Source organism: Aulostomus chinensis, chromosome 7 (genome assembly GCF_037954235.1).
Source record: "Aulostomus chinensis isolate RoL2024-O1b breed Wild chromosome 7, RoL_Achi_v1.0, whole genome shotgun sequence".
Classification (NCBI taxonomy): domain Eukaryota; kingdom Metazoa; phylum Chordata; class Actinopteri; order Syngnathiformes; family Aulostomidae; genus Aulostomus; species Aulostomus chinensis.
Window position 1 is genome coordinate 13,547,501 of NC_141326.1, and position 122,500 is coordinate 13,670,000.

At 42.1% G+C, this 122,500-nt stretch overlaps 3 protein-coding genes and 1 pseudogene across 4 annotated transcripts in view; 2 read left to right on the forward strand and 2 right to left on the reverse strand.

Annotated features, from left to right (window-relative positions):
- Positions 1–40,533, forward strand: part of spon1b (spondin 1b) — a 93,189-nt gene extending 52,656 nt beyond the window's left edge. The window contains exons 7-16 of the mRNA XM_086208555.1: positions 20,876–20,940; positions 23,952–24,153; positions 28,278–28,418; positions 29,475–29,550; positions 31,382–31,564; positions 35,815–35,985; positions 36,754–36,921; positions 37,013–37,171; positions 38,140–38,424; positions 38,509–40,533. Coding sequence (XP_086064681.1) covers positions 20,876–20,940; positions 23,952–24,153; positions 28,278–28,418; positions 29,475–29,550; positions 31,382–31,564; positions 35,815–35,985; positions 36,754–36,921; positions 37,013–37,171; positions 38,140–38,424; positions 38,509–38,672 — 1,614 coding nt within the window. The 3' untranslated portion in view covers positions 38,673–40,533. The remainder of the gene's footprint in view (positions 1–20,875; positions 20,941–23,951; positions 24,154–28,277; positions 28,419–29,474; positions 29,551–31,381; positions 31,565–35,814; positions 35,986–36,753; positions 36,922–37,012; positions 37,172–38,139; positions 38,425–38,508) is intronic.
- Positions 40,534–42,651: 2,118 nt separating this feature from the next.
- Positions 42,652–94,742, reverse strand: syt9b (synaptotagmin IXb). Of its 2 annotated transcripts, none has more exons than XM_086207740.1 (8): positions 94,186–94,742; positions 75,537–75,712; positions 74,365–74,582; positions 73,134–73,674; positions 60,873–60,993; positions 60,588–60,759; positions 60,362–60,491; positions 42,652–42,783 (listed from the first exon to the last, which is right to left on the reverse strand). In XM_086207740.1, exons 1-8 carry the CDS (start codon positions 94,331–94,333, stop codon positions 42,706–42,708), a joined length of 1,584 nt encoding a protein of 527 aa, XP_086063866.1. In that variant the 5' UTR covers positions 94,334–94,742; the 3' UTR covers positions 42,652–42,705. The 2 variants fall into 2 exon arrangements, with proteins under 2 accessions (XP_086063866.1, XP_086063865.1); XM_086207739.1 differs by lacking the exon at positions 42,652–42,783 and adding an exon at positions 53,026–55,444 and having other exon boundaries at positions 94,186–94,741.
- On the reverse strand, positions 77,666–78,946 carry LOC147258613 (uncharacterized; annotated as a pseudogene).
- A 25,646-nt stretch (positions 94,743–120,388) lies between the features above and the next one.
- psme3ip1 (proteasome activator subunit 3 interacting protein 1) overlaps positions 120,389–122,500 on the forward strand; it is a 9,460-nt gene continuing 7,348 nt past the window's right edge. The window contains exons 1-3 of the mRNA XM_086207741.1: positions 120,389–120,463; positions 121,624–121,760; positions 121,854–121,952. Coding sequence (XP_086063867.1) covers positions 121,634–121,760; positions 121,854–121,952 — 226 coding nt within the window. The 5' untranslated portion in view covers positions 120,389–120,463; positions 121,624–121,633. The remainder of the gene's footprint in view (positions 120,464–121,623; positions 121,761–121,853; positions 121,953–122,500) is intronic.

Here is a 122,500-nt window from a genome sequence, read left to right on the forward strand (position 1 = left end):
GCAGATGACTACCGGCTTTCATGCTTTTTATTCCTTTAATTTAACTCCGCATTTTTAAAAGCCCTATGTGGCGTATCAGCTACCTGCTGCAAATATGACATGTCACGATATTTGAATATTCTGCATGTGATCCTGCTGAACTTGACTTAATGGGTTTTTAATGGCCACAAAGAAGGTCTATCTGTAAGGATAATGAGGCAGCAGAATCTAATGGATAAACCAGGGATGTACATGATAAATTAGACCAATAGAATTGCTGCTGTTATAACTCTTGCCCTGTCATTAATGTTTAATAAGGTATTTCAAATACCTGACAGAACGTGGTGTGCAGAATGGCTCATTTTTACTCTGGGCTAAAGATCCCCTGTCAGCAAATCAATGGAAGAGATTGAGGCTGTACTCGGACAGTTTGTTATCCTGTCTGGCACCGCGGGGCCTGTCTTGTCCTTGGCATGTCTCACTTTGTTTTATTTGGTTCGGTCATATTCCTTCTTTGTCAGGGTTTTTTTCTTCTTCTTTTTTTCTTTTAGGGACAAAGTAAAGTAAACTAATTTTGTTTAGCCCTGGTGTAAAAGAAAAAAACAAGCTAAAGGAAAGTGACCGTTGACCGAATCGAGGAGTTGATGATGAAGTGACCATCTCACTGGTGCAGGGACTGACTTTTTTTTGTCTCTCTCACTTGTGTATTTTCAGTTTACCTTCCACCTCCAATCAGTGTCTTTCTCCTGGTCTCATGATCGTAGTCACGATCCAAGTCCAAATGTGTCTCCATGGGAGTGTCTACATTTAGTGTCTACGTTTAGTGTCTACATTTACTTTAGAGGTTCTCGATCAACTGTCGATCCTTTTTTTTCACTTTATGGAAGTTAGTAGATGATGGATTCTGTAAAATCTTGAACTTAGATGCTATATTTATTGGTAAAATTACTATTAGGACCAAAACCAAGGAGTCTTACATTTAAGACTGACACTAATTTCATTTTGAAAGGGAGCTTTTATGCTATTTTCACCTTTTATGATCTATGAATGTTGCTACAATGTCAATTACTCATCTGAAGCAATGCCAAAGTATCATATAATGAGGTTCGTGTGTTTTGGCTTTGCACGCTGTTTGCTACCAGCTTTTTTTGGGTGGGTGTAAGAGAAAGTAGCTATTAGTCAACATTCCTAAAGAGGCAAGCACCAGGCAAGAATTGAAAGAGTTACTTGTTCCAAGCCAGCAAAAGAAAAGTGCCTACATGTTTGTTTGTTCACTCCGAACTGTCCTCAGTACAAAGCTGGAGTAGCGGCTAGCCTGAAGCTAAGGTTGAAGAGTCCGAAGCCCAAGCTGTAATATTTTATCGGTGTTCTTGCTCTGTTACTTTGGGTCAGTCATTGGACATTAGGGGTTGTTAGTAACCTCCTGGTGAACACACTGGTGAAGTGATGGTGCTCGCCAGCGCTTTGGAAGTCCTCGGAATGGTGACCAATTGCAGCGGCGTGGGCGCAGCAGGAGGTGTACATGGAGGGGTGTTCATCCAAGGCAAGGCAAGGCAAGTTTATTTGTAAAGCACAATTCATACACATGGCAACTCAAAGTGCTTTACAGTTGCAGAAAAATCTTAAAATCACAAAAAGGCAGATAAAATCATAAAACATAAATAGAATAATTAATTTAAAGAAAAGGAGAAGAAAAGGAGAAGAGTGCAGATAAAATACTTTCAGCTGTCGTATGCACGACTGAACAGAGTAGTTTTCAGCCTGGTCTTAAACATTGTCACAGTTGATGCCTGTCTCACATTTTCTGGAAGAAAATTGGAAAGTAGCTTCACCATGTTTAGTCCTGACTCTGGGCCCCTGTAGGAGACCTCTACCTGAGGTTCTCAGAGACCTGGAGGGCTCATATGGGTCTAACATGTCAGAGATGTACTTTGGTGCTTGACCATGAAGAGACTTATATACAAGCAGAGCTGTCTTAAAGTCTATTCTCTGAGCAACAGGAAGCCAGTGCAGAGATCTGAGCACTGGACTAATATGGTCGTATTTTCTGGTTCTAGTCAGGACTCGAGCTGTAGCGTTCTGAATGTATTGTAGCTGTTTAACAGCTTGTTTAGAGATACCAGTGAGCAGGCCGTTACAGTAGTCTAACCTACTGGAGACAAATGCATGGATTAGTCTATCCAAGTCTGGTTTAGACACTATACTTTTGATTTTGGCAATGTTTTTTAGATGGTAAAAGGCTGCTGATATTACTGACTTTATGTGGCTGTTAAAGTTCAGATCTGAGTCCAATATTACCCCCAGATTTCTAACCTGTTGTTTTGGTTTTAGAGAAAGGGATTCAAGGTGACTGATCACACTTTCTCTTTGCTTCTGTGGCCCAAAAACGATGAATTCCGTTTTTTCTGAGTTTAGCTGGAGAAAGTTGTTTTGCATCCACATGCTTATATGTTGGATGCAGTGGAAGAGTGAATCCACAGGTCCATGTTCACCTGCTGTCAGAGACACATAGTTCTGAGTGTCGTCTGCATAGTTATGGTAGGACACACTATGGCTGCTTATTAGTTGGCCTAGTGGAAGCATGTATAGGTTGAACAAGAGGGGCCCCAAGATTGAACCTTGGGGGACACCACAGGTCATGGCCATTTTGTCTGAGCTGCAATTTCCAATTTCAACAAAGTATGTTCTCTCCTCAAGATAGGACTTGAACCAGTTTAGAGCAGAACCAGAGATTCCTAGCCAATTCTCTAGCCTCTGTAAAAGGATCTCATGGTCAACTGTGTCAAAGGCAGCACTCAAGTCAAGCAGGACTAAGACTGAGACTTTGCCTTTGTCTGTGTTTAGGCGGATGTCATTTATCACCTTGATCAGAGCTGTCTCAAAGCATTGTTGGACAGGAGAAAGTCAGTGAGTTGTTGATAAACAACTTTTTCGAGGACTTTTCCTAGGAATGGCAGGCTTGATATGGGCCGGTAGTTGTTCAGAACCATGGCATCAAGACTGCTCTTCTTTAAAAGAGGCTTAATGACCGCAGTTTTCAGGGCCCTTGGAAATGTTCCAGTCTCTAGTGAAATGTTAACTAAATAAGTAAATAAGTAACTTTTGGTAACAGGCTGCTCAGCACAGTCTTTAGAAATCTAGTGGGTAACTCATCAAGGCAGCATGTAGATGAACTCAGACCTGAAATAATCTCTTTGACTGTTTTGTCACTGACAGGAGTGAAATGTGCCAGCTCTAGGTGTTCAGGTGGATGCTGGGCTATCATTTGTGTGTTAGAAATGATAGCTTTTTTAATATCTTGAACTTTATCACTAAAGAATTTTGCAAATTCATTGCATTTTGATATAGAAATGAATTCTAAGGGTAGTGGAACTGAAGGGTTTGTTAAACTGTTTACAGTAGCAAACAGAACTCGAGAATTACCATTCGAGTTTGTAATCACTTCAGAGAAATACCTCTCCCTAGCTCTTCGTAAAGTCTGGTTAAGCATGGATAATTTTTGTTTATAAATGTCATAGTCAACCTGTAGCTTTGACTTGCGCCATTTCCGTTCGGCTCTCCGGCACCCTCTTTTTTGTGCCCTGACAGAGTCTTCATTTCTCCATGGTGCTTTTTGTCTGTCTTTAACTATTCTAACCTTAACAGGAGCAATGGTGTCCAAGACATTCAAAACACTTGATGTATACGAGTTTAACAGATCATTAACATTAGAACCAGAGGTATTTTCAAAAGCAACCATTTCCATAAACTGTGTCCTTGTTTTGTCATCCAGGGTCTGTTCCACAGCAAGTCTTCACTTCCTCAGTTTCCAATTTATATGTTTGCATCCGTGTTTGTGTGCACGTGCATCTCCGTTCTCTACTGATAGGAAATTTGTGGTCATTAAAAAAAGCCTGGTAGATGCGGGATGCAAAGGTTCAGGTTCATACCTGTTGTTTATGTCAGCTGAGACTGTTTGAGGTGGGATCGAATTAACAGCAGCCAACTATCACGTCTCCTCTCTCATCAATAATCACAATTGCACCATTAATCTCCAATTATCTCCCAAGCTGCTACCCTCAGGTGAAATCTGACTCCAGTTTCAAACTACTGGAAGTTTTTTTTTTTTTTTTCCAAGCTATTATCGCACTTGTGGCTACACTTTCAGCCTAATTATTCTTTCCAATTCCATGTCATTACGGTAGAGAGGAATGATTAAGTTTTGATCGGTAGGGGTGTGTTGGAGAGATGCTACTAGCTTATCTAGTTATTAGCAGAAATCCACAGATGAGTGACAGCAAATAGAGGAAGCACAAAAGCCTTGCACACCGACCAGCTAGCATGTGTGAAGGTTTCTAATGAGGCTGTGTCTTTAGTGTGGAACACATCAGGACCGTGTCATATGGTGAACAGTGATTGTCACCTACACACCTTTCTTTGTTACAGTTTATCCTCATCACACACTCTGAAGTCAGTCCCATCTGCTCACTTCTCTCTCTCTCTCTCTCTCTCTCTCTCACACACACACACACACACACACACAGTTTTCCCTCTTTCATGGAGAGGCTGCTCACCCTCCTCTCAGGTCCACCCCCCCCCCCCCCCACTTGGGCATCTTGCCACAGTGAACACAGAAGAGACTGCATCTCTCTAAAGAGGGACCTTGCAGGACATCCCAGACCTGATCACGCCCCCTGCTGAGTTGGGTCTTCTTTTCATGCTTTCTCACTCTCCTTCAATCCCCAAGGAACAGTCCTCAGCACCCTCTACACAGGATGTGTCAGACCTTACTGCAGTGGGGCCTGGTCCTTACATTCCCTCCACCTCAAATGTAGATTTTCCCACTGCTGTGGTAGCTGCTAGTCCGGTGAGGCTTCAACAAGACAAGACGTGCTGTTGCTAACACCACCTCGTGATTAACTGGCTTATGAAGCAAGCAAGGCTCCGACACTCATCAAGCACTCCAGTAGGATACCATATGAAATCTATCATCAAATTCTACAGATTAAGTCTTAAGAGGACAAATTTAATAGGACACAATCCTATAAAGTCCATGTGGACTAACGAGGAGGTCCAATAGTCTAGTAGGCAGATCCTTTTAGACTGAATCCTTTTGAGAAGCCTGATACTCAAAAATGACCTGTAGTTGGAAAATGTTACAGTGTACAGGAATTTCCTCATTCAAAATGCTGTTGTATTGATTGTAAATTATTTCCAGCTTGTTTGCTTGTCTTGCTCAAGATCCATTATTCTTTTAATTGTAATGTTGTGAAAATCATTTATGATCAACATAACATACCTCGAGTTTGTAGAGGCAGCAGGTTTCAAATGTGGAAGAAACAGAGATACAATCAATAAACTCTTTAGTTTAATCCCATAAAATCCATCCATTTTCTTCCACTTATCCTGTTAAGGGTCACGGAGGGGCTGGAGCCTATCCCAGCAGCCTTCAGGTGAGAGGCGGGGTTCACCCTGGACGGGTCACCGGACCATCACAGGACCAACACATAGAGACAGACAACCATTCACACTCACAGTCACACCTACAGTCAATTTAGAGTATCAATCAGCCTCCAGACTTCAGGGGGAGAGGAAATATAGAGTAAGAGGTCAGTAGGAACAATAATCTGGACACTCTTTTGGAATAACATCAACCATTCATGTACAATATTTTAACTGCTAATTTAAGTAGTTCTCCACATTTTGTTTTTATCTGATTTTATTTTACTTGATTCTTATTTTTATATACTTAATTAAAAGTTCATTGTTTAGTGTAAAGAGTTTATTGTTCACTTAAGGGTCCATCTCCTTTATTTTGTAAGAGTATTTATCTTCTTTTTGCTACTGGAAATTCCATTTCCTTGAGGAAGCCATCCCAAAGGGATCAATGAAGAGAAGTCTAAGTCTTTGGACTGTGGGAGGAAGCTGGAGTACCAGAGAGAACCCACACAGGCACAGGGAGAACATGGAGACTCCACACAGAAAGATAACATGCTCAAGCCGGGGCTCGAACCCAGAACCTTCTTGCTGTGAGGCCAGCACGCCAACCATTGCACCGCTGTCCCGCTCCTATAAAATCAGCACTAAAATTATTCAGAAGTTACATTCTCACTGCAAAGTAAATGTCAATTATTTTTTGCTTTTAAACACATTAGTGAAAGTCATGAAAGAGACAAAGAGAACAAGATCAGACCCATAAAGTAAAGTGCATATATTATCTTAACTTATATATATTGTACTTACAGTCTTTGGCCATAGCTTTAAAACTTGTGTTAGCTAGAACTGATCCAGTGTCTGTTTTATACCACAGGTACCTTTTCTCAACTGTGGCTGGAATCCATTTATTCCAGGTTTGTTCCTACTGGAGACATTTGAGTCAGCACATAACGAAGACAACATACAACGTGGCTCCACACACAGGCTTCGTTCCTCTCACGATGAGGCGAACTACACCGTTGCTAGTGTTTATCTGCTCACATCACTGTGTCACTTGCTTGTGTCTTTCAGTGAAAAATACTGTAACATACGCAGCACGAGCATGAAAAACCATTGTGCACAAAAAACATTTTGATATTTATGCCTGTCCATGCGGTTGAGCAATTACATCATTGAACGGACAGTCTGTCAACAGCTGTAGTTGGTGAGACATTGAAATCTTGGCTGAAAAATTCAAAAGGTCAGCGTGTTTGCCCGCTTGCACCACTGTTGGACTCGGACTATTCTCTGTCCACGTCCTATCCTTTCTTCCTGCCCCAATTTTCACCTCATCCTGTTAGATTTCCCACTTGTCTGTTATTTAACACTTATCCATTGGTTATTGGATAATGAGATGTAATCACTCATCTCAAGCTCAGTGCTGACGTGCGTGTTGGCATTTACTGCATGACAGCAACATGATATAAGTCGGCATCCCTCTTCATTAGGTACCCAGGAGCCAGTTATAGTTGGTGCCAATCAGCCTCGGGGGATCAGATGCGTTCAACACCCCAATCTAGCCCCGTGACAAGATAATTACCATGGGTTCTCGAGAGAGACGTGTAGTGGGAAGGACCAGGGAACTCAAGTAGAGGTTGGAGCTCTGCAGTGTGCTGTGACTTTCTTTCCATCAGACCAATCAAGGGTTTTCCTTCAGACTGTTTTTGAAAGATTAGTAGGTGGACATGTTTTCAGTAAAGGTCAGTGCAGGGATTGTGTCGTGCGTATGAACCTATCTTATCAAAGGATAACATGCAGGACTTTAGTTGATAGTCCTGTTGTAAGAGCTCATACCTTCACCAGGGAGGCTGCCAGGACACATAGTTGGAGTTTATCATCCAAATCTCCACTTAGATTTTCTTCCTAACTTGTAAAATTAGGTCTTCCAGATCACAGATCCTGAGGATTTTTAGGAGACATCCTCCTTTAGATGAAAAACCAGGCTCCAGAATACAATCAAAATGATTTCCAAAAACTGAAACATCTCACCCATTTTGCATGGTCCGGAGGAATTGGAAGGAGATTCGTCTGCAACGTGTCTCTACCGCTTCGGCAACTTCATTTCAACAATAAGTGGCGCCGTGTTGTCGCGCTCAGTTCCCCGATCAGGGTCACAAATGCAGGAGCCGAGGGAACAATCACCAAGGTGAATACTTTTTACTACAAACAATTCACACACACACACCTTGCTTCCTGCTTTCCACTAGGAACGCAACTGCCCTCTTAAAGACGGAGCAGCCCAACGCAACTGCAGTAAATTATGTCCATCGACATAAAGAACATTAAATGATGATCAGAACCTAACGCTCCCGGAACAGTCTTCAGGATCCAGGATCTACAATTAGATCCAGATCACCTCTAAATGTTAATCACTTGTTCCTCATGGCTTTCCACTAAATTCCATCATAATCAGTGATCGCATTTATTACCTTCTTGGCGACAGAAATGAAAAGCAAGGCTTGCAAAGGATCAACTGCCATGGAAACTTCTCAATGTATAATTTGCTGGAAAACCTCCCCCCACATAACAGAGGAGAACACCGAGAGTAGTAGCGTGAGTGTTTTTCCAATGTGTCTGTCAGGGGGAGGTCATAAACAGGTCTCACGCACCAGAATCCATCTGTGTTTCTCAGGCTTTAAGCGTCCCTGCTGGTCCTGTTCCCATTTAACTCGCCCGCCCAGACTCACAGCTGGACTCTTCTCCCTGTGTGTGTTTCTTCCCAAGTGATCATAAATAAATATCCCTGCGAGCAGTGACTTTATTCCTGCGACAGGGCCGACGGCATAGAATTCATCACCTCGTCCCAGCTCAAGGTCAAAGCAATTACAGGACTTTAACTCCCACTCTGTCCTCCCCCGTGTCTTTTTTTTAACCACTTTTCTCTCCACAAAACTCGACTTCACACACTCCCTCCTGACCCCTCTCTTCACCCTACATGCTCGTTCTCTCAGGCACCCAAACTTACTTGTGCTCTTTTGTTTTCCATCGCTGCTCTTTGCTGTTTTCAACTTTCTTTCCACACTATTTCCTCCCCCCTCGTTGCTCCAGCAAGTCTTTTTACTTGACACATGTTGCTCACACAAATTGCATTGTTTTTTTCCCCAGGAAAGTATCTGTCTTGTAGCGTGCTTTGAATAGTGGGTCCTAAGGTGTTGATTAGATATATTGGGTAGAACCCAGCAGCCTGGTTTGATTGCAGATCTCTGCAACACAAGAATTTCAGGTGTTCCGCCTCGCAGGATCAATTGGCACCTACACTACATAGAAAATCACCAGCTTGTTCTGCTTTCAATGACAGACTTTTGAGTGGCGTTTCATTATTACACCTCAGTTTGCCCTGCGTCAGACCTCATTTGATTGATTTGCTAAGTGATGGATGGATTTTTTTTTTCCCCATGTAAAATGTCACCTTGAAAATAGCGTGTGCTGTCCTATTTGAGACTGTGTCATCCACCACGTTTACTAGACAAAAGGACAAAAAAAATGGCTGGATGTTGGAGAAAAGAGCCGTCATAAATGTGTAGTGTATGTGTGAGCAGTGTGCTTTTCTGCTCCTCTGAGACATGAAACTTGTGATATCTGATAAAAGAAAATGTTATTTTTTGGAGGCTAAACTCTGCTCTTCCCTGTAGGAATTTATCCTGTAAAACTGTAAAAAAAAAAAAGAAAAGAAAAGAAAAGAAAAAGCACTCAAGAACAAGGTGAGATGGTTAGAAATCACCCACATCAGTGTGGCCTGTGCATGTTTTCAAACTGGGCTGGGCTGATTATTCCCCTGTGGATGAAGCTATATAACTTGACTGGTCATTATTTGACTTTGAGGGATGAGAACATGTGGTTTGCAAGGACTGGGCCTCATCACCTCTACCAGTTGGGCGGCATTTCGATGAGCATCCTGCTCTGAGCTCACTCATCTTATCCTAAGATTGTTTTCATTCATAATTAATTTGTCTAAGGGACTGCCAGCCCGTCTGCATGTTCTCCCCGTGTCTGCGTGGGTTCTCTTTGGTACTCCGGCTTCCTCCCACAGTCCAAAAACATGCAATTGGGGACTAGGCTGATTGATACTCTAAATTGACCGTAGGTATGAATGTGAGTGTGAATGGTTGTTCGTCTCTCTATGTCGGTCCTGCGATGGACTGGCGACCTGTCCAGAGTGAACCCCGCCTCTCGCCCGTTGACGCTGGGATAGGCTCCAGCCCCCCCGCGACCCTTAATGTGTAGGAATAAGCGGAAGATGACGATGGATGGATGGACTGCCAGCCCTTCCTGGTTCAGACCAGCGCACTCGGCTGACTGCTGTATGTTGCAAAGATGCTCTGTCGCGCAGCTGCCTCACTTGGGCATCACCCATAGCGACAGAGATACAGCTCTGTTCTCACTCAGATCCTGAGATTCGTATTAAATTTGGTCATTTTCAAATAAAGATGAGTTTATATTTTGGTCCCTGTGGTGTGATTCTCATCTTTCAGCCTCCTACGGTACCTGGGGTAAACAGGTTTATTCAAAGGTTCACTACGCTTTGAGAGACATTCTGATAACCCAAGTTGAATACACAAACCATACCTCTGAAATTACGAACGGCAAGTTTTGCACTTAAACTGCATTAAAACATCTCTAGCTGAACCGTGTTGTGTGTTCTGCTGCTTCAGTGCTGACTGATATTACTGAACCGCCACGGAAAACACATGAACATACGATATCTATATAATAAACACACCATGGACCTGACTACAAATTGATCTGTGCGACAATCTCTCCGCACGCCGGCTCTCTGACAAAGCGTCCAGCCAGCTTCTACTGCAGGTTTCAGTCTTGTTTCATTATCGATTTACGACAGGATCAGATCATCCGTCATCACATTGGTCGTGTAACGAGAAGCCTCATACATTTCAGTAATTTCTACCTTCATATTTCAAACATTTTTTGAAATCATTATGTCTGACATCAGACTTATTATTGACTTCAGATTCCTTCGGATTCAGACGGCAAAATTGTTTATCGTGAAAAAATACAACAACTTAACATTTAGAGGATAATCAATACCAAGTGATATATCACACAGCCCTGGGCTTTGTGGGCTTTATCACGTGATTACCATAATATAAATAGAATGTGTGATACAGCATCTGCAGTCTCCTTCTCGGTATGAAAACTTTATCTCTATCGGTATGATCCAGCTTCCTACTGCAGCACTCATGAGTACCAGTGTACCCAAAACTAGATGTGTACCACACTGAGCAGTAACATGAGGCTGGGGAGGGAGGCTGTGGCTACGGTGACCAAATGATTCTAAGTGGAAGATCAGAATTTCATAATGATACTGATTTATTAAAATGTGGTTATTGACGATTGGTCACAGCCCAAGTTGCTTACTGAGTGAGTTAAAGTAGGGATAGAATGCGGTAACTGTGGACATCTTTTATGACAACCTGTCCAGTGTCGCTATGGTGATATCAACTGTTGGAATTTGATGCTGGAATGTAAAATTATAAGTCCTCATCTCATTGTGTAACTACATGCATGCATTTAGAGTATTTTATTGTTGTGAAACGAACGCTAAACACGGTCACTTTTGATTTTTCAGTCGTTTTTGCATGGTTGGTATGACGCGATTGGCTGTTTCTTTGGTGTATCTTCTACTATGTGGAGGTTTTCTCAGGTCAGGTCATCTACTACAATGCAACACAAAATGAAACTGCCAGAGGCAATTTCAAAATCATCACCTCGGCTGCCAGAGGCAAAGAATCAGCTCTCACTCGAGCACATAGTGGCATTTGCTCACTCTACCTAAATTACCGCTCAGGAAAGGTTCATGACTGCAACGCTGATCAGTTTCTGCTGAAGAAACGGCAACAGTCACAAGCTCGAAAAAGTCTTGGAACCTTTCTGTTCCCAAAAACGCCTAAATAATAAGGCCAATCAGGGAAGGTGGATGATGGCAAAAGCCAGCAAGAAATGGCAGCCTGTGTGTTCTCTTCTCTTCATTTTCTTTAATAATCTGATTTCTTTTGTCCAATAAAAGATCCAGACAGCTTTGAAAACAGCATAAAAATAATTGTCAACTAAAAAGAGGATCTTTTATTTGCTCTAGGCTCTGTATCAAATGGTGAACAGCAGCAAAGCCTCAAGGCACAACAGGCATTTCTACATATTCTATGGATTTATCTGACTGTGCCAACAATGAAAAACACCTAGGAAACTCTCAATAAACCTCACAAGAAGAGGAGGACCAATTAAATGTTTATGTAGCAAATTATTTTATTAGTACATGCATTCTGTTCATAGCAGTCTTTAGAATGTAATCTCAATTTCCAACCTACTTTAAAGACAAAATCCTCGTCTTCTAACCCCGGTTTAGAAAAATCCTCTCATTTCAATTGATTACGATGTCACCCACGTCTGTCCGTCCATCTGTCTGTCTGGATGTGTTACTGTGAGTAATGAGCTGGAGTCGATGATGGGATCACTCTATTCCGTGTGTCAATACGGCAATACTGCTGCTCTTGTTTATGTCATAATAGTCAAATTAAAGAGAGATATGTCAATCAAGGCTGACGATATCTGTATTTTAAATGGTGACTCCTGTTTTTGGACATTTTAATTAATTTCTCAGCTGTGTTACATGGTCTTTGTTTGAGTTGTGTGCATTTGCAGTAGTTTTGATTGTAAATTTCCTTTTTCATCCCCCCCTGAAAATACTTGGGTTTTTTTTTCTCCATCAAACTCATGCATGTCTTTCTTGTTGTACGCTACATTGTTGTTTTCATTCAGTCAATCGTCAGTTAAAGTTCAAATGGTTCAATTATCAACAAATAGAGGATACCAGGAAGAATATATTAGCACTTTATAATGGGAGGATCTTTAGATTCTTTTTGCTCATCGTTTTCTCACCTACCACTCGCCAGCGTACGCACCTGCACCTTCTACCTGATATAATCCTGGAATTAAAGACCTCGTTCTTCAGCCACTATCAATTGCAGCCGTCCGATTCTTGCTAACAAATAAGAGGTTTGCAGTGACAAAGTGCAGCGGTGATGCAGCCTGATGGATGTGAACGTGTCTCCTCAGGTGACGGTGTCACATATTACACCTGACGTCTGGGTGATGGATTACTAGACCCTCAAGACAAAATATACTGGAGGGAGCACACACACACTCACTCACACACACACACACACACACACACACACACACACACACACAAATCAAACTAGGCAACACATACACACTGTATATACAGTATTGTGACTACTACTGTCAAAAACACAAAGCTACAACAAGCATAGCAACAAGCAAATACTTCAAAACAAGCCACACATACTTACAGTTCATCCAGGCGCAGTATATAGAAACACATTAACCTAACGGAGATGTGATGTACTTACATAAGACAACAGTTTACTGGCAACAGTTAAAGCACACTGGTACTGTAGTACACTTAAATCTCAGTCACAAACAACTCAGATGTTACCAAAAGTAGCCCAAAGGATCAGCCTGAGCCTCCAGATGAAGTAAAGGTGAGGCGGGTCAACAAGGAGACCAACGCTGCACTGTATTTCTGCGTCAGTGTTTCTGCCAGTGCTTCTCCCCGTGGTCAGGTACTGTTTACAGGCATAAGCTGCATCTTAAATCACAGTCTCTAAATATAAAGCCTCATCTCTCTTATTTTCAACATTCAAAGTATGAATTTCATGGATTTGTTGGTGCCCACAAAAATCCACCAAAGGCATGTTGCAGTTCCTCTGTGCGTTGTTGGTACATGTGATCTCGAATAGGAAATGATTTACTTTGCACAAATTGAATCTAACCACGCCTACTCTTTTTTTATGAAGAAGAATTTTTTTTATTGCTTGCCTTAGAATGGTGGATCTTTTGTCGTATATTAAGTTTAATTTGGTTTATCAAGTTATGATACCTAATAAGAATTTAATGAGGATTGAAAGAGGAATGTTTGGTTTCTGTTTGGCAGTAGCAGCAGATACAGTATAATATCAATCTTGAGGCGTCAGAGAATCCCTGTTTCACATAACACCAAGAGTCTAATTGGCTACCCGCAATAAAACAGCATGTTTTTTGTTTATACGCTGATTTTATGACCTTTTCCAGCAGCTTCATTGCAGGGAACGTTGTCATCTCAAGAATCGTAAAAACTTTTAATGTGCTGCAGTGCTGCTTTGTCTTAAGTCTGTGTTTTAATGTAATTTTATTGAAATGTGACACAATTTGCTCGAATAGGAGCGATCATGTTGTACGCGGAGATGAGAAATAAACGCAGTCATATCTCCTGTGGCTGCAGTGTAGAATTATCATGTTTTTACCAGCTTTGAAAACAAACACCTGGCTTTTTTTCTCTGTCATATTTAATGAGATAAAATACTGATTAGAATCAAACAGTAAATGTCATCAAATATTAAGTCACGCGTACTACTGAGCCGGGGGGTGTATTTTACATCCTTTTGTGGCTTCATAAACATGTCACAGGTGGTTGAAAAATATCCTGCTGAGCAGAAATTGCCTGTTTCGTTGTGACATTTGACAGATGATTGAAGATGTCTGACGAGGCGATGAGAATTACTGTTTCAATTCCACAAGAGTGGATTATTTCATCACCTTTAGATAAAACTGAGGCATGAAACCTGTGTTTTATCTTTGAATTTTATCTGTTACAACATAATAGCCTTGTCATCCATCTGCTCCACAGCCACTATACTTTTGTAATTGCATTAGTACAGTTTAGATTTCTTTCTCTTCTTTTTTTTTTTAGTAGACACCTTCTCCCAAAGTCCCCAGGCTCATTTTCCTTATTTAGACCACGACTGGAGACTCACAGCACAGCCTTGAACACGCTCCCTCTTGGAAATACTTCATTCCAAAGACAAGCGAGTGATAAGTGGGCAGAAGATGAGACCAAGAAGAGAGAGAGAGAGCGAGAGAAAGAAAGAAAGCGAGGGGATGAAATGATCCAGCTTGTCTTTGTTTTTGTCCTTGTCGTACGCCCTGATTCAATATTTTCCTTAACATCTGGCCGGAAGTCTTTAATTCACAAGGATTCAACGGTGACCAAAAACAATTCATCACACTTGGATCTCTGCTAGCTCACTAAACGCAGGAGTCATTCTCAGACGAAGGCTCGACAATTTGAATTCCACGTGTTGCAAAACTATTTCTGCAATAATATCATCTTCTGCCTTCACCCTTCAGCTGTTGGAATTTGATATATACTCACTTGTACAGTTTAATGTGATCCAATACAACATAAATTCTGCCCCAGCTGTGATTAAAGTGTTGACTTTTTATTGAAGCTGTCAGAAAAATATTGATTTAATGACAATGATAAACACGAGATAAGAATTATTACCTTTCTGACAGTGTCAAGAAAAAGAAAAGAACAATTTCAAAGTAGCATTCGCAGCAGAGCTCTTGTATTGGATTGTATTACATTTTGACTGCCAGGACTCCTCAAGAGGGAACTCGTCGTGTCGGGTTGGATTGTTTTGGACAAATTCTCTCAACAATGAATCTTTGGTCTGTTGTGCGTCCATATGACAGTCCTTGACATAGAATTGCATTCCAGGTTTTTCTCCCCCTGGCGATCAAGGTTAATACTTCTATTTTGTTGTGTCTTCCTAATTCAGACACTCGGCAATTGCAAACTGAATGAATGATATAAAAATCTTTTTCATATGTTTGATAAATGATATAGATAATAGTATGCATACTTGGGATTTTATACATCATTCACGATTGGCTATATCACCACTCTCCTATAGCCTTTTTTTGCGGGCTGCACCAGTCCAGTCCGCAAAACTCAGGACTGCGACCGACCCATTACACATGATTATCTCTGACTCAAATCTGGACCCGCCCGTACCCTCTAATATCCCCAGGACCCTGTGACCTGACCTCTTGCAGCTGTTGGTGTATTTCCTCAGCGACGATGTGCTTAGCGTACAGCTGTCATAGGCTAAAACTTTTTTGGCACAAGCAGCGTAGCCAGTGATGGTGTGCTTCCCACAGTCTCTGATCACACCCTATTTCTCCCAAATGTGCAACTTGCCCTTAGACTAAGGGTTGTTTACAATTCAATGTAAACAAAATTCTTATTTTGCCTTCATGGTCTCTATTTTGGGCAGCACAGTGGTCAGCACTGTCCCCTTACAGCAAGAAGGTTCTGGGTTCGAGCCCCAGCTCCAGCACAGGATCTTTCTGTGTGAGTCTGCATGTTCTCCCTGTTCCTGTGTGGGTTCTCTCTGGTACTCCAGCTTCCTCCCACAGTCCAAAGACATCAAGAGGGGACGAGGCTGATTGATACTCTAAATTGACCGTAGGTGTGACTGTGAGTGTGAATGGTTGTCTGTTGATATGTGTTGGTCCTGTGATGGACTGGTGACTTGTCCAGGGTGAACCCCACCTCTCACCTGAAGGCTGCTGGGATAGGCTCCAGCCCCCCATGACCCTTAACAGGATAAGCAGTAGAAAATGGATGGATGGATGGATGGTATCTATTTTGATAGCTAGCGGCAGCTTCTTACGGTCGAAACCTGGCACTGACACACCCTCATTTTGCCGGATGTGGCGTGAGACAGGCAGTAGCTTTTCACAAAATGAAATCCTGGCGTCAGCTGGCTTATTAGTCTTGATGTGTGCTGATTTAGATGTAAAAATAAAAAGGCACAACTATTATAATGAGTAAATTATCAACAACAACAAAACAAATACAGGGTTGCACCGATTAAAAAAGATCTTATGAAATTATTTTGACTAATATTATGATACAATTTGCAATATTAGAGAGTATGTTAATTTAAAATCATCATTCTCATTTTAATTTTTATAAAAATCCCCATTTAAATGATTATGGTCTTATAGGAAGAGAACACAAAGAACACAAATGTGTTCCTAGGTCTTTAGAGGATGATGCGTAGGCAGGATGTGTGTGTGCCACCAAACAACCATCCATCCATCCATCCATTTTCTTCCACTTATCCTGTCAAGGGTCGTGGGGGGGCTGGAGCCTATCCCAGCAGCCAAGAGGCGGGGTTCGCCCTGGACAGGTCACCAGTCCATCACAGGACCAACACACAGAGACAGACAACCATTCACACTCACAGTCACACCTACGGTCAATTTAGAGTATCAGTCAGCCTCGTCCCCTCTTGATGTCTTTGGACTGTGGGAGGAAGCTGGAGTACCAGAGAGAACCCACACAGGAACAGGGAGAACATGGAGACTCACACAGAAAGATCCTGTGCTGGAGCCGGGACTTGAACCCAGAACCTTCTTGCTGTGAGGCCACAGTGCTGACCACTGCACCATTGTGCCGCCACCGCCAAAGAACATTGAACTGACAATAGTATTCTGACACACAATTAACCTATTACACCTTCCTGTGATATGAAAATAGCAGTAGGCCAAATTGCGATGAATTTTGACTTCATGGTACGTTTAGCAAGCAGATTTTATTTTTTGTTCCCACATAGACATACACACACAACCACGCGATGTGCCGAGCAAATACTACAGCATGTGAATAAAATTTGTCTGTTTATAGAATTGAAAGGTGAAATTAGCACTGATGATGCAAACGAACCCAAACCTTGAGCGACCTGATGAGGAGACTATCGCTGGGAGTGAAGGAGAGAGCAAGTGGATCACCAAGGCAACCAGAGCCTGGAATGTACACGAGCCACCAACCCGCTTTCTTGTTACTCTGCAGCTGTCAGATTATGCCATGACACGATAATTATGAAGCTCACTGGGCCAACATGGTGGAAAATTTTGAAAATAATAAGGGTGACAAATTTATAATGAATAGGAGGTGATGCTCGTCTATGTCAAACTCACCTGTAAGACTTCATCCCAGCACTCTGCAGCAACTTGCCAGCACTTTTCCTGAAGAGAATAATATGATGTGGTCTTCGTCCTAAAGGTCTCTGTCCTAAATATATACAGTACATTCGCACCAAAGCTGTGTTGTGTTGTTCTGTATTTACAGTTGAGCTGTATTTCCATCAGTGGGAGTGATTGATAGCTGAAAACAGATGGATTCTAATGAACCAGACGCTCATTGTTTAGTTCTCCAGGATTTTCCCGCAACATAAACAAAGTCTTTTACCTCAAGATTAACAATATAATAGTCTCAATATAATAGCAGAATTTACTATAAACTCAACCGCAACAAGGGAATGTCTGTGTTTGTTGTTTTATAAATTAAATGGATATTGATCCCCTCATCTAATAATCAGTCATTCGGTAGGTGTTTGTAGGATTGAGGTATTAGTTAAGGATTAAATGGTAAAATGTGGTTGGAGTAAAAGATAGAAAAAGGGAGGAGTACAGAGAATGAACGCAGGAATGAAGGAGTACAGACAGGAAGGAGTTTTTGAGGGAAGGGGGGGATAAAAGCAAACATGGGAGGAGAGGAAGTGCAGTCATGCCGGAGAATGTGTGGTTATCACTGCTCCTACAAACGAGGACGGGTGTCAGTTTCTATCCTTCCACGGTCATTTTGAACTGCGTTGTTGTGGGTTATCTCTTTCTCTTGTTTTTTTTAGCTGCAACGTCTCCCCCTATCACTCCTTTTCCCTTTCTGACTCAATTCTTGTCTTTCTCCTCTCGTTCCAGCTCCTCAACCTTCACCTCTCTCTCCTTTTGTTCTAGTCTCCAAAATTCATGAAAATGTAATGTGCATTTAAATGCGAGTAAATGACAGTCATTTGCTGCTGTTACTGTAATTACCATAAACGAGACCATTTGGATCTTAGCAGCCTCTCGCAAGAATGTTGTCCTGAGACTGTCTCGCAGGAATAGCGTTCTCCGTAGCATGTCTGGTAATGGCAGATGATGGAGATAATGATGGAGGAAATTACATGTGTATCCTTCCCACATATTGATTTGATTCCTCGCTTCTGGTGTGTTGTACATGTTTATCTTGGATAATTGGACAAATTATGTATAATTTGGTACTTTGACACGCACAGTAAAGACTTCAGTCTGTCTGGTGTTTGGTGTAGATCGTTGTACATGTTAACAGGATCGCCTTCTCCGTCGACCTCTCTCCCACATACGTGACAAACGAGGTTCGGTCTGTTGATATCAGGTGAATCATAGTTATTGTAATTCTCACCAGAGAAAACTGCATCTTTATTAGCAGTTTGTTTCAGCAAAACACTCTGGGGCCAGTGAACCAGAGACCATCCGTCCAGCTCCAGACTAGCTGAGTCAACATTAGCTCGTCGACCTAGTGAGGTGCAGCTAGTTTGGGTACCTTGTCTGTTCAGCTTTAACCGTCTGACGTCTGACTCTTAACACCCAGCAGGTAAAAGCTCTTGAAACAGCTGCTCCTGCTGGAACGCTTCAGCAGCCATGGTGGATAATCAGTGTCATTGTTGATTCTCAGTCTTTATCAGTTCCCCCATTGTTTCTTACAGAAGCGTATTGCATTTGAGAAAAAAACCTCTGTCAAAAAGCTTGATAACTCACGAAAAGTGCTGTGGTGAAGCGACGTTTGCTGCTGGTTCAGGCCAAACCCTGATAAACAACCTTCCACCGCGCATTTACGACTACGAGCTGCAGCAACAGTAGCTTCAGCTCCAGAACTTCTCACGGGATTTCACTCTTCTAGCAGGATTTCGATTTTGTTATATTTTTTTACTGACATTATTATCTCCCTGAATTCTGACATGTTTACCTAAATAAATGAGATAATTAAGTTGTTAATTAAAAAAAAATCTTGAGAACTCTAGATTCTTGATTAGTTTCCTTGAAAAACATATCGCCGTCATTTTGATTAGGACCGCTCCCTCTCAGCCGCACGCTCTTTTGCCTTCTCATCACGTCAGGTGCAACACAGATTCCCTCAAAAACTGATAGGTAAGAGGAACACTAGCTGTTTGATGTGTTGGACTCCTCCTGCATGCAGTTGATTTGTAAATTATTTGTTCAACATAAATGTATGTAAAATCCCACGATTTGTACTTTTCAAAATACCAGATTAGGTTCCACCTCTATGATATTAATACGCCACATTTTAGCCTCTTTAACTGATGTCAAGGTTGGATATTTTTTAGTACCTCTGCCTCAAGGAGAGTAAGTCGCGGGTTCGAGTCCATGCTGCCTCGGGTCTTTTCTGTGTGGTTCTGCATGTTCTCTGGTGTGGCTTCTCACTGCTCTGTAGAGGAACAATTTCACTGTACAAGTAACAGCTAGGCTGGTTTGAAGAACTGATGGCTCTCTGCATTGAGTTGTAAAATGTAAAAACAAGTCCTCGTCAAATTTTGTACATTTGTAGTGGGTTTGTGATGAGTCAAAGCTGTTCCTCAGAACCAAGTTGATGTCCAAATTCTGAAATTGTGGCAAACGTTTCTGATGGTTACCGATGTTGTCCATAGAGACAATGGACAGCGACAACAACTCGTGTCAAGAACTAGAGATTGCAGGTTTAGAGGAAAGTGTGGTATGATGGTCAGTAGTCTTTCTGTTCCTGTGCTCTTCTTCTCCCCCTCCTCCTCTTCCTCCATGGCAGGTGTGTCTGTCCCTCTGCCCCCGGTACTCACACATATCTGTATGGATGTGTGCTTCTGTGCGTTGGTGGGAGGCTGGAGTGAGGCCACAGAGCCCCGAGCTGCTCTGATGAGGAGCTGGACTCTGACTTCAAAACTTGTTTTCACCCTTATACATAAACACACATGTGGTCCAGCTCCTCATCAGAGGAAAACACACACACACACACACACACACACACACACGCACACACACACACACACACACACACACACACACACACACACACACACACACACACACACACACACACACTCAAACTGTTCTCCACACTGCCCCAGGGAAGAGACAAAGTTTTCAGGGTGACTGTGGAACCTTCAGTCAACCAGAAAAAGGATGTTTTTTATTACATAGCCGAAACTGAAGCTGTGTGTGTGTGTGTGTGGGGGGGGGGGGGTAGATGTGTGTGTGGTAGATGTGTGTATGAGGGTTCAAAAGAGAAAGAGACAATAAAATGGAAATTGGAAGGAAACACAATGCAGGCTCTTATTAAACCAGAAAAGTGCATATTTGGACTTTTCCATTCAGTTCTAATCAACTGCTGTAACACAATAAATCCATCATTTGTCTTCCTGCTTTTGCCTGAATAATTGCATTCAACGCATTTTGATAGATAATGTGTTTTGTGGTTGAGAAAGTGGCGGTTAGGCTGGCGGATGATGCAGGGAGTGACGTTCCCCTCCAGAATGACAGATGGCGTGATAATGGACACACAGCCTCTTTAGCCTTTGAAAAGCAGAACACACTTTGTTGTCCTAGATGAGAGCACTCACCATCAGTTGTGTCAATTCTTGTCTTCCCTGAAAAGTTTTTTTCCACCTTTTATTATCCTCCTGTTATTGACAAATTGCTTCCTCTCTCTCCCCCCCCCTCTCAGGGAGATGAAGTCCTGACTGTCATTAAGACGAAGGCTCAGTGGCCGGCGTGGCAGCCGCTCAACCTGTAAGTATCATTCAAGCGCATCTGACATCAGAAAAGTGAGACGGATGAACACCAGCATTGAAGGTCCGATAAACATCAGTGGTGACTTGAAAGCAGCTGTTAACACAAGTTTTTTTTCTCAGTTTCTGAACCTCGTTTCATAAACTCACCCATCGGCTGCGACTTGTGATGCTTTCTAAATAGAATTTATGGGTTTTTTTTTTCACGGAGGAAATGTAGTCTACTGGATCTGTGTCTACTATCGTCGCCTTCTTAAAATAATTCAAATAAAGTTTTTTCAGAAAACACAAAAGAACTGGAGACAATACATTATAAGGACATGATTAAGGCAAAAAAAAATAATCGTCAAAAAAAATCAGTTGGGAAATTATTTTTAGAAGGTGATGATGTGTTACATAGCGTTACACTGGCCTCTGGTTTGGTTCCCTCTCTTCCCTCCAGGGTGTTTTAGTGCCCATACAGACACGAATCACCTATCGCTAAGAACCCCCTCCACACACACAAACACACACACACACACACACACACACACACCTCCAGTCTGCTGCTCACACTGAAAAACATCAGTGCAGTGACCTGAGAACAATGGCAGTTGTCAGCGACAGAACCAAAGAGGCTAGACAGCTGAGGTGACCGCATAGGTTAGTCCAGCAGAGACATTTAGCTGAGTTGAGGTGAGGTTCAGGAAACAGAAATGAAACCTCTCACGATACCTCAGAGTTGCATGGATCCCATGTGCATCATTTCACCACTTTTAACTTATAAAACAAAGTAAAACCAGATGGGTGAATGTGTGTGAACGAGTGTATTGTATCTTCCCACGCACTGATGAAGCTTGTCAGGAGCAAAGACGTGTCAGATGACTCCACGTGTGACTGAGGACGCACGGGGGGCAGGCGATGTGCAGTTGTCGAGAAAAATGAAGGGGGTCAAAAAACATGTCATGGGATTTTTTTAAAGCTTCAGTTCAGTTACAATTGGAATATAGTTTAAAGCAATTCACTGAAACTATGTATTTTAAGATAATGTTTTTGTTCACGATTACAGTGCTTGAGGAAGAGCCCTGGGCGGTATACAAGAAGCCTTAAGTTCATATATCAACCTTGTGTTTACTACATTACCCACAATCCTAATTGGATTGAACTTGTCACGGCTGGCCATTGTGAGTTCTCAGTTCCTTTAAGAGGGACCTGGCTGCCGAGAGGACAGGGCTATGCCGAGCTCCTCAAGTTGCAAATGTCTCCTGACAGAGCTGTAGCCAGAAATTTGAAATAAGTTGCTTTTCCGCAAATGTGTGTAAAACCAGTTATATCCTTAAAACAGATAACATTCATTCACTCCTAGCAGATGTGTTCGTCACCTTTTCCCCATGTTTTAAACTCTGTAGTGTCTCAGCTGCAGTTGGAGAGTCAGGCGCTTCTGCAGGCTGACAGAATTGCACAGTCTTGGGTTTAGACATTGTTTTTTGGACTAAATCAAGACTGACATTTTGTATTTGACCAGATTTTTTGAAGGACTTCAGTACATAACTGATATGTCTGGTTTTGCAACAGTTTTCTTCAAAGTTCTTTTCTTTTTCAACAGAACATAATTCGCTTGAAGTGAGCAAAAAAAAAACTTTGAAAATTCTAGCTCAGTGGTTAGTATAATATATGCAAAATACCGCATTTGCATAATTTAGGATATTCTTGATGATGAAAACAACAATATGAGACGCACATTGTATTGATTTGTTTCACGACTCTTTGACAAAGGGACCTTTTATGTTTAACAACGCCTTCATCATATCTGCATCATGGTGAGTATCAAGGAAACATAAAAGTTGGAGAAACTTGACGTTTTAATGTATTTTTAATTCCAAAGCTCATTCTTAATTGTTTTATGGTTCCTTCCTTTATTCGCCTCCTGAAAGCACGGCTGACTTGCCTGAATAGACAAACATTCTCGCATCCTGTTCACTCTTCAGAATAAGTTCAAGAGCAATTAGAAATATATCACAATTCTAGCCCTAAGCTCTGCAAAAGCACGAGCATGCACACACACACACACACACACACACACAAACACAAAACACACACTAATTACTGTATCTTTTACCAAACATCTGTCTAATTAGCCCTCCTAGCGTTGTCTGTCATTTGCTATATACTGTGCCTCTATTATTTTTACATGTGAGAACATTTACACACACGAGTGGGCACGCATGCAGAAACACACTCACAGTGAAAGTGAAATATTTCCTAATTTTCTTTGTTGTTGTCCATGCATATTTGTCAAGTGGATATAAAATAGCTTTAACTTATTTTTATATTCATGAATTTGACATCTATGAGCTATCACTGCCACACATTGGGTATTTCCACGTTGATTGCGTTCACACAGCAGGCCTCAATGGCCCGAAAAATTTTTTTTCCCCCAATGTGAACTGCCTATGATTATTTGATGATGGCGTGGACAAGCGCAAGTCACATGGCATCTGATCTCGTCAATATGTGGATCTAAATCAGATAAAGCTCTGATTTAAAAAACAAAAAACAAAAACGGCCTCAGTCTGAACAGCCGTGTGACCTGAATGGGAATTCAGTGCTACTTTTATGTCACCTCACTGTCATAATCACAGTCACAAACAAAAACAAACATGGCGGACAGTGATGGAGTGGAGGGACAGTGAGGTTCCAGATTTACTGAAGTGGCAGCTGTTGCTCCACAAGAGCCATAATTACATTAAATATTCTCCTTCTCTCCATTCCTCTACCCAACATTTCCTTCAGCATTTGCCTGCTTTCATTGGGCAATAACCTAAACAGTGAGAAGTGCTGTGTGTGCCATCATGTTCTTCTGTGTGTGCGGGTCACAGCAGGGCCAGGGTCAGTTCACGCTCGGCTGAAATTTGAAAAGATAATGTGAACAGCTACATAAAAAAATCTGATTTGGAAAGGAATACAAATTGAGGACGTAGCAGAGTGAATGTAGACTGAGAGAAGCCTTACATTCTCTATTTTTCTCACCAGACGAGCTGCACCATCTGCAGAGTTTTCAGTCGACCGGACCCGTCACCTGATGTCCTTCCTCACCATGCTGGGTCCCAGCCCGGACTGGAACGTGGGGCTATCAGGAGAGGACCTCTGTACCAAGGAGTGTGGCTGGGTCCAGAGGCTGGTGACGGACCTGATTCCCTGGGATGCAGGCACTGACAGTGGCATCACATACGAGGTGAAGGCTGGTGATTCGCATTTTGACCTCCAATGTACAACGTTAGAAGGGACTGAACACACAGAATCTGCTACATAATGGAGAAATATGCTGTGCCAAACAACTTGATAGCCTAACATCAACTCAGCTTAACTTTATTTGTCCCTGGAGGACAGTTGAACTTGAAGGAAGATATAAAAGACATAAAAAGACTCAGACAGTCCAAAAATACAAGCCTTGCATATGTAGGCATATCATAGAGAAAGGCGGTGGGTGGGGCCAAGGTCTGAGGTTAACTGTCCCAACATCAGACTAAACACCAAATAAAAGTGCTACTGATACAATAAGTAGATATGAATAAATAAATAAATACAACAAACTCGTCTGAAACGGCTGACAGCTAACAAAACGAGAAACTAGAACCAGAAGCTGAGGTCTGCATCAGCAAACCCATCATGTAGAGTGATACCATCCTAACCCTCCGCCCCTCTGGCCTGACCCCAGAGGGGACGTAGCTGTACCTGTATCTGTTTAGAGGAGGAGCCAGAAGGTACAGTTGGGCCTGTAACTCTGGGTGGGTGCTGTCTGACAGGGTGGGCTTGGCCTTCCGTACAAAAGGTCCCTCAAGGTGCTTTGTTGGATACCCAGATTTTGCTGCTGACTATTTCTGAGCAAGCATGGTTTGCCCTGGCACTGAGATTACCATACCAGCAGAAAATGTGTGATCTGTTAAAAAAAAATCGTGTCATGATGGTCTGATCAGCGTGCAAGCTCGCGAATGCAGAACAATCTTTGCTGCCCTTTTTTTTTTACTACACGGTCCCCTGTTGGGCTTAGAATTTGTTGTCAGCCTGCCCAGGTACTTGTAGGTATCAAGCTCACTGCTGGATGGCCTCGCAAGATCAAGAGGAGAAAAGTTTGTGGAGTCAGCCATCAGAAATAAAAGCTGTGAGTGTTACCATCTCAGCTCCTAATAGACCTGGATCAGTTTGATAGATGGATGTTGTGGCATCATGATTGACATCTGCTCTGAGAGAACTCTGAAATACCACCTGTGCACTTCAACTCGGCCATAGTAAATAAGAATGCAGGAATGTGAGGAGACGTAACTTTTGTTGTCTCTTTCAAACGGTAAAAATGAGCTGATCTGCAGGACCTGGACTGATCTCCAGTGAGGCTGACAGGCAGCTCATGTACCCATCTGCTTATTCACAGAAAAACGACTTGACTTTATATCCTGTGTGTTGGTTTGCTGACTTTAGCAACACACTTGTCTTCAATGTTGCTTCCGACGCAACAACTCTCTCACCGGATTTGCCGACTTTCAAGAACCGTTATTGAACTTTTTTTTCCAAGGGATTTGTTGATTTTTCTCAGCATATGTGCTCTGGTGTGAGTGAAGAGGCGCGCTTAGTTGACAAATCTGCAGCCAGAGAAGAAAAACCACTGAGCTGTTCATGTGAATATTTAAAGATGTATTCTAATGTTCTGCAGGTAAGTCCCACATTCTACCGTACATACTGTAATAGCCTGCATAAAAAGATGAGGTAGATCTACACAAAGACTTCTTTAGAAATGATAATACTGTTGCTAATGATGAAGGCAGGGTCATTAGAAATAGGTTTGACTTGCTTTAATTATAAAAAAGATATCGTGTCGACTTAAGTTACATCATGACATCTCAGCTATGCAAATAAGTGGACAGCAATTCATTCTCAGCGACTTTACATCCGCCACATGTGACAGACATTTTAGTTTCTTTATCCTTCAAATGGAAGATCAGCTCATTCATATTCACTCACTGTTTGGAGACCACAGCAATTTATTTACAGGCTCACGAATAAGCAAAGAGCTTATCCTGGTCCGGGGGGGTAAATACCCTTCAAAAACATCACTAACATGAAAGCAAACTTTGTTTTATTCATCCACTATAACTTTTTACATGTTTCTTGGCTGCTGTGGGACTTTTTATGGCCTTATATCTAACAGTGTCTTCACCCCATTACTCTCAGTTTGTCCAGTACTTTTTTATTACTACTACTGGGTGTCAAGATGTGTGTGATAATAGGGACAGTAAATACTTTTTATGCTGAGTTACCTGGACTGAATCGAATTTGGCCGCAACATTTTTTTTTATTAATTTTTAATATTTACGTGCATTATGACTCAGTTTTCATGTAGAATGCTGAGTTTATACCTCCCCTCCTCTCACTCTGCGAAGTTATTCCTCGCAAACTCCGTTTCCTGTTGAATCAGCTGATTGTGCTTGTTTCCTACGAGACAACACAGTTGGTAATAGAGGGACACGAGGAAGTGTACGCAACACGCTTGTTCATCCTCAGCGATGAGAGGAAAGCAAATGTTTTATGGCTTCTTTCAATTCAGTAACATGTTTGATATTAATTACCTCCAGAGAGTGATGGATTTCTTCGGTTTGGACAGAAAAGAAAATTGAACTGTAAAGAGAATTGTCAGTGTTTTAATAGCACCATGGAGCCATATCTCCTTATTACTGCTACTCAAAATGTATTCCGTTTGCCAGATTCATTTCTGCTGAACATATTCAGGCAAGTTGAAAAAGGGAAAATATAAAAGTTGAAAGAACAATGAGAATGATTTGTGTTTGTCGTCGCTTTTTTAAGCTCTCACAATACATATCCGCACGCACGCACGCACGCACACACACACACACACACACACACACACACACACACACACACACACACACACAGTGAGCTCAAATACAAAAAGGCTCTGCACCAGATGGCTGATGGGAGAATTTATGAGTGTGCAGGACTTTTTCTGGCCTTGGACAACCTACGTCACCTTTTTGCCCCGAGTCCTTAATCAGATCAGCGCAGTTATTGTAGCATCATCAACTTTTGTCAGTGTGAATTTGAATTATTGCCTTTCGATCGTTCCTCCCCTCAAGAGAAATCATTTTGTTCTCTTTTTAAAAGCCGGTTTCACAGACATGCGTATAATATATGCTGCAAGTGGATTAATATTCTTGTCCCACAACTCATTTCCATGCTCTAAATGATGTCTGTTTAACTTTGATTACTCGAACCATTCCTCAGCCAATGACTCAGACTCTCCCCTCAGGCAAATTTGATGCCCAATATACTGAAGCAGATGTTTTCCTCGAGGACACCATCCGTTCCAACAACAAGTGCATGATTTGCATTGCGCACAATATTAATGTGTGTTTCTGTGTGTGTGTGTGTGTGTGTGTGTGTGTGTGTGTGTGTGTGTGTGTGTGTGTGTGTGTGTGTAAAGGTAGCAGATAGTCTCCTTTCAAATCGTGACCTCATCTTCACCTTTAGCATCTTGTTTGTTCACACCCAGCCTGATTGTTAAAGGGCCATCAGATTTAATTAACCATTACATGCATCACTTTAGCGCTCATGTAAAGAATGTCATGACATGAAAGTGCGTGTGTGTGTGTGTGTGTGTGTGTGTTTGTGTGTGTGTGTGTGTGTGTGTGTAGTCGAGGGGGGTTACTGTTAAGTCCACTAGAGGTCTTACATTGCTTAGAAATTTATTTTTTTTCATAACTACTGAGGGTAGAAATGACCAACATCAGACTTTTAATTCTGTGTTCCAAACCTGCATTGACTCATGTTTTTGTTCACCAAAGACAGCTTTATGCAAGAAACACTTCTTATCAAAATGATGGTGTTTAACTTTTTTCTTTTGCAGTATTTACGAAGCAACGTCAGTATTGTTTTTGTCTCCAAATACTTCAGTAGTTAATATCTGGCTCTTTAGTTGAAAAGAGCTTCACCGGCTTTGTCTGCCTTTTATTTCGAGGCAATTGTGTTCAATATAGAGCCTAATTAATAATTTTAGAAAAGACTCTTATTTGGATCTGGGAAATGATTGTGAAAAAGAAAATTGGAAGTTGGGTGATAACTTTGGGGGTTTGTTTAGAGTCCTGTGGAGTTTATATATATTTTTGTGGGCCAACCTGGAAATTAACATCACGGTGGTTTCCCTCGACAAAAAGCCAACAGAAAATCCCACTGACTTTGAGACAACGGAGCCAGATGTGCAGCAGTGGTAACTTATTTCTTGCACTACCCTGTACTACTATGACGTCATGTTACACTTCCTCACATCCCACATTTTCTGCTTTTTCTTAGTCGCCCAACAAGCCCACTGCTCCTCAGGAGAAGATTCGACCCTTGACCAGTTTGGATCACCCTCAGAGCCCCTTTTATGATCCAGAAGGAGGGGCGATCACCCCTGTGGCCAGGGTGGTGGTGGAGCGCATCGCCAGGAAGGTACAATGCAGTCTGGAAGAGTGTGTTTGTGTGCTTGAGCAACATACTCGCCAATTTATTCGGTACATCTAGATAAAATGAACACTGCAGTAGCTTTCACGAAGGTTTGAGGGTGGATTTTACTTTACTTTCCGAGGCAGCTGGATCTTGGAGATCACAAAGTCTCGAGATCAAACGAGACATTGTCTTTTCAAGCTTTGAGTTATACGTTTGTGTCCTAAGCACAATCAGCATCACTTGAGAAAATCTGGGCAAGAAAACAGCAATCGCAGACTTCTAGCATAGATGCTTCTATAACATCTACTATATCAGGCCTGGAGCGAAGAACCCAACAAGGATTTTTTTTGTCCATGGAAAAGATGTAATTTCTCCTCTTCTCATGACTTGTTTCAGCTTCTGTGTAGTTCATTGATCTGACTGGTTGAAGTTAGCTCACGGTAGATGATTCATTCTGTCACCTGCCATGAGTTCGCCGTTTCCAAAACAGTTCTGACTTCTCAGATGGTTCTGTTGAACAAAGCAGCATATTTGTCAGGTTGGAGTTGATTTATTATTATTATTTGTTTTGTTTGTGGTTGAACTGTACTGGGTTCTCCTGTATTATCTGATAATCATTGAAATGAATCAACACCTCTCTTGAGCACATTCGAACGGACCCTGCTGTGCTGCTTCTTGCCAAGCTTGCCACCCCCACCCCATCCTCCACCTTCTTGCTTCAGGCTCATATGGCTCAATTGTAAACTGGAATTCAATGTTCTGCTTGGGGCCAACTATTGGTAGCCTGGTGTAGTTTAGCCTGCTTGCTAACCCAGAAAACATCTCAGAGTGGAGCCACCAGCACCAAGCTAAACTTTCCTTCCATCTGTTGCAATAAATGTTTGAATCTGAACGTGTTCCAGACTGAAATGTTTAGTTTTACCCTGGTGAATCAAGATGTGGCTGCTGGGTTGATTTTTTTTTTCACTTTTGTCTTTAAAAAAAGTATTTGAAACGTGTTTTTTTTCCTTGATTTGTTTGTGTGTTAGTGTGTGACTCCAGTCTTGCTTGTCTGCACAGGGAGAACAATGTAATGTGGTGCCAGACAGCATAGATGACATCGTAGCTGACATTGGACAGGAGGAAAAGAAGGAAGGTACCTACCTGAAAAACACACACACACACACACACACACACACACACACACACACACACACACACACACACACACACTGAGCTGCCGGCACATGGAACACCAAGCTAATTGGTTGGTAATTGTCAGGTCCTGTGTTGACATGCACCCTTAGTCATCCAATCACAGATGCGAAGGCATCCAGGAGGAACTGAGATCCGTTCACTCTAGCCGGGGTCACACCATATGATTTGAGCCCGTTTGTGAGCCACGTGACTCAGTTCTGAGCTGGGTGGAATTCCAGTTCCATCGGGCGTTGTTTGCTGGCAGTGAAAAGAAGGACCAATCACAGCCGGATCTGCTGCTCCAGAGCAGTTGTCCAACGTCTGATTGAATTTTGTCCAAAATTTTTGTCGGCGGTCATCATGATGTTACAGGTCACAAGCTGTTTCCCTGACTTCAGACTATCTCTTATTCTTATCTTTCTTAATACATCAAGTGGCTGACAGAAAGTGCTATGGCAACACAGCCCATCAACATTGGTCCTGATGTGGCTGCAGCGTACGTGCCTCACAGCACAACAGAGATAAATAGAGAAATGCTGCCTTCCACAACCTCATCTCTCTTCAACAAATTAATCTTCATTTTCTTCTTCTTCAAGGCAAAAAACAAAGCTTCACTGACTATTGTCAGAATGGTCTACAAAAGCTGCAGCTGTGATGTTCGTTCTGAAGAGCGTGAGCTCGTGAATCCCAAGCTGTGGCTTTAAATTGCAAACGTTCAACTCGTAAAGTCCGAGTTGGAATTAAGCAACATCTTAAGTCACGCTAGGAGGGGGTCTTGACTACATGTGGCCTCAGTGAACTCCCCCCCCCCCCCCCCCCAAAAAAAAATGACAGGGGTTTGTTCATCAGATGCATCTTCAGAATTCCTGACAGTATTTAACCAAAATAGCAGAGGCTGGAGATGTGAGGGTCGATGTCAGGGTCCGGGGCTTTATTTGCCACCGTCAGCTCTGACGCTTCTCTGACTTCTCTGCAGTGTCAGATGCTGCAATTTATGGAAAGAAAGAGAAACTTTGCCACGGAGTGTAATCCAGGCAGGCAGCAATTACTGTACACTTACGGCCAAAGACGTCTCAAAGTACAATAATATAAGTTGGATTTTTTTTGTTTGATTTTTGTACCAGTTCTCCTCCAGCTGTGCTGTGTTAATGGTACTTATGATCACCTCCCTGTCAACCAAGAGCCAGGCACACAGGCATTTCATGCATATTTTTACTTTAAGTGGCCGGGGGTAGGGTGCAGGAATTTGAAAATGCAGCAGAATTCTTAACAAGAATGTCATACGGCCTCATAAATGTCTTCCTCAGTGACTCATGATCCATTTTCTTCTTTTCTCTTTCTTTACCTGTCCTTACTTTCACCCTCCCCCCTTTCCCTTCCCCTCTGCTCAGTGCGAGATGACACTACAAAGACAAGTATCAATTCAGCCCCCCCCCCTCCAGTCTGCCTGCAGCATCACTGCTTTTACTTAGACATCAACCCAACTTTCCTCTTAGCTGACTCTCTGCATTCCAGCTCCTTTTCTCCCTCATTCTCCTCTGTCATTACACCAGAGAATTGGAGCCACTCAGGTTTGTTCCTGAGGTGTGATGCTAGTTCTTTTGTCCCTCTCCTCATTTTCTCAGTCTTCTTCAACCCCCCTAGAGAGCATTATTCCTCTACTTGTAGCACCGCTGATATAAAGAGGATGAGGTCGTCAACCTCTAACTATGACCATTTGATTAGAAAAAAAGCACAGAGAATAAAAACACATCTTCTGCTGTCAACGCATGTCTGTTTCTATGATGTAGACGACACACCAGAGACTTGCATCTACTCTGGCTGGTCTCCCTGGTCGGCGTGCAGCAGCGCCACTTGTGAAAAGGGCCGCAGGATGAGACAAAGGATGCTTAAGGCCCAGCTGGACCTCAGCATGCCGTGTCTCCACACTCAAGATTTCCAGCCATGCATGGGCCCAGGATGCAGCCTGGAAGGTGAGTATTTTCCAACACCTTTAATCAAAGTAAATGGTGTAAAGAAAGCTGTCCTTGACTTTATCCAACCCGCTCAGGTGTAGTTGCTGTGGTTGTGCTGGGAAGAAGTTAATAATAGTTTATGGAATAACAAAAAGATAAATAATAGAGGGTTTGAAGGAGGACAAGGACTCCCCGCCAGCTAGCTGCAGTCAACAAACACAAGTACCCAATGAATCATATACCAAAGAATGCAGAAAACATAAATACAGTTTACGTGTTACACTAATGCCTCTTTTAGCCGTCCTGGAGGTCCTGCTGAGTCCCGTCTGAATTATCTCAGTAGCTCTTAAATGAATTGTCATAAAAATCTCAATGTCCAGAAAATGAATTGCATCCACTTTGATGCGTCATCCAGCACCATCAATGTTTCAGTTAGTCACACCATGGCAAACCTGGCATGTGCAGGAAAATATATATAGAAATGAGATAGTAAGATATACAGTACATCACAAAACGCTATCAGGACTAAAAGAGTCGATGATGAATGAAAATTTATGCAAATAGCAGGTGCACCTGATTGACGATGGCCTCCAAGGAAAATTAATCTGAAAAGGACATGTCTGATAACAACAGCGAGAGAGACACACCGCACGAGAGGCAAGGGCAGACAACGAAAGAAATTCAGCAGCAAGTTCCAAAGACCCCATTCAGCCCAAATCAGCTGTGTGATGGTTATTCGTCATGATTGTACCTTTCTCCTGTGGCTTAATACAGACTCTACTTGATTCCAAATGGCTCACAAGGCTTATCAAGTCAGTATGGTTTTTTGTTTTTTTTTATATTTTTTTTGTTTTTTTTAACCGTACCGTATCTATTCATTGTGACAGTGTAGTCGAAGGAGTTCAAAGGTTTTACTTAGAAATTCTGACATGATCTTCACAACTCATTAAATCGCAGATCTTTTTGTCTGTTGCTCGGCTCCCTGTCAGATCTTATTTAGCGGCAAAAAAATCATTGCAAATCAGATGAACAGCAGCAGGGCTCAATTACCAAGCTAGTGGAGTAATACCCCTCCAAGTTAAAAAATGCAGCTGTGCAGAACGTGGCACCCTTCATGGGGATTTGCATCTGTAGTATTTCTAGGATACTGCATCAAAGATATCTTTTTCAGTTGTTGGATCTCGAACTCGAAGTCACAAACTTTTGTTCATTATGCAGCTCATCCTGTGGGGGGGGGGGGGGGGGTTAAACCCGCCTCGCTGAAAAATTTAAATTTTTGTTGCGTGAATAATAGCTCGCTGATATACTTGTTTCTAATTTAAAGCCTTGTTACACAATGAAGCATCCAAAAACAAACATGACCTTTGTCTTTCTCTTCTCATCCTTTCAGAATTGAGGGTTTTCATTTCCCATTAACAAGAGGGATGATCTATAAACCCTCAAAATAATAAGCTGATTAAAGCTCAGGTATTTATCTCCTGTTGACTGGTTTGTTTAGGCTTGGAGTCTGTCCTGAAAATGATAAAGCCGCTGCCTCATTTATATTTCGCAACCCAGTGGAATTATTTTATCCAGAAATGTAATTGTGTAGCCTTTAGATGATGACTGTTGTTGTGAAGGATTATAAAGTGTGAAGAATGAGGTTGCAGCTCTGTGATTAAAACCTGTGATCGGGAGCTGAATGAATTGAGTCCAAAAGTTGATATTGTCACATCAAGAGAAATCCTTCATTAAACAGAGTACACACTGACGACTGGATACACTAATTACACTCAAACAGAGAGGATCATGTGGATTAGTAGCCCTCTGCAACCAGGATGCTTAAACCGGGATTTGTATAACAGATTAACACACTGTGCGTTCATTGTTATGTAGACTATGAAAAAGGGCAGTTGCAGAAGTGTGTGTGCGCTTCGGGACCTAAACAAAGATTATATTTAAACACAGTGTGGAGCCATGAGAAAAGGGGACACACAAGAACAGACCACCTTCTTTTTTTTTTTTTTTTTTTTATTAAAGTAATTAATGTAATCAAAGCAACGGAGCATTAATTTTCCTTTGATTCAATAAACTTTCCGAAAACCTGAGCACAACCCTGCTCGCTGGCTGTGGCCTAATAAAGAGGGGGTAAGTAACTCATTTATTAAAAGAATAAGATACAGGTGTCTGCAGCACACATGAAACCTCTAGAGAGCCCAAGTGTTTCCCGGGAATATTAATCACCTTCTGCATGGGCCGCCGTCCCGCCTCAGCCCAAACCCGTAATTATCAAGCTCCCACTGAACGTTAGCGGAGCGCTAAATGAAAACAAAGCAGAGGTTCTAGGGAACTAAAAGCTCTGCGTGTTGCTGTCTGATCATCGATAAGAGGAGCAGGGAAGGGTGGGTTTTTTTAGTGTGTGTCGAGCTTTTTAAGCCTCAAACCGCCTGAGCTTCACTTGTCTGACGACTGACATCCTGGGAGCAAGAAGGTAAGAATGAGGAGGAGAAGACAGATGCTGACTGTGCTGCCTCCCAGCATTTGTTCCGAACTGACAAGAACACTGAAAATTGGACAAAAGCAAACTCCTGGAATTTTTTTTTTTTTTTGATGGACATCAGAAAGAAAAGTTTCTGCTGTGACAACAACAAGAGGGAATGGAAAGAGGGAACAGTTGAAAAGTTTTAATATTTGGATTACAGCAGCAGGAGGACAACAGGGGAGGACAGTGTGACTCTTGACAGTGAAGAAGAAGGAAGAAGAAGAGGGAGATCTTGAAGTGTCATGATGGCTTTTAGAGATAGAAAACACCTGGACCCCGGTGAAAGCTGAGAGGCTGCAGTTCACTCTTAAGCTGGGACACATTGGGGTCATACATATTGACTTCCAGTCCCCAAGGACCAGGCTATGAATAGAAGTGGCCCTCCAGCAACTTTCCGTACAGAAAGAGAGCTGAAGCAGTTTCTGAGGAAGAGTTTTGTTTTTTTTCTCGAGTGACACTTTCAGGTTCAAGATGACTTAACAGACTGAAATCCAAACAGCTGTGGGTGTGTGTGTGTGGGGGGAAGGGTTGCTGACTGTACCTGGAGGAGCATTTAAAGCCTTGAGTAAAATCAGATAATAAATCAGGGGTGTGAGGTTAGAAGGAAGTGAGGTTGCTAAATGTTTGTAGCGGTTCTTGAACTCAGCAGCTCAAGGCTACATGAGCCTCCAATAGCAGAACTCCCACAGATCCCCCACAGGCAGTTGTCGGCAGTCAAATTGCATTATGGATTATGTAGGTGCCAGCTTCGGTCAAGAAAGCGTACAGAAAGTGGAATATAAACTACATGTGCGGTGTAAGCTCAGGCTTCTCCAGAAAGGTTTCATGTTCATCTAGATGCATTCTGATTTTTCCCTCCCAACTATACAGAGAACAAAAAATGGTATATGTCATTGATCCATACTTCCTCCAAGTCTAACGTCCTGAAAAAAAAAAAATGTTATTGCTGTGTTAAACTGGGCCAGACCATAATGGCTAGTAAATCCTGGGTATAATACAGCCCTCAGTAATTGCATGCATAACTTTATTTTGACAGTTCTACTGATCTAACAAGGGGATTTTGATTTCCCCATGAGGATGAGCTGACCTTGCAATTAGCTAACGCAGTAGCTAGTGTACCAGTCAGCACAGCCTCATACATCCCCAACCAGGAAAACTGCTACTACTGCAGTAAGTACATGCCAGTTAGGCAACACTTAACTCAGACAATTGAATAAATGTAGAAGGTATTATAAAACACATATTCATGATTAAGTTCATCCTTCAATTATGTAGCTCTGCATGTACTAGTATAAAATACTAGTGTGTGTGTGTGTGTGTGTGTGTGTGTGTAATGTCAGTACATGTAATTAAGTGCAGAAAGTCATATGAAAATACTGATATGAAGCCATGAGAAGAGACCAAACTGTTATTTTTCAGTTCAAACTGTTTATAGACCCCTCCTTTATTTCTCCATGTGCCGAAAGACAAACTTAGTTGACCAAATCCAGCATATTGATATTACTCAATAAAATAAATGGTTTAGTCGTGCTGTCGGCTGACTGGCAGTATGTGGCATTTGTAGTGAGAAATAGCAACAAGGAAGCTGCACCTGCAAGTCATTACTGTACAAACAGAAACGGAATTCTAAAGCTGGGACAAGAGATGCAGAACCTTCCCAATAATAAACATAGTGGCATTAAACATGTTCCTTTCATAAGTTATGCTAATCAGTGTACCCCCCCCCCCCCCCCCCAATTGTGAACAGAGCCATCAACATGCATGATGTCAGAGTGGATCAGCTGGTCGGCCTGCAGCGTCTCCTGCGGAATGGGGATGAGGTCCAGAGAGCGCTACGTCAAGCAGTATCCCGAGGACGGTTCGCTCTGCCAGCTCCACACTGAGGAGACGGAGAAGTGTGTTGTCAACGAGGAATGCTGTGAGTGCTTCCTCCTGCGTGTGTGCGTGCTTGCATGCGTGCATTTTCCCAGTGCGTGTGTGCGTGCTTGCATGCGTGCATTTTCCCAGTGCGTGTGTGCGTGCTTGCATGCGTGCATTTTCCCACATGAGGGATTCGAATTTGAAAAGTTCACAAGAAACTTTAATTTTCTTCATGACCTTTTTTTTCCTGGGTTTTTTTGCTGTTCCGTCTTTTCAACTAATTGGCTAATAGTTGTAAGTCATTCATTTAAATTCGGTTCAAATGTGTAATATTCATCTCTTAGACTTCATGAAGTGTGAGGTGTTTTTATTCTCTCCAAACTGCAATTCAAAAATGGGTCCCAGTATTATAAGGCTTAGTACTGAAGATCTGTGACTGACTCTTGAAAATGTTTGCAACCTATAAAAGCGGAGAATTCCATGAGCAGGAGTCCAGTGCTAAATTCTGGGCCCAACGGATTCTCCAGTTGCTCCGGGGGCCCTGGGCAGTCAGTCCTAATTTTCTCCCCTTTTACTACGAGTTCTACTACCACGACTACACTCCTGCATGAGGGACGGAGCCAGAAGCAAACATCAGGGCAAACAAACTCGAATAAATTATGCAAACAATTCAGTGTTTTGAAATGTAAAACGTTTGCTGCCATCGTAACATTCGCTATACTTAAAGGAAATGTGAAAAAGTGGAAATATCACTGGTAATTACGAAGTAATCTTCAAACTTGCGTTGAAATGACGTGGACGTTGTGTCTTGTTTTCCTTCTCACAGCAGCCAGCAGCTGTGTGGTGACTGAGTGGGGGGAGTGGGATCCCTGCAGCGTCACTTGTGGGTTGGGAATGAGACGCCGTGAGCGCATGGTGAAGATGCCTCCTATAGATGGATCCATGTGTAAGACGGAGGTGGCTGAAGTGGAGAAATGCATGATGCCGGAATGCTGTAAGTTATTTACTTCCTTTATAGTGTTCCTGAACACGCTTTAGGTAGGATTGTAGTTCGCTTCAGATGAGAGAGGTTCTTTTGTTTGCAGATACTATCCCGTGCATGCTGTCACCCTGGTCTGACTGGAGCGAGTGCAGTGTGACATGCGGGCGCGGTGTCCGAACACGTCAGAGGATGCTGAAGTCTGATCCTGCAGAGTGCACCGAGGAGCTGGAGCAGACCGAGAAGTGCATGCTGCCGGAGTGTCGTAAGTTTTATGTACACATGGAGGTAAAACACATAGCACAGGGCAACGCTTCAACCTGAAAGTGGTGATACGTTGGTGTCGTCCAGGGCTGCTGATGCTCAGGTCATCAGGTATTATATCTAAATCTCCTGCTCACCCACAGAAACAGATTGTAACAGACGGAATCTTAGGCCTCGAATTAGGGGACAAATTACACCTTTGTTATTAGTACAACAAATAGTCCCAGTTTCACTCTTCCAACCCTCTACCTGACTACAGGCGTTAATAGCTATACTTTTCAAAAACTAAAAATCCTCAGTGCGTTCTTTGCTGCTTATGTCTGTTAATGTACTTCATGAATAAAAAGTATAACTCCTGGCATCCTTGTGTGTGCTGGAATTTTTTACTCTTCGCACTATTGTGAGTTACAGCTGGCACCCGGGAGAAGCACTGTTGTGCTCAAGGATGTTGAACTTTTTTTAAGAAGAACTTTAAGGTTCAACTCTGAGGTACTTTGCTTATCAACGTGGTACACACATTCCTATATTTAACTGACTTGAGAAACACATTTTACTCTCAAACTCACAAACCCTTCAGTTTTGTCTCTCCAATGGTAAAAGTTTGGCCATTCTTGCTCTAAGACATCAAAAAAACAACAAAAGCAGCTCTGCAACACTTCAGTTGACCAGATTTATTGTAAACCATGACTGTTAGTGGTGGGAGAAGAATTTAGAAACTTTATCAAAGCTAAAGAAGAAACATACCAAGTGTTAAAATACTGAATCAAAGTGAAAGTCCTGCTTCAAAAGGCAGCTCACTAACAATAAAATCAGGAGAGTAAAATATGGAAAGTATCACAAGTGCTCCTACACTATTGATAATAAGTCAATTGATTTAGTTGTATTTCTTCAGTGTTGACTGAGCAAAAAACTTTTTCCTCCGGCTGTACGTGTTCTCCATTTAATTGCTTCTCCTCTTCCTCTGTCCAGCCGTTAGCTGCATGGTGTCAGAGTGGTCCGAGTGGTCCGAGTGCAACAAGTCCTGCGGTAAAGGACACACTATCCGGACCCGCATGATCAAACTGGAGCCGCAGTTTGGAGGAAGCCCTTGTCCTGAGACCATCCAGAGGAAGAAATGCAAGATCAGGAAGTGTCGATCAAAAACAAAGGAGGAGAGGGGAGGAGGGGGAGGAGGAGGCGGAGGAGGCGGTGGTGGAGGCAAGAGGAGGAGAAGGGGTAAACAGGGGAGAGATTCAGTGTTGCAAGAACAGTCAGGTTGGTGATGAGACCTTGTTTTAGTCTCTGTACCATTAAAGCTGCTCCCGCTGAGATGCTTCCATCTCTTCTGCCCTCCGATAGGTTGCGGGATGCATCCGTGGGCCAGCTGGACGGACTGTACCAAACCATGTGGAGGGGGAATCCAGGAGCGTTTCATGCTGAAGAAGAAAAGAGCTAAAGGCACAACAATGGCCAGTTGTAAGGACCGCAAGGAGATCCGCGCCTGTAACGTTCATCCCTGCTAGGGGGCACTACTGAGCTACAGAGGAGAGGAGGGGAGCAGCTGGATAAATATATGAAAATGAGGGTTTATTTGATAAAAATGAAGAGTGGGATTATTTTTGTGTACAGAGAGGGGTAAGGGTTGTCCGGATGGATAGTTTGACACCGAGGGAAAAAGAGATGGATCACGTTAAGTAGAGAGAGAAGAAAGAATACAGAGGTGGAGGGAAAAGATGTTTGTGTTCTTAGGGAAGTCATTGTAGACACTTAGCTGACAGGGCTTTTACTTTAGACCACTATGGAAATATTAGAGGGAGTTGTTTTCTCAATAATTTGAGAAAACTACACCTATAGTACAACAGCTTTCTTGTATTTTTTGTAGTTTTGTCCCCCCGGGGCATTAATAGGGTTAAATAACAGGAATTGGAATCCAGTTTGTTGACTGGGAATTCTCAACAAAATCTGCATCAGTTCTCCAAGAAAACCAGCCTGGAAAAAGACGCATTCTATTACACGCCATGAAACTGTCTTAGCCGTCGTCTGACCATGAAAATCCACAAATACAGTGATATAAGTTTTAAGTTCTAGCACTTTTTTCTATCTGTTTTTTTTTTTTTTTAACATTTTGGAAATAAGTGTGACCTAAGTGGTGTATTCAGTCTGTAAATGAAAACTATGCTGATGGTTTCAATTGTCTTTAAAAAGTAGTTTGACATTACATATGAATAAATGCAGAGCTACAACAATTATTCAGTAAGGGGGAACTAAAACTAGCATTTTAACTTCACGAATGAGATATTATTTGTTGTCTGTTTCGTCACCAAAAATACTTGAGCTATTTGCCCTGTTCCCTCCCTGTTTATTCTTAAACTAAGCTAAGCTAAGCTAAGCTAAGCTAACCACTTCCGGCTCTAGCTTTAGCACTGAGACTTTAGAATATTAATTTCCACATCTCGCTGTGCAAGAAAGTGAATACTCTCCAAAATATAGATGTATGTGATAAAAACCATGTGTTCTACCCCTGTAGTACTTCACCACCAGACAGTATTTGTTTTTCTGAAAAACATGATCTGCTGTTGGGTGTGTAAAGGTGAACTTTATTCATGGTGAGACATCCTGGGAAGAGCGTGATAATTTTCCTGTTCAGTAACAATCTTAAAAGCACAGAAAATCCTTCGACATTACTGTCGCTTTACCAGGAATAAAGCATATGTAGGATAAAGTGAAGATACAGAATTTATTTCCTGCTAAACCTAGATGCTAACACAGGAAGTCTCATGCATCTACTGTATATCTACTATATAACCAACACTTACAAGTGACTCCACCATGTAACTACTCAAACCATTTTCCCTAATAAAGAGAACCAGTTCAATGGAGATGTTTTTTACCGTTAAAAATTAGTCTTTATATACTGTACTGCTGTTTATCTGTTGTATCAGCTGATGTAGCATTAAAAGTGCGATATCTTGGTCTGAGAACATTTATTTTAGCATGTGCTTATTTTCGGTCGGACATTTTATGATTATCAGCTGTAGTTTTTGTCTTGAGACGGAACGGTGAGTTGCTTTCTGCCAGTTCTTAAAAACACGTAGAACCTTAGAACTGTCAGGTGGTAGACATCTACTGGAGTTCTGGGTGCCAAACAGACATCGCATATCTTTCCTGGTTTATTTTAATTTTTTTGTTTTGTTTTGTTACTAAACTGATTATGTTGCCATTTTTCCTGTTTTGATGAATGTCACTATCCAACATTTTCTGTAGATGTTTTATCAGATTGTTTTTGCTACATTTGTTTGTTTTTAGGCACCTTTCTTTGCCTCTCTATAGTGTGACTCTTTTGTAAGAAACCACCTTTAAAATAAAAAAAATGTAATGATAAAACCGTTTGTTTTGTCTTTGATTTTGTTCTGTTTCAAGCCCAAATAATATAGTATATATGGTACTTTTTGTATTAGATCACCAACAACAATGGATGCTCCACTTGAATCCTTTCATTTATAGCATCTTCATCTGTCCTGACTAAAATAATATCTGAATTGTAAAAAGATTTTGCCTTCAATCGTACATTTACTTTTACATCTACAATGCAGAAGCAGGAGGACTCTTATTTAATAAAAGGAATGAAATGAAGGAACCATTACAGCTTACTATTAGGAATCGATTATTTTTGGAAAATAATTGTGCAGCTATTTGAGAAAGATTTCCTCGGACCGAACAGTGTGCTTACAATTTCAATCCACTAGATGGCGATAAAGTCGTGGGGAAACTGGCTCAAGAGGACTTCAGAAGAAGATGGTAATACTTCTGTTAATAGTAAGTTGTAAATAGCAGCCTGATCGCTGATATTGAGCTTCCAGAAATCTCCTTTCTGAAGTTTTCTGAAAACTCTAAAAAATGAGGTCAGGGCTTATATTTCAGGTGAAGCTTAGACCTTAGATTTAAATCAGTCACTTGTGACTATTACTTGTGACCAGGAGTTTGTGAATTACTGTACATACTTGCCATTTTTTTGGTCAGTTTATCTACAGCAAAGCTTGATTTCGGTGCCAAATTACCAGCCAAATGTTATTTTCTCATCCGTCTTTCAATTTTTTTTTTTTTTATGTCACATTATTGTCTAAATGCTAGTGATCCCAAGTTTACATTTTGGGCTGCATTTTATTTAAGTCATTGATCATCCAACCAAAGATAGTTTGGAAACACAAAAAGTATACATTCTATATAAATCATATCTTTGTATATTTTTGTTTCTGAAATGACATTTCATGAACACCCATATATTAAACCTTTATAGGTCTAATACATTACTTTATACACTTTTTGTTATACACAACATCACCGTTGAGAGTTGTTGGAATCTTGCTGAGATTTGATCATTTTGCATGTCTGAGCTACAAAAGTGGTTAAAGGTCTCCAAACTTATTATTATTATTATTATGATGATTATTATATCAAAATAAACTTATCTGGTCAATGAAATTCTCTGCTGCTTCTGGGTGTAAATCTGTCAGTTTACCTCCTCAGCTCTGCTTCTGCTTGATACTGGGTTTGAAAAAAAAGAAGGAAAGAAAACGTGGAATATTACCAGATGAAAAGTCATGCCCAAAACCCAAGTGCCGCAAATTATCATTCAATATTAATTATACATCAGTAAAAAGGCATTGTAATTAATCCAGAATCTATTATTGATGAGCATCTTATGCTCATGGTATGTCAGCTGATGGCATAACACTTAAGGGAACCCATTGTATTTCATTCCAGGCACCAAGTGCATCACATGTCATGTGTTGTCAATATTGTACAGTACGTATTTACATACACAGGGAAGCGCAAACAGATCACCTGAAAGTGCTGCAGTGTGGAAAAATAATGACTGCATACATCGTGCAGTGAGCTTTGGTGGATTCCTGCTGCTCCTTGGGGGGGCTGCTCACATGAGCTCAGGTCTGCGGATCCTTCATCTTCATCTGGTAAACAAACTCATCAAGTTCCAAGTGCACTTGACTGGAGAAAATACTTATCAACTCCGATGAACCGATGTTAAAGTCAAAAGCACACCTATGATTAATTTAGAGAGAAATGACGTCCCCAGGCATGTGCCTGACTCCGATTATGCATCATTTAACCAGTTTGAATGGACTGGATACGCCCCAAAGGCTCTAGTGCCATGCACTTAAGACTGCACACTAATGACTGTTTAAATAGTCCAATTGTCTCACCACAAGTCAATGAAACAGCTTAGAACAGGAGGGGAACAGTCAGAGACTGAAGGTAAACCAGTTTATTAGATTTACACATTAAGTGTCCGAATGCTTTTTGAGAGCAGAGATCCGATCTGCTGGCTCCAGAGGAGCTTAGTCAAGTCTGAATAATCCAGATGATGTCATGCCACTGTCTTCTGGGTTATCGTGGTGTAACACAGAGGTTTACAATGCACGGGAAATGTTGCAGCACATGTTCAGCGTACAGGAAAGGTATAACCGGTACTGGGAGACATGTGGGTTTCCATGTGTCTGATCTTTTATTTATTAAACAAACATTGTTTTCATCTTGTCAGACATGTTCATATGAATCCAGAAGGTCCTTCAGGTCCTTTGGCACAAGTGATTTCGTTCTTCTTCTTCTTCTGCCCTAAGCCACGAAACAGAAATACCAGCATATCAGCAGCTGAAGCTTAAAATGTGTCTTTACAGCTTGTCTTTTGATCTTTTCATTAAAAAGTTGTAGTTCCTCATTTTCTTCTTGGAATACATAAGGTGTATACGTACATATACATATTATATTATATGTATTTGTATGTACATGTATATACAGGCTCTTTTATAAGGCTCATAAAGAATGAAAAACATATCACATGACATCATTATGGGAGACACATTGTTCTGGTCTGTCTCTGTACATGCGGTCGGCCTGCAGTCTGTGTCTGTTGCCTCACTCCACCAGATTCCTGGGGCGACTGCATTGTTCCCCTTGCATACCAAACTGCATTGCTGGGACTTTATCAGAGAATACAAAGGCATCAAGAAAATTGAACACTCCTGAGGGGGGTTTATAGGATAGAACAAACTGCATTATCAACATGTGTGTGTGGTGTAGATGATGATTGACAGGGGAACAAGGGAGATGAATAAAGACCTGCATCCTGCATGCTCATGCAGTTCAAACACGCAGTTTACTACTTACCCTGTGCTTTCTCTAGAGAAACTAATATAACAAAATGGAGATAGTATCATTTAACATTGTTATCATTATTTGGGTTCATGTTCTATATTTCCAGTCCAGTACTATTAGCTGGTACTGATTTGGAGTCGCTCAGTCACATAACGTGGAAACAATGTAAAAAAGGAAATGCAGGGTATGAAATAATCAAGTTTGCATATATATATATATATTATTGATTTAAATATATATTAATGTACAATATGGGAGGCAAAAACAAAATGTGATGACAGGAGAGGGGTCCTATATTTGGTGGTACTGGTACTGGTTCTGAGTCCCATGATCACATGTGTCACACAGGCCAGGGGGAGCTGTCCAAGCGCTTACTTCCTGTTCAGTGCAAAGATTCATTAACTGCTCGCTAGCAATAGAGGTAAAGATGTATTGTTGCAGAAAAATATGAAAGGCTGGAGGTTGAAGCCGACACCAACCGTATTCAGATTTACAGTTCGAAGGCAATGATTGGAATTCTATAGAAGAAGACATTATACACTAAATTGTTCAGTCGCTTCGCGAGCACAGGGTTCTGCTCGGAATGGACAGAGAAAGAACTTTCAATTCAAAATTCTCATTAACGGAAATGAAATAATTAATAAATCAACCTAAGCAGCAATGAGGAAACATGAGACCTTTGATTACATCCCTCCTCTCTCCTCCTCTCCATGAGTGTGCTTGCTTGCAACCTTGGACAGAATTACACATCAGCACCAGCTTCTGCTTCCAGATAATTATGAGCAAGGTTATACAATGCAAATGAAAACCCATATGAGACTGATGCGGACTCCCCAGAGAATATACGTGATTTATATGTATACAGTGGAGAGAACCTCTGCAGCACAGAAGACAAAACAGCAGGGGAGTTCTTGAAGCTAGTGTTTTATTCAGGGGTTCCTTCCCAGCATGCTCTCTGTCACCAGCCGGTCCCTGAGGGTTCTGCTTTATCTCGTTATCTTGGAGCTCCCAGTCGTGTTCAGCTGTCCATCAGAACTGGCAAAGTCAAGAGGAACGCTCAGACACGAAATATTAAGGAATCAGTCCTCATCACTGTACGTTTCAGTACACGTTTGCTTGTGCCTTCAGGGTTCAGGGTCTGAAAAGCAATGAATTAATTATCAAACCATTATGATTTGTTTGGGATCCAACAACACGAGCTGAATATCTGTTATGGTGGAACTGAACTTTGAAGAGCTCCAAGATTTTCTTACACTGCTTGCAGGTTCTTAATATCACGAGGAAACACATCCAGTCGATGCGCGTTGGCTGGTTTTACAATCAGATAGAAAACACATCCTGCGGCATTTGAAAATCAAAGGATGTGAGGAACTGTACCTGCGACAACTGCACAAATGACAGAATGGGATCTCTCATATCATACAGGAGGATTCTTGTCATGTTCCAGAAACCAGTGAGACTTTTGACATGAACGTATTTACATGCCAGAATAAGACGAGTGAAGAATCCGTTTGTCATTCACTTTTTGTCATTACATTAAAGGTTAAAAAACAGGAGATATCTTCTTAATATGAGGAGCATTTAGAATTGAACCTGATCCAAACTTTCGGGGGGGGGGGGGGGGGTCCTGACCCAAAATGTCATAAGTTCTTTCCTTGGTCCTTCACCTCCCCAACCCTTGTTGGATGAAAAATGGTACAGTAGCTATGAACTCCTGCTTCTTACCTAACTGCTCATTAAAAACACGATTGGGCTCAGTTTTACAGCCCTCCTCAGAATCATTTCCAGCAGCATCAGGCTGTTTTCCCTGCTGTCCAGCGCTGAGCCCAGTACGAGATGGAAAACAGGAAGAGACATGCAGTGGAACGTATCGGAACATTTGGAAGCTATAAAGACAAAGCTGCTTTGCTCAGGAGCTGATGGAGGCTACATGAGGCTGCCAACATATTAACGTCATGTCCTCCAAACCATCCTTCCGTGCTTTCAGTTTATAATTACCGAGTGTTACTTAAGTGCTTCCAGCTCACATTTATGCATATTTTTTTTCACAAACAAGTCAGTAACTCATTGCAGGGTGACAGGATGAAGAGAACAGATTTCCATAGTGGAACCATTAGCAAGATCCCTAAGCAATTGTGTGTGTGTTGTGTGTTCTTGTACTTGCTACATATTGAGGACTAGAATACGTATTTAACCAACAGAGTGAGAACATTTTTGGAAAGTGAGGACATTTTAGCAGGTCCTCACATCTTCAAAGGGTCGTTTGATAGTCAAGACTTGGTTTTAGGGTCGAGGTTAGAATCAGGTTCAGGTTAGGTTTAGGGTCCAGGTTAGGGTCAGGCAGTCAGTCGAGATGGTTAGGGAATGTACTACATCAATGAAAGTCCTCACAAAGATATAAGTGCATGGATGTGTGTGTGTGTGTGAGTGTGTGAGTGTGTGAGTGTGTGTGTGTGTGTGTGTGTGTGTGTGTGTGTGTGTGTGTGTGTGTGTGTGTGTGTGTGTGCGCACGCGTGTTAAAGCTTGTAATCCTATTATTGGTCGTGTGATTGTAAACTAAGTGCCTCTTCCTGGTGGGATGATCCCAGGTCTACCCAAACCTCCGTCACTCTTTCCTCGTTCTTTCTGAAACCGAGCATGTCTTACACACTCACACTCACACTCACACACACACACACACACACACACACACACACACACACACACACACGGATGACTAATTAGTCCATTTTCATATGTATTCAAAGGTTTGAATGAGAATCTCTTAAGTCAAATTAAAAGGCGATAGAGCCTCCTCCGACATTTGCTAAACCCTACAGTCAGTGTTTGGATGATGGATTAAAAAAGTCTCTCGCTGGTTGAGTATGATCTCCTTAACGATCCGTTTAAATGGGAATGGAGGGATAAACAACACAAAGCAACAGTGTGTGGGAGTATATTAAAATGAAGGCATAGCTGAACAGCTCCACATCTGCAAAAGCAGAACTAACAACCACCTTAACTGTAACTGAGAGCACTTAGATGAGCTTCATCTACAAACATCCCTGCAGACCCAAATCTAACAATCATTGACAGATTCAAGGTTGATATAATTCATTTAATTCCTCTCGGATGTTCAAATATCACCATAACTGCTCTATGGAAAGTGACCTGATTTATTTAACCCTGAAATATATTTTTGCGAGATGAGAGCCAACAAGGCAGCGCTCACAGAAGCTGGGGGCTCTGTGAGGGTCTTCCTGCAATGAGCTTCCACCAAGAATGCTACCAAACACATCCTAATGACCACTGATAATGCCCACCATGGTTTAGCATGCGAGGATTTTCAAATTAGCGCTGATCTTCAAAGACTATAATTAGTTTTCTGTCAACACTACAAGCTGTAGCCTGAATAGATGCATCGCTGATGAACAACAAGTTTCTGTTAATGTTGGCAGATGAAGCAATGATTTGACCGCCACCTCAGCCTGTGGCGTCAGGGTCCGTGGGCCCACCGGGATGAGAAGACGGCCTCATACTGGTCCTCTTCTCTCAACGTACCTCCTCAACGACGTCACCCATGAATCCTTCCATTGTTCCATGGGGAAATTAAGCTATAGCTAATAACAAGAGGGTTAATTTAAGGTGTTAACATTTCACTGGACACAGCAACTGTATTGATAGTACTGATATTCTACGTCACTAAGTACCCGCCAACACCATAGCCTGCTGGATGTATGTACAGGCCGGTATCCTGATCCAGCCTGAGGACGAGCACCAACCACGTCAGCAGCAGGCAACAGTTTGATTTCCAACTGAAATTATTTTCTCTGCGGCTTCGCTCTTCTTCCTCCCTGTGTCGAGGGTAATCACACCAGGCTAATGATCTCACTCATTTTCACTGACTGCTGGATAAACCTGTTTGGTTTTGACACACCTTTCACACATTGGTGCTGCCCAGATAAACCGCATGCATGCCAGGATGCCCCCCTCACATGGAAAAGAATCCAAGACAAGGACAAAGTCTCAATTTTGGGGCTAGTGCACATTTCAGCACCAAATCTGGCTCTTAAACCTCTACCATGGGTAGATGTGACAGCTCTGAACTGGCCCCAGATAAAATTCTAGAGTTCTGACAGGGCTTCCACTGGTTGTTTTGGTCAGAAGTGATGAGCGAGTCTACAGTACCTACCAGTTCACCTGCTCTGAATCAGTGCTGTTTTTGGCAGGCATTTTAGATTTAGTTTTAGTCTTAGTCTTTTGGTCGTTTCTATCCTTGATAGTTTTAGTCCAGTTTTAGTCGATGAAAACTCAAAGGTTTTAGTCAAATATCAAAGATACCTATAAATGAAAGATCTATGTGTATGTACTTAATAGGCCAATACAGGTGTTAGAATGAAGCACACTGAAACTGATCTAACCTTCAAAGGTGAGTTTTTTCCCCTCTTTTTCTTTCTCTACCTTTTACTTTATTATTTTGTTGCAGATGCAGACAACACACTGGCACACAATATGAGTATTGTATCACAATAAAATAGGATTAAACAAAAATAAAAGCACACTTGACTTCCATATGAATGTCCTACATATTGGCTTTAGCTGCTATTATTGGTTAAAGCATCCACGTGTGTTGCTTGGATAGGGAACAGCAACAGGTCTGAAGACGACCGTGTTTCCCAGTCCCACAAACATGGGACAAAGCATTTCACTTGCCACCCGTTCACAAATGGACAGGGGTTTTATTCAAAACATGCTAAATTAATAGAAGGGCTGGTTGAAACGAGCCAACATTAGCGGGGCCCCTGGCAGCCCCATTTATTCTAGCTTTAGCATGTAGCACTAGGAAGCGGTCTCTGCACCACAGGGGAGGTGGAACCACCACCACCACCACCACCACCACCACAAAACTTTAGGCTTCATACAAACAAGAAAAAGCATCACAGGGCTGGCCTAACATGGACTAAAGCTATGCTTTAATCATCTCTCTTTTCACGACCACCCGACACCGCTGCTGCTGCCGTGGTGTGTGTCCCGTCCGCTGCAGACAGGCCCAGACTTGTCTCTGTGTGTGCATGTGTGTGTGTGCACGCGAGAGAGAGGCTTTTAGTGCGTGTGTACTGATGATGGGGGCGTGACCATCAGGACCAACAGCTACAGCTGGCTCCGTTCTGATGTTTGAGCTCTTGATTGACATTCCAGGCATGTTATACTTGGCGGGAAAAAAACGCATGTTTTGGAACATTGATCGTCCACCCACTCACAATTTAGTCTTGTCTCATTTTCGTCAGACAAAAATGTACATAATTTCGTCACATTTTGGTCTTTGCAGGGCGATGCTGACGTTCGTCTTAGTCTCATTTTCGTCAAGGAAAACAGGGGTCTGACGTCGTCATTTTCATTTGTGTCCAGCGTGACAAAAACAACACTGCTCTGAATCTCTCAGAGCTAAACCAGCAGATTCATGACCTTGGACAATAGCATAGACACCTTTATTGATAATATACATTTATTCCAAATGGCTCGTTTAGATCTCAATTAGAAAACAACATTGGAATCCTAAGTATTCATATGTTAGTATCCACTGGTAATTGTGTCTTAACTTTAAACCACTTCACTTGCAGTTTGCTGTCTTCATCATGTTACACACTTCCTCACAAAACACTGACAAAAACCAGCGTGTCACCTCACAGGATGTTGTATTTGTGCTGCTGATAATGCTGCAATCAGAAAGCATTGTGTCATCTCTCAGACTCTTTTATCTCCAGCAGAAGCTGCAGTCTCTGTATGAAACTGAAGTATCACCGTGTATCACAGAAAACCTCAGATGGAATATTTTCCAAAATATCACTCAGACTCAACATCACTGCTGCTTTATTGTCTCACAGTTAGAGCCTTCCATCTCCCGCGTGAGGCTCTTGTTTCCGTCCTCCCAACATTGTCATTCTTTCAACCACAAGACAGTGAGAGAAAACTTGCACAATGGCTGAATATATTTTCTTGTCTTCTCATATTGCTTCTCCGGTTTAGCGAGGGTATTCCACGGGATGAAAATAGCAGACAGTGAGGCGGTTATTACAGGTCAAACCGCGCAGCACCTCTTCGAGTCTCTTGGAGGCTGAGAGGAATGAAAAGTCTCTTTTTCTTTGAAAACTGTGAGGATGATTCACAGGCAAAGATCACCCAAGCATCATGTTTATGTTACATAAATGACACGTACCATGAAGCTTTGCCTGCTTTTACTGTAGCGTGTGAAACACTGTCGTCGACACCATCATTAGAACCTTTCCTCCGCAGTTTTTTTCCTCTGCATGACACCAGCCTAATTAATCTTAGCCTGGTTACAGTTACTAAGCTATGATTTGATCATTATTGTTTGGAGGGAGTATGTACATTAACCAGTTCACTTTTTCTTAATTTCAGCTTGAATTCCCCCTGAAAAAAACCATTCCAACACAGACACACAGCGGCCTGTATCGCTGGCCTATACTTCCCCTCAGCATGTTTGTGTTTGTAACCAATTCACATGAGTTTTTACATTCTTAAATGTGTCAGATTGTATAATGTGTAAGGTGTGTAGGGTCAAGAAAAAATAAAAACTTTCAGTCAAAATCCAATCGTCGAAGACGCGAAAAAGGCTCCATAAAAATGATGACATTCAATCCCTGAAACCAGTGTTTGGTTTACCAAAGGACTCGTTTCTGAGACCTGCCACAGACGACAGAGTCAGTGGGAAACGACTAAACAGTTCCTGAAAAATGAAACGGCCTGACGACAACCAGCCAGTCATCACTGGAACGCTCACTTCACTCTCATTTGGATCGTTCAGCACCGTGACTTTAAAGTTTTTCAGGGGATTTTTTCCCCCTCAATTTCTGCCCAAACTTGAAAAAGGCCTCAGCAACCTAAAGGAATTGTAGGCACAATTAATGACTTCTTCAACTTTCTCTCTGTATGCGTTAAGTTGGCAAACCTTGATGCAAGTGAAAGGATGCTTCCATTAATTTAATCTTACAAAAACAAAAAAAAGTAATTTTGTTGAAAACTTAAAAAGTATCAAACCAAATGCAATGATCATACAACACAATTAAACATGCAAACTGAAACCCAGGGAAACTTAGCAATTATCAAATTATTTGCACATTAGCTTTTGTAGATCTTTGCAGCATTGACAGGATGTTAGAATTTGCCAGGTTTGATTAGCAAAACTAGCATTAGCACTATTATTATTGGCATTGTTAGCAGTGGCACCGCTCAGTTCAGCAACAACGTGTGCAACCTTGTACAGTAACCTGTGTGTAGGACTGTGAACCACAGAGTCAGTAACTTAGCATCTCGGGTCCGAAATAATCGTCTCTCTCTCGTCCATTTTACCGAGTCTCCCTGTGCCTCCGACTTCTTAAACCTTTGCCTATGAGCATGATGCGTGACATCGCTATTTATGTGGAGCAAATCCTGCTCCAGCATGCAGTTGTAGTCCTACACAAGAGGGATTTTGGAAGCCGCAGCCTCCAGGACACACTGAGCCAGAATAGACCGTCAGTGGTGTGGGAGACATTTTGCACCACCCTGCAAGTATAAAACGAAGATATAAGGCATAAACTATTATCAAACGCTGTCTTAAACATATCATCACCTTCTTAAAATAATTGCCTAAGTCATTTTTTGACACGTTTTTTTTGCCTGAATCAACTCCTTATGATGTTTTGTCTCTATTTTTTTTTTATGTTTTCTGAAAAAATTGAAAAAAAATGACTTAGGGGATTAGTTTAAGAAGGCGACCATATTCAAGAGCTTGTAGGGGAGATTTTTAATGAGTGTAACCTCTTGGTGATTGGAAAAATCCCTGGATCATCGCCCCAATTAGAGGTCAGCGACATGTTGATATGTGTGCTTCAAACATCGCTGTAGCTATGAGGTCCGTGTGCATCGCTATGACATCAGCGCGAGGCGGCAGGAGCTGCTTAAGGGTCGTTCAGTCAGCAACCTGTTGGGAGAGCTCACAGCTCAGGTGCCACGAGGGGTGGGGGGAGGAGGGGCAAATATACAGGTGCTGGTCATATAATAAGAATATCATGAAAAAGTTGATTTATTTCCATTCAGAAAGTGAAACTTGTATATTATATTCATTCATTCCACACAGACTGATATATTTCAAGTGTTTGTTTCTTTTAATTTTGATGGTTATAACTGACAACTGATGAAAATCCCAAATTCGGTATCTCAGAAAATTAGAATATTACTTAAGACAATACAAAAAAAAGGATTTTTAGAAATGTTGACCAACTGACAGTGTGAACATGAAAAGTACGAGCACGTACAGCACTTAATACTTAGTTGGGGCTCCTTTTGCCTGAATTACTGCAGCAAAGCGGGGTGGCATGGAGTCGATCAGTCTGTGGCACTGCTCAGGTGGGATGAGAGCCCAGGCTGCTCTGATGGTGGCCTTCAGCTCCTCTGCATTGTTGGGTCTGACGTGTTGCTTCTTCCTCTTCACAACCTTAAACCCATAGGTTTTCTACGGGGTTAAGGTCAGGCGAGTTTGCTGGCCAATCAAGAACAGGGATACCATGGTCCTTAAACCAGGTACTGGTGGCTTTGACACTGTGTGCGGGTGCCAAGTCCTGCTGGACAATGAAATCTGCATCTCCATGAAGTTGGTCAGCAGCAGGAAGCATGAAGTGCTGTAAAACTTCCTGGTAGACGGCTGCGTTGACCTTGGACCTAAGAAAAGACAGTGGACCAACACCAGCAGATGACACAGCACCCCAAACCATCACGGACTGTGGAAACTTTACACTGGACCTCAAGCAACGTGGATTCTGTGCCTCTCCTCTCTTCCTCCAGACTCTGGGACCTTGAGTTCCAAAGGAAATGCAAACTTTACTTTCATCAGAGAACATAACTTTGGACCACTCAGCAGCAGTTCAGTCCTTTTTGTCTTTAGCCCAAGCAAGACGCTCCTGACGCTGTCTCTGGTTCAAGAGTGGCTTGAGACAAGGAATGCGGCAGCTGAAACCCATGTCTTACACTGTACGTCTGTGCGTGGTGGTTCTTGAAGCGCAGACTCCAGCTGCAGTCCACTCTTTGTGAATCTCCCCCACATTTTTGAATGGGTTTTGTTTCACAATCCTCTCTAGGGTCCTTGTTGCTTGTACGCTTTTTTCTACCACATCTTTTCCTTCCCTTCGTCTCTCTGTTAATGCACTTGGACACAGAGCTCAGTGAACAGCCAGCCTCTGTAGCAATGACCTTCTGTGTCTTGCCCTCCTTGTGCAAGGTGTCAGTGGTCGTCTTTTGGGAAACTGTCAAGTCAGCAGTCTTCCCCGTGATTGTGCAGCCTACAGAACTCGACTGAGAGACCATTTAAAGGCCTTTGCAGGTGTTTTGAGTTAATCAGCTGATCAGAGTCTTCAATATTGAACCTTTTCACAATATTCTAATTTTCTGAGGTACTGAATTTGGGATTTTTATGAGTTCTCTGTTATAATCATCAAAATTAAAAGTAATAAACACTTGAAATTTATCAGTCTGAGTGGAACGAATGCATAAATATACAAGTTTCCCTTTTTGAATGGAATTACTGAAATAAATCGACTTTTTCACGATCTTCCAATTATATGACCAGCGACTGTATATCATTCCGTCTCATTCAGTCACTGACAGTGTAGCCATTTTACACACAACCAATCAGTCCATATAGAAATATTTATTAATAATGTCTGAATGGACAATTGACACTGTCTGTCTTCGTTTCTTAGTACATCTTGTGTTTACAATATGTTTAGTATCTCACAACAAAAAGAGAGATTTAAAAATGACTCACAGAAAAATGGTGCATGCAATGTAGCTACAAACACGGTCCGGATCGTCACTGCTAGTTGTGACGGTGTCCAATACAAATGTCCAAAAACAAACACTTTCTTATTAAAATCATCCCAGGGTGTGGTCCAATCGTTATAAAAGCATTGTTGCCTTGCTGAAGATCATGGCTGCTGTGGTGCGTCTCTGCTGGCTGCCTGTTTTTGGATCATCATCATCATCATCATCATCATCATCATCATCATCATCATCAATAATGGTCGAATCAAAAATCCCCATTAGAAGGGAATAATGGAAGTCCCGTAGAACCGATTACAGTGATAAACAACAATGTTTTCTTACTACTATAAATCTTCCTGGGCTGCATTTAAAACTTTATCATGAAAGCATGACTCTCAGTCTTTTTGATCATTGAATTATTATTGTTATTTGAAACGGACACTACCACGGTCCATAAAAGCATATGAGTGTTTCCTGAACATTAGCGAATAAAATCAAAAGAATTACACAAAAAATTTGAAGGATTTCAAGAAATATTTTAGCAGTTAAGCTAATAGTGATCATTTTATTTTCGTTAGTGTACAATGAGCTGAGGCTATTGTGTTTTTAGCACGCAGGTCTTCATTTATAGATAAGAAGTGACTCCTTCTTCATATTTCTAGTCGCTCAGAATTGAAAAAAAAAACACTTATCCTCAGTCAGTTTTTGGTTTTACATGAAAATGTAATGTAGTGAAATAGTTCCTTCTTTATCTGCTTTGGTTATTTCCTGCTTTGTGCTGCAGCAATGTTGACAAAGTTATTTTTTTAAATGCTAAATAAATTATCATCATATAATTAGGCTGGAGCCTATCCCAGCATCCTTCAGGCGAGAGGCGGGGGTTCACCCTGGACGGGTCGCCAGTCCATCACAGGACCAACACATAGAGACAGACAACCATTCACACTCACAGTCACACCTACGGTCTATCAAAGTAAAGTAACGTCTTGCTGTGTGCTAAGCACTGCACCACCGTGACGCCCTGGATTGATATTACTTTTCCTAAGTTTTCCTTATGTGTTAAATAACTAAAGACCTGAATGGGGCAAATGTAGTGTCACCACTTTCATGTTGATTAAAAACAGCGCTTGAACAATGTCTCTTTAAGGTATTTGAGTGGAAAAAATGTAAAATGAATGTGCAAATAATCAAGATTTAATATGAAATATGTGCGATTAACTCAAGTTTATTTTTTAATTCAGTTCCTTGACAGCCAGATTCATTATGTAATCATTTGGCCCTCACTTTTAAAGGGACGCCTGTTTCTAAATCTTCACTTACCTTACATGGGTTATTTTCCTGGTTAAAGGTTTATTTAAAGTCTACTCAGCAAACAAAAAACCTTTCGGCATTGGTCAAAGTTGCACAGTTTAGTCATTGGGTCCAAACAAGATTGAATAAAATAGGAGTTATGGAGCAAAGAAGAATTAGCCAGAGAAACACACCAATGGCATTGCCACCGTTGCTACAAATAGCAACTATCATGCTAAGATTTTCTACATTGTGACCACACCCTGTTAACAAAGTGTAATAATTAAACATGCAGGAAATTAAACACTGTACGCCCCGTACCCACTCAATGAAACTTATGTTTACACGAAGAAAATCTCATGAAAATCTCTCTCTCTCTCTCTGTCTCTCACTCTCTCTCTCCCTCTGACTTCAGAGCAAACCTTGTATGGCAGCTGATCACTCACACAAATCTACAGCAACAACTTCACAAATTCACACAAGTATTTTGGTCCAAACACACACACACACACACATATACACGCACGCACGCACGCACACACACACACACAAAAGCTCAACATCTCAACATGTTAATAATCTCAATCTGTTAATACTGTCAGTAACAACTCAAACTGATGAATATTCTATAGTAGCTCACTTGGAATGTAGTTAAGTGTTTTGTTTTTTTGTTTGTTTGTGAAGACACAAGAGGAAGTAAGAAGTGGGAATTAGCCTTTGCAGTAGTCTTAGCACTCTAAAGCACAGTTCAATCTAAAGACACATACATCTGATTAATGGCTTATAGCTGATGTTACTAATGTAACCTTGTGTTAGTCAGACTGCACTGTATGTACATTTCAGTAGGTCCATCAGTCATCATCCCACCAACCTGAGACTTTCTGTGTTTATGTATGTGTGTGTGTGCGTGCGTGCGTGCGTGCGTGCGTGTGTGTGTGTGTGTGTGTGTGTGTGGTCAAGGTGAGGGTGGTGTCTTCAGGGAATTGGTGGATCCTCCTTGACTTCCAACCCCCGTCGCTCCCTGTCCAACCCACTGGACCATGACGAAGGAAAGCGAAAGAGAGAAATCAAAGATCCTGTTATTTACAGACAAACATCATAGAAAACCCTGGCTGGTAGAATCAACAAATGATGAAGTAAACAAGCCTCCATTACTACAGTGATGTACTGCTCTAATTTATTAATGAAGGATTTTAAGAGCTTTTGTTACAAAGTACTGCCAAGCCATCACGTCTTATTAAGAACGGCCCACAAGTTTACTGTGTTTTTATGACCTCATTGTTTTTTTAATCTCATGCACCACCCAGACACACTTCTACTGCAAAGCCAGCGGGGATGCAGAGAAGGACATCTCATCGTCCTCATTTCCAGCTACATCGTGCTCCTGTTTCGTACTTAAAAAAATAGCTGCCATTGAATATCTGCCAAGCATCAGACGGTTGATAGACAGGGTCAGCATCTAGCCAGTGACCATATAGCCCAGAATATGTGGAGACCAAAAACAGAGTCTGCATACTTAACCAACATTGGGCCTGATTTCTGGAATGTTCCTCATTGCAAATTTGTTCTGGTTCACCTTTTGAGACTCATTTTATACTGACGGACAGGAGGCAACACCTGCCAGCTGTTCTTCACTTCTTGCTCCTGGCACATCCTTTGACTTATAAAGCTTTATATCAGGAGCACAGCATTACAAATAGCCACCAGGTCCTACTCCCTGTCTATAAGAACTTATTCTCTATAAACAGACGCTGCATATAAATACAGAATCAGTGGGCAAGAGAAAGAATATCAGGACAGGGAGGCCTCTGGTTTCCATTTTTCATTTGAGTTGCTTCGGCCAATTATGCTTCAGCAGCCTTGGTTGTGTCTACATAAAGAGTCCATGTGGAGCGCAAGAGAGACAGAACACACTGGTCCACATGCAAAGTTGAAAAAATAGCTGCAGTCCGATGATTTAACAAAGGAGTTCTAGTTTTAAACCTCTGAGTATAAAGTGGCTAATTTTGAAACAATCCATCTGTATTATTGCCTTTGCAATCATCTGAAGTTGCTCTGAGCAGATAACCGCTGGCTACACTGGAACCCTTGCAAGACTGGCCCCTGTTCCCTGAGGGCTCAGGCGCCAGACATAGCCGATGTTTAGGGCTGTACTTGGTAAGAACAGTTTTGTGGGTATGACCAGATACATGTTAACGTTGCACCACATCTGCTTGATGAGATAACAGGTAAACGGCTGTGAACAGATTTGCCTCATAATGTGATTTTTTTTTTTTTTTTGGATTGATGTTTTTAGTCTGATCTCTCTCTAGTCTGGCGCTACCCTGTTGATATTTAGTCCCACCCCTCCCAGGGTTATAAGCTCAATGTTGGCTTGCTAACACATTAACCTTATTTTGTGAGGGCAGCGCAGTGATCCTTTCTGTTATTCATCCAGCCATTCATGTGACAAAGTGGAGGCAACTGAGCTTTCTGCCTTCTTCGCTTCCTTTGCTTTCCGCTCAATAGCATCAAAACTGGTTTGAAATGACTTTGGGGAATTCAAGACCGTTTTCTTCTCATTGGTCTTGGCTGTTAAGTGTGTGTGTGTGTGTGTGTGTGTGTGTGTGTGTGTGTGTGTGTGTGTGTGTGTGTGTGTATGTGTGTGTGTGTACATCCCTGGTTAAAGAGACAAAGCTGGTGAAATATTAATGGTTTCAGTCTGTGGTCAGGGGGTCATGGAAGTTTACTGTAACACTTAAAAAAAAAACATAAAATCTTCAAGTGGATAAGAAATTGTGTGTACATATCTGTGTGCAATGTGTAAGGGATATGCATGTTAATTTTTTTCTGGTGACACTTAACTTGAATATAGCTTTAGAAGAGCAAGTGGTTATGACAAGTTGACATGAGGGTTAGGGTTCATGTCAAGTTGTCAAATTCAATGTCAACTGGTAATGTCACTTTGATTTATGTCAAGTTGTCATGAGCAAGTCAACTTCAACAATGTCAACTTGTCATAACAAAAAACAAATGACACTTAATGACAGAGGTCATAAACGATCATGACTTGTTTATTAATATTTATGACATGGTCATGACAGTGTAATGTCACTCTTATGTAGCTATATTCAACTAAAGTGTTACCATTTTTTCCCCCAATACTTACATGTGAATTGATACACATGTGCTGCATATCGCCATCTGTATTTAAATGTGTTCACACACACACACACACACACACACACACACACACACACACTCACTCACTCACTCACAGTGAGTCATTCAGGGCATTTGGAGCATTAAGAGGGTCAATGTTAAAATTAGTTTTGGGTCAGTTTAGATGTAGACACTTGTGTTTTTAGGGTTGGGGTTAGCTGCTTAAGGAATGTATTCATGCAGAAGGAATTTATTCAAATTTGTGTGTGTGTGTGTGTGTGTGTGTGTGTGTGTGTGTGTGTGGGTGTGTGTGTGTGTGTGTCAGTCAGCACGACGCCCTCAGGAGTTATGTGAGGATCTTTTCAAGAAACACAAATAATCCATTAGCCTGGATCTCCGGCTCTGCTGTCCAGTGCTGCTGCTAATGGCCTCGGATAAGACACTCCTGGATGGTGTGTGTATTTGTGTGTGTGTGTGTGTGTGTGTGTGTGTGTGTGTGTGTGTGTGTGTGCGTATTTTATTGCTTTACAAATGGCCCTGAGACAGTGAGAGAGAGCTTCACTAGCATCACCACAGTCTGCAATCAGAGTCACTGACCTCCATCCAATACTGCGAGTCCTCAGGCTAACTCTTTGTGACAGCTCGTGCTTCTTACTCTGACAGCCTGAGTGACTGAGAGAAGTGGGAGGAATCCTGATGCGAGGATGCAAATAGATAAAACAACCTAATGGATATTATACGGTTCAAAACAAACCATAATATTCTCTGTACTGGATTTTAGTCAGAAGAAATAAAGGGGAAAGCCCTGTTGATGAAATGAAAGGTCAACTGTGCATCAGAGTCAACAGTATAAATGATTCGTCAGCTCAGTTTTTCTTGAGTGACTTGACATTTCTGTGGTAAATAAAATACTGGTAGCAGCCATAATTGTCAGGTCCTTCAGGGATAGCGGCACAGATAACTTTAGTCCTTGCTAATTGGCCTGATTTTAAATGTAAATTTCATCAGGGTGGCTGTAGAAAATCACCGACATGTTCATTAGAGATGAGCAGGATAATGAGTATCACCAGACCCCCCGCCAGTAAAAATAATGATGTCTAGAGAGGGCTTACATCAGTGGTCTTTCAGATTAACGAGCTAACAAGCTACCTCCCATTTACCTGCTGCCTACTACATCTAGAAAGGAATGCTAAACACGTCTCTCTTACTATGAGCTAAAGGAAATGCTTAAATACTTTGAGAGAGAGAAAATGACACCTAAGAGATGGCAGGTGTGCATGAATTACAGCCCTGATGCTTGGCGTTGCATTTCTCCAGACAGAACTCCATTTTGAAGTGCTTTATCTTCTGACCGCTTTAGTTGAACACCAGGAGATGCAGCTTTGACATGAATTTACATGAATCAGTCCAGCATCTGTTTTAGCATGCTCTGTTTTTTTAATGAGTGTGGGCTGGGAATTCAGAAATAGAAACAGCTCTGTGAATGTAACCACCTCTCCCTCTGTATCTCTCGCTGTAAGCTCGGTGTCTTTGTTGTGGCAATCACAGCAAAACAAGTCAAGTATATATGAGGGTTACGCAGTATTTCTGTTATGCAATTATTTGATTTCAACTGTACTTGGAGATGGAATTTACAATGTGACAAATGGTTTCTGTCCTGAATGAAGGCTTTAGTGAAGAGAAAGCGCTTGATCGAGCCACTGAAGGACACGATAGATGAGCTGACCACTCCAGTTGACTAAATACTAATTACTCTTTAGATTTGCTTGAATTGGCAGGATATTCATTCGCCGATTTGAATCGCGGTAGAAATGAGGTGGCTGGTGATGCAGAGAGCATTATTACCTGAAGAGCAGTATTGAGAGGTGCTTTAAAAATGTTACGTGTAATTATTTTTCTTTTTCTGAAGAAATTGCAACATACTGTAACATATTATTATATCATCATCATCATCGTCCTCCTCCGCTTTATCCGGTGGGTCCGGGTCGCGGGGGCAGCGGTCTCAGCAAGGAAGCCCAGACTGCCCTCTCCCCAGCCACTTCCACCAGCTCTTCCGGGAGGATCCCGAGGCGTTCCCAGGCCAGCCGAGAGATATAATCCCTCCAGCGTGTCCTGGGTCGGCCTCGAGGCCTCCTCCCGGTTTGACATGCCTGGAAAACCTCCCGAGGGAGGCGTCCAGGAGGAATCCTCACCAGATGCCTGAACCACCTCAACCGGCTCCTCTCAACATGGAGGGGCAGCAGCTCTACTCTGAGTCCTTCCTGAATGACTGAGCTTCTCACCCTGTCTCTAAGGGAGAGCCCAGCCCCCCTGTGGAGGAAACTCATTTCAGCCGCTTGTATTTGCGATCTCATTCTTTCGGTCATTACCCAGAGCTCATGACCACAGGTCATCATATATCATTATATTATGCCCAAAGCCATTATTACGAAATGTGCTCATGGGCTTATGGCATTAAGAGCTGAATATTACAGTATGAGTATTTATTACATGTAAGTTATTACATTATGAGTATTGATTACATTTATTACATTATGAGTATTGATTACATTTAAATGATTCCATTATGAGCTGCTAATACATACGTTTTTATTACTGTTATTTACAGTACTGTTATTTACTGTTTATTTACTGTTATGTGTTCCACACATGTATTTGTTTCTTTACATCAGCACGGGGCTAACAAAAGAAAGAGTGACACAAATGTTTTTTGGGGCAAGTAACCATGATATTAGCGCTGACGTTTATTAGTAATATCTGTCAGTAATGTTATGGAGCCCAACTGTGGAGCCCCATGAAAATGTCCTACCTCTATAAGTGGGTGCCAGTGTGCGATGGGTTTACGTGGGTATGACAGCATCTCATTCCAGTGGTCTCGTCCCAGAGTCTCTGCCTCGCTGCCCACCCTGCACACCCCGATAACTTCGTTATGTCCAACCCTGCAGCACAGAAAACAACAAACACACACACAGGCTAAACAATGTTGTACATCTCTACAGGTTGAGATCGGATATGATGGTGACTAACTAACTAACCTATCATAGTCCATGACGGCTATGAGCAGGCTAATCTGGTCGATGTTCTCAGGAGGAACATCAAACACGATGGCTTCATTGTAAACCGGGTTCAGAGTGTTGCGCTTGGTTGATGTCTTCCGCTTCTTTAGCCGCCGGCCTTCACACATCAGGGACACTTTAACATATGGATCTGCAGAAGTAGCACGGACAGCCATTTAACAAAATGACCAACTTACTGAAACGAGGAGCACATGAGCACCCTCTCATGCACATCTGAAAACAGCAGGGTCAGTAGGAACCCACCTGAAGCTCCAGTGATGTCCATGGCTTTGAGATTTCTGGCTTTGATCATGGTGATGGTGAGCCTGCCAGCCGTGGGGAGATAGCACAGTGAGAACATCAGCTCCCCCAGGTCCACATTGTCCTGCAAATCAATGTATTACATGTTTATAAGAATATCGTTCAATGACAATCAAGCACGAGGGCCGAAGAGTTGCAGCAAATAATTTGTACGGGTAAACGAAGTAAAATTATCAGCGAAGTAAATCACACACAACTCATAAATTTCCATTTACTTCCTTACACTAATTAGAAAATGTGTTCACTGCATAAGAGCCAAAGCAGCTGCAATCACCATCAGGTCTGTTTAGGTCTGGAGGTCTGGAGGCTAAGAAAACAGTAACAGTGTTCTTCAAAAAACACACACTTCCCTCTCCCTCTTGTACTTGTTTCTTTTGAAAGTAGTGGCGCTGCTGAGAGAGGGCACTGGCGGGCTACAGCAGGCTGCTGAAGTGTTTCACGCAGCATCAACCAGTTTTTTTAAACATGGAAATGAGATGTCATCAATTACACACACACTTGATTGCATTATAGGTGTCACACGCTTTGATTATTAGCTAGTTATGGCTAAAGTTAACAGCATATTCAATCCAGTTGCTAAGACTTCAGGCTTGTGAGCAAATCATGACAATGGCGGCAAAGGAGATCTGTGTGAATGTCCTATGGTAGTGGGCTGATAGTCCTACAACCACGATAACAGGTTACATTTAAGCAAAACACTGAATTCCATTTGATATCTCCAAGTCACAATGCAGAAGTAAATGTCATCATTGATAAAAAGGTATAACACAGCCTTTACATGGAAGATTCTTTTCATATCAGCCTGTATTATTTAACTCATCAAATTCATCTTTTGATGTGAATGTATGCCCTTAACATGTTCTTTAAAAAAAAAAAAAAGGCGAAGCGGTGTGCAAGATAGTGTAGTGTGAATGAATATGTTTTCCAAACCAGCATGAATAATGGTGATAAATGGAGAATTTATCCTAATATAAAGTGGGACATGACCGAGCTCCAAAAGTTGATGGTATATGTTTCTCTAACCTGGGTCTGGACCAAATGAGGCCCAGAAAACCAAGGCACAGATTCAACAGACCAACGGTTATGTTGCAGGAATCATGTTGCAAGTCTTTGCACCTCAGACTGACATGTACACTTGAGACACCTTCAGCTTGAGAAAAACACGAGAACCCTTCGAATCAATGGCATGACTCACCATGAATCAGCATCTTTCATGTTACATCAGGACCGTCATGTCCTGCGTCTTTTAAAGAGATGCATCTCCTTTCCGACTGTTTATTTAATCCTCGACTCTGCAACTACTTGAACTCTTGAACCTGTCAGATTTTCCTGAGAGATGATTCTGACTTTCATGACTTCTCCGCATTCGTGTGCATCTCTTTCCCCAATTAACACGTCTGAAAATAACCTGCGATGGTGCGAGAGTGAGCGGTGTTTGTGTGTGTGTTCGTATGTGACACAAAAAAGGGCAATACTGCTTTATAGTTTTTCCGCTTTCATCCACAGACACGGGTCTCCCTGTTATCAAATAAAATAAAACACATTGGGAAACAATAACTGAATAATTAAAAGAATAATTAAACCACTTTTTAATGAAAGGTGGATGCCTTTTTCATCTACTTACAATTTTATAGCAACAGATTAGAGAGAAAAAGTTATTAAGTTGAAATACAGCTCACTTAACACAGCTACAACCTCCATCTTGTGTTAAATTCAGCTATGCCTCCATGGACAGGTACCAAGCGACCTGGTGATGTCAGTATTCTGTGTTGACCTGATTAATACACAGGATGGTAATGATTCTCTATTGAGGCTTTGTCAGAAGTAACCAGTTAGCTGGAGAGCGTAGTTAAAGGTCAGATGTAGTGGTTACACTGGAAAATCATTGCTTCCCTTGCACTTCAATATGTGCTCCTTCCCATGCTGATTAAGATTAACCGCACTCAGTTGTTATCAACACACACACACACACACACACACACACACACACACACACACACACACACACACTTGAGGATGATACAACTGTGATTTTTCGGCTCAAATTTGTTAGAAATCAAATTAAACAAAATGAATCCATTCATCATGGATGTCAACCGTCTACAGCCCTAGGAGGGAGCTTGTGTACACTCTCCCAAAAACCACAAAGCCTGTTCCAGGATCTGTGACACTGTGTGATGAGACACGTGTTGCTGAGCAGAATCCACCTATGACACTACATCATCACTGCTCCTTTGAGCGTAAGGTGTTAATGAGGTGCAGCTTAGGATGTCTCCGTGGACCTACACACAAGCCTGCGCGCACACACGCACACACACACACACACACACACACACAGCATGGATCAGCAAGCCTTTTAGTGCAACACAGATAATGTGATATACTTTTTTTCTTCTTTCTCACACACACACACACACACACACACACACACAAATACACACACATGCTGGCCACTTGTCTTCGGAGCACTCAGATCAAGCCTGTGGTCAGGATTATGGTCACTTGTGCTCAGTCAATGAAATTATACCGGTGCTCTAAAGCTTCTCAATAAAGCAGAGAGTGTATGGGCAGTCCATCTTCTCTCACCTTCTCTCCCTGAGGATCAGTGCAGTGAGGCTTTATCTTCTAGCTTCTTCAATAATCACAGGCTCAGTCTAACTCTCTCCTCTGTTTCTCATTCATTTCTCCAGTTTGCCCTTAAAGGGCTTCTTGAAACCAGTTGATTCAGATGGGTGGAATCAAACCGGATTTGTTGCCATTCCAAATGTGGATGGATGGAGCATCATCAACCACCGCTGAATTCTTGTGGGGGTTTTTTTTCAGCTAGCAACACTGAGGAAGGAGTCCTCTGCTAGGAAGACATTTGTACATCAGGGAGACACGACGAGATCATGGCTCACAACAGGAGAGTTGACTCTTCCGGTCAAGGCTCAGCAGTCCACCTGCATCTGACACACAGGGCACACTATTTATGAACAGCAGCATAGTGGAAGGAGAAGACAGGTGGCTTGAAAGACTGAGGGAGACACCACTAATGAGCCCCATGCAATGCTGCCCTTTCATCCCGATTTCTACTCCCACCTGGACAGGTGTCACACCTCTGTGGCTACAGGGTCATTAGCTGAAGCCACCTTTCACTGATGTTTGCCATCTCCTGGTGGGAGGTGGGGCCGGTTGAGGACATCCCCATGTCACCCTCCAGCTGCCTTTAGTGGATGTTGACTCCACAATCCTACGTAGTCATCAGCTTGTCTATCTCACCCTTCAAGTTCTTTGATGGCCCTTTGTAGTCTCACCAGTAGCGTGGAAATCTTCTGCATCCAAGAGCCAGTGGGTAGATGTCAACGGTCCTGCCTGCCTGTAACCCCTCCTACCAAGACGGAGTGTTTTCAGTGATGACCTGCAGCACCCTACAATAGCGTAACCCTGTACCCACAGACGATGACCTCAGTGACATCTGAACCACTGGAGGAGATGTCAGAGTTTGGGATAGCGTGTTAATCCACTTGATGCCTCTATTTATGTGATGTCCATGCTCCTTGCTTGTCCTGGGACACCAGATGAGAAAGAGCTCTTGTAATTTGTTCAGAATCTCCAAATGACTCACTTTGACTACACGCATCTCGAGGGTCATATTTCACCGTTCATCAATAAGGGCAAATACAAAGACAAGTGCTTTTTATCTGGAACCATTTTTCATTTTGAGGAACCATACAAACACACACACACACACACACACACACACACACACACACACACACACACAGATACATATTAGTGAGCTCACCCTGACCCCATTAATCAAGGCCCTAATTACAAGCCAACAACACTGCAGTCCAAGTATTGACTGGTCATGCAGGAGATTCATGTTACAGCTCTTTGTCACCAAAAAAACCCCTCCTTAGCTGAGGAGAGAGAGGGAAAGAAAGGGCACAACAGCAGGATTGATGTCTGAGAGCAAACAGATTCTCTTGACATGTACCCAATTGAAAGTCTTAAAAAAAATCATTAAAGACACAAATCTGCAACGAGCTAAAGCAAGATTGAAGTTCCATTGATGTCTCCAGACAACTATCACAGAAAAGGGGGATTTTAAGCGGTTCCTGATGCGCACTTAGTTACAAGGTTGACTATATGGAGTTTGTCAGGTTTCCATTTGTTCCGCTTGCTATGATGCAAAGCTGAACTTATCTAGTTAAACCACAGAATGTCTGGATTAGTTGCATCATGTGTAATCTTCAAATAGGTCCATGTTTAAATGGTGCAAGTCTACAAAATTCAAAGCGTGAAAGTGGATGTGTTCAAAAATAGGAGAACAGAAAAATCTGAGGTTGAGGAAGAACGGTCATATTCACAAAGATGTAGATGAAAGTATGTACCCGGAAATATTCTGGAATTTTTATCCACAGCAGAGATGTAGATATCGGAAACTCAAGTTATGGCAAAAAAAAAAACTCTCCGTTCGTGGTCAAAATACAAACTTGAGGCCTGTAAACAGGACGAGAGGCTTGGTAAAATAAATAAATAAATAATACAACTCTGGATTTTCTGCACTACAAAGATGGCTGACAATTTCACATGACATAAGTAAGCAGCGCCCACTGATCAATCACGTCTCATGGAATCTGCGTCATGTCATGAGAAGCACCTCTATGAACATGACAAATTTCTCAGTGGAGAAAATGATTTATTATGAATGATTATTTATCATTGATTCAGACTTGCAACTGAAAGAATGGCACCAATATCGGTGCTCCGAATATCAAATCAGCCATCATCTCAATCATTTAATGTCAATCAAAGGGGATTATTGTCAGTTCTAGTTGTACTGATCATTAGTGACATCAAAGGTCTGCTCATTTCCACATTCACACACTCTACTTGTTGCAGTTCTCCTTTCTGATGGGCTGCAGCAGCTGAGTGTAACGATCTATATTCTTCAAATTCGCTAAAGATTCGAGTTAGTTCCTCTTGAGTGAATTATGCCTTCCTCTCCAAGTTGGTGATTGGTCATCTAATGCTGGCTCCGCCCCTTTCATGTAAACATGCACATAAACTGGTGAGGAAAGTCAGGCTTGATGAAGCCAGTTGATAACTGCCATTGTTTAACCGGATGTTCCAATTTGAACAAAGAACACAAATTGAAGAAAGTCCGTATAAGCGGATCCTGCTGGTCCAGTTCCTGCGCCATGTCCTCCCTCCTGCACTCTCCACCAAGTTGCGTATTTATAGAGGAGGGAAACATGAGAAAAGGCAGCTCAGGACAATATCTGGAGAATTGACTCTAGCCATTTCTAGGTTACAAATAGCCACACAGGATTCATAATTCTTCCCGTAGTTTATGGTGTATGGATTCATTCCATCAACACACACACACACACACGCACGCACGCACGCGCGCGCACGCACGCACACACACACACACACACACAGAAATTAAAGGTCCCTGAGATCATTTCTGGTGATCTATACCTTAAGACTGACTGGACTCACTGTAAAGCTTTATCGTGAGTCCAGAGAGGGTGATTCTAACACAGACACTCTCCACTCATAACATGAATTAATTCATTCAGGGGCTGCCAACAACATTAAGACAGCGTGGAAGCTCCCATGATTAACCTTATATTCCACTTTACATGGTAGAGAATAGCTCAGTGTCACTTGTCTTCTGTTAGCATGGTGCTGCAGTGATATGTATACATTACAGCCCAGTGCGTATGACCAGGGATGGTGCCAGCAGCGATGATTAATGCGCACAGACCCAAGACAGGACCAGCTCAGGGTCCCTCTTTATAATCCCAAGGGAAGTAACCTACTTCTCCTGCCTCCTGGACACACACACACACACACACACACACACACACACACACACACAGATTTATTAACGTGTGTGATCTCTAAATAATATTGACCCTCCAACATTCCACATGCATCAACAGATGTTGAAGAAAACCTGCCCTGAACGTGAAAAATATGATTCTAAAGAGATTAAGGCAGCTATTATGAAGACAACGATTTCGATTCAAATTTAAAGTTTAGCATGACTTATTTTACCAACCCGTTTTTCATCTTTTTCGATGCTACTCGCCGTTTCCAAGTCAAACAAGGTTCTTCCAGTTCTGCCTCCACTGATCTCGGTGGGTTCCACTACAAGACCCAACGTCAACATCCCCTCCTTTTCATACAAACAGAGAGGAGGTCCATGTTGCTGGGTGCAAGTCAGTCTTCCTGGCTTTCTCAAGCTCAGTGATATTTTTGATGAGACAATCACTTTGTCTCTTCTAACATCTAGTTTCATTAAGCAGCTCATCTTAAAGTCTTTCTTTTAAAAAAATTCAAATTTTGGTATAAATCTAGAGAGAAGAGAATTGATTTGAAACGAAGCAAGATGAGGGGAAATATTAGCCAGGCTTTTCCACGTTGGTGGCTTGGATGCTCTTGGTTGAGAAATCCATTGATTGATGTTGAACTTGACTCAGTTTTTCTGAACTTGTAAGTAACAATGAACATTGGTTCGGTAAGAAACATCGTCAGCGTAGATAGTGACAGCTCAAACTGCCGTGCTTGGGAATAAACATTCCAGATGCCATGCAAATTTGAAGTTCGCCCAAAAATGTTATTTTGTTAATTAAAAAAAAACAAAAACTAGACCCCTTCCAGGTCGGCTCTCCATCACAGCATCACCAAGCGCAACCAGCTATCCAGCAACTCGCTCACCCTCGTCCACCGTAGCATAGTGTTCGCCTGATTACTGAGCGTAAAGAAGACTAGATTGTACTGGGAAATGGGTTTTTAACATTTATGAATGAAAGTGTTTGGACAGTTTTCAGGGATGTGGCTGGCTCTTTCTGCATTTTGGCATTACAGGGAAGTGATATGAGACGGAAAAACATCCTTATGAGTTCTAGGTGCCCGTTTGTGAGAACCTGGAAAAAACCAGAATCACCTTTAGGTCAACTACTGCTTTAAGGCTGTCAGAGGGTTGATTTGGTCCAAATAGTCTTGATAATACGCTCCTACCACCTGCTCCATCAGTACTGACTAAGTTATTGTAAGCCAATCTGCTGGTGGATTGAAGAGAAAAGGCAATACGATACACCCTTGTGTGACTCCTGTACGTCACTTGAAGCTTTCTGTCAGTTGGTTTCCACAGATGGACTTGCACTGGAAGTGCTTCGCAACATTCGGATGATATTCAGAGTTTTCAGGGGGAAGCTGTTCCTCTTCAAGTGTTTCACAGTAGACACTACAAAAAAATACTTCAAACTTTACTCCGGAGATTGTTCAAGGATTCATCTCTGTGTCCCCACAACATCTGAGAACTAATTTAGAAAGATACCACAAAATTTTTTTTAAAAAGTGCTCGAAATTGAGAGGAAAGTAACACCTGTCCAGTTACTGCGTGAATGTACTGATTTCTTTGGCAGTTATACAGTAAATCCAGTTTTCCAAACTTCAGGGTCTTCTTCATTTTCTCAGATGGTGTTAGAAAAAAAATTCCTAGCCACCTCCCTCCCTGATAGCTGCACTTTACTGATCCGACTTCATCTTCTTGAATGCTTACAGGAATTCTTCAACGTTACGGAGTTCTGTAGGAACTTCAAGGTCGTCTTTGCTCTCGCAAATCTCAGCGGTCTTCGAAATGTTCCTTCTATATGATGTTCTTTGTCATTCGTTCTATTTTTCCTTTTTTTTCACCACCTTGTTACATAATGGTCTACTTCTGTTCTGTATTTTGCATTCATTTGTGAATGCCTGTGGGGTCCCTCGTTGCAGTGGAGGAACTATATATATGAGGTCCCCCCCCCCCCCTTGTGTGTATATTTATATATGAAAAGTCCATCTCACCCTTGTAGGGTGGTTCTGTGTGATCCTCTAGTGCCGATCCTCTAGCATGGGAAATATAAGAATAATTCCATCCATCCATTTTCTATATCCATTAAATCAAACACATTTTTCACGAGAGCTGAATTGAGAATAACTCAAAATTTGCTGAAGACCAACACAGAGCTTTGGAAAGGTGCAGTAATTAACATCAAAGTCCGACTTGGGCAAATGGATGATTAATAAGGGAGTATATTTAGAAGGGGGACCCCTCAGACTTGGACACAGGAGATAAACCAGCTATAGTTCACAAATTCTAACCCTCACTGGGGGTTCTAACCTATTTCTACTGACCTTAATAACTGGGAATGTCCCAGAAGAAAAGTACCAAAGGTGTTGAAAACAATATTTGTCAACCAACACAATTAGTGTGTGTATATCAAGGGGTGGGAGTGTTGTCCCATTGGATCTTTGTGTTACTAAACAGGTCCAAACTGGTTCAGTGCTGACCCAGCTAATGATCATTTTCCTGCTTTGAACTTAATTACATGAAGAGAAGCTGTGTTGTCTCTATGAGATTCAAAGCCCTTTCAAAGGGTAAGTTTGTAACACACACACACTCTAAGTAGCAGTCTCAAGAAACCAGGTTAAACTCTCTTATTTGATATAATGCAGTGAATTCATGGTATTGATTTCTGTCCTTGGATAATCTCCCTTACATACGTGCAGCTCACATCTGCTACCAGACAAAAAGAAGCTAATCAAGGAGGAGAGATGGAAACGGTATTGTCATACAACAAGCCTGCAAAAAGACGTGTAATTCATCAGAATCTGGCAGTGAAGCTATATTCAACGCGTCAGAGAAATCATCCACACTGACAGGGAGGCCTAAGCTCAATCAGTCAATCAAATATTCTTTATATAGCCCCAAATCACACAACCGACTGTGCACAGCGCAGCATGCAGTCTAGCTGAGCAGGAGGAACTCCCCAATAGTCAAGAGATTAGGTGAACAAGAGGAATTTCATTTTTATCCTCTTTTCACAGCTGACTCACAACATTTTCAGTCACAGTGTAGCGAGGAGTGATGGCAAGCTGTCACAGAGAGAAAACATTTAATGGCTACATAAAGCGACAGAGGTGATGGAATGGAATTTCCTCCACAGCTGACATCTGGATGGCTCCTGCAAAGGTTATCTCTCTGTGACGATTCACCGGATCAGCAGTTCCACTTTGCAGTACAAGGCCTCCATAAACGGCCTGTGTTCACATTTATGGATCTATCTTATGTGTGTGTTGTTTTATGTAGTGTAATGTCCACATGAATGGACCTTTTACATAATGTTGTTCTAGATATTGTACTTGATGGTGTTTGGGTTTTTTTGGTTCTTGTTTGTTTGGGGGTTTTTTGGTCTACCTGCCCAGGATCAACACATACAAATTATCTCTTAGCTAAATCTGGTGCACTTACTTTTAGTTGTGTGCTGCCCCTGTAACAACACACAATTTAATTCAATAAAGCATGTGAAGGAACCGAGGCAGGTCAACATTTGATGTTACTGTCAGGGGGATGGAGGTTTGAGGAGCTTCTGTTATTGAGATATTACCATTGGTTCACTTCTCAACATCAGGGTGCTGCAATGTCAGGGCAGAGAAGGTGGACCTGATATCAACTGATGGTTTAAAAAACCAGACACAGTCCTCGCCGCTGTTATGACAGATTATGCAGACCATCATCAGTTAAAAAGCAGTGATTTCATAAAAGAGATAGCTAGATACTGTAGATAGATAGATAGATAGATAGATAGATAGATAGATAGATAGATAGATAGATAGATAGAAAGATAGATAGATAGATAGATAGATAGATAGATAGATAGATAGATAGATAGATATCAGGTTTGAGAGGCTGCAGTGTTTGCGGTTTGGCTGCGATTGGCTCGTTCATTGTTGCTTCAATAAAGTCGATTCACCCTTAGGAGCAAACAAACCTGCTGCTTGTACAGAATTCTTCCACAAGGACAAATATAGCTTTTTTTTTTCTTTCTGTTTAGGGGAAAACAAAGAAAAAAACAAAAGGAAAGAAATGATTAAATTAGCAGGAAAGAGACCTGGCCTCGTTTCCGCATGTATATTTTTACAGCCGTGAAATCTCACTGAATTTTGTCATCCTTAACTCAGTTGTCAGCCTTGAACAAAGAATCTCATTATGTTTCGAAGTGCATTTTGTACTAAAATGTACTTCTTAAATGACACAAGGGAACAGATATTTCCCGGGGATGAACATTATGCAGAAGGATTCACATAGTTCCTTTTCCATCTCCATCCCCCCCTTGTACTAACACCACACACACACACACACACACACACACACACACACACACACACACACACACACACACTCAAAAGCAGACGTGTTGTGGTTCCACTTACACGAGCAGATAGGAGGAACGTAAGAGCACTGAGGAACACAAACCCAAACCCTCCAACACATTGACTGCTGCCATTCTACTGATTTTTTTCAGTTGCTTTAATGGGAGGACACTGGAGGGAATGGTGCTGTGGTGATAAACCGACAAATCAATGATTCAGGCACACCAAATTTTTCCAGGTGAAATTAACTGCTTGTGCTGTCTGGAGGATAAGGAGCACAAGCATAGCACCCTTACGTGAGGGCAAGAAGCACTTCAACTGAAGACAATAAAGTTCCAGCTCTTCGATTCCTCAAAGAGAAAGAAGCCTTTTGCATGTGTGACTGGAAACAAGTTCATTTCATACCCCGGAAGCAAGAAAATTGATTTTTGTTCACAGATTTTAGTCTCAGGGGCAGCATGGCTCAGAGGCAGAGTGGCCGTCTAAGCAACCAAAGGGACGCTGGTTCATTCCTCACTTCCCCTGGTGGCCATGTCCAAGTATCCTTGAGCAAAATACTGAACCCCTGATTGCTCCTGATGGCCTTGCAACAGACTGGTGACCAGTCCAGGGTGAACCCGCCTCTCGCCCAATGTCAGCTGGGATAGGCGACCCTTAACAGATAAGCGGTATAGAAAATGGATGGATGGATGGATTGTAGTCTCACTTTGGTGCTCTTTCACATCCATATTTAGATGTTCCTTGGTGTCTGTCTGACATGCTGGTCAGGAAAAAAATGCTCAATATGCGTCAAAACTATGACATATTTTAAAGCGATACTTTTAGCAATGTATCTTCCCCTTCATTTTCTCACAAATTTTAGCTCACAAAGATGCGTTTTTTTAATGCGTTACATCAGGATGAGTTGGTTCAACTGATCCAGCACTAGCTGGGCGTGCTTGCCCACCATAGTTCGGGGGCGTTTTCAAGTCAAATATAAGTGTTTGTGGATTATCGGGCATATATGGCTGAATCAAGAGGATTTGGAATATTCCAGATGATGTGCTTGATAGTCTGCACGTGGACGTCTATAGAAAGTTTTTTAGTGGCCATGGAGCACCATTAGCTTCAAGCTAAGTCTACGCCGCTTGCTCTGTCTGCATTCTGGAGTCACAAAGAAATGATGCAAAAGTCAGGAAAAATGTAATCATAATCTCGAGACACCGATTTTATGAGTACTTGAAAGACAAAATACGCTTTTTCAGGTGATGACTGCCTGAAGCTGTTACTCAGTGAGCACAGACCAAAACGCTGGCAAGTCCTCCTGTCAGAGTGGACTGGTAACAACCAGTTGCCACATACTATAAACGCTCGACATGGAATCTCACTTGTTCATCTGTTTGTGTGCGATCATGAGCACTGTGTTACTGTGCTCTGACACTGTTTGCCAATAAAAAAAAAAAACAGAAATGGGGACAGCGTTTGTATCCCAAATTGAGCCACGCCAAATCAATTCAGTCTCCCCAGGACAGTCAAGTCAAGAGGAATTCCCTGGCAGGTGGATGTGTCTTCCTTACTGAGTAACAAAGTGTACCAACGCTGTAGATTTATCCAAGTGAATAATGTAATACAGACAGTGTCACTGTATCTCTGTCAAACTATTCTTATGTTAGTGTATATCTGGGTCACTACCCTCAAGTGTTTGGTACAGCTTTCATTAAACATTAACCGTGTCTAAGTATATTTCGATGTCTCTGCCTCTTGAAACCACAGACGCGTTCTATTTGGAGGGGAAATGAGAGCCATTGATATATCTCCTCCCACCGCTGTCATAACTGGGTTTTAGAGGGTTTTTTGGCTCTTGGTATGGTGAGAGCAGATTCCTGGCCTACTAAGCATATCCACACATTTCTCAAAATGTTGGTCAAGTCAGTTGGTCATCACAACTTACAGTAAAATATAAAGTTCGATACTGATGAAAAAAACATATATTAGCTGAGAAAGAAGATATAAAAGCTGGTATCTCACCGAGGTTACGTATTGTATGTCCCGGCACAACTTGGTCTCCCGTGGGAAGTCTGGTAGATCCAGAAAGTTGTCTACGACCACTTGGCCAATCAAGTCATGGCGAGAGAACCTGTCAAAGTCATAGACACTAAAGTGCAGTTTGCGGCTCGATAGCTCGCCATATGCCACTGGAAAGAGAAACACCTCATCAAACACTGGGTTGAGAGTCTTGCGGTGCACCTTGGTCTGGTGCTTGGTTTTACGATCAGGCAGCAGGTAGATCTTGACATAAGGGTCAGAGGTCCCTGAGAAGTCCTTGGCAGGAAGATCTTGAGCCTTATGGATCTTCACAATCAGCTGCTCCAGGTCGAAGTCAAACTTAAGGATGAAATGTAGACGCCCGCAGCTGTCAGTCCGACGCCCATCCTCTGCGTCCACCGAGCGCTGTTTGTAAAGTTCTGGTTTGATTCGTCCCAAACCAGAAAGGCTCTCCTGGCGCTGGAACTGAGCAGGGTTGAAGTCCGGATTGGACAAGTTCAACTGACGACGGATGGAGTTGTGACTGTAACAAAAGTTGGGATTAAAACAAATAACACAGTATAAACTGCCGATTTGACAAAACTGCAGGAGGAGCTATGTTGGGTTAAAGATACGGTTTGTAAGCTTAGAAAGTGAGAAAACCCTGTTATCTAGCTTGTATTTATCAACTGAGTATTGCATGAAGAAGGGACCCCCCCAAAAAAAAACAAATCGATGAGAAGTAATATTAAAGTGTAGAAATTATTCTGCAACTATATGCCAATATAAGTTAAAAAGGCACACATAAATGTATGCATTAGAAATTAATATTAAGTTATTTCTAATTACGTGTCGCAATGTAACGTTGCTTCTGGTATAAAATAAATAAAATAAATAAATACAGAGACCAATAATTTTAACTTTAACAAATACAGTTAACAACAACTATGTACACCTGTAAAAACAACAGGTGAACTGGGACCATCGCCTTCTGCCACCACCGGGCCAGGCACACTCCAAGGTAACTAATTGTGCAATAATACTGACAGTGTTAATACGTTTAATGAATTAGCACTTCTGAAAACCAGGCATTCAGTTAGAAAGTGCACATGTATTATCAAATGTATGTTGCTGATGTTGTCATTGCTGAAGGTTTTCTCTAAAACTCAGAGCTGTTATGTGTCTAACACCTGGATGATGACCATGGCAGCTTCAGGGACTGAGCTGTACTCACCGTACTGATGACGTGGGTTCAGTAATCTGTCTCTGGACTCTGTCCCTTGCCAGAGTATGGACCTGATTTTTCTCCACCTTGGTCTGGGCCTCCAGAGGGATGTCAGGTGATGTGTGGCTTATCTTGAGGGCTGACTCCGGGAGAGCCACTGCCAAGGGAGGGCCTGAGGGCTCCTTGACACAGCCATCCTCACTGTACTCCCTCTCGTCCCCGTCCACCTGCACGCCAGATATTTGTGAGGACAGTGTCCTACTTTTAATGCTAGTGTAGAAATGCAATCGCCTCCTGTCAAAGAATCTAGTGGGGGGCAGAGCTGGAGTGAAAGGACTGTTGAGACCTCAGAGACCTCGAGAGACAGGTGAGTAATGACCGCGCCTGCAGACAGTAATCATGGCAATCATTTGTAGAAGTAAAACCGTACACATGTGAGACACGCTCGTCATCACGCGACGCAGCTCAATTAGTTAACTGCAGGTTTATTTGACTTCCTCGTCGCACAACAATGTGGTACAAAAGGAATTTTAAAAACATAGTCTCCTTTGAAACAGCTCCATTTGTGCTGTGGGACAGGCAGAACAAACAGAACCAGTGGCTGTGTTTCCCGTAACTGTGAGGTGATTTGTGGATGTGTTGCAAAATAGCAAGAGAAGCGTTTAAATCAACTAACAAAAAAGGCTGCAACATCACACATAGTTGAATCAAAAGACTAGAAGAATAAGAGCCGACCGTCATGAAAAATAGAGCTGTTCGGTATCGGCTGATCCATCACGTGAGTTCAAGACTCACTACATCAGAGCTCAGTTGTTTTTCTGTTGTTTTTTTTTTTAATTTCCATCAACTTTTTTGAATGCAACGCTTCAAAATGCACATCAAAGTAAATAGACGGAAACACGACTTTTGGGATTGCATAAAAACCTCACCGTGTGACACTGACACCTCTCCAGTGTGCTTCTGTGCTATGAGTGACAGAAAACAAATGCCGCACTTGTTTTCTACTTTACGTTGTAAATATTTTTACCTCTATAATTAGTGTGGCTAATTCTTGATCAATATATTGCATGGACTTCTTCTAAACATGAACCTAACAACTAATCTAATAAATTCAACAAAAGTTCTCCCCACATTCAGAAAATATGAATGTGTCTTTAATTAAAATGATGCTTTCATCCTACCTCTGTGAGGACCGGCTCTTGGTCCCCGCCCAGGAAATGCGCCCCCTTGAGGACATCTGGGAGGAAACGGCCACTCAGCGGGACCCAACACAGCTTCCATGAGACAAATAGAGAGACGCTGAATAGAGCCAGACCACAGGTGGTCACCAGCAGTGACAACAGGCTCACCGATACGTCTACAATTAGAGGGAGGAAAGAGAGAACAGAGAACGCAGCTTTGTCAGTGACAAAAGACTGGCAAAGACAAACCTGGCTCCCCGGGGTGACAGACGGCGTTGATTCAGAATGCTGAACGAGAAGCAGAAAGTGGAATTGTTAAAAACAATAGTTACAGATGCAAATTTCCTGTGTATTATCCACATGTATCAATAATCCTAATCTAGTCCCATAATCTTAGTCATGGGACACTAATAGCACGGGCGGCATGGCTCAGGGGTAGAGTGGCCGTCTCGCCACCGAAGGGTCGCTGGTTCGATCCTCGACCCCGGTGACCATGTCAAAGTGTCCTTGAGCAAGATACTGAACCCATAATTGCTCCTGATGAGTAGGTTGACGCCTTGCATGGCAGCCTCCACCATCAGTGTGTGAGAGAATGGGTGAATGAGATGACACTGTAAAGCGCTTTGAGTGCCGCTAAGGTAGAAAAGCGCGATATAAAATAGAGTCCAAAAAACAAGACAGTTTAAACCTGAAGTGATTGTGACAGATTACACTGTACATTCATAACTGCGTGATGTTTGGCAGGCTAGTTATTTTATTTTATTTTCATGACATACCTTAACAAGAAAAAGATGAATGAACCTTTTCGCTAACACATTCACGTAAAACATCCACTTTTCATTTGTTCTGCGTGCAGCCAGGGGGAGCTGCTCTCAAGTCCTCCAGACGTTTTTGATGGATTTCATGATACCGTCTGAAGAAAAGTGTCAGTTCTCCACCGCACTGAATGGCAGTGCAACAGCTTCGTGATGATCAGATCTAACTGAAGTATTAGAACACGACAGGAACTTTAAATTCAGTGAGCCTTTAAGATCTCAACCTTTCACAATGCCTGCAAAAATTAAGTCTTACATTCTATTGCCGTGTTTTGTTCTTGGTGTTCATGTTCTAATGTTCGGACATGAATGTGGTAACATGGATTTGACATAATGACATTCACAAACAGGGAGAGAACGCACAACAACTAATGCTGTGTGAGGTTGATCAGACTTTAAACTAATTTGTGATGCAGGGTTCTCATCAAACACCCATGACACACTCCTGAAGTGGGAAATAACTAACATTTTGTGATATAGCCTCAGATATCGCCATTTCATTCTATTTTATTTATTCAGCCTGACAATTGTGTTCATGTCTTTATTTTCAGTTTAAAAGCTGAGATGGACGCTGTGGTTGTGGTGGTTTGATGCAGTCAAACATTTTTCAAAATGACAAGTTCACTTCAGAGTCCAAGACACTCTCACGCCTCAGGAGATGGCATGTGGAGTAAGGTTGTTGTTGCAGGCCTCCAAACAAATCTTCGCGTGCTGGTTGGCGTTGGCTAGGTCACAGTCCACTGCTGAGTTTTTGTTCTAGACTGTTTTTTACTTGTGTTTGACTTTATTCTGAAATGTAGTTCCCCAGAGTGTTTTATTTCCTGCATGTTTATTGTTGTCATCTGTGTCCTATATTCCCAAAAATCCCAAGAACCCAAGAATTATTTTTGCCTGAGTATTCTTAGGTTTTTTTAGGCAAGTATGATGATCATCCACAGGGATACTCTCTGACGAGGTCTGCAGATTTCGTGCTCGCTGCTTATTCAGCTCCACTATGGTTTGAGCTCAAAATTCATAAATGCATACAGGATGATTCATCCCTGTATTTGGGGATTTATGTGATAAGGAATCTTTATTAAAATAATAATAATATATTTTCTATTCATATCCAAATATTTTTCATTCTATATAAATGTAAAAAGATAAACCAAAAAGGTTCTCAAGTGTATTTCTGACACACACACACACACACACACACACACACACACACACATATATATATATATATATATATATATATATATATATATATATATATATATATATATATATATATATCCCTCTCACCCCTGTAGGATGGTTCTGTGTCATCCTCTAGCTAGGGTCCGCTACCAGCTTTGCTGTTCCTGGGACTGCGTTCTTCTTGACTAAGATTTTAGGTGTTGGTCCCAGAATCTGCTGGAGCCAGTTTGGGGATCAATGTCCCGAGTGCTCCTACAACCAAAGGGACCATGTCTACATCTGTTCTAGCTATTCTTTTAAGCCCTGGTACTTCTCAGCCTTCTCGTGTTCCTTCTTCCTGATGTTGGTTTCAGCTGGTATCGACACATCTGTCACCACTGCCCTCTTCTGCTCTTTGTCCATCACTACACTCTGGTTGGCTCACCAGTAGCTGGTTGTCAGTCTGGAAGCTGAAGTCCCACAGCACCTTAGCCCTTTTGTTCTGACCACTTTTGGTGGTTTGTCCTGTTGGGATTTAGGTCCATTTATTCCAAATCAGGTACAGATGTTTCTGTACAATATTCCTGCCACTTGGTTGTGCCTCTCTGGCTAGCATCTCTCACCCTGTTACTATGTGTTGGACTGTCACGGGAGCATCCTTACACAGCCTGTACAATGTGTCGGGTCTGGTCTGGTAGTCCGTGGCCTTTATGGCTCTTGTGCTTAGGACCTGCTCTTGTGCTGCCATGACGAGTGTCTCTGTGCTGTCTTTCAGTCCAGCATGTTCCAGCCATTGGTAGATCTTCTTGATATCAGCCACTTCCTCAATCTGGCGGTTGCACATGCCATGTAGGGGCTTGTCCTTCCATGTCTGCTCCTCTCCCTCCTCACTGTCATCCGGTTTCAGCTGCCTGAGGCATTCGCTGAGCAGCTCGTCCTGAGCGGCCATTTCCTTGATGTACCCTAGGATTTTCAATGTTTCATCCTGGACAGTGGCTCTGATGCTCGCTAGTCCTCGTCCTCCCTCTTTCCGCTTAGTGTACAGCCTCAGGATGTTGGACTTTGGGTGAAACCCTGCGTGCATGGTGAGGAGCTTTCTGGTCTTGATGTCTGTGGCTTCTATCTCCTCCTTGACCAGCTTATGATCCCAGCGGGGTATCTGATGACTGGGAGCGTGAACATGTTGACGGCTTGCACCTTGTTCTTACTGTTCAGATGACTTCTCAGTGCTTGTCTTCCTCTCTGGAGGTATTTGGTCGTGGTTGACTTCCTTGCCGCCTCCTCGTGGTTTCCATTGGCCTGTGGGATCCCAAGGTACCTGTAGCTGCTCTGGATGTCCCCTATATTTCCTTCTGGTAGGTTGACCCCTTCAGTTTGGATAACCTTGCCTCTCCTAGATACAATTCGGCAACATTTGTCCAATCCGAATGACATCCCTATGTCGTTGCTGTTGATCCTGGTGGTGTGGATCAATGAGTGAGTCAATTTCTCTCTCATTCCTGGCGTACTGCATGATGTCATCCATGGAGAGCAGGTGGCTGATTGTTGCCCCGCTTTGGAATCAGCATCCATAACCACTCGTTTTGTGAAGGTCTGACTGAGTGGGGTTCAGGCCTATGCAGAACAGGAGTGGCGACAGTGCATCTCCTTGGTATATGCCACACTTGATGTTAACTTGGGCTACTAGCTTTGAGTTAGCCTCTAGAGTTGTTTTCCACATCCCAATTGAGTTTCTGATGAAGGCTCTCAGTTTACTGTTAATGTTCAAGACATTCTCGTATCCGCGTGTGGCATTGAGTCGTAAGCTTTCTCGTAATCAATCCAGGCGGTGCACAGATTGGTCTGTCTGCTCTTACAGTCTCGGGTGACTGCTCTGACAATCAGTAGCTGGTGCTTAGCTCCTCGGGTGTTAGTGCCAATTCCTTTATGACCCCCGCTCAAGTATTGACCCCACATGCTTACTTATCTTTGCCGCTATGATACCTGACTGGAGCTTCCATGTTGTGGAGAGGGAGGTTATTGGTCAGTAGTTGGATGCGATGGGTCCCTGATCAAGTCACATCAAATTAAAATTCTTACACAATTGGATTTTTTTGAAGTTATAAAATCTAGCTGTGCTGTAGTGTTCAGTATCACATTAGTTGTGTCTTAATTGTGTTGTTTCATTCAGTTTTCAAGAGGTCATTTTGAGTCCAAAACTATTGTTTAGTATTTGGTGATTTTCAGGATTAAATTTTCCTTTTTCTCTGATCTTTTTATGGTACTATTTTGATTTTGGCATTGACCTGTACACCAAAAATTCAAAAAATTACTATGATGCCCTTTGAAGTATCTATCATCTCCGTAGTGTGTTTATTTTACTTACTTGCCTCATAAATATCGAATACATCTAGACTCTTGTATTTTCACTCTTGTGTAACTCGATTTACTGTAAAATTGATGACTTGATGACCATATGACTTCTGTATTTTGCTTGCACATGAAGCATTCAAAGTAGATTAGTTCGCATTTGTGAGCCCATCGACTTTAACTCACATTTCATGTTGAATGAAGACCCAATATTGAACCTAATTACATTTGGAGGTATTAAAAAAAATCTGATCATAGGAATTTGTCACATAAATGTCAGAGCGTGTCAGTTTCTGTCAGCCTTATTAGCTGTGAATATACTAATGATCCCATTCTTAATCACACAAACTCATCTCTAACTCTTCAATTCCATGATTGGGGGCTCATTGTTGTCACTAGCTTGAGACGTGATATGGGTTTATTTCTCCTCCTCCCTCCTGTCTGCGCCATCTTTGCGTGACTGTGCACCATGTGAAAGACTGACGGACTTTTTTTTATCATCCATTAGCAGATGAAAGGCTCCTCCTGCTTTAACTGCTGGGTAATAGCAGCGTGTAGAGTTGGACAGATAGTGCTCGTTAGTCGTGGGTATACCTCTCCCTCATGAAGCAGCTTTTTACACTCTCAACTAAAAGCATTGTGGAGACGGTCTGCTGTTGTGAGACACTTTTGAGTTTCAGGAGATAATTGTGTTCTCTGTAGACTATCCCATCGCAGCTATCTCCTTTAGTTCTCTTCTTCTTGCTTGCTTGTCATTGGGAATCAGACTCAACAGAGAGAGTGTCTGCATTATTTGAAGCCACCAGGCTGAATGTACTGTCGTGCATCCATGGTGTCCAAGGTGGATTATTCACTCATAACATCTCTCCATGGACTTGACATTTCAAAAAGCTGGTATACGACATATTTCATTGCTGTAAATGGTCCTCGTGGAACAGTGGAGGATGAATTTAGTGTTAAATTGTGCATTCAGACAATTTAGGAACTTTAGTGACATTCATCAGTACTTCCTCACTGTTGAGTGTTAACCCATATACACAAATTAAATTCATGTTTTCCCTGTGACATATAAATATGTATAAAGCCATTTTCAGACACCATAAAACAAGAGTGCCCAGACTCTTTCCCTTGGTGAGCCAAACTCAAGCTAAATGAGCTGCAGGCAAAAAGCAAACTAGCTATCACGCCTCTCATAACCTATCAAGGAAATAGTGCGTGGTATGGTGTGTTTGCCATTTCGAAGTGGTGCTTAAATTCTCAGTCGTTAATCTCAATCACTGTATAGTGTACTATAAAATACCCACAATGCACAGTAAACTTTTTTTCCTCCCTTTTACTCCTGTATGCCTCAGTGCAACATGGTTGTGTGTTTGGGGAGGAGGAGAAGAAGATGAAGAAACAAAGAAAGGCCAAATAGGGTGGTGTGAATATCATTTATGAATGAAGTACCGGTACACTTTCAGCATTTTCTGTCTTTAATATGTTAGTAACCTTGCTATTGTATGTTTATTAACAGTTGTAAAACAACAGAAGTTACTTTTTGCTTTTTGGTGAAATATCAGGTTTGGGAATTAGCATCTGCTGGCTAACGCTAATGTTAAACTATCAAAGAATAGTAAAGCAACGGCTGCATCACATGAATATCTGGTGCCTCTATTGACACAATGAATCACATTCAGAAAAACAAAACAAAACAGTGTCGTGTCTGAAATCTCATCCTGTCATTCCCTGTATAGTTCACTATTTCATACACACTGCCGAGGGAATAGAGAGGGAGTGGATGAGTGCACGGTTTTGAAACACAGCTATATTTTCTTGATATAATTCTTTTTGTCTGTGTACCATTGTCTCTGCAGCCTCTCTCTTGTTTTAAACGTGAACGTCAAAATAATTTTTGATGCACAGAAAGACATTTTGAACCTGATGGTCAGGAGTATCACGGGAGGCGGTTGCTGCTGGAGATGAGAGTACTGATGAGTGTGAGTACTTCAACTACTGCGAGAATACTGACAACCGTAAGATCCAGCAACAAGAACCTGACAAACACTGTGTCTCTTGCTTCTACTGCATCGCAAATGGTTTGTTAGGTTGTTGTTTACACACAGCACACAAGTCTGCAGTCCTCATATGGGTTTACTGAGGCGTTTCCTTATGTTCAATGAATTTTGCCTGGTATGTGCGTCGAAGTTGAGATCAAACACATCACCATACGCAGGTGTGTGTGTGTGTGTGTGTGTGTGTGTGTGTGTGTGTGTGTGTGTGTGTGTGTGTGTGTGAAAAGATGTGCATTTTTCATGAATCCCATGAATGATTCTCTCAAGTTTTCTTATTGTTATATGAGAAAAACAAGAAATGATGACAATGCTATTCATGAGGGTAAAATTGAGAACACTATGAGCATATTTGATACAAGGATACCAGTTTTTTTTCTTAAACTTTTCTGGGAGGAACAGTTTGTATTTGCTCTCAAACTTAACTTTCTTGCTGCTGCATTTTAATACATTCACACTGAATTACAGATGACTACAGGATTTCAAATTACATATTACAAAAATGTGTCAAATTAGGAAAGAACAACTATCTAAACAACAAGGATTTCATCAGGAACGCTTTTACTGCTTATATTACCTGCAGTAACATGCATCAGATAATGATCTATAACCTCTGCACCACCTACATCAACGTGAAAGAACAGAACATACAATTAAAAGACCCAAAATGTAGAAATTAAAGTGCTGAATGGTGTCCATAGCAACGTCTATCACTGGCATCTCGAGTAAAGCAGGTGGCTGTGAACATGGACAGAGGGTGTTTGGGATCGCTCTGTATTGTTCTTATTAGTATAATGAGATGTTCAAGCGTGTTGCCCAGCTGGTCGCACCTCAGACCATTATGTCATCATACAGCTTCCATCAGCTGTTCAGTGCAAAAATTGTGACATCACGCATCATATTACAGATGTGATAAAACCGAACGTCTCAGCCATGTGATGTTTGTCATTCGGAAACGTCATTAATAGATTTGTGTTCGGTTCTCCTCCCTCTTTTTCAAAGAATCAAGAATCTAGTCTGAAAACAAACAAATCGTTAGCCATCAGTTGCTATCAGCTTCAGAGCTAAACACATGGCTGGCTCTTTCTTTTTCAGAGTATCAATCAGCCTCGTCCCCTCTTGATGTCTTTGGACTGTGGGAGGAAGCTGGAGTACCAGAGAGAACCCACACAGGAACAGGGAGAACATTCAGACTCCACACAGAAAGATCCTGTGCTGGAGCCGGGACTCAAACCCAGAACCTTCTTGCTGTGAGGTGACAGTGCTGACCACTGCACCACCGTACCGCCCCTTTCTGCATTCTGGAGTCACAAAAAAGTGATGCAGGAGGCAAAAAAATAATAATTTTGAGCTCGAGATGACAGGCAGAGGGAGAAATGAGAATTTCCCGCAGTTTAAATAAACTGGCAGATTGGCTGAGTGGAGACTGAAGACATGAACAGTGCTTCAAAGACAAAATAACCAGACTTTATGGGGGAAGTATGTCTCTAAATTTCTACTTTTATCTTTTGCTTGGAAAGCATGTGCGATGACCTCTGGCGCTACATAAATAAACCTGCACCTGCACTAATGTGTCCCACGGAAAACAAAGTGCCCCATTAGGTAATGAAGGAAAATGATTAAAGTTTTTAAGACCACAAGACGCTTTGATGTGATGAAAAACAAGCATTTAAAGAGTTCAATCTGGGGAGCCACTTTAGGGCTCATGTCAGGATATGGTCATAAATATAACCAGCTTTGTATACATTCACTTAAAGCTGCAGCACTTGATGTCTTTCCTCTCCATCTTCTCTTTATATGCAATTAGATGGAGCAAAGAAATGTACAATTAGTTGTTATTTACGCCAGCGATCATCATGCATGGATATCTGCTAGTGCTAAAGGAGGCTGTCTTGTGTAGTTACGTGTGCATTAGTCTTAAAGCGCCATCGGTATTCTGATGAGTGAAATGAGGCAGGTAGAACAGTCAGTCCTCTGTGTGCAGCTCTGCGCTGGGCACCAGCTGGGCCGAGGTGAAAGCAGCGGAGATGATACACAGTGTGTGTGTCCCGACAGTGCAGGGCTTGTGTTCTCAGCTGGCACAAATAAAGAGTACACAGCTTGTTCCACTATTCTCTGCCTTTGATGTGCAAAATAGTTGATGTGTTTGTTTCATTAAAACTTGATTAATTTTGACTCCCCCAAACTGAGCTCAACAGAAAATTAATAATATTCCCTGGTAGGAACCTGAATTTAAAGGCTATGTATTATGCTTTGCTTTTCGGAATGGTAGGACACCACTGTGGCTTCACTGAACTACCTTTGTGACTGGTTTCTACAGCCACAGCGGTGTCTCCACTTTTCTAGTCCTCTTGCAATCAAGGCACTGAAGCCTAAACAGGAGCTAGAATAATCAGAGAGCACGCTCCACACTAAAGGAAGTCAGCAATTATCATTTAAAAATGTCACAGAGGCTTTGATTATTCTAATTGTCTATGGTGGAGAGGAGGGTTGCTTGAGATTGCACCTTCGCAACAGAAAATTAGTGAATGAATACGACTCTACACCGCCTGAGTTTGAATACTCATTTTCATTTGACTGTGCGTCCATGCAAGCATTTCCAGGTCATTATATTCGAGATGTTAGTCCATTGTTAAACAGCTTCACTAAAATACACCAGAAACAGCATTTGGTGAGGTGCAGGGCCGACAGTTCACAGATGGTCCACAAGAAAACGTTCATAAAATGTTTAGAGTGATTGCGCAGTTCTATTTTTTTTTTCTCATGCTGGCCTTTAAAGAAGTAAATAATAAAAGAAGACCTGAGATAAACTTTCATGTCCAGTTTAAACCAGAAGCACAGTGATCCCTTAATTATATTTCCCTTTCCTCTGGGTGAAGAGAGGCGAGACAAATGCAGATTGAAGACTCATTCCTGGCTCTAATTTAACCCCAGGGCCTCGTCTCTTTGCACTAAAAATTACAGAACATATTTAACTGTTGTCTAAGAAAGCAAATCCACTTACACCCTTAAAAGAGGCCGAAATGTACGTCAACATTGTGTGTTTTTTTCTGTTCATGTTCAACAAGCCAAGCGACACTTGGATTTGGCTCACAAAAAAATGAAACCTGCACTCCTTCTCTTCTTCTCCTGGTTCCACCGGAGGAAGCTGATGCGACGTTTGAAGGCACCAACCCTGCAGGTGACAGGATTAGTTCCTTAGATGTGTAGGGCAGTTACCTAAATATGCCCATAGGGGGCGGCTGTATTTATTGTTTTTGTACTCAGCAGTTGTGGCCGTTCATCCTTGCGGGCCACCGTAGTTTTAGGTATTCGCCCAGGCGAGCGCCATCTTGGGTTAATACCCCTATTTCTGCTGTAAGGTAAGCAGTATAAACGGTGCCCCGCAAACATGTCAATTGTTTTGGTGAATTAGTGGTTGTTTGTGTGTAAGTTTGACTGCTGTGTTATTGGATGTTATGCAGAGTTATGTGTATGGCCTGATGAGCTGAGTGTTTTTTTTTAATCATTTTTTGTTTATGTTTTGTATGGGAGTGTCAGCCACAAGTCGCTAGCTTCATGCGATGCTATAGCATTGTGTCTTAGCCTGTGCGCTTTTCTCCTTTTGCATATGCTAATACCCCTATTTCTGCTGTAAGGTATAATAAACGGCGTTGGTCCGAGCCATAAACCTAACGACTGCCCTGCGTCCGACTCGTCCCTCCACCACACCCCCCATCCAATCATAACACAACGCAGAGTCCGGGTGTGGAGTGGCGCAGCTCCCGCGCAGGTTGGGTTACAGATGCATATATCTAAAGTCACATTTCCACTGGCCCAAAAAGTCCAGCAGCGCATGGCATTGATGGGAACACAAAACCCGGGTGAGTGGAATCATTTGCAGGCAGCTTCCAGGTGGTCCAATCTTGGCCCCACAGATACACAGCATACATGGAGGCAATGAAAGCTTGTGGGCTCCACTGGGAGCTGCTGTGACTTTATCTCATCTCAGACACAAATTCCTCTTTCAAGCAGCAGTTCACTCTCACATTATTTGTCGGTGTTACCTTTGAAAAAACAGACTGGAGCAAAATGTATTAATTAGCAACCACAGAATCATCGTTATTGTCCTCCATGCTGCTTTTACTGCAGCTACTGAAGACTGTCCACAAGCTCAAGATGCTACACCCAGCTGCTGTTTTGTTAACGCACACGTTCAGTTGGTCCGTGGCGACGGCCTTCGTGAACGTAACAAGGCAACTCCTCATCTACTGGCAACAGGAAAAGGACCAATTCGAAGGTTTAGCTGGTTTAGAGAACAGTTTGTCTCCGCAGCAGTAGAGGGGTTTATCTGTAACCTTTGCTGCCTGAAAACAAGCGTTTAATGCGGTCCACGGTGCACTGCAGTTTGGGGATATTGCCCCCAGTGCGAAATATGAACGTTTAAAATGGGATTTTCTTTGAAATGGACTGTTACATTTCAGCATGACTGCCACTTGAATAACAGAGCATTTGTTGTGAGCAGTAAACCCAGAGATGCATGATGTACAGCAGTGATAAGAGGTAAGCAACCTACAGTGTATCTTTCTCAACTTTACTGCCACACAGAACCGACCCTCGATTTGCAAAGGTTGAGTTAGCTGACACATTAACGCACCAAACCGCCACTTGAAAAATATATGACAAAAAAAATTCTAAAAGCTGTTGGCCAGCATCAGAAAATGTCACAGCACCAGGAAGCACGAGCGATGCGACTCAGATATTCTTCATGAATGGGTTTTCCTGAAAGAAGCTGTGGCGAAGGCTTTCTCCTGCCTCTGAAGTGATTGAAGCTCAAAATCCCAAAGTGAAAACACACACACACACACACACACACACACACACACACACACACACACAGATGGCTGCTTTTATTGATTTGGACTAAATCTCCCTTTGATGAAGCATTGTGGGAACCAGCAACATGCTGTAGGTTGGCTCATTATCCGGCTATGCTGCAGGAAATCCTTTTTTCTTTTTTTTTCTTTTTTGCATTGAGCCTTCGAATAGATAGCAGCTGAAGACGAGCAAGAGACAACACCTAACTTATGAATGTGGTTGCCACCAGCACATGTTTAATTTAAGTGTGCATTACGGTGACATGCACACACGGACGGAAAAAAAAAAAATCACATTTGTCTCTCAACAGGGGTTAAGATACTTCCTGAGCAGCAATAGAGATTCTGATATTGTCTCTGTTTATGTGAATTAAGGCGACAAAATATCAGGAAGTACCTGAATGTCAGCATGTAGTTCAACAGCACCACACACAAAATAGCCACTAAAATAAATCAACGCATCTCAAACGGATTTAAGAAAAAACACTAAACATTATAATGGAGGATTACCAAATATAACTCTACCAAACTGCTTATGATATTTTGGCTGGTAAGTGTGAATACTGCTAGTTTTACTGGCTTTGTACTTCTAGTTGACCTTTTAGGTTATAAAAGTACAATTCCAGTGGCAATAAATGCATTTGACATGTTTACAGTTTTTTTTTTTTTTACATATTATGGAACAATGTTGATTGCACCATGTTGCAACTTTAAAAAAAATAATGACAAAATCTTACACGCTTTCCTTTCCTGTGAAAAAGCAGCATTGACACTGCACTTTCTTTGGAGGGGAAGAATACCTTATTATAGTTGACTTAAGCAGAGTTCAATCAAAAGGATAAGCCACTTCATCTAGGCGACACTTTTCTTTGTACTTTTCATTGTAAGACGAATGAATTTTACATAAATATGTCAACGATATCATCGATCGGTGCATCAAAAGTGAACTGAAAGCACACACTTTTATTTCGCTTTGGAAGAAGTTTTTAGCATCAATGTCCAACAATCAATCTTGATCAGATTGGCCTTCATATTTCAGGCTTTGGCCGTCTTCAGCCTTTGAGGGTTCAAAGATGCGAGGAATAGCCTGACGCCAAAACAACGCAGCGACTATCAATCCATAAAAACTGGCAGATGCAGATGTGTGTTCAATCTCAACCATCAATGAGATGACGGCAAAACTCCAAGAAGTGTGTGTTACATACAGTACGAAGGGCCATTTCACAGTTACAGAACAACTTCGAATAACTGCGGCGTCTTCATGTCAACGCTAACAACAGCTCATCACGAAACACGATATGGGGAGGGATGGTGAAAGAGAGAGAGCTGAATCCGGATGCTCTGCTCTATCCAGCCATGAAGAGGTAGCTTCCCTGCAGAGACACAATCAGGGTCATTTCTGAGGAAATGCACAAGCATGAGTGATGATGAGCAGACACACCACTGAGGAGACCTCCTGCTTCCTGCTTCCTGTCCAGTATTCAAGGATAATAGCTTGCATTAGACTACTGCTGCATCATGGGAACAGTTTTCTTTCCATCCAAGTTTTTTGATACTTAAGGGCATTTTAGCATTTTTATCAATATCTTTAAACATCCCAGGTTTTAGACTGAGTTTAAACCAACCACTGACAAGCATTCTGGGATTGATTTATGTCCACCTAAAATCATCCATCCATTGTCTTCCGCTTATTCCTATTAAGGGTCGCGGGGGGGGGGGGTGGAGCCTATCCCAGCGGCTACGGGCGAGAGGCGGGGTTCACCCTGGACAGGTCACCAGTCCATCACAGGACCAACACATAGAGACAGACAACCATTCACACTCACAGTCACACCTACGGTCAATTTAGAGTATCAATCAGCCTCGTCCCCTCTTGATGTCTTTGGACTGTGGGAGGAAGCTGGAGTACCAGAGAGAACCCACACAGGAACAGGGAGAACATGGAGACTCACACAGAAAGATCCTGTGCTGGAGCTGGGGCTCGAACCCGGAACCTTCTTGCTGTGAGGCCACAGTGCTGACCGCTGCACCACCGTGCAGCCTCCACCTAAAACCAGCCATGCACAATTCATTCAGGCCGAAGCTCCATGCTAACCCTGTCCATGTTGGATAGCTTCTGAGGATAAAACCTACACTGAGATGACCAAAAACGGTCAAAGAGCTGCAAAAAGTAAGACTGATCTTCAGAAATAAACAACCAACACTAAAATATGACCGAACATAAACAACATCATCCCCATGTGGTTGCATCCACCAACACATATTAGAGCAACGTTGCACAGGTTATCAAACACAAAGCACCCACATTAAAGAGTTGCATTCATGTCACATAAACAACAAATCTCAGCATTGAACGGACATAACCTGGACAAGCTTTTTAATTCAAAAAAATCCTTGACAGCAAGACTGTGTGGAGGCTGGATAAGCCAATGTAGCTCAACCTCACCAAAACTCGTGAATAATCTCTACATCTTTATTCGAACCAGTCTGGATCATCTGTGCTACTTTAGAGGATGACATTTTTTGGAAACAATTTTATAAAACACAATATGGAGGGAATATTGAGTCACAGGCTGCACTGACCTCCAACAAAACCAAATCCTTTTTTTTTAAATGAAGCACAGTTGAAATGTTAAAGTGTAAACTAAGACTTTTGAGCACTGGTGGCTCTGGGGTGCTCTTTGGGTGAAACTCAGTGTAGGGGGATGAGGGGATTGTCCCCAATCAGTGTGACAAATGTCTTTTTCCTACCCTGTTTCAGAGGCTTCCTGAGATACCCCAGCCAGAGCAAAGAGAAGAATCGTGAGAAACACATAATGGGCTCCCACACCGTTCCACTGCTCGGCCCCAGAGCTGATGCAACCCCTCCACGTCCCCTCGATTATTAGAAGCACATTAACCAGACCAAATTGTATGATCATGACCAATTTATTGTTTTCTTTCAGAGAGAGAGAGAGAGAGAGGGAGGGAGAGAGAGAGAGAGAGATTCTGGTTGGAGTCATCTCATTAAAGTCTTGGATGTACAGTAGTCCTTCCTCTGGGGAGACCAGCTCAGAGAACAGTTCAATAAGCTGCAGTAGCCAAGTCAGCAGAGGGTCAATAAGAGACAATATCTGAAGTGAAAGGGCATGGGAGAGTGGGTCCAAGGGGACGCATCTGGTTAATGTTCTTGAAACAACTTTAATATTGCAAAGTGGGAAAAATGCTTTGCATGGATAACACCTGAAACTCTGTACTGCACTTACGTAGGGAGCTCAAGATAATGTCGCGAAAAGGCACTTTTCAAATTATGACAGGGTGAAGAGAGGAGAGCAATTAACTTAATAGTAACCAATTACAGATTAACACCAGAGGCTCAAAGACTTTACAACATGTTGCCTTGCAGCAACAAATCCTTAATGATGAAAAAGGGTTTACTGACATCTAATATATTGTAATATACCAGAACAAGCATCAAGTGAAAGTGCAACCAACTTTACATCCCGCATTACCATGATTTATATCAATAAACTCTGCTTCAGAGGGAGAGATTGTTATCTGATACCAAAATAACAGGCCGATAGTCTCGATGTTTTTGATTTTCTTCAACTCTCAGACCATTATAGGCTGGAATGAGGCAGGGCGGGTTAGATGCCCTGTGACTTGACACTGGTGGATGGGTGTGGTTTATCAGTGACGACGGCGAGAAGCAACGGTTATTTGAAAACAACACTGGTGACTCTTGAGGTGTGTTTCTTCTTTGAAAAAAAAGAATAAAAACACCACTAAAGGCTTTTCTCAAGTCTGTCGCCTTTCTTCTGCCTGACTTCATCTTCTGTGTCAATCCTGCGCTCTGATTGGTTGAAGTCGCACCTATGATGGATGGCCATAGACAGATGGTTCATCCAATCACCTGCCAGGGATTGTCTGCTCTTTTCTAAACACATCAACTGCACTTTCAACCTCCAAATGACAATAAAGATAAATCACCACCTCTCAGACAGATTCAATCAAAATTAAACATCATAATCTCATAAAGGAGATTTATTGCAAGGCTGTGTATTATAATGCAAATGAGTATATCTGACCTGACAGGCACTTGATCAAGGTTCTTATTAAAATAAGATTGGATTTCATCTTTAAAAATTAAGTATGTAATTCCGATATTCATGTCTAATTTTCCAACAGATTAGCTTCAGTATTTTGGTCTATCAGAGATTTTAACAGTGCAACCCATGTCTTGAAAACTTTCAGGGAATTTACGTACGAACTCGCGATGGGTTCACGCAGAGATGGTGAGGTCAAAGGTGAAGACAACGTCTCTGAAGCAACTCAAATCAAAGTTGGAGAGAAAAAAAAAAGTCTTAAAACTGCAGCCGTGTGCTTGTTGGTGCTTTGCAAACTCTTTTGTGCACCTGTTGTCCTCAGTACAGTTCTTTATGTCGTGCATGGAAGGCCTGATTATTCCGATTTCTTTCAATTACACAAACCGAATAAATAACAACCAAAAGAAGAAAAAAAAAGGTTTTAAGAATTGACAGAAAAACCTGTTTTGTGAAATTAGCTCAACACAGGATTGAAATATATGTCACCACTCTAAATGAACGGCATGTACATAGAAAAGAAAGAAAGACATGTTTGACTAATAGTGATTTGCATCCAATTACATGTACAAAATGGATCCTCTGGTCACAATCACCAGGGAGGGGACACTGCAGTCAGATATTCAGACTTGTTTAAAAGTTCATCCAACAGCGTGTGGTGGGCCCATCTCTCTTTTTTACAGACTACAGTCTGTAGGCATCACCTCATTGACCATTAGAATATGGCTCGTTGTCACATTGTTCATTATGAATAGGACTTTTTAACAAGCGCTACCACTCACACCGAGGCATCACCATTGTCTTCAGCGGGTCTTCTGGTAAAGCGATATTTCACCCAAAATGTGTATTTTGCCCTCTTAACAACTCATCAACGGGTGCCTTTAGATCACAACATTTGTTTTTAGCTCAAACCAAAATGTTTGTGGATTACTGAGCATATGGCTGGATAAAGAAGACCAGGATTATACCAGACGAGGCACTCCAGGGTTTGTAAAATGACTTTTTTTTTTGTTCCGTTTTGCTATAGTCGGTCACCACTAGCTCCAAGCTAAATGTACATAGCTGGGCCTTTCTGCATTCCAGAGTCACAAAAAAGTGATGTGACAAAAATATCTTTGTGAGGTCAATTTGTGAGTACTTGAGAGGCAAAACAGACATTTTAGGTGAAGTATCGCACTTTCAGGAAAAAAGAAATATCTTCCCCTCCTGAGTTTGAAACCACTTGTTTGAGTGTCCCAGCGAGACAATCTTCCTGAAACTGCTGCGAATACGAAAAACTACCTAGACTGAGAGAATCACAAAGCTCTAGCCGGACTCCATTATCTCTCCTCTTGGTTCACATGGATTTTAGTTTGATGTGGATCAAACTGTGTGTGCGTGCATTTAGAGCAGTCTAATACAAGAGGAAGTGGGTCACAGCTCCTCAGGGGAATCAATCTGGTAGCTTGAACTTCCTCTTCATCATACATGTTTAATGATGGATTGTAACATGTTTAAAGGCAGCGGCCCAGCCACAGACGCTATTAACAAAATCAACATTTAAACACACACACACACACACACACACACGACAGAAGAGGAGGCCAGAAAGGAATTCACAGATGTGCATATGTGTCGCGCAGATCTGATTTGCATATGAGCGACATACTTCTATGGAGTCAAGCCATCTTTAAACATGAGCAAAAGCGTGCACACAACATGCAGTTCACAGCAAACATGAGAGAAGAGTTTCAGGACAGAGAACCCATCCTCCTGTTTGTATGCTGTGAAACTCCAAGCTCCATTATATTCAATGCCATTTCTTTACAGTGTAGATTTGGCCTCTTCAAAGCTTCAGAAAGCGTCAGAAGAATTTGAGTCTGACTTCTTTTTTCTAAATATTTTTGTTTAAAAGCTATTTTGAAGACATCGCAGCTCACTGCATCTAGCTGGGAGACTAACAAGCAACACAACTGGTTCTGAGTGTCGGTCCTCTTTGTTCCTGCTAGAACCACGTCTGCAAAGTGCTCAGAGCTATGGGGAATATTGGGTGGGGCTTTTTCTTTCTCCAGCTTACCAAAATAAAAGAAAAATCAAAACCAACATTCCCATTCAAGTCTGCTCAGCTGTTTGAAACAGATGTTGGATGCTAAATAAATGCAAGCAACAAGTTCGGCTCTCTTCTGGCATTTATCATGAACTGGGATCGCACTGAAACGGAGCATTAATTAAAGTTTCATCTTTTTTTTAAGTGGACTGACCAGTCGGGGAAAGGAAACCCATCTCTGAGTGCACGCAGCCCCATCCAACGAGGATGCTTTACATCTCTGATTTTATTCATGTTTTTATTCTCAAGGCGAGAGGACGCATTACAGAACAGTTCTCTTGATGAATAATGAGTGGGTAAGACACATTTTACAATATTAGTCCATGACGAAAATATAGACCATAAGAGGAAGTTGTTGGCTGCCACCTCAACTATGACCCAAATGTGGCGTGGCTGGCATGGATGTTTTTCACAGGAATGCATCTCAGTTGCAGTGAGGGATACGTGTGCTGCAGGTGTCCTGAGAGGAGGGGACGGTGCATTATTATTCAACAGGCATTTGAAAACTGTACGAACCTATTAAAAAAAAAAACAAAAAAAACAAACCTACAGGCTAAAAAAAAATAAAAAATAGCAGTAAAATCACAGAATTCCTTTCAGGTAATGGAAGGGCTCCTTATGTGGATTTTGCTTCAGTTAGTTTGCAGACAGTCTCCCATTGACCAGGTGGCCATAAACATTCATAATCTCATTCAAGCTGCAGGAATAATCCCTATAAAAGTCATAATTATTGGAGATATTTGTTCAATTTGTTTCATGTGTTTCCTGCAGCTGATATCAAAGAAATACGTTTTTTTTTATGCAGGATGTTCAGCACCCCTGTGGCGAAATGAGGACTGAAATGTATAAATGGCGTTACTGCACGCCAGGAGGAACAGAAGCACTCTTTTTCGAATACGAAATATGAAATTAAATAATCACTTTTCATCTCTGTGTCGTCCAAGAGGAGCACTTACTGTTATATTATCGACATCAGCTGAAAATGTCAGTATCGTGCATCCCTACATGCAGAAAACAAACAGTCGTTTTCACAGTCAATCTCCATCTACTTTGAAAAGTTTAGAAGAGTTTTCTCTCGATGAGGACACACCAGCTGCTCCGTGTCTGATCTGGGGATAAAGACCGCTGAATTACCGTCCGAGAAAAGAGATGTATTGTTGTTCAATCCCTGGGGATTAATTTGACTTTCTCAAACTCTAGCAGGTAGACAATCTAAAAACTCCAGCCTCAACTCTCAGAGAAGCCTTACCGGAGTCCGTGTAGCGTGGTCTGGCCAGGTCCCTGAAGTAGTAGATGAAATCCAGGCAGTTGTCGTCCTGTACTTCCCCCTTGGAGCACAGGTCGGAGAGCAGCTCCAGCGCCTTTCGACAAATCTCATCCTCTCTTTCTGCAGGCATTGCCCTCCAGCATCCTTCTGACTGGTCCTCCACCTCCCAGACACGCAGCCTCTTCACGAAGCCTCTACCAGCGCAAAGACGCACCGGAGGCACCGCGGCTACACCCCTGGATAGATCCGCTGCGCTCGACGCATCCACGGAGTCCCGTTTAATCCCAGTGTGTGTGAGTTTGAGGAGAGGTTTTATCTAAGGTTTGCAAAAGTTTTCATGGATGTAAAAAATCCCTCTTGTCATGACTGTTCAGCAATAAACAACAGCTCCAAAGCAGCGTGAAGCTTTCCTCTTCTTCTTCTCGCAGCTATTTGTCCTCCCTTCAGCCCGCTGCTGAATCACTTCGCCCCCAGGCTCCTACAGCACAAGGTTCTTGAATGAATACTCGGCTTTCACTGCGCTCAATTATTTCCTCAATGCGTTGGGATGCGGAGACACAGACAGGAAGTTCTGCCTCCATCAACCCCCCCCCCCCTCCTCCTCCTCCTCCTCGTCCACCAACACTACATCCACTACCCTGCTATCCAAGCAGCAGCAGCACCTCTCTGAAAAGTCTCCAGATGTGTCTCGCCCCCACAGCAAATGTCATGAAATCCTTTTTTCACTTTTGTTGGTGAGTAAAGTCAAAGATCTGATTGCTCCCACCAGTCAGGAATATCCCCAGGCTCCCAGGTAGCAGATGTTAAATGAGGTAAAAGTCCCAAATCACAGGGAGGTTATATATCAGTCTGACCTTTACTGGTAGAAGTAATGAAGGCCAAGCATGAGGAATAAATGTCAAATTAGAATCCTGATAAAGGAGCAAATAAAGGTCTCCCCGTTCTACTCTTGTCTGTGTGTTTATAGCAGAGCACCTGGGTGAACTGTATCAACAAATACTTTCAGGGAACACGAAAATACCTAGAAGCTTAGTTAGACATATTATGCTCCTTTAAGCTATCGGTTGCTGCAGACTTGGAAAAAAAGTGGTCTCTTTATATGATGGTGTATTGGGGGGGGGGGCTTGGATGGATAACGGACCTCGTCACAATCTTAATTTTGGCTGATAATTCTACTTTTGACTTTTCAGTGAACTGTTTGGATCTTGTTTTCCTTAGTTTGCAATTTTAATGTTTGGTCAAACCCTTTTTTGTTGATTCCTGTGTTGTTGTAAATATGGGAAGTGAAGGCAAAAAAGGTAAATTAATGCTATGCTGATGTGTGCATGCACGCATACACACACACACACACACGCACGCACACACACACACACACACGCACACACACACACACACACACACAGAGTGGTCTTAATGCCACCCCTCCATAAATCAGTGCCCCAACAGGACCACCCCTGGACACACATCTACTTCTTGTCCTGGTCTGTTTTCCCTCCTTCTCCTCTGTTCATCAGAGCTCTTCAGTCCTTTCCTGCCGTCAGGGTCTCCCTGGTTGTCTAATCAGTTTAGTATGAATGGTAGTTTTTTTGACAGTTCTGGAAATTACAGTCAAAAGAAGTGTTCAGTTTTGTATTTTAAGTTTTTTTTGGCATTAATGCATCTTTGAGGCTTGAAGCAATATTTGGGTGTATTTTGCCTTTCTTATCTTGAACCTACAAAGGCGTGTTTCTCGTACTTCATCACTTTTTTGTCAGTCCAGAATGCAGAGAGCACCAGCGAGGTAAATTTAGCTTGAAGCTAACAGCGTCCCTCTCAACAAACTACGGCAAACCTATGCAAAAATGTTGCCTTGTTTTTTCCTTGAGTGGGACAGTTTCCTGTTATACTATCACACAGCAGGACATGGACACTCCTGGTTTCAGTTCAGCCGTATTTATTGTTGAAAAACCTAAAAGAAAATAAAAATTGTTTTAAATTTTCACTCATACTCCTTTATATATACATACACTCTATATAGACAGTTATAATGATGTAAGGAAGGTTTGGAGTCACGTGAACTCGGGCTACCTCAGGCTTCTGAACTCTTCAAGTAGCGACAGAGATGCTACTTGTATCTGCTCACCTCCTCTGACACCAGGACATCTGTTTCCACTCACATTGGCATGGTTGGTTGCCACAGCAACAATGATGACATTTCCAACATTGCAATCAATATATTGACTTCAAGTCAAGGAGAAAAAGAACAAACATCTAAGAACAAGGCTTTGGTTTTTTTGTTGTTGTTGTTTTTAGAAAAGCATTTTATTGAATGGTTTAGCCATTTTTTTAACAATTAAAATAAGATGTGCGCAGTACTCCATTGCCTGCTAACATCCTGTATGTTGAAGGCTCCTGTCTAGAGTATCCTCAAACTTTATTCAAAACTGCTGCAGTATTAATGTGATATATTCATATATTAACATAAATCAAATGATTAATTAATGATGTCACATGTCATGACGTTCACATAGAATTAGCATCCAATTCATCACTCTGGCAGCTCTACAGGGCATCTAGTATGTTTCAGATGAATCAGACCTGTTAGGCAGATCATGTGAGGCAGCGTGAAAATGATGTACACACGTTACACTTGGTAACATGTGCTAATGACATGTGGCACGGTGGTGCGGTGGTGAGCACTGTCGCCTCACAGCAAGAAGGTCCCGGCTAGGGTATGGGATCTTTCTGTGGAGTCTCCATGTTCTCCCTGTTCCTGTGTGGGTTCTCTCTGGTACTCCAGCTTCCTCCCACAGTCCAAAGACATCAAGAGGGGACGAGGCTGATTGATACTCTAAATTGACCGTAGGTGTGACTGTGAGTGTGAATGGTTGTCTGTCTCTATGTGTTGGTCCTGTGATGGACTGGTGACCTGTCCAGGGTGAACCCCGCCTCTCACCTGAAGGCTGCTGGGATAGGCTCCACCCCCCGCCCCCCCCCCCATGACCCTTAACAGGATAAGAGGGAGAAAATGGATGGAGACCAGGTGATGCCTGTTCCACATGTTACTCCAGGATTTTAAAATATGAATATTTAATTTTATTTTTTCCTTTCCTTTGAAAGGATCTGCACTAAATTGGTTTAGGTCATATGTTGATCTCAGTTCATACTGACTAATAGTAACCCCTCTGCAACCACTGCAGTCAGTTATCAGGCTGCACCAGAAGGTCCCTAAAGACTCTCCAGCTGGTCCAGAGCGCTGCTGCCCGCGTGTTGACCAGAACTGGTAGAAGAGACCATGTCTCTCCTGTACTGGTTTCTCTGCTTTGGCTCCCTGAGAGATTCAGAATAGAATTCAAAATTCTCCTTCTAACATACAAAGTCCTCAACAGTCAGGCTCCTTCATACCTGACAGAGCTCATAGTCCCCTATTATCCAGCTAGAACCCTTTGCTCCTAAGGATGCAGGGTTACTGGAGGTTCCTAGAGTTTCTAAAAGTAGAATGGGAGCCAGAGCCTTCAGCTATCAGGCTCCCCTCCTGTGGAACCGTCTCCCAGTTTCAGTCTGGGATGCAGACACCCTCTGGACCTTTAAGAGCAGACGTAAGACCTTCCTTTTTGATCAAGCTTACAGTTAGGTCTGGCTTAGGCTGGCCCTCAGATATGCTGCTATAAGCTTAGACTGCTGAGGAATCTCCCATGATGCACTGGGCTTCTCTCCTCCTCTTTGTCCTCCTGTACTCATGTTTGTTTCTAACTCGTCTTCTTCTCCAGAGCCTTTGTGCTTTCCCACCTCCCAGATCCCTGACTGATGCTGCTGCTGGAGGAGGCTGCAGACCTGAAGAGGCTCAAGCTGCCCCCCTCAGCACCACCTGCTCACGTCCCTGTCTGTCCATCAGTCTCTTCTCTTTATCTCTGTCCCTCTCTTTCCTCTTGTATATCTGTCTTCCTCCATTGTCTGTCTTTGTCTCTGTCCTGCTCTCCTGCTCTCTTTCCCTCCAACTGGTCAAAGCAGAAGGCCGTCCCCACTGATCCTGGATCTGCTCCACGTTCCTGCCTGTTAAAAGGAAGGTTTTCATCACCGCTGTTGCAGGATGTGTTTGCTGATGGAGGGTTGTTGGGTGTAGATTCATTGAAGGAGTGAGGTACCAGACCTGCTCTACTAGTAAAGTGTCATGAGAGAACTTTTGTTGTGATTTGGCACTACACAAATAAAATTGTCTTGACTTGACTTCATTTAGAAGTTAACCTCAGTACACTGCAAGATTTGATTTCACCTCCAGAATATTTTTCACGCCAAAGCAACGATAACCTTTGACCTTTACTTGAAGGAAAAAGGAGTCACCACGATTCATTTTACTGAGATACGTTGCAGCATTTCTGACTTGCCTGCAAGCACCTCTCAACATGGACTTTACTTTTCAACCGTTTCAATGAAGCTCTCAACAGTGAACAAAACAGAGACTTTACACAGAGAACACGCAGGCGAGTAATGAAGGCCCTGGGTGAGCAAGATGCTGTTGTGCATTGAGTGGTGTGTTTTGTCAACTAGTGACCTGGAAAACACTAAGACAGCTGTCAAAACTGCTCTTTGTTTGACAGAATAAAATAGAGATAAAATGGAAGATGCAGAGAGGGCAAAAAAGAGCATGAAAACATTTGAGAAAAGGTTATTGAGTTTCTACTCTCTCACCAGCTGTAGTTGTCACTTCCCCCTCGTTTCTCTCAAGCTCCTTGATTGTAAATTCATAAATCTTATGTATCATAGGTCTTCATCAACCTGCCAATGGGACCAAAGAGTGAAATTAGCCACTGCCCGTAATCTTACATATTTGCATGCGAATTTTCATTGATGTGTACTGTCCCTGTTATGAATAAATAAATCTGAATCTGAATCCAAATTTCCCCACATAACCAAGTGTTGCGTGGTATTAATTATTGCAGGTGTTGCAGATGCTTCAAGAAAATAAAAATTTTGACAACATTTCCTATGACATTACTGTCTTTGCAGATATCCGGTTGACTATATTTCTCATTGTAGATGAAAAAGATTCATGCGTATCTTTCAGATGTTGGTCATCAGTTTTACACATTTTTTTCAGTCATCATGTGTTTAGCAGTGCCGTGTTCTTAAGAGTCTTGATGTCACGATCCCTGTCTCATGCTTCCTGTTTTATTTTGTAGTCATGTCCTGTCTTCCTGACCTCCCTCCTGTGATTACCTTATGTGTCTCACCTGGGTGATTACACCACCTGTGTCTTGTTTTCCCTCATGTATTTAACTTCTGTGTTCCCCCTGCTCGGGGCTGGTCCATCGACGTGCGTTTTCGTTTGTGTATTGTCGAGCGTCGTGCATGTTGTCTTGGCAAGTTTCTGTTTCACAAGTCTCCAGTTGCTAGTTTTCCAGTCTCCAGTTGCCTGTCTTCACTCTCAAGCCGCCAGCCTTCAGTCTTCAGTGTCCAGTCTGTCAGTCAAGTCGTCAGTCTCCAGTCACAAGTCAAGTCTCAAGTTTCCCCGTCATCAATAAAACCTTTTGTGCACCAGCCTACTGTCTGCGCTTTGGGTCTACTTCCCTCCTCACCCATTATACGTAACACTTGAAGTCTTTTGCCATCTTGATTTGCAGACTTTTTTTTTTTTTAACTAAAACCGACCTCCAAGAGCATATTAAATATAAATCAGAAAATTCCTGCCGTACGCAGGCATGTGGTGCTTGCTGCTGCGCACCCAGTGCATGTCTGTAGCGTAAACCTAAACACACACACACAGTCAAACAGGCTGCTATTTAATTGCTGCAATAATTCACGGCAAGCCAGTAAACCTTAACCACACACAAGTGTCACATCCCTGAAACTGACTCCACAGATCAGTAGCTGTTTTAGAAGGGAGAAGGAATGTGAGCACAGGCGTGCACACGTGGTGATGAGTAATATCTTGCTGCTCATGCTGCACGGGGAAGGCGCAGAGGAAATTGCAAATCTGAATAAACCACTTAAAACCACAGGGAACTTCCTGGGGAACACCAAGTTTTAAATGTATCAATAATTGTAACTAATGCGACTGATATTGACTTTATTTTTAATCAAAATTTTTAATGCTGGCCAATGCTGATGTAATGTTACAGCAAGAACACTCACACACAGTTCAGATAAAGGTCAGAGGTGAGCTCTGCTCCACTCCAGGTATCCATGACAACCAAATGGAGTGATTTGCTTTTTTTTTTAAGCAACTTGTTCAGTTCAGCAAATGGATTTGTTGACAATGATTTAAAAAAAAAACTCATTGTATGTCTTTTATTCAAGGGGTCAGATGTGAAATGTTGCTACCGATTCCTGTACTGCTCCCATCACTGACCTCGACCTCAACTAGAACCTCGAGCAGATCATGGACAAAGAATTCCTCAGAAGAGATGTGATTGATGTGCAGCTGTGACTGCAGCTTGCCTACTGGGAAGACTCCACTCAAACAGAATCCATCTACTTACTGTCTACAAGAGAAACATTTATCATCAAAGTTCAGTTCAAAGCTCTGCAAGTTAAGAGGCTCGAAATCTAGTGTGCAAACAATGACATAAACGCCGACATGTAATGTTGAGGAGACAAGAGGGTAGCTACTTTAAAAGCGGCTCCCATCTGACATCACTTAGCCGTTGGGGTCAGGTGGAGTTTTTCAATACTAAATACTTCAACTTGAACATATACAACCCTGCTGCCAATACCCTCACACAATGTGATCTAGCCAGGCCAGCTATTATGAACGGTAAAACAGCTCTTCCTCGGCAGCAAGTGCTCAATGTAGAGGTGATTACAAGCTAGATGAAACAATCCTGCCAGTGGCCAGCATGGCTGCAATATTAATACATCATCAATAAAGAAACCAACTTCTGTTCAGCTGTCCAAGTTGTGCGTGTGTGTGTGTGTGTGTGTGTGTGTGTGTGTGGGGGGGGGGGTTCTTTTGCCCCTTGATTTTCTTGTTTCTCTCGTTATTTGTTCATTTAAAGCTGTGTGTGCACGTGGACAGACACATTTTTGCACTTGCTTGTTCCCACAGACTTTATCTACATGTCTCTCAGTTTCAGTTGAATTAGATTTAGCATTAGCATTTGATTTAGCGCAGCTGCCTCAGAGGAACAGAGGGCATCTGTTCAGCTCCACTCCGGCTGCTTTCTTCTTAAAAGCTTCTCAGAGAGCAGCATCCAGCATCCAGATATGAACTCCTGAGACTTGAGGGATAATCAGAATGATTTTCTCACTTTCATTTCCTGTGATTCATATGTGGTAATCAACACCTCTGACTCCATTATTATTTGATATATGCTTGAGTGGTTTTATTTGAGATCATGTTGTGGTCATCTGTGAAGGTGCAGTTGCCCTCTGTGTTTCAGCCGCCATTCTCATGCACATTCACAGTATTTAATCACAGTACTCTGAGAATACGATGGTTTACCCTGAGGCATGTGACCATGGCAACCACAAAAGCACAGAAACCACAGTGAGGGAAATAATAAAGGGATTTAAGTGTTTTTCCTCACCTTTTTTTTAAAAGTCTGCTAATAAACAACATTTTCCAGTTTGCAAACCATTGCACACCACAGCGCCTATGAGATAATATTTAGCAGCTCGTTGGTCACAGGATCATAGGTTGCAGGGTGCCTGTTATTGTAGAACTGCAGCAGCAAGCATTAACTGTCTCAGACGGATCCAATACGCACATGAAATGAGTACAGCCACTGTAATTTTTACTTTGTTGGACCAAACTATGGGCAAATAGAGGGACATTAGGATCTATAAAGAGAACAGGGTCGAGTGTCAGACACGGGGGCCTTATTAAATCTGTTCAAAATTGCTCTGGGGAGTATAAAGCCAAGAAGTTGGTCTTCCAGGGTGTGTTGTCCTCATTTGTTTGGCTAACAGAGGAAGTGTATGAAGGTTTGCGTTCACCCCGCCTCCCAGCCGCACAGTATCTCAGTCTTGCAGCTGAGCTTAGCTTGGTTGTGGCTCAGCCGAGTAGCTAGTGCTGGTATAGTAGGCTATACTGGGAAACTATACTGGTATTCTCATTATGATCAGCTGTTATGAAGGAGGAGAACAGGATAATTGTCTCCCAGATTCCTATGCACCAGTGTTTCCAGGCACAGAAAGAAAGACTGCAGTGTTAAAGTACTCCTGCATTAGCGTGTGTTTTCAGACGCAGAAGCTGTGTCCAGTTCTTCAATATCGTTTATGCACATTTCAGAAAAGAGAATTTCTCACCAGTGGCCAGTAAACACGGTGGTCACACAAATTTTAGTCTCACGCAGGGACTAAACTGGTCCCACAACAGCAGTTCTTTACCTAGCTTTCATATCAACCCCTGTAAAGAAAATCAATGAGACACAAGTGAGGACGCCGCCTTCTGTCCAATCTGCATACTAATGGAGTTAAACAGTGCAGCTCTATAGTGCCAAACACCCTGTGGTCAGATAATTTATATAAAACCCCTGTCAGATCACTGGCTCAAACATTTATGTGGGTAGACAGTTGGGAAAAAAAAGGAATACATAAAAAATTATGCATTCATTTTCTGAGATTCTTTGTTCATATCTTTGTTTATCTGTCTGTCAAGTTACATTTGAGTATAGGTCGAGAGGAGAGGAGTAAACAAAGCAGCTATGAAGGAAAGATGTGGAGAACAGTGAGGCACTCAGTCAACAAACAAAAAAAAACAAGCAAGCCTTTCAAAATCTTGGCATTTGCCATCAGGTTGTGAGAGGAAAACGTCAGAGTTATTTGGTTTTTTTGATAAAAGAGATGGAATAATCTGAGAAGACTCTGGGTCCTTTTTCTAACCATCCATCAATGTGGAATCAGACTACACACCAGGACAGTCTCAGTCATTTAATATCCTCAAAAATACAACATCAAGTGAAAACTGTTTGAAGCACTCTTTTTTACGAAGTGGAGCCGTTGCTCTGGAGGTTGGCTGTAGAACAATACGGCTGTGAGTCAGTACTATAAAGGTTTAAAGGTGATTTAGAGCTGCACTTCCATAAGGTTGTGAGACTCGAGTAGCAATTCAACTTTTAAACACAGGATTTTACGTTTCCCACAATGCAACTTGACTGCTCATTTTCAAAAGACCTTTCCAATCTGGTAAAGACATTTTACGCTCTATATTATTCCTCTTAAGTCTGTGGTGCTCATACCAAAGTGGAGATATGATGACATCATCAACTTTAGAAATGTGTGCAAATACTGGATGATATATTGACTTAAGGATTCCTCTATGGTTATAGAGGAGTTAATAAGTAGACAAGAAAATGCTGCTCCAATAGCCTAACGTTGTGCTGTTCTTCTTTCACATTGCATTAAGCCTCCTTAAGAGCAACCTTTTACTTGGAATAATCAAAAGAGGAAGTGGATAGTTAGCATCAGCAATAGCAAAAGTCCCACTGACAGAGCAGGGGATAAGTACACGAATACAACTCAAAGCCCAAGTAAAGCAAATGAAGTCAAAACAGATGAAAACAAATGACTAAATATATTTTTGCTGTCATGGTGGATTAAATATTTGAAGATGGAGGGATGAAAGCCGCGTCAGAGAGACGTGCTCATGACCAACAGCCAGGCAGAGTTTTTGTCTATTAATCATAACCCGGCACGGCAGCTTCTCACAAGAACTCAGATGAACAGTGGAAGTGGAGACGGAGCTGCTTTCATGAGCTCGACTGCTCATGCACCTTGACATAAGCACAGAGACAGGAATACAGAAATAGATTGACAGAACAAAATTAAAGTTCTGACCATTTTTTCCCCCTCATTTTTTGTCCTTTTCTGTGTTTAAGATGCTTTCAGCTGATTAGAACTGATCTCCACAGCTATGGTACTGTAATAATTGCGTGACTGTAAGAATTAGTATGTATGTATGAACATTGGTGAAAAATATGTGCTAATTCAGTCATTCAATAAAACGTTAAAAATGAGAAACATCTGCGTCCAACTAATGCTCACCTCAGAGTAGCAAAACGCTAACATGGATGACTTTGGCTTGCAATGACAAAAGGCTTGACTGGAGGTTCAAGAAAATTAGGAGTTTATGACAAATAAGTCTTTGACGCCGCTGGAGTTGATTTCATATATGAATGTTCAATATTCATCTCAACAACATTTTGACATATAGTGAACATTTTAGCAAACATTTCCAAGTTGTGCAACCATCATTTGAAAGAAAACAAATCAGCATCAATGCAGTGCTTCATCCAAAAAAGTAATTTTTCCCTTTGAAATGTTGACAAAGAGGTGTGACAATTGTTCCTCCTGCATCACTGCTTAGTGACTACAGAATGCAGAAAGAGCCAGCCACATAAACACTTCCTGTTTGGCATCACCATGGACCCCAGTGCTGAACCGCCAGGTTTGTTCTCAGCTCATGTAAAAGTGTTTGAGAGCGTTGAGAGTTTGGCGCAATTTTACTGTTGTATTGTTGCTGTTGTTAGCCTTCAGTCACAAGTAATGCTGGATGAAAAAAAAAACATCTTTGTGAGCTCAAGACAACTATGTGTGAGTACCTGAGAGGCAAAAAAGCACTTTTTGGGTGAAGTATCGCTTTAATTGTTTTCCTTGTCTGCTGATGGATGCCCTCACTCTCTGTTCAGCTCTTTTCCGTCTCCACTAGCAAAATATCTTTGGCTGTTACAGGTTCCCTGCTGAGTTTCCTTGTAAACAAATGCTCCCAACAAATTTTTATGGTGGAAACCTTACACATCTCTGGAGCTCCATTATGTGTGGGTAAAGAATTGGGCTGCTGAGTGGGAGAAGCCTCTGCTACTCTCAACCAGCTCTGCAAGATCTGGATATGAGAAAAAGGTGCGGCAATGTGCTCCATACCCTCTTGTAGGACTGTAAAACTCGGCTTATGAAACCAGCCAATAAAAGGACCTTGATGCCATCAACATCAAATGCATCTGAAAAATCCCAAGCAGATGGAGCGACTCCATTACAAAGGAGGAAGTCAGAAATGGATCCAAACAGCAGCCTGTGTCTTCAATCATACGCGAGCATCATGTGAGTCGGGTGGGACTTGTCATTAGACTTCCACCCTACAGAGTTGCTAACCAAGTTCTGCAGTAGAACCATAAGGGAGAGGCAGAGAGGAGAGAGGACACCCAAAGATGAGCTGGTGCTGGATGAACGCGAGGGACGTCAGGATGGTGAACAGTCGATTGAACTCTTTGACTGCCTCATACCTCTCATGACATAGGGGCATCTATGAGTTTTTGAGGATGTGACCAAGAGGTGCAGGACATCTCCATCACTGTGCTGCACCCCTCTGATCTCTAGCATATTTAATTCCTCTGCTCTGTTCCTCACAACCTCAGAGAACCACCTTGATCCACAGCACCAAGTCCACCTTGATCTCTTGCTGTCATCGGCTTAAACCGGCTGGATTCCGTACGCATAAGTAATTCAAGCATTACCCTCACGCAACTGGAACCCTGCTCCACTATGGATCCTTCATATGTCACTCCAAGATGAACTCTTGTTCCAACTAGGTATAAATAAGGGCATCTGCATCAATGATTTGATGAACATCTGGTGGAGCAGGCAGCACAAGGTTACTGCAAGCAATAAAAACCCATCCAATCCCCAGACCCTCAACACAGGAGCCAGTCAAGGCTACACCCGCTACACCTCTACAACATCTAAACACACATTTCATCTCCTATATTACTTCAAACACGATCTGCAGTTCCACACGTCCACGATGCATTTTAACTTAGATCGGACGCATCACCGTCACCACAGTCACGGGACGGATTTAAAAAACTATAAGATAACAGATTGAGGAGGCAGCTGGGTGTAAAGGTACGAGTGCTCTTTGCCTCACGATGCAGCACTTCAAAATAAAGAGAAGTCTTGTGTGGTCCCTCGCTGTAAAGGGCTGTCGATACATTCATACACACACTGCTGCTATGTACACTCTCCCAATCAGCTCCTGGCTTCATGTTACATTAAAGTGCTTCATACCACCACATCGATGCACTTCGTCAGCAGTGGTGCTTTAAATTATTAAAAAGTAAGTCAACAGCAAACGACAAACCGGGGAAAGTTGTTTTATTGTTCTGTATTGATTATAAATGTAGATGTTTTGTATAAGCTGTTAAAAGGCAAAACACCTGCAGTGCCGGTGGCACGGTGGTGCAGTGGTCAGCACTGTCACCGCACAGCAAGAAGGTTCCGGGTCCGAGCCCCGGCTCCAGCACAGGATCTTTCTGTGTAGAGTCTCCATGTTCTCCCTGTTCCTGTGTGGGTTCTCTCTGGTACTCCAGCTTCCTCCCACAGTCCAAAGACATCAAGAGAGGACGAGGCTGATTGATACTCTAAATTGACCGTAGGTGTGACTGTGAGTGTGAATGGTTGTCTGTCTCTATGTGTTGGTCCTGTGATGGACTGGTGACCTGTCCAGGGTGAACCCCGCCTCTCACCTGAAGGCTGCTGGGATAGGTTCTGTTAGTTTGACATTTTATTCTTGATGAATACACATGAGGGTGCCTTCCTCAGCTACCTTAGCAGGTAGCTGTAGCTTTAGGCCAGGAGCAGATGTCATCAGGTGGTATCCAACCTTCACTTGGTGTTTCAGCCCTCAACCACAACACCCTCCAGTTGGTGGGCCCACAGCGAGTGGCCAGCTCACTGCCCATCTGCCCCTGGCCTCCAGCATTCCTCCTCTCTCTTACTCCATATCCAGCATGAGGCCTCCTCCCTCATCCGGCGAGCTGCTTGCTTCTTACTCTGCTCATCCATCCCTATGGCAGAAAGGAAACTCCATGCAGAACTTGCTGGAAAGCCCCTGCACCCTATCTCCACGGGGAAGACCCACGCCTGCCAGCCTCTGTCTCGGCAATCTTGGGCCAGCTGTTGATACTTTACAGCCTTCCTTTCACGGGCCTCCTCGCAGCCATCCTCCCATGGCACTGTCAGTTCGACCAGGATTATCTTCTGGTCCTTGGTTGACCACAGCACTATGTCAGGTCGGAGGGTTGTTTGCACCACCTCAAGAAACTGTAGCCTCCTCCCAAGATCCACCCTCATCTCCCAGGAGTTTGCGGCGTGAAGAATGCTTGGTCTTCTCCTTTTGGAGGTTTGCACGGGCCTAACTCCTTCCTTAAGGAAGGTGATGGCTCTCTGTGCGGTTGTGTGGGCTGGTCTCTTCTTGACCCTCTCCCGCTCTATGGTGTCGGCCAATGAGAGGAGTACTTTGTCATGGCGCCACCTGTACTGCCCCTGGGTTAAAGATGTTTTGCACCTAGACAGTATGTGGGCCAAGGTCCCCCTCCGGCCACACAGCTTACAATACGGGTCCTCTCTTCGCCCCCATGTGTGCAGATGTACGGGAGAGGGGAGGGTGTCATAAACAGACCGTAAGAGGAAGGAGACGCGATAGGGCTCCAGGCGCCACAGATCCCTCCATGTGACTTTGCGCCTGGGCAAATCCCATCTTGTCCAGGCTCCCTGGGAACCTTGCTGCACCGCTCTGGCTACTCGTTTCTCCTCCTCCCTGCTCCTCACTTCCGCCTGCACCATGCCTCGCCTGGTTCTTGTGTTTGCGCCTCTCCAGGTTTGAAATTGTGCAGAGCCAAGGCCTTGTCGGTGGATGCACTGGTTGCCTACTATGTCCCGCAACTTCAGGGAACTGACTGCCTGTTCCAGGGGGAATTTATCTTCTAAATCCTCCAATGCTTGTTCGCTAAATGTGTCAATTCAGTGCTGGGCAATTAACTGTCAATATGTCTGTTTGTTTTCAAACTATAATTTTTTAGCAGAAAGGTTTGCAGCGGATTTTTTTTTTGGAGCCCAATGTTCCTTTTTCTTATTATTTTTTGAACGTACAAATTATAACAGGAAGACAGAGTAAAGAGACAAATAATGTGAAGAAAATAAAAGGCAGACAGAAAGACAGAATCCTCAGTACCTACAACAGAAGGAAAAAATATCTAATTTTTTTTCAAAAGTACCCACCTGTCCAAAAACATTAAAAACATGAGCATAATAGATTATTTGCAACAGTAATTCATTATGTTTCTGTATCTCTGACCACTGACGCTGGCTGACACACACGGCCCTAAGACTCTCAGGAGCAGCAGCAGCATTGAACGGGCCACATCTTCTTCTGTTTTTTTGTGTTCATATATTCAAAAAAAGTGCTTGAAATAAGTTGGCTCATGTCACGCAAGGGTCAAATGCTGACTGTCATTTAGTTCAGTGCCAAGAAGAAAACCTCTGACTACTGATCAGTCAGAAACTGCGACTTTTTCTTCTCAGATTTCTTGCCAAATAAGCGGCGAGCCAGTCGGCCGGTCTGAGATGACCTTCAGTGAGATCACCAGCCGTCGATCCTGGCTTTTATGTCTTCATCCTCCAGTCTCGACCTGGACAATCGCCAAAGCGTATCCTTACAAACTCTGTTGAGCTGCTGTGTGTGTGTGTATGTGTGTGTGTGTGTGTGTGTGTGTGTGTGTGTGAGAGAGAGAGAGAGAGAGAGAGAGAGAGAGAGAGAGAGATTGTCATGTATGTATAATAAACATATACTCTTTGGGTGAGCCTTGCATGTTTTAATTTTTTTTTTTTTAATTTTAGAAAGAAACGCTGCAGCTCATTTAACACACCCTTTAAGAGGGGTCCTTCTTCTGTCTGGTAGTGAATTTCTAATGTAATTTTGGGAGGGTTTGAATTAGATTTCTCTGTTAATTCATTTTTCAAGAAAACCAAGACATCTGCTCTCAGTCTCCCAATCGACAATGGAATTATCTGAGTCTGTCCCTATCCTGTCCCATCTCTCTTTCCTGTTCTCCTGTTCTCTTTCTGATCTTCCACTCTTTGTCCTCGACATGTGGTTGAGTTTCACACAAATGTTGTAAAAGTCAGGTGTGTATTTTTGATAAAATATACTCCAAAAAGTGTGTTTTTATACCAATATACTTTATCTTATGTAAGTGTAAGATCAATATCATATACATTTTAAGATTACTATATGAAATATTTAATATTTCAAAATTAGTTGAGGCTCATCTTCTGGCACAGGTGGGAAGCCCGCCTCTGTGTAACTACAGTTTAATCAAGTTCTTTTATGCTGAAACCCTGAAAAAATGAATAAAGCTCTAAATATCATAACAAAGCTTTTATAATTTAGGGAGGTAGAAAAATTTTGTTTGGTAATGAAATAAATACATGTGAATAAAAGGGAAAGAAAAAGATTCAGCGTATGAATGATGACATCCTTCAATCACGTGTCTTCAGTGTCGCTCAAGATTTTGTTCCATTGGGAAGTCAAAAAAATGGCAGAAAATAGGAAAATATCAAAATAACACATCTCTAATTCTTTTGTTCATTGACATGTTTTGTATCCATAGTTGCTTTGTTGTCCTTCATTTGCATCCACGTTCAAATTAGGTTTAATTGCTGCTCCTTTAATCAGTCCTGTCACGCCCTCTTGATCTGCAGCAGTGAGCAGGAGAATTAGTGCGCCACCTGCTGATCAAATCAGTGAACTAACTGGATGGAAACATACATTTGCAAGGTCTTTTGTTTATTTTCCTAGAATTAGGTTAGAATTTGCAATACATTTGGATGGAAACCATACTAACTGTTAGTCTAGCTAAAAGTTACGCCTGAGACACATTTTGGGTCTAAACCTTTTTTGCTTCTGTGTCGCCAACTGCTTTGTCTCACTAGGCATTGTTTTTCATAAAAGCTGCATCTGAGGGCAGCGCCACCTGAAACGCCTAACTTAGAGGTTATCCTCCATCCATCCATTTTCTTCCACTTCTCCTGTTAAGGGTCATGGGGGGGCTGGAGCCTATCTCATCAGTCTTCAGGTGAGAGGCAGGGTTCACCCTGGACAGGTCACCAGTCCATCACAGGACCAACACATAGAGACAGACAACCATTCACACTCACAGTCACACCTACGGTCAATTTAGAGTATCAATCAGCCTCGTCCTCTCTTGATGTCTTTGGACGGTGGGAGGAAGCTGGAGTACCAGAGAGAACCCACACAGGAACAGGGAGAACATGCAGACTCACACAGAAAGATCCCGTGCTGGAGCTGGGACTGGAACCTGGAACCTTCTTGCTGTGAGGCCACAGTGCTGACCACTGCACCACTGTGCCGCCTGAATTTATCTGTAATATTTCTCATTTATTTGAGAGTTTTGATGAATATTTAGTTTTGATATGTATCGGAAATTGTAAAAAAAATAAAATAAAAAGACAGAGAAAGAGCAAAATCTCTCTTCACCTGGCCTGTTTTATTTGACAAATAAGAGTATTTGAAGTTAAAGCAATATTAAGCATAGCAAAGGCGCTTGTGAGAGCTATTATGTTGAAAGACGAGCCGGAAATGTTGAATCTAAATTGAATACTGAACTGAATTGAGTAAGATGTCAAAATGACTGAAAACAGGTTATTTCTCTGTTCTATTTGTCCACGAGCCTCCTGAAACCGCCGTCTCGCTAACTATGTTGAATTCATTGCTTTGTGCGGGTGCAACACAACAAAATGCACAAGCTGTATAACACACAAGATCAAAATGGAGGCGTGTCTCCTAACTGCAGTATCTGTCTTGAGCTGTATGATTGAGATTTTCTGCTCTGGAGCAGCTTGTGCGCCCAGACAGTGCCCTCCCCCGGCTGCATACCTGCCTGCCAGTATGGCGCCCATGATGAAATGTAAAGAAATACTGTAGGCAGACTTTTAGTTGACACCTGCTATCTGCTGCTCAATTTTAAGAGGAAAAACCAGAATAAATGTAGTCTATAACATACCTATTTCAGGTATTGTGTTTAAAATAAAAATATAAAAAGCATTAAAACAATTCTTTGTTAAATTACATAGGCAAGGAAAAAGTAGGATTCAGACGCATGACGCATGTGCGTCTCCCGCTTGCAGTGCGGCTGCTCTGATCTGATTTAATGGACACTGAAAAAATAGGTACAACAGCACACAACAGAGGTACGACATGCACAAGACACAGATGCAGGCTGTGGACGTTCGCCTCACACTGACCGAGTGTCTAGAATTAGTTCAGGAGCTCATTTTTCTCTCCTTCTGGCCTAAGCTTCCATAAACTTTTCTCACTGTTTTGAACAGAAATTGTCACTCGCCTCTCGCCAAACCCATACAACAAGCTAGCAGAAGTTTCATGAACAGTCAGATCAAGTTAGATTGTGGACGAAGCTCAGATGAGGACAGAGAATGGCACTATTCTCCTCATTAACAAGTCATTTTGAAGCTGTTAGTCCAAGCTAAAAATGATACGTAATGTTGTTGAACATATATTGAAACGTTAAATCGTTAAAATGAATAATGGCAGTCTATTACAATACAAGAGGAATTAATAGCACCCTTTTCAATGTTGTGTTTGGAAAAAAAAGACTGACGGTGGAAAGCAGCTCAGCCATTATGCCTGAAGAAATCCAATGGCTACTAATGTTCTCATGAATGTTCCTACCAGAAGCTAGTCTCCCTTTCGTCCTCATTCCACTTTCAGACTTTGTGCCTTTTTCATAATAATTCATGCTTGTATGTTTCCAATTATCTTCAGGTAAACTGTCCTGAAATAACACCAGAGACGTTGATTTGTAATGGATTCATTTTAAAAACAAACAAACAAACAAACATCTGTTTTGGTGTATTCTGTTGTTCGAGCTCTCCCCAGAGATCAGTGGATACACCTGAACGCACAACACACACCAGTGAACAGCAGTCCCTTCTGATTTGTTGTTGTTCTTTTTCCTTGTCTGAATTTAAGTATTTGCTCATTAGGATATATATATAATTTATACAGCCTTCCAATCCATAGTAAAAATCCTCCTCCTAGTAGTCGCACTTCATATTATTATTTCTTTCCATTTAGTTAAATCATTGGTTTTGCCTATTTTTGCCTCACGTCCCGTAGTTCAAGTTTTTCTTCTGTGCTGACGACAGCCAACCCTTTCACATTACCACAATACTGCAGCGTGAATTCTTTTATTTGACGTCCAAGTCCACTGGGACTTCAATGAAATGAAAAGATTTAGGTGGTCAAAGGTCAAAGTTACAAGCGCACACTGTAGACGCATATAATTACAATTGCATTTTTTTGGTTTGAACTTTTAAGTTCCTGCTCTTCAATCCCCCTGTCAGTGATTTGAAAAATACAAAATTAGGAATATGTATCGTTATAGTTAAAAAAAAATTCATGGAAAAAATTATCAGACACGCCTGAATCCTAACATATTTCCGTATGTTATGATGAGTTTAATAGTGAAACATCTAGAGTATTAAGTCAGTAACTACATGTCCAATTCTGTAACATCAGCTCAGACCAACACAACATAATAACTAAAAAAAGATATAACAAATCAGAAATCTCCTTTACATAAATGATTGCTCTCGTCATTCAAAGATATTTCTGCCTTACAGAACAAATCAGTGTTTAACCCTGCAAAGCTCTACATCCTCAAATTCCTCTGTATGTTCTTTAGTCATGAAGAGGTCACCTAATAAAGCTCCCAGTAGCGTGTGTTCCTGCCGCCACCCGGCTGCTTTTGTATGAGTTCTGTTGTGACATCGCTAATACATTCCTCCACCTGTACATCTATACAGTACATCTTGCTATACGTGTCTCTATAGCAACTCATGTCCTTCGTCACAACACACACAGTGGCATACGTCTTTGTTCTTCTAGGCAGCCGGGATGCACATACTAACACAAAAATATTTTCCAGCTACCGTTCCATAATGGGGTTTTTTGTTCTGTTTATCAGCTGACTTAAAACTACTGCCATGTTCACTAAGGTTTCATTTGAGCTCCTTAACACTGGCCCAAAAATCCTGCTAACAGTTGCTAATGACAGGCTTTTGTCTGCAATAGATCTTCCAGTCTCACTGATTCAACCTTGATGAGTTAAAGTACAAACCGCGGACCGCAGCAAAAAACTTCAACAGAGCCATTGGCTGCGTCCGAATTGCCTAGTGACAACCTACGTCCTACTGCTACGACCTACCACTACAGCCTACTCCTACAACCTAAACACAGCGGCACAATTCAGACACCCTAGAAGATTGGTGGTGAATCACGACCTCTGCTAGCAGAGCACAGATACTGCAATTAGGTTGACAGCACCAACAAAAGTCCCCACCTGCTGGCCTGACTGTCGTACTGCACTCCACTCTGAGCGCACCCTTCACTCATTCTCTGTTATTAAGCACATTAACGCACATGTAAAGGCGTGTTCACACCGCGTCGCGTTTGGTGTGAACACGCCTTTAGACATCAACAACGACTGTAAATGTTTGTGTTGCATAAGAATGGGAGACTGTTGTTGGCGCAAACTTGGCTTGCGGGTCCACAGGTTTTTAAGGGTCCACGGTGCATTGTGGGCCATAGGTAGCTCCGTAGGATGCACCTGAACTGACCTACTGTACAATGTGGGCGTGTTTAGGCTGGAATTTAGGTTGCGAAGTAGGTCGCTACTTGCGGCAGTTGTGGTTTCGGACAGCCTACGACCTACTTTGCGACCTACGATCCAACCTACTTGGCAATTCGGACGCAGCGATTGTTTTCTATGCTGCTTCTACTCATGCGACCAAAAACGGTGTACAAGCCGAAGATAATACTGTCTGGTCCAATTTTGACAACATCCTCTTTCCAGTGAGGTGACTGTGTTTGTGATATTGAACAGGATGCACCAGTAAAAGCAAAAATGGAAAGGCAACTCCTTATCTACTTGCACAGGATCAAAGAGGTTTTCACCAGTTTAAATAGAGAAACAGCATGTATACAGGTATGTGCGGCTACAAAAATCTACAGCCTCTTAGCATTGTGCTGTATCCAGTTCAAGAGGAAATATTGCCTTTTTAAAAATATTTTCAATAAAAAAGCAGGAATTTCTTTTTGCAACAAATGCATACACCATCTGACCTTTATTCTCCTTGTATATAGCCTGCTAGCAGACCTGGACAAGATGGTTGTGCACAGAGAAGTAGCACCCATTACAATATTGACAACAACCCTGCATTCAGCTCTAGTGTTCCTGGCAGGTTATTTGCCAAGTTGCACAGCCAGGGTCTATCAGTCTTTGCATATGCTGATGAAGGGCCCACACACTCAGGCTATGACCCCACCTTAAAGGTCACCTAGAATGAAAATCATCGTTTTCGTGTTTTTGGTGTTTATTCAACGTCCCCCAGTTGTGGGGAACACACACGACGTGTGAGGCAGTGTCATAACCTCTGTTTGAAGTATCTCCCCTTTTTTGAATCGCCGCGGGAAAATGGACCAATGCGTTTTTGGCTGAAGTGTTACGTCACAGTTCAGTCGGTGCCCCCCCTCTCTCACACACACTGAACCTACCCCTTTCACACACGCCCCTTCGACATATTTTGGGAAGGGGCGATTATGCGAGCGAGCCGAGTGAGTGCAGCTCTCTCGCGTCGCTCGCTAGCGCGACACAAACTGGAGCCAGCAGCAGCAGCACTGACTGACTGAGCAGATTGACTGAATGAACGGCCTCGATAGAATTGAGACCTTTGTTTTATCTGCGCTGTCTGTCGCTAGCTGGCCTGGCCTGGCTTGAGAGGGAAGGAATCTCGCCAGGCAGGCTACCAAGGGGCCAGGCCGCTGGGAAAACTCACGGTTGTCCCGACGGCCACCCTGCCACTGCATATACGGCTGGATCCGCGAGTGGGCCGTGGCTACTTGGTATCTTATCTTACAAATGTTGTTGTATGATATGGAATGTTGTCAATTGACAGTAGCAGTCACACTTAGCACCGGCGACAGTTAGCCGAGAAAGTGGGAGTACTTTTTTTTCAGTGACAGTGAGGGCAGCCAATCACCGAGTAGTAGTTAAATGAGGTTGCCAGATAAACAACGGCAACCGATCGCCGTCAACTCATGCACTTGCATAAATAATGAGGTTGCCAGATAAGGTCAGAAACGACGCCAATAGGGACAAACGACACATTCTAAACCCAGCATGGTAACATAGCGGTTTCAGAGAGCCTTTTAGGAAGCTTCTGAGCCATTACAGCCCCAACCACTTTTTGTGGGGTTACATATCACACCACAGAACAAGAATTAATACCCCGTTCAACCACTCTATGGCACCTTTAACCTGGCACTAGTGTACCACTAGGCTGAGTGCTGAGCCCCATTCACTATTTTCTTTACATCTGCATCATCCCCATATACCTCTCAAACACAAAAAATCAATTTACAAATTGCCTATAGGAAGAAAAAAAAAGAAAGAGGAAGTCTAACGATAGAAAGCAGAAGACACTGTAAGGACCTCTTCCTCATCTAATCATCAAGGAGAATTTGAGAGACAATCAACACTTCTGCTCTGGTCAAGGAGGCTCAAAGGTAGCTCTGCCTTTTAAGGACACTTGGGGAAACTAACCTGTGTGCAGAGCTGCTCGTGTCCTTCTGCCACTTTACTGTACTACAGCACAGTGAGCCAACTAGAAGAGATCTCCAGAGAGTCATAAACACAGCCCAGAAAATAATTTCCCCAGCCCTTACTGAAAGACAGAGATCACAATGTCTCTGCAGAGCCAGCAGCACTCTGAAGGATGCAACAAACACCCCATTACCTCTAGCACAACCACTGTCATCATCATCAACACCACCACCACCACCATCATCATCATCATCATCATCATCATCATCTCTTCTCTGTGCTGAATAGCTTTAAAGAACCAGAGTTCCAGCCTTAATATCTTTTACTCCAGAGCTCACTGAAACACCAATGAAACACTCTCCCAGCCCCTCAGGCTCTTCTGGTGCTGCTGCAAAAACCAAGGACGTCCTCTTGGCTTGTACAAACTGGCAACATATCCAATAGAAAATAATGGCATCTTAAAATATGAGTGCAGAAGATGATATTAATCAGGATGTTTAGCCACATTTAATTGAACCACTGGCCATTGGATCATATAGCTGGAGACATTAGGTAGAGGTCGAGGCTGTAGCGGAGTGATCCGGGCAAGAGATGGCCAGGTGGGTCCATTCAGAACCTCCTCCCCCGAGAGCAAACAGCAACAGGTGGTGCATTTGCTCCAGAATCCCTTTGTTGCCAACAGATAACATTCTGCCACACTGAATTTTAATGTGGGATGTTTTATGAGACATCGCCAGCACCCAAACAGCCTGCATGTGTCCATGAAAGTTTGATTACGTTTTAATTGACAGATGGTTTGAATCCAGGTTTCCAGGCTCACGGCTCTCTGAGTGGAAAAGAAACAATGAGGAAAGATCACCTAGAGAGAACAAGCATGGAGGGACATCTCTCCGTCTCGAGGTATGAAACGTAACACTAACAAGTCACATCTCGTGCCCGTGTTCATCCCAGTTTGTAATCAATGGTATTTCTTTTTTTTTGTCTTATTTTTCTCCCCCCCCCCCCCCCAAGTATCACTGGTGAAGAAATAAGTTGCCTGATATAACACAGTTATTGTTGTTTGCCGTTAAAAAAACAGCATTGGGTAACAATAATAATAATATTTGTATTATCATTATTATTAATTCTATCATTAGTAGTAGTATTACATAAAACAGGGATGATCAGAATAAGTGATGTTTGATGTGCACTCAGTTAGCTACAAAACTAATTATATTGCCTCATTGCAAAGATTAAATTGTTCTCTCAGTATTGTTGAAATAATTATGCGTAATAATGATGTGGTAGCTTCCAATCTGTCCAAAGTAATTTAGTGACTTCTCTTCGATCCTCTTCAGACCTGAGACCTTTTGCAAAGAGAAAGATGATTGATGAAAAAAAGTACTTATCTTAATTTTGATAACTAAAGCAAAAAGGTGTTTCACATTTCATGCAATGAATATTAATGAAAAAAGAACTGGAGGGATGAAAAGTCGGAACTGTTAAATAATGAGCATGCAGAAAGAAGAAAAACTGGATAATAATGTTGATTTTTTTTGAGTGTGGACTTGCAAGAAAATCTACACTCATGCTAAGAAGTAAGTGCAGCTTCCTCTCGCTGTATTTTTTGTGTCATTACATCTTACACCATCCATCCATCCATCATTCATCCATCCATCATTCATCCATCCATTTTCTATACTGCTTATTTGTTAAAGGTCACTGGGGTGGGGTGGGGGGGGGCTGGAGCCTATCCAGCAGGCACTGGGTGAGAGGCGGGGTTCACCCTGGACGGGTTGCTAGCAAATATAAATAAGTTGGGTATAAGATGGGGTTAAAGGATAAAGTTCTTGACGATGGAAACGCTGCAGGGAAGTAACAATACATTGTGCTTAAATTAAACCTAATTAATTCCTACACCTGGGGTTGACTTGGCATTCACCGTGGCCTTCCTGTATCAGGGAGCACAGTAATTAAATTTTTAAAGACAGGACTGCGGGAAGTCAGACCATCCACAGAGAGAGTGGGAGAGGAAGAGTGAGGAAGAGTGAGGAAGAGTGCAGAGAGGGAAGGTCAGAGAGGGATTGTGAGACAAAGGATCACTACAGTTCACTAGATATTTCACATGCAGCTGTAATTGTATGCTGATGTAATCAGAAAGATGAGCAGATGTGTTTAAGTATTAGAGAGGGAAGGAAGAAACAGAATGAAATATAAGAAGGTCTGCCATGATTTTGTACCCCCCCCCCCGACATCGTCTCCCACCCTGTTTGTCTTCTTTTTTTCCATCTATCTACATCATCGCTGTGGACTGACAGGTCCTAACAGAGTGGACGCCTCATTCAAACGTGCAAACTTTGACAGAAATGTTCCAGCGTTTTTCTTCGTATATTTTTTCTCTTACAACATTATTAACATTTTCTAATATTATTACAGCAAAATTACTTATACTTTCCACTGTTAGATTAGATTAGACTGCATTACAAAAGTCTATTTTTTCCCAACGTACACAACCAATAAATGTACACACAGTTGGTGTCATCAATTGCAATGAGATAAAAGTACAAAATGTTCAGAAAGTCCAGTTCAATCGCAAACCTAATTTATTAAAAAAAAAAAAAAAATCCGCTGATGTGACAAAAGACCTGAGATCGGATTTGGCCCTCTGAGAAAATATAGATCTTCTGCCTGATGGCAGGAATACACATGACCCAGGTCCCTCGAGTCAGTGCCGATATTCTTCTGACAAAGTTTAACAATATTCCTCTGCCCGTTTTTATCCGAGACACTAAGGCTGCCAAGCCCACAAGATCATGCCAAAAGTTAAACTCAACGCGATTAAAAGTGCCCTGAGCACATTAAAACTCCTAAGCTTCCTCTTATTGGCCTTTGTGCAAAGGGAAACAGTGTTGGTTCCAAAAGTCTGTTTATCATCTAGGATGGTTCTCAGATACTTTCTAATCTGTACTGGTCAACAGGTTCTGAAGCAAACCACCAGGGATGTTTTTTTCTGTACACATCGCTGTTTGTTCTACTTTTTGTTGGCATTGACTGCTTACTGCACTGAACAAGAAAGTCAGCTTTGTCCTGCTGAATGCTTTTTATGTCTCACTGAGTTTTAGATCCCAATTTCGGCAGGAGGCAAAAATTTAGGGGGAAAAGAAAGTCAATAGTGTGGAATACACAGAAAACAAATATGCACATTTGTATATGAACACTTTTTTTGCGGTGTGTATTGTGATAAAAAAAATTCTCCTTCTATCGTTCATGCTTCGTCAGAAGTGAACAGAAAATCTGCCACAAATTGGCATCCATGTCAAAAGATAAAATATCGGTTGCACAGCTCCTTCGATCATCACTTTTCCTCTCAGTTCAGTTGTTTCTGAGTTGTTTTCCAAACTTTTGAGGACTCTCTCTACGATGGATCAGCTTCATGTAGACACTTATCGTAACTCTGGATTTCTCTTAACCTGTTGGAAATACAAATTTCCTCTATTTATTGATGGCTGAAGACTTTTCTTTGACGCGAGTATGAAATCACAAAGCATTCCGATGATGATACTGATATAACATTATAGTTCATGCAAATATTGCTGTATTTCTCTGTACTCCATATACATACTGTATCTCACCATATAATGTAATTTTCACACTCACATTCAGCTTTATAATGCTTGCTGTATTGTATTGAACGTTACAGGAAGTAATGACTGAACGTTTACTTTTTCCCTCTAGAACATTCACACAGTTGAAGTTGCTATTGATCTGCTTACATCAGGCTTTGCTCTCCAACCTGCAATGTGTGTCTGACCAGAACAGATCGTTTACATGGGACGGCTCAAATTAAATGACAATTTACTAAAAAACTAAAAAACAAACACCTGGTTAGTTTTGATCCATTTTGATTTATGCAAGTGGTTATTGTGCAATTTGTAGAGAATTATGAATAAGCTTTAATACACATGTACTTCTGTGTGTGTTAATACCAACAACAAACAAGCTGACTGTTGTATTTGAGGAGGAGAGACGCATACACTTGGTCCTACAGACATCACATCCAAACTATAGGAGGAGCTGCTACCTTGTGGTTCTATTTAGCATTGCAGCACTTACAAATGTACCACAGTGCAGAGTCTGTTTCTACCTGGTTAAAGGTTTTTAAATGAAACATCTGTCGTGTTTAACTGATCTTGTGTTCAATCGGTCCTTACATTTGCTTTTTTGCTCTGTTTCAGGAATATAACCCTGGTAAATAGAAAGTTTCCTTTGATAAATAACATTCTTTCACCTTCATTCACTGAGCCTCCCCTAAAACTGTCAAGAGCCTCCCAGAGTGGCCCACCTCACGCTTTGAAAACCAGAAGAGAGCTTTCACAAGGAAAGCTTGGATTACTACTGAAGAACCTCCAAACCTTCCTTATCCCCAGTTCTCACTCCACCCATCTCTTTCCATCGCTAATTTGCAGCTCTACAAAGTTTTGAAGAGGAAAAATTCATTCAACATGGGGGACTAAACAAAGCTATAGCTAAATGAAATAATGACTGGCTGATGCACATTGTGATACAAAGACAATTCATAATTCCACAAGATTTACAGGAACACTTGAAAAACTTGTAATGTACCACAATGTACAGGTTAGGTGTCATTAAGTGTTTTGTTGCGTATATCGTTCAGATAAGCTCTAATGATATTTAGGAATTTGAATCAGTTCTCCCCTGCCTAGCTCAAGATATAGGGAGATACATTATTTTTTTTCCGCGACACAATTCCATAGTAAATACCTTAACACAACACTGGAACAAAAGACGCGCGTCCAAGAGATCGACGAGCCCATTTTGTTGTGACTCCGTACGTCACTGATAAGAATATCAGCTAGCCGATTGCGGTAAGTTTATCCGTCACAATTTCACTGCATGATATTGTTGGTTAAGCGTCATACACAACATAGCAGGTTTGTTCTGAATGTGGAAGTATTTGTTTCTAGCGTTGCTCGTTGACACGCTCAGTTTACTGACCGCCAGGACAAGCGGTTGCTTGAATGCTAAGAAGCTAACGTTAGCGGCTAGCGAGGCACCGAGCCTGCATGACACAAACAGTCTATTTTGAGCGTGATACCGCAGGCTGGTCGTGGTTTGGTGAACTGCAGCGTTTGAGGCTGAATGTGTTATGTGGCATTTTAAACCTTCGTGTTGCGGCTAATGCTGTTGTTGATTATACCGGTCTCTGACTGAACGCTCGTAAGCAAAACCATCACTAATGATTAGCAGAGCTAATCTATCAGAAAACCCCAGCAGACCCTCACTGGAGACCACTGGTGTTATCTTCTACAAACTGTGGTTGCATACAGGAGCTCATTACTGTGAACGATTATTAGCTATGATGATAGATGACCACGGGAGGGAGCCAAACCTCTGCAGTACACACATGCAGCATTAATCACTATACTAGTTCTTTGCTGATGTTGTCCATTTGTAGCTGCAGTGTGTCAGCACCACCATAGACAATGGATTTAATATCTTAATTGTGTTGGCTGTCAGGTAATTGTTAGTGTTATGTAAAACTATGATTGCACTATTCAGGAAGTATTATGATATGCTGAGGCTCGACACCTTAAGGGTGCACAATGCAAATAGACAGAACTCCATCAACATAAGACGCCATTAACTGCTGTGACAGTACTGTGCATGTGCAGATAACACACTTCTACTCCCTCAACACATATCAAAAGCTGCAAGCTCACACATCTAACAAGCACATTGCAAACTCACACAACACAACAAAGTTACAGAAACACACTTCAAACTCACACCGCAACACAGTACACAAATGCTGTGAATTCATTCCACACAACATATTACAGAATCACTGCAGACTCGCACAGCATAATCTCTCCATTATTCAGTCTCTTAGTGGCTCAGGTGGTCTTATTTGCTTCATCAGGAACTACTAATTACCTTCTTCGATAGCCTCATGGAGAAATACACTGTATCTTGATTGTTTTCTACATACTGTTACAGAATAAATTGTGTCTGTGTTCAAGTGTAGGTCAGTTGCAATGGCAGGGGGAGGGGCAGCAGGCGTCGACCTAAGCAGGAAGTTTGTGTCAGAAGCAGAGCTTGATGAGAGGAGGAAGAAGAGACAGGAGGAATGGGAGAAAGTCAGGAAGCCCGATGACCCTCAGGGTAAGAGAACCCACATGACACAGACCCATCAGAGAAGAGCAACAAGTGTCACTTAAATCCACTCACCTATGCACTTGTTTTTGTTCTCCTCAGAGGTCCCAGAGGAGGAGTACGACCCTCGTTCCCTCTTTGAGCGACTACAGGAGCAGAAAGACAAAAAACAGGAGGAGTATGAAGAGCAATTCAAATTCAGTAGGTCTTTGTTTCTGGCAGTAGTGCTGTGTGATACCACCAAAACAAACTGCTTCTATGAAATCACCGAATAGAGGAGCCTTCATGCACTGCTCTCTCATCGAGATGAGGATTAGATGTTGGAGTTAACTAAAGCTGCTGTAGAATGTTTTTGTTTGTGATAATAACACACAAATTTCCCCGTTGTGGGATTAATAAAGTTCTTTCTTTCTATCTATCTATCTATCTATCTATCTATCTATCTATCTATCTATCTATCTATCTATCTACCTACCTATCTTTCTATCTTTCTTTCTATCTATCTATCTATCTATCTACCTACCTATCTTTCTTTCTATCTATCTATCTATCTATCTATCTATCTATCTACCTACCTATCTTTCTATCTTTCTTTCTATCTATCTATCCATCTATCTATCTATCTATCTACCTGTCTGTCTATCTATCTACCTACCTATCTGTCTATCTTTCTCTTTCTTTCTATCTATCTATCTACCTATCTACCTACCTATCTGTCTCTTTCTCTTTCTTTCTATCTATCTATCTAC

Coding starts and splice junctions, on each gene's coding strand:
- syt9b (XM_086207740.1), bottom strand. CDS start 94,333: ATGCCTGCAGAAAGAGAGGATGAGATTTGTCGAAAGGCGCTGGAGCTG. Junction 60,994..73,133: donor ACATACAATACGTAACCTCG/GTGAGATACCAG, acceptor ATTGATTTGCAG/GACAATGTGGACCTGGGGGA. Junction 42,784..60,361: donor ACTGGCACCCACTTATAGAG/GTAGGACATTTT, acceptor TTCGTGGCTTAG/GGCAGAAGAAGAAGAAGAAC.